The sequence below is a fragment of the Amblyraja radiata genome, chromosome 35, assembly GCF_010909765.2.
Source record: "Amblyraja radiata isolate CabotCenter1 chromosome 35, sAmbRad1.1.pri, whole genome shotgun sequence".
Classification (NCBI taxonomy): domain Eukaryota; kingdom Metazoa; phylum Chordata; class Chondrichthyes; order Rajiformes; family Rajidae; genus Amblyraja; species Amblyraja radiata.
Window position 1 is genome coordinate 11,377,047 of NC_045990.1, and position 141,967 is coordinate 11,519,013.

The 141,967-nt window shown below is 48.2% G+C and overlaps 4 protein-coding genes, 1 long non-coding RNA gene and 19 other non-coding genes across 25 annotated transcripts in view; 10 read left to right on the forward strand and 14 right to left on the reverse strand.

The window, feature by feature from the left end:
• The first annotated feature begins 10,307 nt into the window (after positions 1-10,307).
• On the forward strand, positions 10,308-10,389 carry trnas-gcu. Its single transcript has one exon. It is a non-coding gene; the product is annotated as a tRNA-Ser (tRNA).
• Positions 10,390-10,960: 571 nt separating this feature from the next.
• trnar-ccg lies at positions 10,961-11,051 on the reverse strand. The gene is given in 2 exon segments: positions 10,961-10,996; positions 11,015-11,051. It is a non-coding gene; the product is annotated as a tRNA-Arg (tRNA).
• A 3,182-nt stretch (positions 11,052-14,233) lies between these two features.
• Positions 14,234-14,347, forward strand: trnal-caa. The gene is made up of 2 exons: positions 14,234-14,271; positions 14,302-14,347. It is a non-coding gene; the product is annotated as a tRNA-Leu (tRNA).
• A 3,998-nt stretch (positions 14,348-18,345) lies between these two features.
• trnas-gcu lies at positions 18,346-18,427 on the reverse strand. Its single transcript has one exon. It is a non-coding gene; the product is annotated as a tRNA-Ser (tRNA).
• Positions 18,428-19,706: 1,279 nt separating this feature from the next.
• Positions 19,707-19,796, reverse strand: trnar-ccg. The gene is given in 2 exon segments: positions 19,707-19,742; positions 19,760-19,796. It is a non-coding gene; the product is annotated as a tRNA-Arg (tRNA).
• A 1,675-nt stretch (positions 19,797-21,471) lies between these two features.
• Positions 21,472-21,585, forward strand: trnal-caa. The gene is made up of 2 exons: positions 21,472-21,509; positions 21,540-21,585. It is a non-coding gene; the product is annotated as a tRNA-Leu (tRNA).
• Positions 21,586-22,712: 1,127 nt separating this feature from the next.
• trnar-ucg lies at positions 22,713-22,801 on the reverse strand. The gene is given in 2 exon segments: positions 22,713-22,748; positions 22,765-22,801. It is a non-coding gene; the product is annotated as a tRNA-Arg (tRNA).
• Positions 22,802-24,327: 1,526 nt separating this feature from the next.
• Positions 24,328-24,409, reverse strand: trnas-gcu. Its single transcript has one exon. It is a non-coding gene; the product is annotated as a tRNA-Ser (tRNA).
• A 1,907-nt stretch (positions 24,410-26,316) lies between these two features.
• Positions 26,317-26,389, reverse strand: trnav-cac. The gene has a single exon. It is a non-coding gene; the product is annotated as a tRNA-Val (tRNA).
• Positions 26,390-28,241: 1,852 nt separating this feature from the next.
• On the forward strand, positions 28,242-28,313 carry trnaw-cca. The gene has a single exon. It is a non-coding gene; the product is annotated as a tRNA-Trp (tRNA).
• Positions 28,314-29,985: 1,672 nt separating this feature from the next.
• On the reverse strand, positions 29,986-30,058 carry trnav-cac. Its single transcript has one exon. It is a non-coding gene; the product is annotated as a tRNA-Val (tRNA).
• Positions 30,059-31,792: 1,734 nt separating this feature from the next.
• On the reverse strand, positions 31,793-31,865 carry trnav-cac. The gene has a single exon. It is a non-coding gene; the product is annotated as a tRNA-Val (tRNA).
• A 3,120-nt stretch (positions 31,866-34,985) lies between these two features.
• On the reverse strand, positions 34,986-35,058 carry trnav-cac. Its single transcript has one exon. It is a non-coding gene; the product is annotated as a tRNA-Val (tRNA).
• A 2,376-nt stretch (positions 35,059-37,434) lies between these two features.
• trnav-cac lies at positions 37,435-37,507 on the reverse strand. Its single transcript has one exon. It is a non-coding gene; the product is annotated as a tRNA-Val (tRNA).
• Positions 37,508-38,809: 1,302 nt separating this feature from the next.
• Positions 38,810-38,881, forward strand: trnaw-cca. The gene has a single exon. It is a non-coding gene; the product is annotated as a tRNA-Trp (tRNA).
• A 1,184-nt stretch (positions 38,882-40,065) lies between these two features.
• Positions 40,066-42,637, reverse strand: LOC116991948 (tigger transposable element-derived protein 1-like). The gene is made up of 2 exons (XM_033050959.1): positions 42,597-42,637; positions 40,066-41,456 (listed from the first exon to the last, which is right to left on the reverse strand). The coding sequence occupies exon 2, from the start codon at positions 41,386-41,388 to the stop codon at positions 40,195-40,197; it is 1,194 nt and encodes a 397-aa protein (XP_032906850.1). The 5' UTR covers positions 41,389-41,456; positions 42,597-42,637; the 3' UTR covers positions 40,066-40,194.
• A 264-nt stretch (positions 42,638-42,901) lies between these two features.
• Positions 42,902-47,026, forward strand: LOC116991933 (tigger transposable element-derived protein 1-like). 2 transcript variants are annotated; one of them, XM_033050923.1, is made up of 2 exons: positions 42,902-42,966; positions 45,199-47,026. In XM_033050923.1, the coding sequence occupies exon 2, from the start codon at positions 45,200-45,202 to the stop codon at positions 46,883-46,885; it is 1,686 nt and encodes a 561-aa protein (XP_032906814.1). In that variant the 5' UTR covers positions 42,902-42,966; position 45,199; the 3' UTR covers positions 46,886-47,026. The 2 variants fall into 2 exon arrangements, with proteins under 2 accessions (XP_032906814.1, XP_032906812.1); XM_033050921.1 differs by having other exon boundaries at positions 42,902-42,962; positions 45,078-47,026.
• Positions 47,027-49,052: 2,026 nt separating this feature from the next.
• trnal-aag lies at positions 49,053-49,134 on the forward strand. Its single transcript has one exon. It is a non-coding gene; the product is annotated as a tRNA-Leu (tRNA).
• A 1,064-nt stretch (positions 49,135-50,198) lies between these two features.
• On the forward strand, positions 50,199-50,280 carry trnal-aag. Its single transcript has one exon. It is a non-coding gene; the product is annotated as a tRNA-Leu (tRNA).
• Positions 50,281-52,965: 2,685 nt separating this feature from the next.
• On the reverse strand, positions 52,966-53,037 carry trnaw-cca. Its single transcript has one exon. It is a non-coding gene; the product is annotated as a tRNA-Trp (tRNA).
• Positions 53,038-59,515: 6,478 nt separating this feature from the next.
• trnav-cac lies at positions 59,516-59,588 on the forward strand. The gene has a single exon. It is a non-coding gene; the product is annotated as a tRNA-Val (tRNA).
• Positions 59,589-60,273: 685 nt separating this feature from the next.
• On the reverse strand, positions 60,274-87,836 carry LOC116991866 (adhesion G protein-coupled receptor L3-like). The gene is made up of 14 exons (XM_033050841.1): positions 87,764-87,836; positions 86,006-86,202; positions 82,558-82,722; positions 79,374-79,503; positions 78,469-78,582; positions 77,162-77,343; positions 73,817-73,978; positions 70,923-71,123; positions 67,745-67,962; positions 67,107-67,173; positions 65,256-65,347; positions 63,620-63,788; positions 61,796-61,864; positions 60,274-60,402 (listed from the first exon to the last, which is right to left on the reverse strand). The coding sequence occupies exons 1-14, from the start codon at positions 87,834-87,836 to the stop codon at positions 60,337-60,339; spliced, it is 1,905 nt and encodes a 634-aa protein (XP_032906732.1). The 3' UTR covers positions 60,274-60,336.
• A 2,772-nt stretch (positions 87,837-90,608) lies between these two features.
• On the reverse strand, positions 90,609-104,748 carry LOC116991979. The gene is made up of 3 exons (XR_004416943.1): positions 104,617-104,748; positions 91,631-91,687; positions 90,609-90,644 (listed from the first exon to the last, which is right to left on the reverse strand). It is a non-coding gene; the product is annotated as an uncharacterized LOC116991979 (long non-coding RNA).
• A 3,880-nt stretch (positions 104,749-108,628) lies between these two features.
• LOC116991867 (adhesion G protein-coupled receptor E3-like) overlaps positions 108,629-141,967 on the forward strand; it is a 36,935-nt gene continuing 3,596 nt past the window's right edge. Inside the window, exons 1-17 of the mRNA XM_033050843.1 lie at positions 108,629-108,820; positions 112,332-112,503; positions 113,917-113,943; positions 115,004-115,030; positions 116,355-116,381; positions 117,695-117,721; positions 120,252-120,301; positions 122,106-122,219; positions 124,073-124,247; positions 125,155-125,274; positions 126,671-126,858; positions 127,617-127,784; positions 132,668-132,859; positions 133,305-133,525; positions 135,138-135,204; positions 136,953-137,044; positions 140,058-140,226. Coding sequence (XP_032906734.1) covers positions 108,629-108,820; positions 112,332-112,503; positions 113,917-113,943; positions 115,004-115,030; positions 116,355-116,381; positions 117,695-117,721; positions 120,252-120,301; positions 122,106-122,219; positions 124,073-124,247; positions 125,155-125,274; positions 126,671-126,858; positions 127,617-127,784; positions 132,668-132,859; positions 133,305-133,525; positions 135,138-135,204; positions 136,953-137,044; positions 140,058-140,226 — 2,028 coding nt within the window. The remainder of the gene's footprint in view (positions 108,821-112,331; positions 112,504-113,916; positions 113,944-115,003; positions 115,031-116,354; positions 116,382-117,694; positions 117,722-120,251; positions 120,302-122,105; positions 122,220-124,072; positions 124,248-125,154; positions 125,275-126,670; positions 126,859-127,616; positions 127,785-132,667; positions 132,860-133,304; positions 133,526-135,137; positions 135,205-136,952; positions 137,045-140,057; positions 140,227-141,967) is intronic.

The following is a 141,967-nucleotide window of genomic DNA, read 5'->3' on the forward strand; positions in this document are numbered from 1 at the left end:
AGAGAACCCGCCACCACCGAGGCAGACTCACAACTCTCTGTGAGGAAAAGTGTTTCCTCATCTCCGTTCTAAATGGCTTACTCCTTATTCTTCAGCCGTGGCCCCTTGGTTCTGGACTCCCCCAACATCGGGAACACGTATCCTGCCTCTAGCGTGTCCAAACTCTTAATAATCTTATATGTTTCAATAAGATTCCCTCTCATCCTTCTAAACTCCAGAGTATACAAGCCCAGCTGCTCCATTCTCTCAGCATATGACAGTCCCGCCATCCCGGGAATTAACCTTGTAAACCTACCTCCCTCAATAGCAAGAATGTCCTTCCTCAAATTAGGGGACCAAAACTGCACACAATACTCCAGGTGTGGTCTCACTAGGGCCCTGTGCAACTGCAGAAGGTCCTCTTTGCTCCTATACTCAACTCCTGTTGTTATGAAGGCCAACGTGCCATTCACTATCTTCACTGCCTGCTGTACCTGCATGCTTACTTTCATAGACTGATGTACAATGTCTTCTGTGCATCCTGAATATTTCCCAGTATCTCTTTGTGCTTGAGGGACATAATTCCGGACTTGACAGGGCGGGGCGCAACAGGGGCTCAATACCATTCATGAGACGTCCTGTTACCAGGGCTTGGAGGTCAAATCGGTGCAACATGAAGCAGTGTTCAGGACCAGCATCAGTACCTCGTACAGCATCACGTTCCAGGCGTATTTCAACCATGCAAGATAAGCGGAAATAGATCGGTAGCAACGGCTGGAGTGGTAAAGTGACATTGAATAGTGCGAATAATTTCAAAATTAAGAGTTTCTAATCACAAAAATCAGCGGAGAATTGGTCAGCGGCGTCTTGGGCAGCGGTATACAGTCTAACATGTTGCAATTTGCTGTGTCTTAATGGAAAATAAATCACAAGGACACTCAGATGGATACATCTCCAGATTTTGGCGGGATCTATTACAGTCGCCAAGGAGTGGAACTGGGATAATGGGCTGCACGTGTAGGCGCAGGGTGTAGAAGGACATCTTCAACGCGGGAGAACCGGCTTCGATGGTGACCTCGAGTGCTATCTGTGTGGCGGTTGCATCTTCTACCTGTGACCGCGTGGGGTTTCTCCGGGTGCTCCCATGTCCTGTCACATCACTGGGATTCGTGGGTTTACAGGTTAACTGGCATCAGAACATTATTCCTAATGTTTTGGGAGTGGATGAAAATGTGGGATAGCATCAACTAGTTTGAACTGGTGATCGATGGTCAGTGCGGACTCGATAGGCCGAATGGCTTGTTTCTATGCTGTAACCTTTTTTTAAATATCTGGGCTTGTGACAGATATCAATCCATCTTTATCAACGACTGATGAGTAAGGCAGTATATCTAGTTGTATCCCGTTATCCTGAACGGCTAGCATGCATAGCAAAAGGATTTGCGTATAGGAGCAGGGAGGTTCTACTGCAGTTGTACAGGGTCTTGGTGAGACCACACCTGGAGTATTGCGTACAGTTTTAGTCTCCAAATCCGAGGAAAGAAATTCTTGCCATAGAGGGAGTACAGAGAAGGTTCACCAGACTGATTCCTGGGATGTCAGGACTTTCATATAAAGAAAGGCTGGATAGACTCGGCTTGTACTCGCTAGAATTTAGAAGATTGAGGGGGGATCTTATAGAAACTTACAAAATTCTTAAGGGGTTGGACAGGCTGGATACCGGAAGATTGTTCCCGATGTTGGGGAAGTCCAGGACAAGGGGTCACAGTTTAAGGATAAAGGGGAAATCCTTTAGGACCGAGATGAGAAAAAAAAAATTCACACAGAGAGTGGTGAACCTCTGGAACACTCTGCCGCAGAAGGTAGTTGAGGCCAGTTCATTGGCTATATTTCAGAGGGAGTTAGATGTGGCCCTTGTAGCTAAAGGGATCAGGAGAGAAGGCAGGTACAGGATACTGAGTTGGATGATCAGCCATGATCATATTGAATGGCGGTGCAGGCTCGACGGGCCTAATGGCCTACTCCTGCACCTATTTTCTATGTTTCTATGATACACGCCAACGGATGCAATGTCAATGAAGGGATGTTGCTTATGGAATTTGGTAGGATAGTATTTATATTGTAAATGATTGGGATGTTTAGAAGGATGCAACGTGGTTTTCTATACAGGGACTAATGTCTCGGAATACTTGCTGGACTTTTTTTTTAAAGGTTGCCAGGAAAACTGCTTACCCTCGATGCAGCAGAAACAGGAACTAGAGGTGGGAGATCTGAGGCGAGAGGGTGAAATTGGAAGCATATTTGAGGCGTGCTAGAAAGAATGATTCTAAGGGGAATAAGAGGCGACCGTGGCTGACAAGGAAAGTCAAGGGCAGTACCAAATAAATTAAAAGATGTATAACACAGCAAAGACGAGTGGGAAGCCTGAGGATTGGGCAACTTCTAAAGAGCAACAGGGGATAACTAAAAAGGCAATATTGGGAGAAAAGATGAGGTACGAATGTACCAAGAATATAAAGGAGGATAGTAAAAGCTTATTTAGGCATGTGAAGAGGAAACATTTAGCTAAGACCAATGTTGGACCCTTGAAGACAGAAACAGGTGAATTTATTATGGGGAACAAGGAAATGGCAGACGAGTTGAACAGGTACTTTGGATCCGTCTTCACTAAGGAAGATACAAATAATCTTCCTGGTATACTAGTGACCAGAGGGCCTAGGGTGAAGGAGGAACTGAAGGAAATTCACATTAGGCAAGAAATGGTGTTGGGTAGACTATTGGGACTGAAGGCTGATGAATCCCCGGGGCCTGATGGTCTGCATCCCAGGGTACTTAAGGACGTGGCTCTAGAAATCGTGGACGCATTGGTGATCATTTTCCAATGTTCTTGTTTCAGAAGGAACTGCAGATGCTGGAAAATCGAAGGCACACAAAAATGCTGGAGAAACTCAGCGGGTGCAGCAGCATCTATGGAGCGAAGGAGATAAGCAACGTTTCGTGTGTGAAGAACGGTTTCGGCCCGAAACGTTGCATATTTCCTTCGCTCCATAGATGCTGCTGCACCCGCTGAGTTTCTCCAGCATTTTTGTGTATTTTCCAATGTTCTATAGATTCAGGGTCAGTTCCTGTGGATTGGAGGGTAGCTAATGTTAGCCCACTTTTTAAGAAAGGCGGGAGATAGAAAACAGGAAATTAAGGGGTTTTAAAGGTTGCCAGGAAAATTGCAGCAGAAACAGGAGCTGAAGGTGGTAGATCTGAGGCGAGAGGGTGAAATTGGAAGCATAATTGAGGGTGCGTTTTATCACATGCCTGCTTTGACTCTGTTTACTGAATCAGCGCAGTGTAGCAGGTGTGTTATCAACCAATCCTGTGGATGAATAATCTGACAGCAGCGTTAAAGATAACGGATTCTTTATGACAATGAGCAACTTGAGCGCCCTGGAGAGGAAAAGACTACAAAAAGTAGTAAACACTATCGCAGTCGCTGCCTCAAAAAGGCTGGCAGTATCATCAAGGACCCACACCATCCTGGCCACACACTCATCTCCCTGCTACCTTCAGGGAGCCTGAAGACTGTAACGACTAGGTCCAGGAATAGCTACTTCCCCACAGCCATCAGGCTATTAAACTAGGCTCGGACAAAACTCTGAACATTAATAGCCCATTAACTGTTATTTGCACTTTATCAGTTTATTTATTCATGTGTGTATATATTTATATCATGGTATATGGACACACTGATCTGTTTTGTAGTCAATGCCTACTATGTTCTGTTGTGCTGATGCAAAGCAAGAATTTCATTATCCTATCAGGGACACATGGCAATAAATGCTCTTGACTGTTGACTCTTGACATATTAGGCAGCACGAACTCAGGAATCCGGTTAGGGTGGGGGCATTGGAACAAGGCATTGATGCCGGCTGGCTGCAGCTGTGAGGTCTGTACATAAATATATCAGGCAGCTAAGATGTGAACAAGTATTGTAGTCTTTTTCTTTGAATGGATGTGCTCTCTCGATGTCATGTCTGTCTTAGTGGCACTCATATCACAGGTTTAGCCGATGGACACGGGAGAGTTGAGCACAGAACGCGACTCCCAGTCTTCTGAAGAAGGGTTTCGGCCCGAAACGTCGCCTATTTCATTCGCTCCATAGATGCTGCTGCACCCGCTGAGTTTCCCCAGCAATTTTGTGTACCTCCCAGTCATATACCTCGACTGCGCATGGATTATGCTCTGACACTTGTTCCCAATGCTTGCTTCTTTCCTGATAAACAACATCGAATAGGTTAATTCGAAAGAGCAGCAGTAAGAGGCGAAGCTGTGATAATGCATCTGTTATATTTCATACACACATTATAAGGGATATTTATTGATACACACTTTATATAAAAGGTGATTCGCAACATTTTTGATTGTCATCGCAAGTTCCGATTTCCTTAAAATCTTTGGGGCAACCATTCCAACATGCAGTAGTTATATGGATGGGAAAGGAATGGAGGGTTATGGTCTGAGCGCAGGTATATGGGACTAGGGGAGATTATGTGTTCGGCACGGACTAGAGGGGTCGAGATGGCCTGTTTCCGTGCTGTAATTGTTATATGGTTATATGGTTATATGCGCCTTTCGCCCGGTCGCACATAGCTGCAAGACACACAAAATAAAAGTTGAATAAACAGTGGGTCATTAATTTTATGTGCAGGTGCCGCGAGGAACTGAGGAAGCGTTGGGGAAAATGGTGTGTGCAATGCGGAGGACATGTTTACCGGTGACTCATAGCGTCTTCATCACCCTACTCCTTGCTCAAGATTCGAACCAAATGAATGCAAATTAGTAATAGTAAAATGGTTGCATTTCTTAAAGGTCCGAAGGAAAGGCAGCCTGCATTAGGCAATGTGATGTTGAAGATTGAAATATAGATATTAATAGGGAATGGACTAACTTAACCTAGACAGTTGTTTAAGAAGGAACTGCAGATGCTGGAAAAATCGAAGGGAGATAAAAATGCTGGAGAAATTCAGCGGGTGCGGCAGCATCTATGGAGCGAAGGAAAAGGTAACGTTTCGAGTCGAGACTGATGTGTGGCTCAGCACTTCAACCCCCCCTCCCATTCAGAATCCGACATTTCTGTCCTAGGCCTCCTCCATGTAAATTGGAGGAGCAGCACCTCATATTTCGCTTGGGTAATTTACACCCCAGCGGTATGAACGTTGACCTCCAATTTCAGGTAGTCCCTGCTTTCTCCCTCTTTCCCCAGCTCTCCCACAACCCACTGTCTTCACCTCTTCCTTTCTTCTTCCCGCCCCCCAACATCAGAAGAAGGGTCTCGACACGAAACCTTTTCCTTCGCACCGCAGATGCTGCCTCACCCGCTGAGTTTCTCCAGCATTTTTATCTAACCAAGAGAGAGGGTCGTTTGTAGATAACATGCCAAGTCAAACGGCCAATGCTTAGACATGGAACTGGATGAGGATCAAGCACTCAGACCTCATCCACCTCTACTGATATTTTAGATATCAACGGGAGAGCTCGTCTTCTGCACAGGGCCAAGGAAAGTTGCACATACCCAGCAGAATGTCAATGGATAGAGTGGAATGTGGCTTGATGTGGGATTCGACTTTTGTCAGACCACGAGAATGGCAGCCACAAAAATGAGGCAGTACACGGGATACTCATTGCGTGAAGCGATGGAAAATAACCTTTATTTTTCAGGTCAGAGCAGGTTAGAAAACATGTTTCAATTGATAGCGAGCTCTTAAAACCACGGTTGGATAGAATTAGGGCAATCTCGGCAAAGAAGGAACTATTTTAAGACAGTTCCAAGATCTTTAACTGGGATGATACATTATCTGCATTAAGAGAGCGGGAGGCACTCCTTTGATGATAATATAAAAAAATATTTTAAATAAATTATATAGACAATAGACTGTAGCAGGAGTAGGCCATTTGGCAGGAGTAGGCCGTTTGGCCCTTCGAACCAACACCGCCATTCAATGTGATCATGGCTGATCATCCCCAATCCCAGTACCCCGTTCCTGCCTTCTCCCCATATCCCCTGATTCCGCTATTTTTAAGAGCTCTATCTAGCTCTCTCTTGAAAGCATCCAGAGAACCTGCCTCCACCGCCCTCTGAGGCAGAGAATTCCACAGACTCGCCACTCTCTGTGAGAAAAAGTGTTTCCTCGTCTCCGTTCTAAATGGCTTACCCCTTATTCTTAAATAAGGCGCATGTTTAATATATTATTCTTATTTGGCCACCAGTTCTGTCCGTGACCTCCTACTATTGCTTTAGAGTGATCTCAATCCTTAAACATTCCTTACTGAACCAATTTTGCCCCCGTTTAAAAAACAAAAGTCTCAGAATCAGCGATTTATTCTAATTTATCATTGATCACTAGGACGGCAAGCCACAATTCGCGCCTGGTGGTATTTTGAGATTTAATCCTTGGTTCTGAGTGCTCAGTACAAACATATTATCCCAGCACCTGTCGGAAGCCAGGATTTATCTGTGCCTGTGTCTGATAATGTCCACCCTTATACCCCTGTCCCACTTCGGAAACCTGAACGGAAACCTCTGGAAACTTTGCGGCCCACCCAAGGTTTCCGTGCGGTTCCCGGAGGTTGCAGATGGTTGCCGGAGGTCGCAGGTAGTGGAAGCAGGTAGAGAGACTGACAAAAACCTCCGGGAACATCTTACTTACGTTTGCCAGTTGCTCCCGCGAACAGGTGAGCCAGCAGCAATATTGTAAAGGTAAAAAGAAGCGCGGTTCTCATCTTCGCTTCCTGGTTAGGATCAGATACTGCGAGGGAATCTTGTGCCTGAGCGTAGACTTTGCTCCATATATATTGTGAGGCGGGGGATGGTGTAATGATGGTTGATTTATTCCAGGAGGCGCCCGCCAGACTGACTATGCCTCATTGGCTCATGAACATCGAGCGGATGCCAGCATGGTTGACATGAACCGGTCCGTAATAAACAGAGATCATATATATAGCGGGGCTATATATAGAAACATAGAAATATAGAAAATAGGAGCAGGAGTAGGCCATTCGGCCTTCAATCCATACCCCCTGATCCCTTTAGCCACAAGGGCCACATCTAACTCCCTCTTAAATATAGCCAATGAACTGGCCTCAACTACCTTCTGTGGCAGAGAATTCCACAGATTCACCACTCTCTGCGTAAAAAATGGTTTTCTCATCTCGGTCCTAAAAGACTTCCCTCTGATCAAACTGTGACCCCTTGTTCTGGACTTCCTCAACATCGGGAATAATCTTCCTGCATCTAGCCTGTCCAACCCCTTAAGAATTTTGTAAGTTTCTATAAGATCTCCCCTCAATCTTCTAAATTCTAGCGAGTGCAAGCCAAGTCTATCCAGTCTTTCTTCATATGAAAGTCCTGCCATCCCAGGAATCAGTCTGGTGAACCTTCTCTGTACTCCCTCTATGGCAAGAATGCCTTTCCTCAGGTTAGGAGACCAAAACTGTACGCAATACTCCAGGCGTGGTCTCACCAAGACCCTGTACAACTGCAGTAGAACCTCCCTGCTCTTATACTCAAATCCTTTTGATATGAATGCTAACATACCATTCGCTTTCTTCACTGCCTGCTGCACCTGCATGCCTACTTTCAATGACTGGTGAACCATGACACCCAGGTCTCGTTGCATCTCCCCTTTTCATAATCGGCCACCATGGGATCTCTGTGTATTACTGACCGGTTCATGTCAGCGAGGTAAATCATGCTGGCATCCGCTATATATGGATAGGATCTTTGGTAATGAATAAGCGCGCTTGTACCCCATTCCAAGATTAGCCGGTCACACCGACGCCAGTCGCTGAAAGAGTCCACGTGTCAAACTCCCAGACAGAAACCCCTTGCCCAGGGCATTCATGTCAACGTGATTCTTGCAACGTGTCCAAGCCCAATGAATAAGATCTTCAACACGGATATGGGAACTATTATTATGCCCCTGTCCCACTTAGGAAACCTGAACGGAAACCTCTGGAGACTTTGCGCCCCACCCAAGGTTTCCGTGCGGTTCCCGGAGGTTGCAGGTGGTTGCCGGAGGTTGCAGGTAGTGGAAGCAGGTAGGGAGACTGACAAAAACCTCCGGGAACCGCACGGAAACCTTGGATGGGGCGCAAAGTCTCCAGAGGTTTCCGTTCAGGTTTCCTAAGTGGGACAGGGGATGAGTGTTGCAATTCATACCGCAGTCTATAACACCCAGATTACTTCCCGTTGCATCGTATTTACAAAAGACTTTGGTCCAAGGTGTGCATTCTTTACCTGTGCTTCTACTGCTTGTGTTTTTCGAACATTTGTTACCAAATATCAGTTGTATTGTCAGTGTGTTTCTAACAAAAGAACACACAGAAAGGGCCAGAGCGAGCACGGAAAGTGGCCGATTGGCTCACAATTTCCAAGGCCGCATTCACTTTCCATCTGCCGCGATCCCATTAGCCAGCACTTCCAGTGGTCGTCTCAAGTGTGGTGAGAATGCCTGCCTCCACCACCCCTCGGTCAATGCATTACAGTTATCAACCTTCCGCGCTCTCAAAACCATCCCCACGTTTATTTAAAGGTGGACAAAAATGCTGGAGGAACTCAGCGGGGGAGGCAGCATCTATGGAGCGAAGGAAATAGGCAACGTTTCGGGCCGAAACCCTTCTTCACAGCTGTCTTGTTGAATGCCTGCCAAAGTGATATGTTTTCCAACTTACCTGCGTTCCTGACTTTACCAATTCCTTCTTGGCCGCATGGCAATGAATAAAAATAAATACAGGCCCTCCTGGACCTGCTCGTGACTGACACAATCAGACGCCGGGGTAGACAATAGACAATAGGTGCAGGAGTAGGCCATTTGGCCCTTCGAGCCAGCACCGCCATTCAATGTGATCATGGCTGATCATCCCCAATCATGCTGGCATCCGCTATCTATAGATAGGATCTTTGGTAATGAATAAGCGCGCTTGTACCCCATTCCAAGATTAGCCGGTCACACCGACGCCATCCCCAATCAGTACCCCGTTCCTGCCTTCTCCCCATATCCCCTGACTCCGCTATTTTTAAGAGCCCTATCTAGCTCTCTCTTGAAAGCATCCAGATGACTGGCCTCCACCGCCCTCTGAGGCAGAGAATGCCACAGACTCACAACACTCTGTGTGAAAAGGTGTTTCCTCGTCTCCGTTCTAAATGGCTTACTCCTTATTCTGAAACTGTGGCCCCTGGTTCTGGACTTCCCCAACATCGGGAACATGTTTCATGCCTCAAAAAGGCTGGCAGCATCATCAATGACACGATCCTGGCCACACACTCATCTCCCCGCTACCTTCAGGTGAAAGGTACAGGAGCCTGAAGACTGCAACGTCCAGGTTCAGAAATAGCTGCTTCCCCACAGCCATCAGGCTATTAAACTCAACTGAAACAAATATCTGAACATTAATGGATTTGTGTACCTTTTATATAATGGTATATGGACACACTGATCTGTTCTGTATTCATGCCTACTATGTTCTGTTGTGCTGAAACAAAGCAAGAATTTCATTTCCTATCAGGGACACATGACAATAAACTTTCTTGAATCTTGAATCTTGCGCCACAGTGTGGTGTGCCTTTAGCGGGCTGCGGCTTAACCTCCGCTCAGCTTACAAAACCAGAGCCGCATATGTACAAGGTACACAAAATTGCTGGGGAAACTCAGCGGGTGCAGCAGCATCTATGGAGCGAAGGAAATAGGCGACGTTTCGGGCCGAAACCCTTCTTCAGCTATATAGCTTCAGCTTCAGCCGCATATGTACTCCTGGCCTGGGAGAGACTCGCTGTCCAATCTCACAATGGCGCTGAATGACTCCCCAATGGATAAATTGGAATGGTAGAGTAGATACGATCATGTGGTGGTCGAGGGCAGCACAGAAGGTTTAACGCGGTTGTGGGTGGATTACAGAAACTCAGTCTGCTGGAAGTGGAGTGTCTCTCTACCCAACTGCGGCCCAACTGCGCTCAGCTTCCAATATGGGACCATTATTTTCGGGCAGTAACGGCAGGGCAGCATCTTCCTGGGTTGGGCCAGGCCTAGCGACCGTTCTTCACTGTAGCATAAGTTTGAAATTAGAAATATCACCAAAACGTTCCCTCGAGGATGTTCTGAAAGCTCATGGGTGAGTTTTTGGCCCCAAGCCCATTTTCCAGTTGCCCTCATCTCCATTCACCCCCTCAACGACCAGAGGCGTTTCAAAGATTCACATCACCATAGCGACATAAGGCACGGAGACTGGCCATTCGGTCCAACTCATCCATGCAGATCATGTTACCTTAGACAGGTGGAACAGACGAGGTGGCCGAGTGGTTAAGGCGATGGACTGCTAATCCATTGTGCTCTGCACGCGTGGGTTCGAATCCCATCCTCGTCGAAAACCGGGTGTTGCAATGATTTTGGGCGGCGCAGCGGTAGTTACGGCCTTGGAAACCCGGAATCAACCGGTGCTGTCTGTGTGGAGTTTGCACGTTCTCCCTGTGTCCGGTGGCTCCGGTTTCCGCCACATTACAAAGACTTTTAGGTGGTGGTGGCTTCAGTAAAAAAATATAGACAGACAGACAGACAGACAGACAGGCAGGCAGGCAGACAGACAGACATGCAGCATCTGGATAGAGAGACTTTATTGCCACAGTAAGGTACACAAAAGAGTCGCCACAAAATGACAAAATACCCTTAAATATCGTTGGTCCCTTCTTCACCCCTCCTCACTCCCCACCCACAGGTCCCGCTTGTTCTCGGCGCCCTCCTCCCACGCCTTTGTTCTCGGCGCCCCCCCCCCCCTCCCCACCTGCTAGTGCGGTGTCGGTGGGCCGAAGGGCCTATTTCCATGCTGTATGGCTAAAGCCTATCTGAGCTAGTGCCAATTGCCTGCATTGTCCCTCCTCTTGTGCTTTCACTGTTCAAAACAATGTATATTGTACAACAAAAGACAGATGGATTGTAGCCGACCATGGCAGGACTCGAACCTGCAATCTTCTGATCATCCCAAGTATTACGTACCGGAATCAGACGCCTTCTCCATTAGGCCACACGGCCGATACATCCTTTGAATGAATAACCATTTATATCCAGTCTGAAGAAGGGTTTCGGCCCGAAACGTTACCTATTTCCTTCGCTCCATAGATGCTGCTGCACCCGCTGAGTTTCTCCAGCATTTTTGTGTACCTACCATTTATATCCAAAGATGGTCACAAAATGCTGGAGTAACTCAGTGGGTCAGGCAGCATCTCTGGAGGAAAGTGGATGTGTGATGCTTTGGGCCAGGGCCCTTCTTTAGACTGAAAGTAGAGTGTAGGGGAGTGGGTGAAGAGCTGGAGGTGAGAAAAGACCTGGACCAAGCAGGGCCAGCCACACGTGACCTCAGGCAGGGTGCTCGTTGGTGGGCCCAATGTTGGTCATAAGGTCATAAGTAATAGGAGCAGAATTCGGCCATTCGGCCCATCAGGTCTACTCTGCCATTCAATCATGGCTGATTTAACTCTCCCTCCTAATCCCATACTCCTGCCTTCTCCCCATAACCCCTGACAGCCGTGCTGGGTGGGGTTGGTTAGGGAAGGTGTGATGTCAAGGGGGATACAAGGTGGAGAACGGTGGAACTGATGAACACTTGCGCTTGGTCCGCCTTGGACTGCGCGATCTCCCGGTTGCTAGCCTTTTCAACTCGCCTTTCCATTCCCACACTGACCATTCTGGCCTGAGCCTCCTCCACTGCCAGAGTGAGGTCACACACAAACTGGAGCAACAGCACCTCATATTCCGCTTGGGTAGCTTACACCCCAGCGGTATGGATATTGAATTCTCTAACTATAAGTAACTTCTACTTACATTCACCCTCCCCATTCCCCCTTCCCCCACTATAGCCGTTTCACCAGTTCCACAGTTCTCCATATTATTTTCCTCGTTCATCTTACCACAAAAAAATCCAACTTGCGACGCCCTTTCCCCCTGGTTCCACGCTGTATCTCTAAACTAAACTAAACTAAACTAAACTAAACTAAACTAAACTAAACTAAACTAAACTAAACTAAACTAAACTATAAACTAAACTGAACTTAACTAAACTAAACTAAACTAAGCTAAACTTAACTATAAACTAAACTAAACTTAACTAAGCTAAACTAAACTAAACTAAACTTAACTAAACTAAACTGGACTAAACTAAAGAGCCAGATGAAGATGTGGGAATTTTAAACTGGGCGGGAAGATCAGTGAGATCTTGGATGATTCAACAGAAGAGCTGAAAGCGTACAAAGGTGATAAGGTAAGACTGACAGGCGAATCTGTGGAATTCATTGCCACGGGCGGCTGTGGAGATCAAGCCCATTGATAGCCGGCCTCCTGCGTTCACATTGACTCCCACCCCTCGCTGAGAATACTCCTGCAGCGGGGGGCTGCTCTGACCCGCTCTTTCACCCCACCGCCAGCAACGATGCCCGAATCAGTGGTGCGCTGCTGAGCAAGCTCGCTTGAAATTCGCTGCCCGACACGGGTGGTACTGAAGAAGGGGTTCGGCCCGAAACGTCGCCTATTTCCTTCACTCCATAGATCCCGCTGAGTTTCCCCAGCAATTTTGTGTACCTTCGATATTCCAGCATCTGCAGTTCCCTTTTGAACACGGGTGGTAATATGTTGACACCTTTCCCCAGCTGCTCCACCCTCCCGCAACCGCCGGCATCTCCTCCATTGAGCCTTTACCTATCTTCTCAATACCCAGTCGCACGGCAGTGTTCCATGTTAGACACAAAAAGCTGGAGTCACTCAACGGGACAGGCTGCATCTCTGGAGAGAAGCAATGGATGACGTTTCGGGTTGAGATCCTTCTTTAGACTGACCCAAAACGTCACCCATTCCTTCTCTGCAGAGATGCTGCCTGTCTCGCTGAGTTACTCCAGTATTTTGTGTCTATCTTCAGTTTGAACCAGCATCTACAATTCAGTGTTCCATGTTTCCAGTGGGGCGCGCAGGTTGGAGCTTCTCCAGGTATAAATATTGACTTTCCTCATTTCAAGTAACCGCTGTATTCCCTCTCACTCTCCATCCCTCCCCCACCCAAGTCCCACCAGCTTCTCGTTCTCCCCTAGCAAACAGCTAACAATGGCCCGTCTCCTTTATCATCGTTACATTTTTGCATATCTTTCATGCATGGTTCTACATCTCTCTACATCACCGTCTATATCTCGCGTTTCCCTTTCCCCCGAATATCAGTCTGAAGTAGGGTCTTGACCCGAAACGTCGCCCTTTCCTTCTCTCCAGAGATGCTGCCTGTCCCGCTGAGTTACTCCAGCATCGTGTGTCTATCTTGGGTGTAAAACATTATCTGCAGTTTATTCCAACACATGAATACTGGCGAAGGCGCGTAACACTCACTGATAAAAAGAGCACCTCATATTTTGCTTGGGTAGTTTACACCCCAGCGGTATGAACATTGACTTCTCCAATTTCAGGTAGTCCTTGCTTTCTCCCTCCTTCCCCTCACCTTCCCAGCTCTTCCTTTCTTCTCCCGCCCTCCCACCCCACGTCAGTCTGAAGAAGGGTCTCGACCCGAAACGTCACCTATTCCTTCGCTCCATAGACAATAGACAATTGGTGCAGGAGTAGGCCATTCGGCCCTTCGAGCCAGCACTGTCATTCAATGTGATCATGGCTGACCATCCCCAATCAGTACCCCGTTCCTGCCTTCTCCCCATATCCCCTGACCATTTTAAAGAGCCCTATCTAGCTCTCTCTTGAAAGCATCCAGAGAATCTGCCTCCACCGCCCTCTGAGGCAGAGAATTCCACAGACTCGCCACTCTCTGTGAGAAAAAGTGTTTCCTCGTCTCCGTTCTAAATGGCTTACTCCTTATTCTAAAACTGCCTCAGATGCTGAGTTTCTCCAGCTTTTTTTGCCTACCTTCGATTTTTCCAGCATCAGCAGTTCCTTCTTTAACAAAGGAACTATAGATGCTGGTTTGCCAAAAGAGGCACAAAGTGCTGGAGTAACTCAGCTGGTCAGGCAGCATCTCTGGAGAACATGGATAGGTGACTTTTTGAGTTGAGACCCTTCTTCAAACTCAGTCGCCAGAAACGTTACCTACCCATGTCCTCTCCAGAGATGCTGCGTGACCCGCTGAGTTACCCCAGCACTTTGTGTAAACCACCATCGACGTCTCATCGTGTGGACAACAATGAGGAATGTTGAGCTCTTTATTTCGGATGTAATGGCGTTTCTGTATGGATGTCAGGGTGGCCGAGGGGTCTAAGGCGCCAGACTCAAGGAGTCAATTCCTTCCGTTGGAACGCGGGTATTCTGGTCCTCAACTGAGGGCGTGGGTTCGAATCCCACTCCTGACATACACTTTTGAACGATTGTACTTGTAAACCTTTTCAAATCCACCCCCGGTCAACTAATTACGGCTGGTGGGACGAGAGTTGTTTAAATTGAGAAAAACAGAGGCACAAAGTTGTTTTGCCCTATGTCATAATGTCAGAAGTGACAGGAGTAGAATTAGGCCATTGGACCCATCAAGTCAAGATAAGTAATCATCTGATCTATCTCTCCCTCCCAACTCCATTCTCCTGCCTCCTGCCTCCTCTCACACCTGTACTCATCGTGATCGCATACAAAGTGCGCAATTACCAATACCCTCCGCGAACGGATGAGCTAGCAGCAATATTGAAAAGACAACCAGAAGGACGTTTCTCATCTTCGCTGCCCGTTCAGGATCAAATAATGCGAGGAGATCTTGTACCTGAGCGTAGACTTTGCGCTATTTATATTGCGAGGCTGTGCCTTGCGTTGGCGGGGATGGTGTAATGATGGTGCCAGTTGTGGTGGATTTGTTCCTGATTTGCGCCCGCCAGTCTGACTATTCCTCACCAGCACAGGAACACCGAGCAGACGTCAGCATGGTTTACCTAGCTGACATGAACTGGTCAGCAATAGATAGATATGTGCGCTTGGACCTCATTCCAAGATTAGCCCGTCACACCGTCGCCGGCCGCTGAAAGAGTCCACGTGTCAAACTCCCAGACAAGACTCCTTCCCCAGGGCATTCATGTCCACGTGATTCTTGCAACGTGTCCCAGTCCAATGAATCAGACCTTCAACATAAATACCAAAACTGTTCTTAATTCATAAAGCAGTATATAAAACAGAGCTGACATCCCATTGCATCATGTTTGCAAAGCACTTTGGTCTAAAGATGTACATTCTTTACCAGTGCTTCCCTGCTTGTGTCTTATAGACAATAGACAATAGACAACAGATGCAGGAGTATTTTTTAATCCCTTCATCTAAATCATGAATATATATTGTAAATATCTGCGGTCCCAGCACCTCCTATAATGTCTCACATAGGAGATTAGTGGGCCAAATTAGGGCATTGGGGGTTTTCAACATTTACACCAACGACCAACCCATCCTCATCCACCCAAGCACCCGGAGCTTCCTGTATGCTGATGACCTCAGTATCGCATCTCAGTGTCAGACATTCTCATAGACAGGGAGAGGGGGAAATTGTACAGATGTATAGTCAGGGACAGAGAGAGAGGGGGGAGATGGTCAGATATACTCAGAGACGGAGAGGGAAAAACAGAGAGGGGGGAGAGGTAGTCAGAGACAGGGAGAAGGGATCAGTCACAAATAGAATGGAAAGGAAAACGCATGCTGCGATGAGAGGGGGAGAGAGTGGGGAGAAGGAGAGAGGGATGGGGGAGAGACACAGACAGGGAGAATGGGGTGGGGAAACTGGGTCACACAAACGGACAGAGAACCAGAGGGAGATAGACAGGCAGAAGAGAAACAAACACATAGATGCAGAAACACAGAAGACAGTGTGGATGGAGAGAGAGAGAGGGGCGCGCACACACACACATAGAGACACACAGAGAGACACACACAGAGAGACACACAGAGACACACAGAGAGAGAGACACACACATAGACACATACTCACAGACACACACACACACACACACACACACACACACACACACACACACACACACACACACACACACACACACAGAGAGAGACACACACACACACACACAAATAGAGAGACACACACACACGCACACTGAAGTCCCTCACTGAAGACGGCCTTACCAACGACTGCGCCCGAAAACATTTACGGGCAAACCCAGCCAAAACACAAATTAGCGCCTTCCACCTCAAGAACCTGATGCGAACCTCAAATTAACTGTTCGCTGTATTGGGAAGAGTCTAGCCTACTCAGGCAAAAAAAACAAAAAACACATATACCTAGGAGTTACTCTGGACCGCACCCTAAGCTACATAGACCATGTTAGCAAGCCCGAAGCAAAGATAGGAGCCTGAAACAACATCCGGAGAAAGCTGGCCAACTCTAAATGGGGATCAGATCAGGGAACCATTCGGATATGCCAGCCGAATCTGGGGACGTTCTCCACACACCAAGACGTTGCATCTGGTGCTAAACGCAGCATGCAGAACCATCTCTGGTTGCCTCAAACCCACATGTCTTGTCGACCTGTACCTGCCGTGTGGTATTGCACCCCCTCCAATCAGAAGAGCAGTCTCCTCAAAAAGTGGAAGGCAGCAAGCAGGAGGATGACCCTCGTCACCCACTCTTCCAACACGTCCAGGCTCCAAAGAGGTGAAAATCCAGGAATAGGGTGATTTCACGAAAGGTCACTGGAGCGTAAATCCCCACTCACGTGACCGAAATTTTTAACTGGGGGACAAGCGTCACTTCCGGTACATGTTAGTGGATGGGAAAACACGCACTTTCACACCCGTTAAAAACATCGAAAACGGCCAGGTTTTGAGCTGCAATTTACGGAGCCAGTCGGGGTGACCGTGAGGAACAGCTACCTAAATTTACAGTCCCAAAAAAAGATAGAAACTAAGGTAAATACAAGAGCGAGCTGAAGGTGTAAAAAAAGGCGGAAGTGCTAGCGGACTTTTTTCTTGGAGATTTAAAGATCCAAAATATCGGGAATTATCGCGTTTGCTCGCTGCATTTCATCAAAAGTGGCATTATTGGCTTTGTTATCTTTATTCATTTGTTATATGAAAAGTATTAAAAGTTAAAAACCCGTCAGTAAAATTGCAAAATCGCCCATTGTTCTCGGGTGGGTTTTAACATGCAAAATGAAAACGCTTCTGAAGCTACATTTACCATTTAAATAATCGTAAACTATCAATGCGTTTTGAAATCAATTTTACTGAGATGCAAGTTTACGATTATTTAAATGGTAAATGGAGCTTCAGAAGCGTTTTCATTTTGCATGTTAAAACCCACCCGAGAACAATGGGCGATTTTGCAATTTTACTGACGGGTTTCTAACTTTTAATACTTTTCATATAACAAATGAATAAAGATAACAAATAGCTATATAGCTTCCTACATGCAGTCCAACCCCTGGATAATAACCCCAGCACCTGTTGGATAGGTGCTTTAAATCTTCGACCGCCGGCCTGCGGCCTACACCAACCTAAAGCCGCGGTCTTCTGTGGGGAAGAGCCGACTCTGGACTTACCTGGACTTTTACCTGTCTGCACATCTGGACGCCCGCAGCGGCGACTGCGGAGGGTTGAGGTCCCGACCACGGGGGAAAATGGCCAAATTTTGTGCCTTCCACCACAGTGATGAATGCTGTGGTGGATGTTTGTGTTAATTTTTTATTTGTGTATTGTGTGTTCTTTCTCATTGTACCGCTGCTGACAAATTCATTTCACTTGCACTTTATGTGCAATGTGACGAATAAAACCGTATTGTATTGTATTGTGTGACACACCTACAATCAAAACCCCACACACTGACACGATACCCCGAGGAGTCCCTTCCATTGGCAGCGAAAGAGCCAATCGCATGAGAACCGCATGAGAACAAGGGTCGGACGGTGCAAAGCCCTCATGCAGAAGTGGGGGTACAACAACCGAATGTGACTGCGGGAAGGCAAACCCATACTACTTACCTCCTCCCTCCTCCCAGAGCCCGCACACCAGTAGATCTCAAGGTCTTCCAAAAATGACGAAATCGCCCTCGACTCAATGTTCCTGTGTTTTTTGGTTATTTTCGTCTCATTCTCCCTTGTGAATAAATTAATCCTTCATTAACACCTCTAGTTTCATTCACCCCAAAATGATTTAATTCGCCCCACTCTTGGGTGAACCATTCACCAGTTTAAGTTCTCTAGAGACTTGTCGAAACGCGTCCAGCCTCAACCCGAAAAACGTCTCGCATTCCTTCTCCCCAGAGATCCTGCATTCCTTCTCCCCATCTCCATGGAAAATCTCGGAATTTTCATCGTGGAAACAGTCCCAAAATTCGTTAACAGCTTCGGCCTATGTGTGCAACAGGTGACGACGAGGATGGGATTCGAACCCACGCGTGCAGAGCACAACGGATTAGCAGTCCATCGCCTTAACCTGTCGGCCACCTCGTCTGTTGCCATACGTGAGTGAACAGCGAGCAACGGCAGGTCTGTTACCATCCTGAAAATGCCAATGTGATGATGGACTCTTAAATCCATCCAGTGACTTGGCCTCCACTGCCCTCTGTGGCAGGGAATTCCACAAGTTCACAACTCTGGGTGAAAATTTTTTTTCTCACCTCAGTCTTAAATGGCCTCCCCTTTATTCTAAGAGGAGGAGTTGAGATACATGCCGATGATTTCAGTGGGGAAGAGCAGGCAGAAACAACGGGTCTGCCGGGGCAGATGCATGCGTGGGAATCACTTCTAACAGATCAAAATCTGACTCCGGAGATTCTGCGGACAGGAATTTTGTTGGGGGCATCTTTCTTCAGTCATTAACCACAATGCTGTGCCTATTTCCTTCGCTCCATAGATGCTGCTGCACCCGCTGAGTTTCTCCATCATTTTTGTCTACCTCCAGAGATGCTGTCTAAACCGCTGAGTTACTCCGCTTTTTGCGTCTATATTCGGTTTAAATCAGCATCTGCAGTTCCGTCATACAAAATGTATTGTATTTGGGATGGTCATTTCCTTAATAAACAGGAATATGTCATAGACATAGATATAGAATGCCAAACAGCACAGAAACAGACGCTTGAGTCTAAGCAGCTTTGGTCCCCTAATTTGAGGAAGGACATTCTTGCTTTTGAGGGAGTGCAGCGTAGGTTTACAAGGTTAATTCCCGGGATGGCGGGACTGTCATATGCTGAGAGAATGGAGCGGCTGGGCTTGTATACTCTGTAGTTTAGAAGGATGAGAGGGTATCTTATAGAAACATATAAGATTGTTAAGGGTTTGGACACGCTAGAGGCAGGAAACATGTTCCCGATGTTGGGGGAGTCCAGAACCAGGGGCCACAGTTTAAGCATAAGGGGTAAGCCATTTAGAACGGAGACGAGGAAACACTTTTTCACACAGAGAGTTGTGAGTCTGTGGAATTCTCTGCCTCAGAGGGCGGTGGAGGCCGGTTCTCTAGATACCTTAAAGAGAGAGCTAGATAGGGCTCTTAAAGATAGCGGAGTCAGGGGATATGGGGAGAAGGCAGGGACGGGGATTGTGGATGATCAGCCATGATCACATTGAATGGTGGTGCTGGCTCGAAGGGCCTAATGGCCTATTCCTGCACCTATTGTCTAACTGGTCCACGCTGGCCAAGTACCCAACCGGTGCTGAATGACTGAATTGGGAAATGTCTGTCTGAGACTTTCTCTGTCCAAAACAAACAAAAGCAAATGCTGTGTATTGCAGCCGATCGTGGCAGGACTCGAACCTGCAGTCTTCTGATTCTCCCGACTTTCGCTACCGGAATCAGACGCCTTCTCCATTAGGCCACACGACCAATCTATCCATTGAAAGAACTCGTGTAGGAAGGAACTGCAGATGCTGGTTTAAACCGAAGATTGACACAAAGTGCTGGAGTAACGCAGCGAGCCAGGCAGCAACTCTGGAGAACATGGATAGGCGACGTTTCGGGTCGAGACCCTTCTTTAGATTTCACAAAAGCCAATTAACCTTCAAACCCCATGCGTTTGGGGGTGTGAGAGGAATCCAGAGCACCCGGAGAAAACCCACGCGGTCACAGGGAGAACGTACAAACTCCGTACAGACAGCACCCGTAGGCAGGATAGAACCCTGTCTTTGGCGCTTTTTCTCACAGAGAGTGGTGAGTCTGTGGAATTCTCTGCCTCAGTGGAGGCAGGTGATCTGGGTGCGTTCAAGAGAGAGCTAGATAGGGCTCTTAAAAATAGCGGAGTCAGGGGATATGGGGAGAAGGCAGGAACGGGGTACTGATTGAGGATGATCAGCCATGATCACATTGAATGGCGGTGCTGGCTCGAAGGGCCTAATGACCTACTCCTGCACCTATGTTTTATGGTCTATTGCCATTTGAAGTAGCATTTCAATCAATACTCCACTCCTCTCCGCTCCAAACTTTATTTTCATTAATATAGTGCACGGGCCAGGCTCCCAGACCGGCAGCCGCCGGCCTCCCGTGTTCGTTCACATTGACTCCCAACCCTCGCTGAGAATACTCCTGCAGCCGGCGCTGTTGTGATCCGTTCCTTCATCCCACCGCCAGCAACAACGTCGGATGCATAAAAACACAAGATACATGTCCGTCCCCTTTGACTAATGCAATTAGTCAATGCAATTATCAAGAAAGCTCATCAGCGCCTCTACTTCCTGAGAAGATTACGGAGAGTCGGTTTGTCAAGGAGGACTCTCGCTAACTTCTACAGGTGCACAGTAGAGAGCATGCTGACCGGTTGCATCGTGGCTTGGTTCGGCAACTTGAGCGCCCTGGAGAGGAAAAGGCTGCAAAAAGTAGTAAACACTGCCCAGTCCATCATCGGCTCTGACCTCCCTTCTATCGAGGGGATCTATCGCAGTCGCTGCCTCAAAAAGGCTGGCATCATCATCAAGGATCCACACCATCCTGGCCACACACTCATCTCCCTGCTACCTTCAGGTAGAAGGTACAGGAGCCTGAAGACTGCAACGACTAGGTTCAGGAATAGCTACTTCCCCACAGCCATCAGGCTATTAAACTTGGCTCGGAAAAAACTCTGATTATTAATAACCCATTATCTGTTATTTGCACTGCATCAGTTTATTTATTCATGTGTGTATTTACGTATATAAAGGTATATGGACACACTGATCTGTTTTGTAGTCAATGTCTACTATGTTCTGTGTGCTGAAGCAAAGCAAGAATTTCATTGTCCTATCAGGGACACATGGCAATAAACTCTCTTGGACTTGAACGTGTTCACACCTTACACTTCCTTATCTCTGTATATCCCTCTCCCCTGAATCAGTCTGAAGAAGGGGGTCGACCCGACATGTCACCCATTCCTATCCAGAGACGTTGGCTGCCTGTCCCGCTGAGTTACCCCAGCATTTTGTGTCTGTGTTCGATTTATTATGGGGACAGCAAAAGCAATGCTGGACAGCGAGCGGCCTCTACCCACAGATCTTTGCGTCTACCTATGTAAAGATGTTCCAGCAAGGCTGTCAGGGTGGCCGAGTGGTCTAAGGCGCCAGACTCAAGGAGTGAATTCCTTCCGTTAGAACGCGGGTATTCTGGTCCTCAACTGAGGGCGTGGGTTCGAATCCCACTCCTGACAATAGGTTTTAAAAAACTATAGGTTTTAAAAAACTATTAAAAAACTTGTTTTAAAAACGTGAATGTCTCAATTGATTGTTCAAAAGGGAACTGCAGATGCTGGAATATCGAAGGTACACAAAATTGCTGGGGAAACTCAGCGGGTGCAGCAGCATCTATGGAGCGAAGGAAATAGGCGACGTTTCGGGCCGAAACCCTTCTTCAGACGGGTTGAATTGAATTCTCAATTGAATTCGCTGACAGAACCAGACGGTTAGGGTTGATGAAAGCAGAGACAGAAAAAAATCACGGAGCTGCTGGAATTTTGAGCAAAAACACACAAAAACGCTGGATGGAGTATCTCAGCCGGTCAAGACCATTCTTCAAAAGGTCAAGAAATCAAGAGAATCACCGGTTTAAGAAGGAACTGCAGATGCTGGAAAATCGAAGGTAGACAAAAGTGCTGGAGAAACTCAGCGGGTGCAGCAGCATCTATGGAGCGAAGGAAATAGGCAAGGGTCCAGGCCCGAAATGTCGACCATTCCTTCTCTCCAGACACGCTGCCCGACCCGCCGAGTTACTCCAGCATTTATGCATATCTTCTGTTCTCGATTGCGTTGCAATGATCTGCAGATAGACAAAAGTGCTGGCGAAACTCAGCGGGTGCAGCAGCATCTATGGAGCGAAGGAAATAGGCAACGTTTCGTGCCGAAACGTTGCCTATTTCCTTCATTCCATAGATGCTGCTGCACCCGCTGAGTTTCTCCAGCACTTTTGTCTACCTGCGATTTTCCAGCATCTGCAGTTCCTTCTTAAACACAATGATCTGCAGATATTGGTTTAAACCAATGATAGACACAAAAAGCTGGAGTTGCTCAGCGGGTCAGGCAGCGTCTCTTGAGAAAAGGAGTAGGTAGCGTTTGGGGTCGAAACCCGTCTCTTTTTGTGTCTATCTTCTCGACTCAATTCCCTGATTATTGAAGGACCACATCTGTCTGTGTGCGACGCCACTTTTAGTGAATCTGTCCCCCGCTCCAGCGGGACAGGCACTACCTTTCGCTGCGAACCTTGTGCCCTGGTTTGACATTCCAAAATGTTACTTATTTGAAGTAAATCCCCGCAGAATGGAATGGATTCCGTTTGGCAAAACGACCGTGACAGGACTCGAACCTGCAATCTTCTGATACCATCGTATTAAACACCGAAGTCAGACGCCTTATCCATTAGGCCACACGGTCCCTTACGTTTGAAAGGAGATGGAGAGAGAATTGTGGAGAGAGAATTGTGGACCAAACGCAGACTGGGGGAACGTTTCGTGGAACACCTTCGCTCAGCCCGCGTGAACCAACCTGATCTCCCGGTTGTTGGACACTTTAATTCTCCTTCCCATTCCTACACAGACCTTTCAGTCCTCGGCCTCCTCTATTGTCAGAGTGAGGCTGAACGCAAATTTGAGGAACAGCATCTCATATTGCGCTTGGGCAGCTCACAGCCCAGTGGTATGAACATTGACATCTCTCACTTCAGGTAGCCCCGGCATTCCCTCTCGCTCTATCCCTCCCCACTCAAATCGCACTAGCTTCTCATTTTTACCCTACAAACAATTTACAATGGCCTGTTTCCTTAGTCCAGTGGTTCCCAACCTTTCTTAGCTCATGGCCCCCTTGGGCTCTTAAATTTTTCTGTGCCCCCCCCCCCCCCACCCCTGTCATTATTAGAGGAAAAAAGAGGCCCCCTTCATTGAACCTGTGGCCCCCTAAATCCCCAATTTTTTCTGTGGCCCCCTGAAATTTGCCACGGCCCCAGGTTGGGAATCACTGCTTTAGACAATAGAGAGATCTCCTGTGGTCATGAGAGGTCACCGGCGACATGTCGCCAGGGATCGCCTGTATGGTCGTGAGAGGTCGCCTATGGTCGTGAGAGGTCTCTTTGGAGTAACTGGAGTAACTCAGCGGGACAGGCAGCATGCCCGGAGAGAAGGAACGGGTGACGTTTCGGGTCGAGACCAGTCTGAAGAAGGGTTGTCACCTGACCCTCAGCTAACAATGAACCGGTCCACACTTCCTTGATGGGCTGCTTTGATCTGTCGTTTTCACACCTTATCCTTCCATATGTATAAACATCTTCTCCCCTGACTCTCAGTCTGAAGAAGGTTCTCGACCCGAAACATCACCCATTCCTTTTATCCAGAACTGCTGCCTGTCCCGCCGAGTTACCCCAGCATTCTGTGTCTATCTTCGGTGTAAACCAGCATCTGCAGTTCATTCCTGTACAATACATTTTCTAATTCCGCCTCCACTTGGAGTTAACCTCTTCAAATAGATTGAATTGAATTGAATTGAATTGAATTGAATTGAATTGAATACCTTTATTGTCATTCAGACCTTACGGTCTGAACGAAATTTCGTGCCTGCAGTCATACATACAATCATACAATAATAAACAACAATAAACACAAATTAACACCACCACAGTGTATCCTCCAAGCACCTCCTCACTGTGGTGGAGGCAAAAATCTTAGGGTTACTGTCTCTTCCCTCCTCTTCTCCCTCTGCGCTGAGGCGATTCCCCACAATAAAGAGGCGTAGGACGTAACCTTATTTTTATACCCATTCCATTCTCCCTGCAACATTTTCGTGAGAAAAAAAAACTCGTTATAAAATATAATCTTCGCGAAAGAAAAATCACAGCGGCATATGTTGGTGCCTCGGAGGTACTTAAGTAAAATCATTAACATCGCCCAATTATTCATTGTAGCAGGTGACGACGAGGATGGGATTCGAACCCACGCGTGCAGAGCACAATGGATTAGCAGTCCATCGCCTTAACCACTCGGCCACCTCGTCTGTTGCAGCACCTTGTAAATTCTTACAACTCGGAAATAATTTAGCATAATCTCATCATCTTTCCCACTGTCTCCCACGTGTTTATTTTCTCGTGTAGGAAGGAACTGCAGATGCCGGTTTAAACCGATGATAGACACAACATGCTGGAGTAACTCAGCGGGACAGGCAGCATCTCTGGAGAGAAGGAATGGGTGACGTTTCGGGTCGAGACCCTTCTTCAGACTGAATTTCTATATTCTATATTCTGCTCTCAGAAAAAAACGAAGGTTTTTTGGTCATTGTGATCAGAATCCCAATCCCAAAACTTACTGAACATTTCTGACTTCGAGTCAAGGAAACAGGCCCTTTGGCCCCACTCGTCTTCGCCGATCAAGATGCTCCTACACAAGTTGGCCCATATCCCTTTATACCTTCCACACACCACGTCCCTGTCCAAATGTCTTTTGAATGTTGTTATTGTATCTGCCCCGACTAATTCATTTGGAAGCTCGTTCCATATACACACCAACCTCTGAATGACAAAGTTGCCCTTCAGGCTCCTATTACAAAATTCCCATCTCATCATAAACCCATGTCCTCTGGTTCTTGATTCCCGGACCCTGGGAATAGGACAATGTATTCACCCTGTCGACTCATTTTAAGCGATTTAACATGTTGTATAATTATGTTCGACAAAATTGCTGGAGAAACTCAGCGGGTGCGGCAGACTGAAGAAGGGTTTCGGCCCGAAACGTTGCCTATTTCCTTCGATTCATAGATGCTGCTGCACCCGCTGAGTTTCTCCAGCAATTTTGTCTGCCTTCGATTCTCCAGCATCTGCAGTTCCTTCTTGAACTCGTATAAATATGGTCTAGGTTGTATAATATAATCATATGTTGTGGCTTAAATACTTTTCTGTTGTGCACTTGCTCATTGCAAATAATCAAATAAATCTCATCCACGACCTTTTTAATGTAGTTACCGAATCTCCACAGATGAATATGCCACTCCTTCATTCGCGGCTTATTTTGCTGAAGATAGACACAACATGCTGGGGTAACTCGGCGGGTCAGGCAGCATCTCTGGTGACATGGGATGGGTGACGTTTCGGGTCGGAACCCTTGTCTTGCTCATTCTGCTCTGAGAATCAGCCTAAAGAAATCTTCGATCCAGACCTGGTTCCCATTCCGCGTTGCAGCTAAGATGAACGCGGTGAGACCGTCGGTCTAAGAACTGTACCAGGCTATTTATATTGCCTCCTTCTGCCTTCAACTCAAGTGCATCCAGTTACAATTCTCGTTCTAAACATGGATATGCAGGGAATGTAGAGATATGCATCATGAGCAGACAGGTAGGAATTGGCCATTGTATAATGTTGGGCACAGACATTGTGGGCCGAAGGGTCTGTTCCTGTGCTCTATTGCCCAACAGTTACATTATAGAACTGAAGAAGGATCTCGACCCGAAATGTCACCCATTCCTTCTATTCCCGTCTCACCCACTGTTACTCCAGCATTGTGTGTCTTTCTTCAGTGTAATCCAACAACTGTAGATACTGTCAGGACCACCCTTCATCAGGTAAGGTCATAATGTCATAAGTGATTGGTGTAGAATTAGGCCATTCGGCCAATCAATCCTACTCCGCCATTCAATCATGGCTGATCTATCCCTCCTTACCACATTCTCCTGCCTTCTCACCATAAACTCTGACACCTGTACTAATTAAGCCCAAAGTACACTCAATTCACAAAATTTGCAAGTACATAACACATTTCATACATGTGTCACCATTCATAGCACATTTCATTTAATTTGTTCGAAATGTATTGCATATTTTTGCTGGAAAGTGTCTGGGTGGTAATCGCAGAGGTGCATATGAGCGGCAGAAGACGCCTTCATGTGCCGACCCAGAGCAGGAGCGAAAATTATGTTCCTGCCCAGGCTCGAACTGGGGACCTTTCGCGTGTGAGGCGAACGTGATAACCACTACACTACAGAAACCGCCACGAACATTCACAGGCATCACTTGCATATGGAAACTGGGGAAATGTTGCAGGAACCTCTGTAGGACGGTTGTAACTGCAGATGCTGGTTTACACCACAGATAGACATAAAAAAGCTGGTGTAACTCAGCGGGACACACAGCATCTATGGAGAGAAGGAATGGGTGACGTTTCGGATCGAGACCCTTCTTCAGGCTGTCAGTCGGGGGAAAGGGAGAGCAGAGATTCAGGCGGCATTTGAGGATGGAATGGAAGGTGACTTTTCTGGTCGGGTCTTTTCTTCAGATAATAGAAGAATATTTCCAGGACAATAGAAGGAGGAAGTACAGGAATGGTTGTGGTATTTGGAGTATTATGTTCACTTTGGTCACCCATCGAGAGACAGGATGTCCTTTAGCCGGAGAGGGTGCAAAGAAGATTTACCAAGACGTTGCCAGTACTCTGGGGCCTGGGCTCTCAATAGACAATAGACAATAGGTACAGGAGTAGGCCATTCGGCCCTTCGAGCTAGCACCGCCATTCATGGCAGATCATCCACAATCAGTACCCCGTTCCTGCCTTCTCCCCATATCCCCTGACTCCGCTATCTTTAAGAGCCCTATCTAACTCTCTCTTGAAAATATCCAGCGCCTCCTGAGGCAGAGAATTCCACAAACGCATAACTCTCTGTGAGAAAAAGTGTTTCATCGTCTCCGTTCTAAATGGCTTACTCCTTATTATTAAACTGTGGCCCCTAGTTCTGGACTCCCCCAACATCGGGAACACGTTTCCTGCCTCTAGCGTGTCGAAACCCTTAATAATCTTATATGTTTCAATAAGATACCCTCTCATCCTTCTAAACTACAGAGTGTACAAGCCCAGCCGCTCCTCTCAGCATATGTGAGTCCCGCCATCCCGGGAATTAACCTTGTAAAACCTACACTGCACTCCCTCAATAGCAAGAATGTCCTTCCTCAAATTAGGGGACCAAAACTGCACATAATACTCCAGGTGTGGTCTCACTAGGGCCCTATACAACTGCAGAAGGATCTCTTTACTCCTATACTCAACACCTCTTGTTATAAAGGCCAACATACCATTCGCTTTCTTCGCTGCCTGCTGTACCCGCATGCTTACTTTCATAGACTGATGAACAAGGACCCCCAGATCGCGTTGTACTTCCCCTTTTCCCAACTTGACGCCATTTAGATAGTAATCTGCGTCCTATTTTTGCTACCAAAGTGGATAACCTCACATGTATCCACATTGAACTGCATCTATCATGCATCTGCCCATTCTCGAGGGAGTCCATGATTTTATTCCTTGGAGGCAGGACGCCGTGGGTTGAAAATCAGGAGGGAATAGATATGGGGAATGTAGGGCAGGAAAATCAAACACCAGAGGACATGGGTTTAAGGTGAGAGGGGAAAGATTTAATAGGAAACTGAGGAGAAATCTTTTCACACAGAGGGTGGGTGTATGGAACAAGCTGCCAGAGGAGGTATTCAAAAGAGAACTGCAGATGCTGGAATATCGAAGGTACACAAAATTGCTGGGGAAACTCAGCGGGTGCAGCAGCATCTATGGAGCGAAGGAAATAGGCGACGTTTCGGGCCGAAACGTCGCCTATTTCCTTCGCTCCATAGATGCTGCTGCACCCGCTGAGTTTCCCCAGCAATTTTGTGTACCTGCCAGAGGAGGTAGTTGAGGCAAGCACGAGAACAACATTTAAAAGGAATTTACACAGGTACATGGTTAGGACAGGTTTAGAGGGATATGGGCCTTACGCGGGCAGGTGGGACCAGTGTAGCTGGGGCATGTTGGTCGGGGGAACATTTGTAGGGGCTTACTGTGATGTCCGTTCAGGTGTGGACCTCGTGGCGCAACGGTAGCGCGTCTGACTCCAGATCAGAAGGCTGCGTGTTCGAATCACGTCGAGGTCACAATGATTTTGTTCCATGCAAACAAAGAGAGTAAAGAGTTTGTCGTTCAGGGGTCTGACAGGGTTCTCCCTGGGACCGCGTGGGTGCCCTCCTGCTTCCTCCCTCTTCCCAAAGATGTGCAGGGTTGTAGGTTAATTGTAAAAGTAGTGTGGTTCCCAACACTTCACACCGAATGAGATCGGCTGGGGAAAGCTGGAAGAGTGGTGGGGCGGGACAAAGCCTGGTAATTGATGGATTTAAACCAAAGATAGACACAACAAGCTGGGTCCGACAACATCTCTGAAGAAGGGTCTCGACCAGAAACGGCAGCCATTCCTTCTGTCCAAAGATGCTGCCTGCCCCGCTGATGTACTCCAACTTTTTTTTGTAACAACTCCGGAGATGTCTGGACAAAAATCTCCAGATATTAGCAATGTTACAAAATTTTGAGATTTTAAAAATCAAGTCTGTAATTTATCCCATCAGATAAAGCATAAAAATAAGTTTAATTTGACACCTAATTCACTTTCATATCTCAAGTATTTAAAAAGTTATGGCAATTTTCATACTCGGAAATGAGCATCTTGTTCCCTATTGATTTTCTATGGACATAACAAAAAAGTTGTGATCGTGAACAGTCAAAAGCCCATAACTTTCTTAAAAATTAAGAGAACTGAATGAAATTTTCAGTTATCATAGATTGAAGCATTCTGAAACAAATATAAAATAATCTTACTTGGATGACCTGAAATTAAAGCATATAATTAGTTAGTTACCTAATTGTAGCTAATTTCAGACTTCAATTACTAGATCTAAACATCTATCCATTTCTTAATAAATTATTAACATTTTTAAATAGCCTAAATGTCCAAATAATATTCACAAATAATTCACAATAAAACATGATTTTTAAATCTCATTTACATTAATTTATAGACCAAATGGAAGGAATTTAGTGTTTAATTGCTGTAAATAAATGCCCATTTAAATCAGCTTTCTAGTGGGTCCCTGTGGAACGCGCTGGTTTAGAATGTTCACATTGCGGTAGATTTGTGCCCCAAATGCCCAGAAAAATACTGCGCGATATAATGGGCCCAAATTGAGCTACTCGCAATATTAAATTTTGTATAAAGGGATCTTTAGAAGCCCTTTTTAATGTAAAAATATACAACCTAACTTCTGCTATTTTGTTTATGAGACCCTGCGGTTGCTGGCCGTCGCGGGTTTAGAGATTGATTTTTAAACTACTATAACTATTATTCAAGGCCTTTAAACCTAATAATAGCCTTTGCGACGGGGTCTTCCAGCGATTTTTCGTTAATAATTAACTAGGCTGAACATTTTCGATTTGAACAGCCTAGAGAAAATCGCGTTTTAAACCCGCCCCCTCTAAACGGCGCCAAAATCGCGCACACCCGCAACGGCAGATTTTCAAAGACGCTTCAGGTAGGCTTTGCAACATACCTACAGATATGCTGCCGGATCCATTAAGTTTCTACAGCATTTGTGTCTATAATTGTGTTTCATGCCATGCCGGAAGACCTCTTCTTCGCACAGACGCAGGGAGTAAGTCTTTGTAAACAGCAAATATATTGCATATTTTTGCAGGAGATATCTGGACGGTTATTGCAGAAGTGCATATGAGTGGCCGGAGACACCTATAGCTATCAAAACAGAGCAAGAGCGAAAATTATGTTTCTGCCCAGGATCGAACTGGGGACCTTTCGCGTGTGAGGCGAACGTGATAACCACTACACTACAGAAACCGCCACGAACACTCACAGGCACAGGCCTCTGACACATGTACTAATTAAGAAGGATTTTTTCCTCCGAAGTATACCCAATTCGCTAAATGTGAAAGTACATAACGTGTGTCACCATTCATAGCACGTTTCATTTCATTTGCTCGGAATGATTATATTTTATCAACATGCCATCAACTTTTTTATTTCACCTAGATTCCACGATAGGTAAATGGGAGTGTGTTTGTGCAGGGCTCAACCCTGTACCCCAAGATCATGTGTGGGAAGGAACTGCAGGTGCGGGTTTACACGGAGGATAGACACAAAGTGCTGGAGTAACTCAGCGAGTCAGGCAGCATCTCTGGAGAGAAGGAATTGGGGACGTTTCGGATCGAGACTCAGTTTGAAGAAGGGTCTCGAAACGTCACCCATTCTTTCCCTCCAGAGATTCTGTTTGTTCCGCTGAATTACTCCAGTAGTTTGTGTCTAAGACAGAGTTTAACGTCTGAAAGGTAAAGAGGGAGTTATCGATAGAAATAGAAACATAGACATAGAAACATAGAAAATAGGTGCAGGAGTAGGCCATTCGACCCTTCGAGCCTGCACCGCCATTCGATGTACCTCAGTATCCCATCCCTGCCTTCTCTCCATACCCCCTGATCCCTTTAGCCACAAGGGCCACATCTAACTCCCTCTTAAATATAGCCAATTAACTGGCCTCAACTACCTTCTGTGGCAGAGAATTCCACAGATTCACCACTCTCTGTGTAAAAAATGATTTTCTCATCTCGGTCCTAAAAGACTTCCCTCTTATCCTTAAACTGTGACCCCTAGTTCTGGACTTCCCCAACACCGAGAACAATCTTCCTGCATCTAGCCTATCCAACCCCTTAAGAATTTTATAAGTTTCTATAAGATCCCCCCTCAATCTTCTAAATTCTAGCGTGTACAAGCCGAGTCTATCCAGTCTTTCTTCATATGAAAGTCCTGACATCCCAGGAATCAGTTTGGTGAACCTTCTCTGTACTCCCTCTATGGCAAGAATGTATTTCCTCAGATTAGGAGACCAAAACTGTACGTAATACTCCAGGTGTGGTCTCACCAAGACCCTGTACAACTGCAGTAGAACCTCCCTGCTCTTATACTCAAATCCTTTTTCTAAATTGATAACAACGTCTCCTTACAGTACTTAGAGAGTGGAAAACGGTGAGGAAGACAGATCGAGTATGAAGTGTGGATGAGTTGGAAGTAGTGGTTAGATCCACAGATAACATGATGAATACATGTAGGAAGAAAGTGCAAATGTTGGTTCACTCCGAAGATAGACACAACATGTTGTAACTCAGCGGGTCACGAAGCAGGCGAACACAAGGAATTGTAAATACTGGAATCTAGAGCAAAAAAACCCAACAAAGGAAGCATCTCTGGAGGTCGTGGATAGAGTCGGGACCCTTCTACAGACTGATTGTCGTCGGCTGGAGAAAGGTGGAAGAGAGGTGGGGGCGGGACAAAGCCGGGCAAGTAATTGGGTTTCGTGGGGGGGACGCGGTGTGGAAATAGTCCTGTCCTTCGTACCAAAGATCTTATAGCTTTGGTACAAGATCTTTGCTTCGTACAGCCATAGGAGGGAATAAGTCTTTGAAAACGGCAGGTGTTGCATCTATTGGCCGTGAGATGTTTGGGCGACTGTTGTAAAGGTGAATGTGAGCGGCCCGGGAAACGCATTCGGGTGACAAAGTGGAGCAAGAGCGAAAATAATGTTTCTGCCCAGGATCGAACTGGGGACCTTTCGCGTGTGAGGCGAACGTGATAACCACTACACTACAGAAACCACAACACACGGAGACACCAGTGGGTAAGTGCTGGAGTAACTCAGTGGGTCAGGCGGCATCTGTGGAGGGAATGGACAGACAACGCTTTGGGTAGGAACCCTTATTCAGAGAGGACGGAGGAAGCAATCACAGTTCCTGGATTCAGTCTGCCGGTTCGATCCTAACCCTGGGTGCTGTCTTTGTGGAGTTTGGACGTTCTCCCTGTTGACTGCTCTCTGTGAACTGCCCCTAGTATGTAGGGAGTGGATGAGAAAGTGGGATAACATAGAATTTGTTTGGACGTTTCGGCCCAACAAGTCTACTCCGCCATTCAATCATGTCTGATCTATCTCCCCCTCTTAACCCCATTCTCCTGCCTTCTCCCAGTAACCCCTGACAACCCAGTAACTAATCAAATTAATCCAGACGGCAATTGGTTTCAAATAGCAATCAGGCTGTTGAACAACTACTACCTCCAAATAAACTTGACGAACATAGACTTGGTGACAATGGTTTTGTCTTGTTTGGACTATTTTGTTTGTTTGTTTTTTAAAGTGGTATGCATTGTAATATATAAATATATACATTTAAAAATATATATCTATATATATATATATATATATATATATACACACACAATATATATATATATATATAATATTGTATATATACACACACACATATATATAATATATATTATACACATATTATTATATATTATTATATATATTATATGATATACATTTATATTATATATTACGTATATTATAAATTATTATATATAGTGTGTATGTGTGTGTGTGTGTGTATGTGTGTGTGTGCGTGTGTGAGCGTGTGTGTGTGTGTGTGTGTGTGTGTGTGTGTGTGTGTGTGAGTGTGTGTGTGTGTGTGTGTGTGTGTGTATAGATATATATTTATAAATGTATATATTTATATTATACACATGCATACCAATAAAAACAAACAAACGATAATAGTGCAAAAAGACAAAACCATTGTCCCCAAGTCTAAGGTACACAAAAATGCTGGAGAAACTCAGCGGGTGCAACAGCATCTATGGAGCGGAGGAAATGGGTGACGTTTCGGGCCGAAACCCTTCTTCAGACCCCAAGTCTATGTCGTTCAAGTTTATTTGGAGATTGTCGTGTTTAACAGCTGGATGGCTATTGAACCACGCACATTGAATACACATATATATAATAAACTTTATTTCGGACTCAAGGTCCAGACATTACATAAAAATTCATTGCATATAAAAACATTATAAAATACATATATAATCTTACACACAATATATATATTTGTATACACACACTGGGACATATGACAATAAAAGGCTGTTGATTCTTGTCTCTTGTTAATGTGAGCGAGCAGATTTAGGAATAAATAGTGGAAGAACTAAATCGATCGTGGTGGCATTTTATTTCCAAGTTCATTGGATCATTTGCCAAACCTAGTGAGAAACATTCCTTGCAAAATATGCTCCCGCCCCCCCAAAAGATAGATTTTCAGCGTGACAATGGGCAGGGATGGGGTTAGGAAATACTGAAGGCAAATGGTTACAGTTCACGAGGAGGATGGGTTTCAACCCTTTCGTTCGATGCATTCTATTGCCTTTACCCCTGGACCACCTTGTCTGTTCTCCGTTTATGACTATTATTTGAGAATTCTTATATTCTCTCCTATATCATACATGTTTATACTTGTGTTGCAAATTCTACTTCCACTTGGGTTTCTTGGTCATCGTTATTACAAGCCTCGATCGTTCCCGATCCCAACACTCTTTTCTGGCAACATAAAGTCACAGAATCCCTTCTTCACACCGAATGAGATCGGCTGAAGAAAGCTGGAAGAGTGGTGGGGCGAGACAAAGCCTGGCAATTGATGTATAGTTGTGGTTCATGTGTAGGGAGGATCAGCAGATCCCGATTTAAACCAAAGATAGACACAACAAGCTAAGTAACTCAGGGTACACAAAATTGCTGGGGAAACTCAGCGGGTGCAGCAGCATCTATGGAGCGAAGGAAATAGGCGACGTTTCGGGCCGAAACCCTTCTTCAGACTGATGGGGGGTGGGAGAAAGAAGGAAAAGGGGAGGAGGGGGTGGAGCCCGAGGGCGGGCGGATGGGAGGGTGGGAGGAGACAGCTAGAGGGTTAAGGAAGGGGAGGAGACAGCAGGGGCTAGCAAAATTGGGAGAATTCAATGTTAATGCCATAAGGACGCAAGGTCCCCAGACGGAATATGAGGTGCTGTTCCTCCAATTTCCGCTGTTGCTCACTCTGGCAATGGAGGAGACCCAGGACAGAGAGGTCGGATTGGGAATGGGAGGGGGAGTTGAAGTGCTGAGCCACCGGGAGTTCAGGTTTTTGCGGACTGAGCGGAGGTGTTCGGCGAAACGATCGCCCAACCTACGCTTGGTCTCGCCTGTAAATCAGCTGACATCTAGAGCAGCGGATGCAGTAGATGAGGTTGGAGGAGATACAGGTGAACCTTTGTCGCACCTGGAACGACTGCTTGGGTCCTTGAATGGAGTCGAGGGGGGAGGTGAAGGGACAGGTGTTGCATTTCTTGCGGTTGCAACGGAAAGTTCCCGGGGAGGGGGTGGTGCGGGGGGAAGGGAAGAATTGACGAGGGAGTTGCGGAGGGAGCGGTCTTTGCGGAAGGCAGACATGGGGGGAGATGGGAAGATGTGGCGAGTGGTGGGGTCACGTTGGAGGTGGCGGAAATGGCGGAGGATTGTGTGTTGTATTTGGCGGCTAGTGGGGTGAAAGGTGAGGACCAGAGGGACTCTGCCCTTGTTGCGTGTGCGGGGATGGGGAGAGAGAGCAGTGTTACGGGGTATGGATGAGACTCAGGGGTCAGGCAACATCTCTGGAGAAGAGTCTGAAGAAGGGTCTCAACCCGAAACGTCACCCATTCCTTCTGTCCAAAGATGCTACCAGTCTACTCCAACTTTTTTTGAGATCTCGGGACAAAAGTCTCCAGAGATGCTGCCGGACCCACTAAGTTCCTCCAGCAGGGAGTAGGTTTTTGAAAACAGTAAATGTATTGCTGGAAGATGTCTGGGCGGTTATTGTAGAGGTGCATATGTGGCCGAAGACGGCCTTCAGGTGCCAACCTAGAGCAAGAATGAAAATGATATTCCTGCCCAGGATCGAACTGGGGACCTTTCGCGTGTGAGGCGAACGTGATAACCACTACACTACAGAAACCGCCACGCACAAAGACACCAGTGTGTAAGTGTTCAAGTTCAAGTGAGTTCAAGTGCTTTGCTTCAGCATACAGAACATAGTAGGCATTTACTACAAAATAGACTAGTGTGTCCATATACCATAATATAAATATATACACACATGAATAAATAAACTGATAAAGTGCAAATAACAGGTAATGGGTTATTAATGTTCAGAGTTTTTTCCGAGTCAAGTTTAATAGCCTGATGGCTGTGGGGAAGTAGGTATTCCTGAACCTGGTCGTTGCAGTCTTCAGGCTCCTGTACCTTCTACCTGAAGGTAGCAGGGAGATGAGTGGGTGGCCAGGATGGTGTGGGTCTTTGATGATACTGACAGCCTTTTTGAGGCAGCGACTGCGATAAATCCCCTCGATGGAAGGAAGGTCAGAGCCGATGATGGACTGGGCAGTGTTTACTACTTTTTGCAGTCTTTTCCTCTCCAGGGCGCTCAAGTTGCTGAACCAAGCCATGATGCAACTGGTCAGCATGCTCTCTAGTGTGCACCTGTAGAAGTTAGAGATAGTCCTCCTTGACAAACCCACTCTCCGTAATCTTCTCAGGATGTAGAGGCGCTGATGAGCTTTCTTGATAATTGCATTAGTGTTCTCGGACCAGGAAAGATCTTCAGAGATGTGCACGCCCAGGAATTTGAAGCTCTTGACCCTTCCAACCGTTGATATAAACGGGGCTGGAAAAGTGCTGGAGTAACTCAGTAGGTCAGGCGGCAACTGTGGAGGGAATGGACAGACAACGCTTTGGGTAGGAACCCTTATTCAGAAAGGAAGGAGGAAGCAATCACAGTTCCAGGAATCAGTCTGCCGGTTCGATCCAAACCCTGGGTGCTGTCTTTGTGGAGTTTGGACGTTCTCCCCGTTGACTGCTCTCTGTGCATTGCCCCTAGTGTGTAGGGAGTGGATGGGAAAGTGGGATAACATAGAATTTGTTTGGACCTTTCGGCCCATCAAGTCTACGCCATTCAATCTTGTCTGATCCATCTCTCCCTCCAAACCCCATTCTCCAGCCTTCTCCCCGCAACCCCTGATACCCATACTAATGGAATTAATACAACGTTAATTGGTTCAATAGCCATCAGACTGTTAAACACCACAACCTCCAAATAAACTCTGAACTACATAGACGGGGGCAATGGCTTTGTCTTTTCGCATTATTATTGTTTGTTTGTTTGTTTTCATTGGTAAATGCATATATTTATATACACACACTGGGACATATGACAATGAAATACTGTTGATTCTGTTTGCTCTTGTTAATCGGAGCGAGCAAATTGGGGAATAAAGAGTAGAAAAACTAAATCGATCGTGGTGGCATTTTATTTCCAAATTTATTGGATTAATCCACAAACTTAGTGAGAAACGTTCCTTGCAAAATCGCCCCCCCCCCCCCCCCCCCCCCTCAAAATAAAAGAGAGAATTTCAGCGTGACAATGGGAACGGCTGGGGGTTGGGAAATACTGAAGTACTGAAGGAAGGACTTGAACTTTAGTTCGCCTTCCATCACAGTGAGGAATGTGTAGGAGTCACTGTGGTGGATGTTCATGTTGAAATGTGTTTTTGAGTGATCTGTTGGTGATCTGTTGCTTTTAATTGTATGACTGACATGGCCAGTGAAATTCCGCATATGTTGCAAATAATTCCGCATATGTTGGCGAATAAAGTGTGATTCTGATTCTGATTCTGAAATTGATTACACAAGGTGAATGGGTTTCAACCCCTATCGTTCGATACACAATGGATTAGCATCCCGTTGCCATTGCCGTCTGTTCTCCGTTTAGGACCATTATTTGTGAATTCTTATACTCTCTCCTATATCATACATGTTTATACCTGTGTTGCAAATTCTACTTCCACTTAGGTTTCTTGGTCATCGTTATTACAAGCCTCGATCGTTCCCGATCCCAAGTCTCTTTTCTGGCAACATAAAGTCACAGAATCCCTTCTTCACACCGAATGAGGTCGGCTGGGGAAAGCTGGAAGAGTGGTGGGGCGAGACACAGCCTGGCAATTGATGTATAGTTGTGGTTCATGTGTAGGGAGGAACAGCAGATCCTGATTTAAACCAAAGATAGACACAACAAGCTGAGTAACTCAGGGGGTCAGACAACATCTCTGAAGAAGAGTCTCGACCCGAAACGTCACCCATTCCTTCTGCCGAAAGATGCTACCAGTCTACTCCAACTTTTCTTGTAACATCTCTGGAGTCTCTGGACAAAAGTCTCCAGAGATGTTGCCGGAGCCTCCAGCATTAAACAGCAAATGTATTGCATATTTGCAATATATTGCAGAGGTGCATATGAGTGGCCGAATACGGCCTTCAGGTGCCAACCCAATGAAAATGATGTTCCTGCCCAGGGTCGAACTGGGGACCTTTCGCGTGTGAGGCGAACGTGATAACCGCTACACTACAGAAACTGTCACGAACACTCATAGTGCATCACTTGCACATGAAAGCCGGGGAAATGTTGGAGGAACATCTGTAGGAAGGTTGTAACTGTAGATGCTGGTTTACACCACAGATAGACATAAAAGTTGGTGTAACTCAGCGGGACACACAGCATCTATGAAGAGAAGGAATGGGTGACGTTTCACAGGGGCCGCGGAACGTTTTTGTAAGAGGGGGGCTGAGCGATCACTGCTCACCGGCCTCGGGGGTACCCGGTGAGGGAGCGGAGCGACTATTATTTTAGTTGTTGCTCGACCTCCAAAAACTGGAGGATAATACAACCCACCCCCAACTCAAAAAGTGGGGGGATGTATCTCTCTCTCTCCCTCCCTCCCTTGCTCCCGGGGCCGACTGACTCTGTCTCTCTCTCGGGACCCACGGGACCACCCTCCCTCCCTTCCGCTCGGCGGCTAATCACAGCACTCCGCTCTATGATCTTTGGTTTTACCGCACTCACTGTGCGCTTGTTCTGAGATTCTGGATGTCGGGGGTCCTCAGAAGAAGAGAGAAATGCGGCTGCGGGCCGGATCATTTCGGGTTATGAAGCATGTCTCGCCAAAAAAATTGGAGGGGCTGCAGCCCCGCCCCCCCCACCCCCCCACCCCCCCCCAGCACCCCCCAGCGTCCCCGGTTCCGCGGCCCATGTTTCAGGTCGAGACCCTTCTTCAGGCCGAGAGCCAGGGAGACCAGAGATATCCTAGTGAGTCAGGCGGCATTTGAGGAGGGAATGGACAGGTGACTTTTCTGTTCGGGATTCTTCTTCAGACAAACATTACCAGGGCAATGGGAGGAGGAAATAGTGGAAAGGTTGTGGGAAATGTTTGGAGTATTATGTTCACTTTTGGCCACCCTTCGAGAGAAATTATGTTCTTTAGCTGGAAGGGGTTAGGGTTAGGGTTTACCAAGACGTTGCCAGCACTCTACGGCCTGGGGTCTCTGGGGAGTCTATGACTTTATTACTTGGAGCGCGGAGGGGGGGGGGGGGGGGGGGGGGGGGTGGATATGGAGAATGTAGGGCAGGAAAATGAAACACCCGATGACATGGGTTTAAGGTGAGAGGGGAAAGATTTAATAGGATACCGAGGGGAAAACCTTTCACACAGAGGGTTGTGCGCGTATGGAACAACATTTAAAAGGAACGTAGACAGGTACATGGATAGGGCAGGTTTAGATGGATATGGGCCAAACGCGGACAGGTGGGACTAGTATAGATGGGGCATGTTGGTCGGGCGGCATTTGTAGGGCCTTACTGTGATGTCCGTTCAGGTGTGGATCTCGTGGCGCAACGGTAGCGCGTCTGACTCCAGATCAGAAGGCTGCGTGTTCGAATCACGTCGAGGTCACAATGATTTAATGCATTTTGTTATCAAGAGAGTGTCTTATTGTCATATGTCCCAGATAGAACAATGGAATTCTTACTTGCATTATCAGCGGCGAGACCATTCAGGGCACTGGGTTCCACACTGAGTTGCACGTTCTCCCAGTGACCACGTTGGTTCCCTCCGGGTGCTCCAGTTTCTTCCCTCATCCCAAAGACGTGCAGGTTTGTAGGTTAAATGGCCCGCTCTAAATTGCCACTAGCGTGTATGGAGTGGATGAGGACAAGATGATAACGCAGAACTAGTGTTTAAGAAAGAACTGCAGATGCTGGAAAAATCGAAGGTAGACAAAAGGTAGACGAAGGGACCAACTAGTGTGATCAGGCAGCATGTCTGGAGATAGGGAATAGGTGAGACGCCACCCATCCATGTTCTCCACAGATGCTGCCTGACCCGCTGAGTTACTCCAGCACTTCGCGTCTATCTTCCGTGTAAACCAGTATCTGCAGTTCCTTCCTACACATGAGAATCAGTGTGAAGGGGTGATCGGGTGTTTGAAGTATTGTTCACCTGTCCCACTTGCGCGTCATTTACGCGACATCATTTACGCGTCACGGCGCACGTGACACACGCATGGCGTGCATTACCCGCGCATGGCGCGTGGTGAGGCATGGTGTCGTAGGCAGTGGCGCGCGGTCGCGCGCGGCGCCCCAGGATTTGGGGATTCACAAAATCTTCGCGCGCCCTACTATTGTGTTCATCTCTGGTCCGATCCTTTTTGGATGGAAGTCCGCAATCTTCAGAAGACCAGATCCCAGACAGTCAAGTCTAGCAACACAGATTAGAGTCATAGAGTGATACAGCGTGGAAACAGGCCCTTCGGCCCAACTGACCCATGCTGACCATCATGCCCCATGTACACCAGTCCCACCTGCCTTCGTTTGGCCCGTATCCCTCTAAACCTGTCGTATCCTGGTACCAGTCTAAATGTTTTCTATAATGCTGTGAAAGTACCTGCCTCAACTACCTCCTCTGGCAGCTCATTCCATACATGAACCACCCCGGGACCCTTCTTCAGACCCGAAACGCCCCTGCTCTGTGGAATGTGTGTGTTTTGAGAGACCGTGGTAATAAGTTACTGAACTTTATGCAAAACCTCGGTACATGTGATAATATAGACCCTGAAGGGGACAAAAAACCTCGAGAGATACGCTTCCAAAGGTGTATTAAATATAGGAAAGATACTTTAATGCTACTCACAACCAATAATAGTACACACAAAACTAGAGGGGTATTAGTCGGAGTGTGTGTGATGGGGCGGTGGTGGTGGGGTTAGGTTACACAGAGGGAGTGGGGGGCTCTGTTTTGCAGATGAGAACAGCCCGGAGAGTTGTTTGTTGCTGCCGGCGTATCTTCTCCTTGTACAAGTTCTTGTAGCAGCTGACGGCGTCCTGCAGTAAGCGGCCGACCTTCAGGCTGCGCTCCCGGTTCGGGTCGTTGACGCTGAGGATGTCCACCACCTGGTCGATGTAGGTCAAGGCGTCGGACAGGTGGTCGGTGGTGAGCTGAAGTGGGGCGGGCGGCGAGTCTGTGTCGTCCACCGCTTCCGAGGCTCGCTCTTGCTCCAGCCACACGAGGTCTTCATCGGACAGGTCCTCCTGGTTTGAGTCCAACAGCTGGATCACATCGCCCTCCACCACGCTGTGAAAGCCGGCCTCGTTGGCCAGCGCCACAATATCCCTGGTGATCTTCTCCACCGTCTCCGCTGGCGGCAGGCTCGTGTTGTTCGTACAACCCGGCCAGACGTGTTTCCAAGCGCCGTTCATTGTGGACGCTTCCACCTCGACCCACGCCTCAGCTATGTTGTCCATCGCACTCATGATGTTAAACTTGTCCAAAAGCTCCCGCACGGTTGGTTTACTTTCCCCATCAGTCGCACACACCAACTGCTGGAGAGTCCTCCTTAAGTAATAGCGCTTGAAGTTGGCAATCACACCCTGCTCCATGGGTTGGTACAAGGCGGCCGTCTCCTTGGGCAGGTACTCAACTCTCACCGTGCTGGAGAGGTCGTTCAGGTTGAGTGGGCGGCTGGGCCCGTTCATTAGAATGAGCAAAGCCTTGTTGGGGATGTTGCGCTGGGCACAGTACCTCTCCACCGCCGGGCAGAAGTGGTTAATGAACCAGTCGTGGAAGATGGACATTGTCATCCACGCTTTGCGGTTGGAGCGCCAGATCACAGGGAGGCTGGGCTTGGCGTAGCCACTGAGAGCTCTGGGACTCTCACACCCGTACACCAACACGGGCTTCAACTTGAAATCCCCCGCGGCGTTGCCTCCCATCAGTAGCGTCAACCGGTCTTTGGAAGCATTCAAGCTCCCTGCAGTCTTCTCACCTTGTGAAATAAAGGTCCTATCGGGCAGGCGTTTCCAATACAGACTTGTTTCCTCCACATTAAACACCTGTCCTGGCAGATATCCTCCATCATCGATGATCTTTTTCAATACTATGGGATAATTCCTCGCGGATCCCATATCAGCTTAAAATAAGGCAGCGTCGCCACTCACTCTTACGCACAGGGAGGGGTTATTTAGACGAGGAGCTAGAACGGGAGACAACAAAAGCATGGTCAGGTCATAGACATAGAGCACAGAAACAGGCCCTTCGGCCCAACTCGTCCATACTGACCAAACTGCCCCATCACAATAGTCCCAGTTACCCACGTTTGGCTCATATCCTTCTACACCTTTCCTATCCATTTAGTAGACCTGAACTGAGACAGCATGACAGAGATGGCCTGTTTTTGTGCTGTCTACGTTCTTGAGGATGGTATACACCGGGCATAAGCATAAACGGTTCCAGGCAGAGGCAGGGACATGAGGCACGAGCAAGATGCAGAGACACTGAGGCAGCAAAGCAGAGAAACCAAGGAGAGAATAAATGCACAGGTGATGGAACCCTCAAGGCTTCAGTTTCTTTGTGGTGTTAATATTGCCAATGAATTGTCGTGGACCGACCACATTGATGTGACAGCCAATATGGCACATCAACGTCTCCACCTGAGGAGTTTGAGGATATTTGGCATGTGTCCAGCCACTGTTACAAACTTCTTCAGATACAGGGGACATTTAGAGAGGCTGGGGCACTCACAGACAGAGGTAGGAGGGGTCACTCGGTCACAAGGAAGCACAGAGACAAAAGGAGGGGGCAGGCAGGGAAGGGGGGAGCACTGAGACGGGCAAGGGGTGGGGGCACATACACTGGGTTGGTGGGCACAGATACAGGGGGCACTCAGAGACTGGGAGCACAGAGACAAGAGGCAGGGGCACAGAGACAGATACAGGAGGAACACACACCACACACACACACACACACACACACACACACACACAAGCGAGTGTTGTTGACACACACACAGTCAGGCAGACTCACATTCAGAGGCCGGATACACAGTGAGAGAGATGAATGCTTCCGGGCGGTGTAGGGGCTGAATTGCAGACTGGACGACAGCAAGGAAATACATTGAAGATAATGCCACTGAAACAAAGCGGATTCACGTCTCTGAAATCAACCAGCCCCGGGGTGAGGGAGTGAGGGAGAGAGGCCGGGGCCGGGACGGTGGAGACTGGGGCAGCCTTACACACACACACATACACAAGCCCACACAGACAGACAGACAGACAGGGGTTAGACGCGGGCGGGCCGAGCGGCCGCTCCCGCACAGCCCCGCACCGACACTCACCCACTGCTCCTGGGACCCTGCGCGCTCCCGCCGCCGCGTGTTCGCGCCCCCCGCTCTGCTCACTGGGAAATGTAGTCCATGGGGACGCGCATACAGTAAGTACTGTGGTGGAATAAACTGCAGATGCTGGTTTACACCGAAGATAGACACAAAATGCTGGAGTAACTCAGCGGGACAGGCAGCATCTGTGGAGAGAAGGAATGGGTGACGTTTCGGGTCGAGACCCTTCTCTGGCCTTGTCTGTGCTAACCACCTGTTTGGGAACTACATTTCCCTGAATGCATCGCAAGTCAGTGAGTACACAGGAACTGCGAGCGGGCAGGCTGCAGATCACGAGTAGAGGCGATTTACCTCTGCTGACTGTTGGTGAGTGGTGTTGCCTCTCTGTCTGTGTGTGTGTAGCCAGCGCTCCCGGCCTGTGCCGGAGCCACTGCCCGTGCTTGGCGGTGTGTGAGCCGGCTGCTGTATGCGTTTGTGGCCCTCTGTGTGTGTGTGTGTGACTGAGAGCCGCTCTTTGTCCCAGTCACATGGCCTCGCACACTGGGAGTCCCTGCCTCTGTCTCTCTGTCTCTGGCTGAGAAATGTCCCAATTACTGAATGCCCAAACTCTGCCTCTCCCTCTCTCCCCCTCTCTCCCTCCCTCTCCTCCCTCTCTCTCCTCTCCTCCCTCTCTCTCCCTCTCCCTCTCTCTCCCCCTCCCTCTCTCGATACCGACCTCGTTGCAACCTGATGATAATATGTGCACGCAATCTTCAACGCTTGCTGCCCTTAATGCAACGCAGTCACAGTCTCTTGACCGTCCGGAAGGACTATTGTCTCGCTGTGTTTCCGGCCTCTGCCCTCAGTGTGTGAAACGTCGCCTATCCATGTTCTCCAGAGATGCTGCCTGACCCACCGATTTACTCCAGCGCTCCGTGTCCGTCTGAAGAAGGGTCTCAACCCGAAACGTCACCTGTTCCTTTTGTCCTCAGATGTTGCCTAACCTCCTTACTCCAGCTGTTAGTGTCTGTCTACGGTTTAAACCAGCATCTGCAGTTCCTTGTTACTGCATTCCGAGTGTGTGTGTGTGTGTGTGTGCGTGTGTGTGTGTGTGTGTGCGTGTGCGTGTGTGTGTGCGCGTGTGTGTGTGTGTGCGTGCGTGTGCGCGTGTGCGTGCGTGTGAGTGTGTGTGTGTGTGTGTGCGTGTGCGTGTGCGTGTGTGTGTGTGTGTGTGTGTGTGTGTGTGTGTGTGTGTGTGTGTGTGTGTGTGCGTGTGTGTGTGTGTGTGTGTGTGTGTGTTTACCCCTCTCTGTATAAGGCCATGACACCTGAGCAGAATCGCGAACTGTCATATGTTGAGAGAATGGAGCGGCTGGGCTTGTACACTCTGTAGTTTAGAAGGATGAGAGGGAATCTCATTGAAACATATAAGATTGTTAAGGTTTGGACACGCTGGAGGCAGGAAACATGTTCCCGATGTTGGGGGAGTCCAGAACCAGGGGCCACAGTTTAAGAATAAGGGGTAAGCTTTTTAGAACGGAGACGAGGAAACACTTTTTCTCACAGAGAGTGGTGAGTCTGTGGAATTCTCTGCCTCAGAGGGCGGTGGAGGCCGGTTCTCTGGATACTTTCAAGAGAGAGCGAGATAGGGCTCTTAAGGATAGCGGAGTCAGGGGATATGGGGAGAAGGCAGGAACGGGGTACTGATTGGGGATGATCAGTCATGATCACATTGAATGGCGGTGCTGGCTCGAAAGGCCGAATGGCCTACTCCTGCACCTAATCTCTGTCTGCATGTGATCCATTCCCTGCATATCCTTGTGCCTATCTCAAAGGCTCTTAAAGGCCAACATCTCCCCTGCTTCCACTACCACTGGAAGTATGTTCCACAACCTATCACTTTCTGTGTAAAAATAACTTTCCCCACACATCTCCTTTAAACTTTTGGATACAAGGAACTGCAGATGCTGGTTTACAAAAAAAGACACAAAGTGCTGGAGTAAAAACGCAGAAACATAGCAAATAGGTGCAGGAGGAGGCCATTCGGCCCTTCGAGCCAGCACCGCCATTCATTGTGATCATGGCTGATCGTCCCCTATCAATAACCCGTGCCTGCCTTCTCCCCGTATCCCTTGACTCCACTAGCCCCTAGAGCTCTATCTAACTCTCTCTTAAGTCCATCCAGTGATTTGGCCTCACTGACCACGTTCCCTTTACACCAGCAGAACAAAAAGGGAGTAAATCTCACTGAGTAAATACATCTGCAACAAAACACGAGGGCTGTCGGTAGATAGCCTGTGGTCTCTCATCACGGTGTAGCGGCACGGTGGCGCAGCGGTAGAGTTGCTGCCTCTCACAGTGTTTACAGACCCGGGTTCAATCCTGATCACGGGTTAAATTTTGTTTTAACTAATATCTTCTGATCCAGGCGTATCAATACAGTTCGGGAAGCTGATATTTGTCTTTATAAATCACTGGAAATGTTGTCCTTTCCCCCCCCAGGAATCCAACTGGCCCAGTATGGTGGTTTTGTTTGACTTCATATAGCACGGGCAGGTTGAGATTGCTTCCTCTACCTTGCAGAGTGTTACTGGAGTCGCCCGTCCATCTTATTGACCGTCAGAATGTCGAAACGAAGGCCAGTGGGCCTCAGAGGCAAGCCTAAACGACCCCGGAAAGGGATTTCCCTGGACGTGAAGCTGGATATCTTACGAAGGTTCGACGCCGGAGAGAAACTGAGTGCCATCGCTAGAACCTTGGTGCTGGCTAAATCCACGGTGGGAACAATACGGGACAGCAGGGACAAGATCAAGGCGATCGCCAAAGTTGCCGCGCCAGTGAGCGCTCGAACCCTGTTCCTTCGCCGCAGCGAGGTGATGCTCAGCATGGAACGGCTGCTGAGCCTGTGGATCGAGGACCAGGCTGAACGCAAGGTGCCTTTAAGTTCCATGGTCATCCAAGCCAAGGCCAAGAGGCTGTACAACAACTTAGTGAAGGAAAAGGACAGCGGTGCCCGAGTAAAACCATTCCTGGCAAGTAAAAGTTGGTTCGACAGGTTTTGCAAGCGATTTAATCTACACAATATTAAAGTCAGTGGTAACCTTGTTGGTACAGACTTTGGAGCTGTGAGGAATTCACCCAGTGTCTTGAAGAAGGTGATTGATGAAGATGGGTATCTGCCAGGACAGGTGTTTAATGTGGAGGAAACAAGTCTTTATTGGAAACGCCTGCCCGACAGGACCTTTATTTCACAAGATGAGAAGACTGCAGGGAGCTTGAATGCTTCCAAAGACCGGCTGACGCTACTGATGGGAGGCAACGCCGCGGGGGATTTCAAGTTGAAGCCCGTGTTGGTGTACGGGTGTGAGAGTCCCAGAGCTCTCAGTGGCTACGCCAAGCCCAGCCTCCCTGTGATCTGGCGCTCCAACCGCAAAGCGTGGATGACAATGTCCATCTTCCACGACTGGTTCATTAACCACTTCTGCCCGGCGGTGGAGAGGTACTGTGCCCAGCGCAACATCCCCAACAAGGCTTTGCTCATTCTAAAGAACGGGCCCAGCCGCCCACTCAACCTGAACGACCTCTCCAGCACGGTGAGAGTTGAGTACCTGCCCAAGGAGACGGCCGCCCTGTACCAACCCATGGAGCAGGGTGTGATTGCCAACTTCAAGCGCTATTACTTAAGGAGGACTCTCCAGCAATTGGTGTGTGCGACTGATGGGGAAAGTAAACCAACCGTGCGGGAGCTTTTGGACAAGTTTAACATCATGAGTGCGATGGACAACATAGCCGAGGCGTGGGGCGAGATGGAAGCGTCCACAATGAACGGCGCTTGGAAACACGTCTGGCCGGGTTGTACGAACAACACGAGCCTGCCGCCAGCGGAGACGGTGGAGAAGATCACCAGGGATATTGTTGCGCTGGCCAACGAGGCCGGCTTTCACAACGTGGTGGAGGGCGATGTGATCCAGCTGTTGGACTCACACCAGGAGGACCTGTCCGATGAAGACCTCGTGTGGCTGGAGCAAGAGCGAGCCTCGGAAGCGGTGGACGACACAGACTCGCCGCCCGCCCCACTTCAGCTCACCACCGACCACCTGTCCGACGCCTTGACCTACATCGACCAGGTGGTGGACATCCTCAGCGTCAACGACCCGAACCGGGAGCGCAGCCTGAAGGTCGGCCGCTTACTGCAGGACGCCGTCAGCTGCTACAAGGACTTGTACAAGGAGAAAATACGCCGGCAGCAACAAATAACTCTCGATACTTTGCTGGTCTGCAAAACAGAGCCTCCCTCTCCCCCCGTGTGACTATAGTCCACTCCTGCCCCATCACAACAACCACACTGCACACTGCTCCACTCACCACTGTATGTTTGTGTGTACCAATTATGAATACTATTAATATTACCAACTAATAACATTATTAAACTATTACGTATATTTAATATATGTCTCCATTTATTCGTATTGAATTGAATTCAGTTGGATTCAATTCAATTAAATGTATTTCATTTCAATTCAAATCAGTTCATATTTCTATCTAGTTCAGACTGACAACCAGTTGAATGGATAAAGTGGGAGACAGGAATGGAGTTTGAATCTGAGGTCTCACATCCAAGTAAACACACATTGTGCATTCTCCATAATAAAAAAGGAACTGCAGAAGTTGGCTTATACCAATGATAGACATAAAATGCTGGAGTAACTCAGTGGATCGGGTGACATCGCTGGAGAACATGGATAGGTGACGTTTTGGGTCGGGATCCTTCAGATTTTTTTGGGTCAGGATCCTACTTGAGTCTGAAGAAGGTCTTGACCCGCAACGTCACCTATCTATTTTCTCCAGAGATGCTGCCTGACACGCTGAGTTACTCCAGCTTTTTGTAGATAGACAAAAGTGCTGGAGAAACTGAGCGGGTGAGGCAGCATCTATGGAGCGAAGAAAATAGGCAACGTTTCGGGCCGAAACCCAGGTTTTTGTATCTATTTTTCTGTCTTTTCTTTCACCCCAATGTAATGGTGAAGTGGGGACCCACTTGAGGTGCGAGCCCTTCCTTTGATCCCAAAAGATGAGTATTAAAGATGTGGGGGAGGCTTACGGTCAAACGCATGAAGTATAACTTGCCATGACTGGGATTTGAACTGGAGTAGCTGTGGTCACAAGGCGGATGACTGACTGCTGTTCGATCACAGCCACACACTCCAGCTGTGAGCGCTCTGCACTGATACTGATATGACTGATGCTCCATTGAGCAATATTGGCTTAGAGTCATAGTCATAGAGTGATGCAGCGTGGATACAGGCCCTTCGGCCCAACTTGCCCACACTGGCCAACATGACCCATTTACACTAGTCCCACCTGCCCGCGTTTGGTCCATAATCCTACAAACCTGTCCTATACCTGCACCTGTCTAACTGTTTCTTAAATGTTGGGATAGTCCCAGCCTCAACTACCTCCTCCGGCAGCGTGTTCCATACACCCACCACCACTGTGTGAAAAGGTTATCCCTCAGGTTCTATTAAATATTTTCCCCTTCACCTTAAACCTACACCACCAGTGGCGCCAGAAATGGCTTCCTTGGCAACAGTCTGTCTGTCCCTTCCTTAACTTTCTTTAGTATGTGTTAAATGTATGTTTGTATTGTTTTTTAGCTTGTTTTATGTGGGGGGTGGAGAGGGGGGGTTGGGGAAGTTTCTTTTGATCACTTACCTCGACGGAGTTGCGATTTTTTCCCGTATCGTATCTTCGTCCACACTGCGGCCTAACATCGAGGAGCTGGAGGATTCTGCTGGGGACTGACTTTGGGAGCTCCAAGCCGTAGGAGCTTCGACCGCGCCGACGCGGGAACTTCGATCGCCCCGATGAATGGTTCGACTGCCCTGGGGCAGAAGATTAGACTTTATTGCCTTCCATCACAGTGGGGAATGTGGGGAATCCGCTGTGGTGGATGTTTATGTTAACTTATATGTAGTTGTGTGTCTTGTTGCTTTTTTTTCGTATGGCTGTATGGTAATTTACATATCACTGTACCTTAATTGGTGCACGTGACAATAAAAACAATTTTAAACCTTTGAAACCCATGTCCTCTGGTCCTCGATTCCCCTACTATGGGCAAGAGACTCTGAGCGTATACCCGATCTATTCCTCTCATAATTTTTATCCAACTCAATAAGATCACCCCTCATCCTCCTGCGCTCCAAGGAATAGAGACCCAGCCTGCTCAACCTCTCCCTATAGCTCCGACCCTCTAGATTTGGTTTAGAGGCACAGCATGGAAATAGGCCCTTTGGCCGCACCGACCCTCGATCACCAATTCACTCCAGTTCTGTTATCCCACTTTCTCATTCAATCCCGACACACTAAGGGGGCACTTTTTAAGGGTCCAATTAATTAACCAACAAACCAGGAACAGTTTGAGGATGTGGGAAGAAAATAAAGTACCCGGAGGAAACCCACGGTGTCACAGGCAGAGTGGGTAGCGTGGCCGAGCGGTCTAAGGCGCTGGATTAAGGCTCCAGTCTCTTCGGGGGCGTGGGTTCGAATCCCACCGTTGCCATCACTGTTTTAAAGTGAGATGAAAGATAAGGAATATGCGGGGTGGGGGACCACGTTTTCACACAGAGCGTCGAGTGTTTTGATGCCACACGTAGCGGAAACGGAGCGATTCTTTTTTCTTGTAGCAGCACAACAGATAACAGTAAACATATATTTGTGTGTGTGTGTGTGTGTGTGTGTGTGTGTGTGTGTGTGTGTGTGTGTGTGTGTGAGAGTGAGTGTGTGTGTGAGTGAGTGTGTATGTGTGTGAGTGTGTATGTGTGTGTGTGTGTGTGTGTGTGTGTGTGTGTGTGTATGTGTGTGTGTGTGTGTGTGTGTGTGTATGTGTGTGTGTGTGTGTGTGCCAGTGTGTATGTGTGTGTGTGTGTGTGTGTGTGTGTGTGTATGTGTGTGTGTGTGTGTGTGTGTGTGTGTGTGTGTGTGTGTGTGTGTGTGTGTGTGTGTGTGTGTGTGTGTGTGTGTGTGTCTGTGTCTGTGTGTGTGTGTGTGTGTGTGTGTGTGTCTGTGTCTGTGTGTGTGTGTGTGTGTGTGTGTGTGTGTGTGTGTCTGTGTCTGTGTGTGTGTGTGTGTGTGTGTGTGTGTGTGTGTGTGTGTGTGTGTCTGTGTCTGTGTGTGTGTGTGTGTGTGTGTGTGTGTGTGTGTGTGTGTGTGTGTGTGTGTGTGTGTGTGTGTGTGTGTGTCTGTGTGTGTGTGTGTGTGTGTGTGTGTGTGTGTGAGTGTGTGTGTGCAAGAATGTATATATTTAAAAAAAATATATAATATACATTTTGGGATATATAATATATATATATATATACAATATACATTTTGGGATATATATATACATGTATATTATATATACATATAAAATATACATTTTGGGCTATATATATATATATCCTAAATATATATGTATACCTATATATATTTTTAGGGGTTCAACAAACCCGAACATTTTGAGGATGTAGGAGGAAAATAAAGTTATATATATATATATCACACTATACAACTTTATATGTATATATATATTACACTATTGCAACTTTATATATATATGTCGTAACGTATTACACTAGCATATAAGTGGGTAGCGTGGCCGAGCGGTCTAAGGCGCTGGATTAAGGCTCCAGTCTCTTCGGAGTCGTGGGTTCGAATCCCACCGCTGCCATCACTATTTTAACGTGGGAGGAAAAATAAGGAATATGTGGGGCGGGTGAATATGTGTGAGTGTGTTCAACATCCCAAAATGTTACCCATTCCTTTCTCCACAGTTACTCGAGGCTAGCACTTTGTATATATAAATATTGCAGAAAAACAACAAACGAGGTGAAACGAGCTGCCAAGGGAGGTACACAAAATTGCTGGGGAAACTCAGCGGGTGCAGCAGCAAGGGAGGTAGTTGAGGCAGGGGCTGTAACAGTATTCAAAATACGTAGATCGGATTTTATTTTACCGGGATACGGACCAAAAGTGTAGATGGGGCATCATGGCCGGCATGGGCAAGTTGGGCCGAAGGGCATGTTTCTGTGCTGTATTAGTTTAGATTAGTTTAGAGATACAGCGCGAAAATGGGCCATTCGGCCCACCGAGTCCGCACCAACCGGCGATCCCCGCACATTCACACTATCCTACACACACTAGGGACAATTTACAATTATACCAAGCCAATGAACCTACAAATCTGCACGTCTTTTGTGTGTGGGAGGAAACGGGAGCACTCGGAGAACCCCCACGCGGTCACGGGGAGAACGTACAAACTCCGAACAGACAGCTCCCGTAGTCAGGGTTGAACCCGGGTCTCTGGTGCTGTGAGGCAGCAACTCCACCAAAGGAAGGGGTGGTAGGTGCTTTCTTATTTACTTTCAACGTATTTCCTCACAGTTTCTTCGTGAAGACAGCACAAGCCCATGGGTTAGTGAAGAGGAACAATCCGAATCACTGAAGATTGACCCAAAATGCTGGAGTAACTCAGCGGGACAGGCAGCATCTCTGGAGAGAGGAATGGGTGACGTTTCGCAGAGTCTCGACCCGAAACGCCCCCCCATTCCTTCTCCCCAGAGATGCTGCTTGTCCCGCTGAGTTACTCCAGCATTTTGTGTCTATCTTCAGTATAAACCAGCATCTGCAGTTCCTTGCTACACATTTCCATTTCCACATCCACTGCCTCCGTTCTCTTGGCTGGAATCCTTTCCTTTGTCTCTTTAACGGCACTGTCGTTAAGGGGGGAACGTGAAGTTTGGAGATTGCAGATTGAAGATTGAAATGCTAGCGTTCAGTGGGTCAGGCAACGGCGTTCATCACAGTTGTCACTGAATTATGCTGGAATATTTACCTCACGTCTCAAGAGATTTAGTTTAGAGATACAGCATGGAAACAGGCCCTTCGGCCCACCGAGTCCACGCCGACCATCCATCACCCGTTCATATTAGTTCTATATGTAGAAGGTTCACCAGACTGATTCCTGGGGTGTCAGGACTTTCATATGAAGAAAGACTGGATAGACTCGGCTTGCACTCGCTAGAATTTAGAAGATTGAGGGGGGATCTTATAGAAACTTACAAATTTCTTAAGGGGTTGAACAGGCTAGATGCAGGAAGATTGTTCCCGATGTTGGGGAAGTCCAGGACAAGGGGTCACAGTTTAAGGATATGGGGGAAATCCTTTAGGACCGAGATGAGAAAAACATTTTTCACACAGAGAGTGGTGAATCTGTGGAATTCTCTGCCACAGAAGGTAGTTGAGGCCAGTTCATTGGCTATATTTAAGAGGGAGTTAGATGTGGCCCTTGTGGCTAAAGGGATCAGGGGGTATGGAGAGAAGGCAGGTGCAGGATACTGAGTTGGATGATCAGCCATGATCATATTGAATGGCGATGCAGGCTCGAAGGGCCGAATGGCCTACTCCTGCACATATTTTCTATGTCTTTGTTTCTATGTAGAAAGGAACTGCAGATGCTGGCTTATACCGCAGATAGATACAAAGTGTTGGAGTAACTTAGCGGGTCAGGCAGCATCTCTGGCGAAAAAGGATGGGTGACATTTCGGGTCGGGACCCTTCTTCAGACCCCGATCCTTTTTCTCCACAGATGCTGGCTGACATGCTGAGTTACTCCAGCGCTTTGTGTCTATCTTCCACATTAGTTCCATGTTATCCCACTTTCCCACCCACTCGCTGCACTATGGGGCAATTCGCACAGGGATGTGGGAGGAAACCGGGGCACCCGGAGGAAACCCACGCAGTCGCAGGAGGAACGGGGAAACTCCACACAAGCAGCACCAGAGGTCAGGATCGAACCCTTGGTCTCTGGCGCTGGGACCTGAGTTTGCTGCGACCTGAGTTTGCAAAATATCCAGGTTTTATATCAGATTTTACGCTTGTTTCTCTGCGGGTATTTCAATAATAGTGGAGGAACTGCAGGTGCTGGTTTACACCGAAGCTAGAAACAAAATGCTGGAGTAACTCAGCAGGACGGGCAGCATCTCCGGAGAAAAAAGATGGGTGATATTGCGGGTCCCGAAATGTCACCAGAGATATTGCCTTTCCCGCTGAAATAATTCCAGAATTGTGTGTCCTTCTTTCAATACTGGTCGGACATTTCCACACCAGGAAACAATTGCAAGTTTTCAGTCGGCAAAGGTGATCAAAATCGTCGTATCTTAAAGAAGTGTTTCGGGTCCGAAACGTTGCCTATTTCCTTCGCTCCGTAGATGTTGCCTCACCAGTTTCTCGAGCATTTTTGTTTACTGTCGTATCTTATTGTTGTTTATTTAATGAAGTTGCACGTGTCTTCCACGTGAAGAACTGAGTTGACTCGCCAATAACACTCGATAACAAAATCCATCATTAGCGTTTGTGACCCCGACGTGATTCGAACACGCAACCTTCTGATCTGGAGTCAGACGCGCTACCGTTGCGCCACGAAGTCCGCTGGTTACACCTTCCTCACAGAAGACGTGTAGACATTGGAGTGGGAAAGATGCCAGCAGCCAAACAGCGCTGATCATGTGGACACAAGGAACTCTTATTTCATTAAAACAAAAGTGCTGGAGTCTCAGCAGGCCAGGCAGCATCTCTGGAGAACACGGAGAGGTGACCTTACAGGCAGGTGGGACTAGTGTAGATGGGTCATCTTGGTCGGTGTGGGCAAGTTGGGCCGAAGGGCCTGTTTCCACGCATTAGGTCACAAGGTCATAAGGAATAGGAGTAGAATTAGGCCATTCGGCCTTTCAAGTCTACTTCCGCCATTCAATCATGGCTGATCTATCTCTCCCTCCTAACCACATCCTCCTGCCTTCTCCCCATAACCTCTGACACCTGTACTAATCAAGAATCTATCTATATCTGACATATATATCCACTGACTTGGCCTCTACAGCCCACTGTGGCAAAGAACTATAACTCCATGGCTATGCTTCAGACTGATTGAGGTGGCGGGAGGAGGTTGGGGGGGGGGGGGGGGGGGGGGTGTTAATGGGAACCTAAGGGGCAATGTTTTTGCACAAAGAATGGTGGGTATATGGAACAAACTGATGGAGGAGGTAGCAGACTTTACACAACCTTTCCTATCCCTGTAACTGTCCAAGTATATTTTAAATATTGTTAAGCCGCCAGCCTCAACTACCTCCTCTGGCAGCTCGTTCCTTATATCCCCCCCCACCTCCTCCCGCCACCTCAATCAGTCTGAAGCATAGCCATGGAGTTATAGTTCTTTGCCACAGTGGGCTGTAGAGGCCAAGTCAGTAGATATATATGTCAGATATAGATAGATTCTTGATTAGTACAGGTGTCAGAGGTTATGGGGAGAAGGCAGGAGGATGTGGTTAGGAGGGAGAGATAGATCAGCCATGATTGAATGGCGGAGTAGACTTGAAAGGCCGAATGGCCTAATTCTACTCCTATTCCTTATGACCTTGTGACCTAATGCGTGGAAACAGGCCCTTCGGCCCAACTTGCCCACACCGACCAAGATGACCCATCTACACTAGTCCCACCTGCCTGTAAGGTCACCTCTCCGTGTTCTCCAGAGATGCTGCCTGGCCTGCTGAGACTCCAGCACTTTTGTTTTAATGAAATAAGAGTTCCTTGTGTCCACATGATCAGCGCTGTTTGGCTGCTGGCATCTTTCCCACTCCAATGTCTACACGTCTTCTGTGAGGAAGGTGGGGGGGGGGGGGGGGGTGGGGGGGGGTGCTGGGAGAGTGATAAGGGCTGGACATAGTTTGGCAAGTCTTCAAGAGGAAACTGCAGATGCTGGAAAATCGAAGGTAGACAAAAATGCTGGAGAAACTCAGCGGATGAGGTGACGTTTCGTGTCGAGACCCTTCTTCAGACATTTATAAGGATGTCGACAGGACTCAAAGGACAGATGTATCAGGAGATGTTGGGCAGGATTAGGACTTTATTCCTCGGAGCGCTGAGAGGCGATCTTCTCGAGGTGTATAAAACCACGAGGGGAATAGATAGGGTGAATGCAGAGTGTTTTTAACCAGTGTGGGACTATCAAGAACCAGAGCACAGAGGTTTAGGGTGATAGGAGATAGATTTAATATGAACCCGAGGGGCATTTTTTCACAGAAGTTGGAGGATATAAGGAACGAGCTGCCAGAGGAGGTAGTTCAGGCAGGCGGCTTAACAATATTTAAAATATACTTGGACAGTTACAGGGATAGGAAAGGTTGCGTAAAGTCTGCTACCTCCTCCATCAGTTTGTTCCATATACCCACCATTCTTTGTGCAAAAACATTGCCCCTTAGGTTCCCATTAACACCCCCCCCCCTCCCCCTCACCTTAAACCTATGTCCCCTGGGTAAATGGTGCTTCAACCCTATCCCCTTCATTATCTTATGCACCTCTATAAGATCACTCTTCGTCCTCTTGCGCTTGAAGGAATAAATTCCTAGCCTGCCTAACCTCTCCCTCTAGCTCAGGCCATCAAGTCCTGGCAACATCCTCGTAAATCTTCTCCGCACCTTTCTTTCCACCTTCCCGTAGCAGGAGAACCAAAACTGAACTGCAGTAAAGCAGAACAGCTGGAAAAAACCTCAGCAAGACAGGGCACATCTGGGGGTGAGTCAACAAAGTCACAGTATTTGTCTCTCCACAGTCATTGCCTGCTGAGTGGGCCAATGTTGGTCTTTACAGCATCAACAGGTAGCTTCTGCTTCTGAGTCACTGTTGTTTCTGCTTCTGAGTCACTGCTAAATCTCCTGGTTATAAGGTGCACTGGACCGTGTTGTGTGTCAGGCTAACACCTTGTGGAACTATAGAGTCATAGAGTGATACAGTGTGGAAACAGGCCCTTCGGCCCAACTCGCCCACACCGGCCAACAATGTCCCATCTACACTAGTCCCACTTGCCTGCGCTTGGTCCATATCCCTCCAACTCTGTCCTATCCATGTACCTGTTCAACTGTTTCTTAAATGATGGGATAGTCCCAGCCTCTACTACCTCCTCTGGCAGCTTGTTCCATACACCCACCACCCTCTGTGTGAAAAACGTGGACAGCCCTTTGGGTTGTGTGTTAGACACGCAATCCTTAGTAAATTATTTGCTGTGGTTCATGATGGTAGATCTGCCATTACACACACACACATGGAGCCACAACTGCAAGAGACGGCCTACACAAGTAACATGGCTACAACTGGCAGGGAATAAGGCTACTGGGAGCAAGGTCATAAGTGGTAGGAGCAGAATTAGGCCATTCGGCCCGTCAAGTCTCCTCCACCATTCAATCATGGCTGATCTATCTCTCCCTCATAACCCCATTCTCCTGCCTTCTCCCCATAACCCCTGACACCCGTACTAATCAAGAATCTATCTGTCTCTGCATTAACAATATACATCGGCTTTCGCCTCCACAGCCGTCTGTGGCAATGAATTCCACAGATTCACCACCCTCTGACGAAATAAATTCCTCCTCATCTCCTTCCTAAAGGAATGTCCTTTAATTCTGTGGCTGTGGCCTCTGGTTCTAGACTCTCTCACTGAGTCTACGGAGAGAGCTAGAGTGTATCGGGGTAAGAGCGGGCAATCAGAGAACGCAGTGGCAAACGGTGCCTGGAGTCAGAGGATGCAGGGGAGTTCTTTACATGAACATCTCCCATCTGTATTCACAACGGGGAAGGGTTTGTCATTCGAGAGATCAGGGAGAAGAAACATAGAAACATAGAAAATAGGTGCAGGATTAGGCCATTCGGCCCTTCGAGCCTGCACCGCCATTCGATATGATCATGGCTGATCATCCAACTCAGTATCCCATCCCTGCCTTCTCTCCATACCCCCTGATCCCTTTAGCCACAAGGGCCACATCTAACTCCCTCTTAAATATAGCCAATGAACTGGCCTCAACTACCTTCTGTGGCAGAGAATTCCACAGATTCACCACTCTCTGTGTAAAAAATGATTTCCTCATCTCGGTCCTAAAAGTCTTCCCTCTTATCCTTAAACTGTGACCCCTAGTTCTGGACTTCCCCAACATCGGGAATAATCTTCCTGCATCTAGCCTGTCTAACCCCTTAAGAATTTTGTAAGTTTCTATAAGATCCCCCCTCAGTCTTCTAAATTCCAACGTGTACAAGCCGAGTCTATCCAGTCTTTCCTCATATGAAAGTCCTGCCATCCCAGGAATCAGTCTGGTGAACCTTCTCTGTATTCCCTCTATGGCAAGAATGTCTTTCCTCAGATTAGGAGACCAAAACTGTACGCAATACTCCAGGTGTGATCTCACCAAGACCCTGTACAACTGCAGTAGAACCTCTCTGCTCTTATACTCAAATCCTTTTGCTATGAATGCTAACATACCATTTGCTTTCTTCACTGCCTGCTGCACCTGCATTCCTACTTTCAATGACTGGTGTACCATGACACCCAGGTCTCTTTGCATCTCCCCTTTTCCTAATCGGCCACCATTCAGACAATAGTCTACTTTCCTGTTTTTGCCACCAAAGTGGATAACCTCACATTTATCCACATTATACTGCATCTGCCATGCCTTTGCCCACTCACCCAACCTATCCAAGTCACCTTGCAGCCTCCTAGCATCCTCCTCACAGCTAACACTGCCCCCCAGCTTCGTGTCATCCGCAAACTTGGAGATGTTGCATTCAATTCCCTCATCCAGATCATTAATATATATTGTAAATAGCTGGAGTCCCAGCACTGAGCCTTGCGGTACCCCACTAGTCACTGCCTGCCTTTGTGAAAAGGACCCGTTTACTCCTACTCTTTGCTTCCTGTCTGCCAGCCAGTTCTCTATCCACATCAATACTGAACCCCCAATACCATGTGCTTTAAGTTTGTATGCTAATCTCTTATGTGGGACCTTGTCGAAAGCCTTCTGAAACTCCAGATATAACACATCCACTGGTTCTCCCCTATCCACTCTACTAGTTACATCCTCGAAAAATTCTATAAGATTCGTCAGACATGATTTACCTTTCATAAATCCACGCTGACTTTGTCCAATGAACTCACCACTTTCCAAATGTGCTGCTATCCCATCTTTAATAACTGACTCCAGAATTTTCCCCACCACCGACGTTAGACTAACTGGTCTGTAATTCCCCGTTTTCTCTCTCCCTCCCTTTTTAAAAAGTGGGGTTACAAGATGGTCAGGTAATATGACGGCATTTAAGAACATACATGTGGTTAGGGATGGTTTAGAACAGTGATTCCCAACCTGGGGCCATATTCCCAACTCCAAAGGAGCCATATTCCATGGCAAATTTCAGGGGGGCCACAGACATTTTTTGGGATTTAAGAGGCCACAGGTTCAATGAAGGGGGCCACAGAGCTACCTGTGTTGCCTCCTAAATTTCAGTTCTAATAAATTTAAATCTATGTAGTTGAAATATTTTTGATGTTTGTGGAATAGAGAATATATGTGCAATTAATAGACACTGATGTTTTTTATGGAAGGTATTATAATATTGAAGTACTTTTTTCCCGCTAATAATGTCGGGGGGGGGGGGGGGGGGGGGGGGGCGGTGGACTCAGAAAAATAAAAAATCCCAAGGGGGCCATGAGCTAAAAAAAGGTTGGGAACCACTGGTTTAGAGGGATATGGTCTGAATGTGGGCACATTGATCTAGCTTGAATGCGGCATCTTGGTCACCCTGGACAAGTTGGGCCGAAGGGCCTCTTGCCATGCCTCATGACTATATGACAACGAGACTTAATGAATATCAACAGAATCTCCTTTTTATTTTGAAATCTACTCAATTACAATGTTAGTCAGGCACAATACTTACAAGGCACACATGGTATGTATATATATATATATGAAACACAAAGTTATAACTGTGAATTGGCACAATAGATGTCCCACAGAGTACATATTAATAATAATACACTATAATATTATATTTAAAAAAATGAAAAATAACTGATTAAAATATTAATATTCAAATTACTATATTTCATATCATTAAATCTTTAAGTTAAATTGTTAACTATCGAAATCAAAAACTCTAATGTGATTACATTAATGAAGTCTACATCCTTATACCAATAACTATCATGCATTTTCTGTCCAGAAGCATTGCCTTACAATATGGCAACTTGGGCCATGCTGCACAGTTACAAATTGCTGGGTCAAATGATTAAGACACATCTGTTTTTGAGGTGTAACGATCTGTTCCGGCTCGCCATACGTTCTGAGCAGAAACAGGGTGAACAGAATCCCGATGGCAGCATCTATGGAGCGAAGGAATGGGCGACGTTTCGGGTCGAGACCCTTCTTCAGACTGATGTGGGGGTGGGGTGGAAGAAGAAAGGAAGAGGTGGAGACAGTGGGCTGTGGGAGAGCTGGGAAGGGGAGGGGAAAGAAGGGGAAAACAGGGACTACCTGAAATTGGAGAAGTCAATGTTCATACCGCTGGGGTGTAAACTGCCCAAGCGAAATATGAGATGTTGCTCCTCCAATTCACGGTGGGCCTCATTCTGCCCGTGGAGAAGGCCCGGGACAGAATGGCCGGATTCGGAATGGGAGGGGGAGTTGAAGTGCTGAGTCACCGGGAGATCAGGTTGGTTATTGCGGACTGAGCGGAGGTGTTGGGCGAAGTAGCGTGTTTTGTAGTGAGCTAAAATATAACGGTCTTGTTTCTGTCGATGCAAATGACAGCATGGACAAGAGGGCTCGAATGGACTCAAGTTCAAAAGTTCACAAGTTATAGGAGTAGAATTAGGCCATTCGGCCCATCGAGTCCGCATTGAATGGTGGCGCTGGCTCGAAGGGCCGAATGGCCTACTCCTGCACCTATTGTCTATTGTAATGATGGTTCTGTGTTCAGCATTGAAGAGTTGGGTTTAGGTAACTAATGGTTGCACCTCCACAGGGGAGGTTAAGATTGGGAGAGGGAATGTTTAGGGGGGGTAGGAATGTTTATCTGAGGTGAGTGTGTTGGTTTCTGTAGTGTAGCGGTTATCACGCTCGCCTCACACGCGAAAGGTCCCCAGTTCGATCCTGGGCAGGAACATCATTTTGAGAGTTCGACGATATTGGGCCTGTACTCGCTGGAGTTTAGAAGGATGAGGGGAGACCTCATTCAAAGGTACCGAATAATGAAAGCCCTGGATAGAGTTGATGTGGAGAGGATGTTTCAATGTGTGGGAGAGTTAGGACCAGAGGGCACAGCAACAGATAAAAAAGGACATGAAAGATTGGATCGACTGGCCTTATATTCATTGGAATTTCGAAGGATGAGAGGGTATCTTATAGAAACATATAAAATTCTTAAGGAATTGGATAGTCTAGATGCAGGAAAAATGTTCCCCTTGTTGGGGGAGTCCAGGACCAGGGGTCACACAATTTAAGAATAAGGGGTCGGCCATTTAGGACTGAGATGAGGAAAAACGTTTTCACCCAGAGAGTTGTGAATCTGTGGAATTCTCTGCCACAGAAGGCAGTGGAGGCCAATTCACTGGGTGTTTTCAAGAGAGAGTTAGATTCAGCTCTTAGGGCTAACGGGGGTCAAGGAATATGGGAAGAAAGCAGGAACGGGGTACTGATTTTGGATGGTCAGCCATGATCATATTGAATGGCGGTGCTGGCTCGAAGAGCCAAATGGCCTACTCCTGCACCTATTTTCTGTGTTTATGTCAGGCCAGCCAAAGTTAAACGGAAACAGCTCGAAATATAGGAATTAAAATACATGGGGGTTGGGGAGATGGAGAGAGAGAGCGTGGTGGTCGCATCGAACTACAAGCCAAAGGTAGCCGTGGATTTCAGCTGTAAACATTGGTGGCCGAGGTCGATTTGAAATTGTCGGTTACCTGGGAAGTATGTTGGGTCTGAAATGAAATCAACAGGAATATTGATCAGTTACTCCATCGGAAGCGGCACGGTGGCGCAGCGGTAGAATTGCTGCCTCACAGCGCCAGAGACCTGGGTTCGATCCCGACTACGGGTGCTATCTGTACGGAGTTTGCACGTTCTCCCCGTGACCTGCGTGGGTATCCTCCGGGTGCACCGGTTTCCTCCCACACTCCAAAGACCTACAGGTTTGTAGGTTAATTGGCTTGGCAGAATTGTAAATACTCCGTAGTGTGTGTAGGATAGTGTTAGTGTGCTGGGATCGCTGGTCAGCGCGGACTCGGTGGGTTGAAGGACGTGTCTCTAAACTAAACTAAACTCTTGAGACGTTGCTTGGCTCCCAGTCTCCCTGTTCACCCTGACGCTTGGTGCTAACGGTTATAGTGAACAGTTGCCTGGCAGCTGAGACACCTCGGTGTAGAAGCACAGTGGGGACTTTGTCTCTCGAGACAAAGACACTGTAGGGAATTAGTCTTTTGCAGAATGTGACATTATATAAATTACCGTAACTTATTAGATGGAATTACCAACCATTTTTTGGTATCTTAGAGAGAGACTCTGAGACACAGAAGCAAATATCAAACTGTGTAGGATGGAACTGCAGGTGCTGGTTTAAGAAGGGTCTGAAGAAGGGTCTCGACCTGAAACGTCACCCATTCCTTCTCTCCCGTGATCAGCCATGATCACAATGAATGGTGGTACTGGCTCAAAGGGCCGAATGGCCTCCTCCTGCACCTATTTTCTATGTTTCTATTTATGTTTCTATGCTGCTGTTGATATCACCCACTATGATATGAACAGCAGAGTTACGCCAGCATCTTGAGCAAATATCAAGATCTAGGTTTGGTTAACTAGAGGAATGGTGAGAATCATTGCTCAAGTGATGACCATTTTCCATCTGTGAGTCACATTGGGAGATACAGCACTGCAACAGGCCCTTCGGCCCTCCGAGTCCATGCTGACCTTCAACCACCCCTTTACACCAACCTTATACCAATCTAATACAACGTTATTGTCTGCATATTGTCATCAATTCCCCCTCGGGTCTACCACTCCCGACACACCAGGGGCAATTTACAGAGGGCCAATTAACCTACAAACCCGCACGTCTTTGAGACGTGGGAGGAAACCCACGCGGTCATGGGGAGAAAGTGCAAACTCCGTACAGACAGCACCCGTAGTCTGGATTGAATTGACAACTCTACCGCTGCGCCAATGTGCCACCGCTCTGAGCGGTATCTCTCACTTAAAACAAAGGCACTCAGACGCACCTTCCCCCCAAACCTCCCCTTCTTCCCAGCCACTATCTGGCCTTCTCTCCCTCCCTCCACTGCCTCAATAGGTGTCTCTGGTAACATCGGCTAGACTCACCTGTTTGACGACGGCGCTGGTGGAGGAGGCGGTGCTATTGCAAAGTCGTTTACGTAACTCGGTGCGAATCTGTTGGGTGGAGAAAGGACAGTGAACAGGCGGAGTGATCTCACGGCAGGCAGCTATCTTCTCTCCTACACACTAGGTTCATGTTGAGATACCCACCCCCCCTACTGGTTCCGTTTTTAGTTTAGTTCAGAGATCCATCGCGGAAACAGGCCCTTCGGCCCACTGAGTCCATGCCGACCAGCGATCATCCCGTACACTAGCACTATCCTACACACACTGGGGACAATTTACAATCCTTGTGTTTAAGAAGGAACTGCAGATGCTGGAAAATCGAAGATACACAGAAATGCTGGAGAAACTCAGCGGGTGCAGCAGCATCTATGGAGCGAAGGAAATAGGAACGTTTTTCGGGCCGAAACCCTTCCTTACCGAGCCAATTAATCTAAAAGCTTGTACTGTACATCTTTGGAGTGTGGGAGGAAACTGGAGAAAATGCTCGCGGTCACGGGGAGAACACATACAGTCAGCACCCGAGGTCAGGATTGAACCCAGATCTCTGGCGCTGTGAGGCAGCAACTTAACCGCTGTGCCACCGTGCCGCCTTATGCCCCTGTCCCACTTAGAAAACCTGAACGGAAACCTCTGGAGACTTTGCGCCCCACCCAAAGTTTCCGTGCGGTTCCCGGAGGTTTTTGTCAGTCTCCCTACCTGCTTCCACTACCTGCAACCTCCGGCAACCACCTGCAACCTCCGGGAACCGCACGGAAACCTTGGGTGGGGCGCAAAGTCTCCAGAGGATTCCGTTCAGGTTTCCTAAGTGGGACTGGGGCATTAATGCGTTCCCACCAGCAAAAATGACTGATGAAGGCCCAAGTTCCAAAAGCCTCCATGACGACCCTATCAACCTGTGACGCCACTTTTAAAGAGCTGTGTACCTGCACTCTTAGACCCCTCTTCTCTACCACATTCTCCAGAGCCCCGACATTCACTGTGCCCCGTGAAGATCATGCCCTGCTTTGACTTCCGAAAATGCAACACCTCATATTTATCTGTATTGACCGTTAACCATTCCTCCCGCAACTGATCGAAATCCCGCTGCAATTTCTTATGACCATCTTCGTTATCCACGATGCCGCCAACTTCAGTGTCATCTGCAAACTTGATATTTAAGAAAGAACTGCAGATGCTGGAGAAATCGAAGGTAGTTGAGGCCAGTTCATTGGCTATGTTTAAGAGGGAGTTAGATGTGGCCCTTGTGGCTAAAGGGATCAGGTGGTATGGAGAGAAGGCAGGTACAGGATACTGAGTTGGATGATCAGCCATGATCATATTGAATGGCGGTGCAGGCTCGAAGGGCACCTATTTTCTATGTTTCTAGACAAAAGTGCTGGAGAAACTCAGCGGGTGAGGCAGCATCTATGGAGCGAAGGAAATAGGTGATGTTTCAGTCTGAGGAAGGGTCTCGACCCGAAACGTCACCTATTCCTTCGCACCATAGATGCTGCCTGACCCGCTGAGTTAATCCAGCATTTTTGTCTATCTGCAAACTTGATAATCATGCCTTGTACATTCTCATCCAAATCGTTGCTATACAGCGCTATGAACAGCAATGGGCCCAGCACCCATCCCCGAGTCTAAGGCCTCCAGTCTGTAAAATATCCTTCCACCATCTCCCTCTGCCTCATTTCATGAAGCCAATTCTCTAGTCTAGCCCATCGGGCCTTCTCTCCCAGCATCCCACCATTAGGGGGCGACACATGGCAGCATCCGCACAGGTTGACTTCAGTATCTGGGATTATTGACAATGGAGCGAACCTGTTTGTTGGCCAGGCAGTGGAGGACAAAGATGAAAAGGCCTTGGAAACTGTTGATCGCGGTGAAGATGTAGGCCATGGCGATGGTATTGTTGTTGAAATGAAAGATGCCAAAGATCCAGGTGCCACCCAAGAGCACGAGCTGGCCCACTGCAGTATACGTGAATGATCTGCAATGAGGAAGGAACATCAGCAAGGTGTCTCTGATAGTCATCGAGACCTTCTTTCCTCTATAGTTACAGCAGAGATTTAATTTAGTTTAGAGATGGAACGAGGAAACAGGCCCTTCGGCCCACTGAGTCCGCGTCAAGATGGCATATGCTATGTTTGTCGTCATTGGTCACGCATTGAGCACAAGTGTTAGGACGTCAGCTTTATAGGACATTGGCTTACTTTAACAAAGATAGATACAAAATACTGGAGTTATGCCCCTGTCCCACTTAGGAAACCTGAACGGAAATCTCTGGAGACTTTGCGCCCCACCCAAGGTTTCCGTGCGGTTCCCGGAGGTTTTTGTCAGTCTCCCTACCTGCTTCCACTACCTGCAACCTCCGGCAACCACCTGCAACCTACGGGAACCGCACGGAAACCTTGGGTGGGGTGCAAAGTCTCCAGAGGTTTCCGTTCAGGTTTCCTAAGTGGGACAGGGGCATAACTCAGCAGATCAGGCAGCATCTCTGGAGAGAAGGAACAGTCTGATGAAGAGTCTCGACCAGAAACATCACCTACTTCTTTTCTCCAGAGTTGACGATGACTCTACGACATTTGGGTGTGTATCTGGATAGTTTAGTTTAGTTTAGAGATACAACGCGAAAACCATTCGGCCCACAGAGACTGTGCCGACCAGCGATCCCCGCACACTAGCACTATCCTACACACACTAGGGACAATTTACATTTACACCAAGCCAATTAACCTACAAACCTGTACGTCTTTGGAGTGTGGGAGGAAACCAAAGATCTCGGAGAAAACCCAAGCAGGTCACGGGGAGAACGGACAAACTCCATATAGACAGCACCCTTAGTCGGGATGGAACCCGGGTCTCTGGCTCTGTAAGGGCTGTAGGAAGGCAACTCTAACGCTGCGCCACCGTGCCACCCTTCCCTATCCTCTATGACATGGAGAAGTGTTCCATCTTAGAGGTTTTCCCATTCCTGATTCAGTGTGTGGACTCGATGTTCAAAGAAACGAGGGATCGCAGTCTGCTGATGTTTAGGTTAGAGATACAGCATGGAAACAGGCCCTTCAGCCCACTGTGTCCGTGCCGACCAGTGATCACCCATTCACACCAGTTCTCTGCTCCCCCACTTTCTCATCCGCTCCCTACACACAAGGGGCAACTTACAGAAGGCTGATTAGCCGACAAACATGCACGTCTTTGGGAACTGGGAGGAAACCGGAGCAGCCGAGATTTCCCGGTCACAGGGAGAACGTGCAAACTCCACACACACAGACAGCACCCAAGTTCAGGGTCGAACTTGGGACTCTGGTGCCGTGAGGCAGCAGCTCTACCCGCTGCGCCACTGTTGTAGCTGCTTTCCCATTCATTCAGTGATATTTGCTCTGAGGATGAAATCCATTTCATTCAGTGAAGAGGAAACGGCTTGTGAACAACAGTCGATAAAGTGTATAGTTACCTGACTTTCTTGTAGTGCGGCACATCAGTGCTGAGCAAGGAGAATTTATCAGCCAGTTTCCAGATGGTAATGATGAAGAAAATGATATTCAACTATAAATACAAACACCAAGAATTAGTTTTCAACATTGGACAATGTAGAAAGGAACTGCAGATGCTGCTTTACACCAAAGTGCTGGAGTAACTCAGCGGGCCAGGCAGCATCTCTGGAGAGAAGGAACAGGCGACGTTTCGGGTCGAGACCCTTCTTCAGACTGACTGTGTGAAGTTCCTTGAGGTACAGAAGGAAGCGAAACAGTCTATATTTTATTTATTTATTCATGTGTGCATATATTTATATTATAGTAGGTACACACAATTGCTGGGGAAACTCAGCGGGTGCAGCAGCATCTATGGAGCGAAGGAAATAGGCGACGTTTCGGGCCGAAACCCTTCTTCAGACTGATGGGGGGTGGGGAAAGAAAGAAGGAAAAGGGGAGGAGGAGGAGGAGCCCGAGGGCGGGCGGATGGGAGGGTGGGAGGAGACAGCTCGAGGGTTAAGGAAGGGGAGGAGACAGCACGGGCTAGCCAAATTGGGAGAATTCAATGTTAATGCCATAAGGACGCAAGGACCCCAGACGGAATATGAGGTGCTGTTCCTCCAATTTCCGCTGTTGCTCACTCTGGCAATGGAGGAGACCCAGGACAGAGAGGTCGGATTGGGAATGGGAGGGGGAGTTGAAGTGCTGAGCCACCGGGAGGTCAGGTAGGTTATTGAGGACTGAGGGGAGGTGTTCGGCGAAACGATCGCCCAACCTACGCTTGGTCTCATATTATAGTATATGGACACACTGATCTGTTTTGTAGTAAATGCCTACTATGTTCTGTTGTGCTGAAGCAAAGCAAGAATTTCATTGTCCTATCAGGGACACATGACAATAAACTCACTTGAACTTGAACTATTACTCTTTCATTCTATTTGGGGTGGCACAGTGGCTCAGTAGTAGAGTTGCTGCTTCACAGCGCCAGAGACCCGGGTTCGATCCCGACTATGGGTGCTGTCGGCAAGGAGTTTGTACGTTTTCCACGTGACCAAGTGGGCTTTCTCCAAGATCTTTGGTTTCCTCCCACACTCCAAAGGCTTGTAGGTTAATTGGCTTGGGATTAATGTAAATTGTCCCATAGTGTGTGTAGGGTATTGTTAGTGTAGAAGGTACAGGAGCCTGAAATCTGCAACATCTAGGTTCAGGAATAGCTGCCCCATCAGACTATTAAACACAACTTCAAACAAACTCTGAACTATAACAGCCTATTGCACTTTATCAGTTTATTGATGTGTGTATATATATATATTCTATGGTATATGGACACACTGAACTGTTCTGTATTTATGCCTACAATGTTCTGTTGTGCTGCAACAAGCAAGACCTATCTGGGACACATAACAATACACTCTCTCTTGACTCTCTCTTGACTCTTGTGTGCGGGGATCGCTGGTCGGCGCGGGCTTGGTGGCGGGCTGAATGGCCTGTTTCCACGTTGTATCTCTAAACTAAACTAAATGTTGACTCTGAAGAAGGGTTTCGGCCCGAAACGTCGCCTATTTCCTTCGCTCCATAGATGCTGCTGCACCCGCTGAGTTTCTCCAGCAATTTTGTGTACCTTAAATGTTGACTATTGTTTTAACGTATATTTATCCATGGTTTTGTTGTGTCAATCTGCTCGTAAAATCTGCAACAAGTCAAAGTGTCATTGTTTCGTTCATGGCAGTGTAACACTCTGGAGTCATGACTTAAACAGACTTAATTACGAGCTGTCAACTCTGTCACTGTGGCTGCAAAGAATGTCACAGTGTCAGTGGCGTTGAACTTACCCCAATAATGGCACAGATTGGCCCGATAAAAGCCCACACGTATCCAGATGTGATGTTCAACCAGCATCTTGAAAAGGAGAGAATGAGTTTAAATAATTTCAGCATTGACATTGCTTGAAGTATTCAGTTGCACGTAAAACTCCTGGTCGATCCATGCTAGATAACAGCACGGGGAGACTGAGGTGGATAAGATCATGAGGGGTGTAGACAATAGCAATGGGCAAAACAGCACACCAACACCTCCACCTCCTTAGAAAGACTAGGAAGTTCAGCATTCCCCAACAACCCTCACCAAAAAATGTCCCTAGTGTGTGTGTGTAGGGTAGTGTTAATATGCGGGGATCGCTGGTCAGCGCAGACCCAGTGGGCCGAAGGTCCTGTTTCCGTGCTGGATTTCGGAACTAAACTCCAAAGACGCACAGGTTTGTCGCCAAATTGACTTGGTATAAATGTAAAATTGTCTCTAGTGGGTGTAGGATAGTGTTAGTGTGCGGGGATCGCTGGTCGGCGCGGAACCGGTGGGCAGTAGGTCCTGTTTCCACCTTGTATCTCTAAACTAAAACTAAGCCTTAGCAGTAAGACTGTCCCAGCTAGGCGCACCATCAAATAACGGATGAGGATTTGAACTCCACACTTACATTTTTCTGTCGTAGGCATCCATGCTGATGCTCGCCACGGGGATAACGATGATGAGAGGCGCACCATAGCCGACCAGGAAGAGGTAGGTTTTGCGAAGACTCCGTGAGTGGAAGACCTTCACCACCATGAGGTAAAGCTGCACCCCCTCCAGCAGCATCCAAGCAAAGCACGCCAGGAACAGGTAATGGAGCAAAATGGCCACAATCATGCATAGCATCTGGAACAAACGGATAGTCAGTACGCTCACGCCTGCCTGATCTCTCCCGCTTGAATTCCCCCGACCATTCCCACACCGACCTTTCTGTCCAGGGCCTCCTCCACTCTCAGAGTGAGGCCAAACGCTAATCGGAGCAACAGCACCTCATTCCCGCTTGTGCAGCTCATATCCCAGGGGTAGGCATGTTGATATCTCTAACTTCAAGCAGCCCCTGCACCACCTCTCTCTCCAACTCTCCAAGATAAGAATGATCCCAGGAATTAGTAGGTTAGCCTATGGTGAGCTTTTGAGGGCACTGGGCCTGTACTCGCTGGAGTTTAGAAGTATGAGGGGGGACCTCATTGAAACGTACAGAATAGTGAAAGGCTTTGATAGAGTGGATGTGGAGAAGATATTTCCACTATTGGAACAGTCTAGGACTAGAGGCCATCACCTCAGAATTAAAGGACATTATTTTATGGAGATGAGGAGAAATGTCTTTAGTCAGAGGGTGGTGAATCTGTGGAATTCTTTGCCACAGATGGCTGTGGAGGCCAAGTCAGTGGATAGCTTTAAGGCAGAGATTGATAGATTCTTGATTAGTGCAGGTATCAGGGGTTATGGGGGGAAGGCAGGGGAATGGGGTTAGGAGGGAGAGATAGATCAGCCATGATTGAATGGCAGTGCAGACATGATGGGCCGAATGGCCTAATTCTGCTCCTACACCTTGTGAACTAGCTCTCAGTAGCCATATTCCCAGCCAGCTGTAGTAGTACTGCTTGTGTTGTGTGTGTTGTACAGGCCGTCTCTTGCAGTTGTGGCTCTGTGTGTGTGTGTGTGCGTGTGTGATGGCAGATCTACCAACATGAAGCACAGCAAAGGATTTGCATGTGTACTGGTGCATAACACACGTTGTGCCAGGCAACCTGACACCATTATTTACTGAGGATGACGTGTCTAACACACAACCCACGACAGGCAAAGTGTGTGGGAAGGAACTGCAGATTCCCAGGTTCAAACCGAAGATAGACACAAAGTGCTGGAGTAACTCAGCGGGACAGGCAGCAGCTCTGGAGAGAAGGAATGGGCGACGTTTCGGGTCGAGACCCTTCTTCAGACTGAAAGTCAGGGGAAAAGGAAACAAGAGATGTAGACGATGATGTAGAGAGAGATATAGAACAATGAATGAAAGATATGCAAAAACGTAATGATGATAAAGGCTATTGTTAGCTGTTTGTTTGGTGTGAACGAGAAGCTGGTGCGACTTGGGTGGGGGAGGGATGGAGGGAGAGGGAATGCAGGGGTTATTTAGTTAGATAAATCAATATTCATATCACTGCCTTCCAGGGATGGCGGGACTGTCATATAATGAAAGAATGGAGCGGCTGGGCTTGTATTCACTGGAGTTTAGAAGGATGAGAGGATATGGTAGAGAAACATATAAAATTATTAAGGGATTGGACACGCAAGATGTAGGAAACATGTTCCCGATGTTGGGGGAGTCCAGAACCAGGGGTCACAGTTTAAGAATAAGGGTGTAGGACATTTAGAACAGAGATGAGGAAAACCTTTTTCATCCAGAGAGTTGTGAATTTGTGGAATTCTCTGCCACAGAAGGCAGTGGAGGCCAATTCGTTGGATGCATTCAAAAGAGAGTTGGATAGAGCTCTTAGGGCTAGCGGAATCAAGGGATATGGGGAGAAGGCAGGAACGGGGTACTGATAGTGGATGATCACATTGAATGGCGGTGCTGGCTCAAAGGGCCGAATGGCCTATTCCTGCACCTATTTAGTTCTATGTAAGCTGCCCAAGTGGAATATGAGGTGCTTGCGATGCTTGGCGTTTAGCCTCACTCTGACAATGGAGGAGGCCTTGGACAGAAAGGTCAGTGTGGAAATGGGAAGGAGAATTAAAGTGTCCAGCAACAAAGGGCATAGTTCCACACAGTGTTAGCAGAACACACAAAACTGTCCAGTGCACCTTACAACCAGGAGAGGGAGCTCCTGAGCCACAACCGTGACTCCGAAGCAGAAGCTACCTGTGTAGGAAGGAACTGCAGATGCTGGTTTACACCGAAGATAGACACAAAATGCTGGAGTAACTCAGCTGGTTCAGGCAGCATCTCTGGAGAGAAGGATTTTGTGCAGTACTCTATTCTACATTTTCCTTGATCTCTATCTCTTTTGATGTATCGTTTTTCCACCTTACCCTTCCTTATCTCTGTGCCTCCCGCTCCCCTGACTCAGTCTGAAGAAGGGTCTGGACCCTGAAATGTCACCCATTCCTTCTCTCCAGAGATGCTGCCTGCCCCGCTGAGTTACTCCAGCATTTTGTGTATCTTCAGCAGAATTGACTTGTTGAGCCACGAGTGGCCCTAAAATGGCCCCCAAACACTCAGCAGGTCAGGCAACGATTGTGGAGAGGGAAACACCGTTGATTTTGTGGGGTTTTTCCAGCATGTTCTGTTTTACACCACTTCAGTGTTGGTCATCTTTGTGAAGGAAAGATGTTGTAAAGCTGGAATGGGTGCGGAGAAGGTTGACGAGGTTATGAGGTATTGAGCTGTAGAGAGAGATAGGGCAGGCTAGGACTTTATACCATGGATGCATGGTTTTACAGAGGTGTATAAGATCTATAAGATGTAGGAGTGGGTGGCACGGTGGCGCAGCGGTAGAGTTGCTGCCTCACAGCACCAGAGTCCCAGGTTCCATCCTGACTACGGGTGCTGTCTGTACGGAGTTTGTATGTTTTCCCCATGACCTGCGTGGGTTTTCTCCGGGTGCTCCAGTTTCCTCCCACACTCCAAAGACGTACAGGTTTGCAGGTTTATGGGCTTGGTATAAATGTAAACGATCCCTAGTGTGTGTAGGATAGTGTTAGTGTGCGGGGATCACAGATTTGATGGGCCGAATGGCCTGTTTCCGAAAATGTATCTCGAAAAAAAAAAAAAAAAATTGTATCTGCCATTCTTGCGAACATACCTCATTGGTAACTTTGATAGAATTGATGAGAAAGAGGAGTTCTGCCAGGAACATCGTCAGGCAGAGTTGTTTGTGGATTGTGATCCGAACACTGCTGATCGAACGGCAGTAGGTGAAAATAACCATCGACATAAACAGGCAGATCAGTGACAGAGTTATTCCAACATAGGTGATAATTTCCAGATTCCTCTCATGGACAGCCTTAGAAAGGAAGCAGAAAGAATTGTCCATTGAAATATATTATAATCCAAATTAACTCCTATCACTTTGTTTAGTTTAGTTTAATAATAATAATAATGGATGGGATTTATATAGCGCCTTTCTAATACTCAAGGCGCTTTACATCGCATTATTCATTCACTCCTCAGTCACACTCGGTGGTGGTAAGCTACATCTGTAGCCACAGCTGCCCTGGGGCAGACTGACGGAAGCGTGGCTGCCAATCTGCGCCTACGGCCCCTCCGACCACCACCAATCACTCACACACATTCACACACACGCAAAGGTGGGTTAAGTGTCTTGCCCAAGGACACAACGACAGTATGCACTCCAAGCGGGATAGAGATACAAGTTTAGAGATACAGCGCGGAAACAGGCCCTTCGGCCCGCCGAATCTGTGCCGACCAGTGATCCCCGCACACTAACATTGTCCGACACAAAGTTTACAATTTTTACTGAAGCCAATTAACCGGCAAAGCTTTACGTCTTTGGAGCGTGGGAGGAAAACTTGGAGTGTGTACCCGGAGAAAAGCCACATAGGTCAAGTGCAAACGTTTTTTTATTTTATTGTCCTGTAGAGTGTAAAGTTTGTGGTGGGTTTTTGACTGTGTATGTGTGGGGGGGGGCGGGGGAGTGGGTGGGGGAAACTTTTAAATCTCTTCCCTGTACGGGGACCCGTCCTTTTCCCTGTCGGGTCTCCGTTGACGTTGGGGCCTAGCATCGTGGAGCGGCCTCCAACCGGAACGACCTGGGGGCTCAAGTCACGGAGCCTGCGGAGCTGCGGACCTACCATCGTGGAGCTGGCCGGCTTCGGAGTCTGGAGAGTTCGGAGCGTGGAGAGCTGCGGTGGCGCGCGGCTGCGACCCGACTCCGGTGGATGGTGACACCGGGAGCTCGCGGGTCCCCGGTGGGAGACCGCTTTACGGAGCACCAGCAGCGGCGACTTCTCCCGCCTGAATTGCGGGGTTGAGAGTGACCTGGAGCGGGGCCTTACATCGCCCGGCGCGGCTTTAAATGGCCGCGGACTTGCTAGCGCCCGCCGGGGGCTTTGACTTTGACTTCGGGAGAGGAATGGAGAGCAGGGGAGAGACATGACTTTGCCTTCCATCACAGTGAGGAGGAGATTCACTGTGATGGATGTTTGTGTAAATTGTGTTGGTGTGTGTCTTGGTTCTTTTCCTGTATGGCTGCAGAAACCAAATTTCGTTTGAACTTCATGTGAGGTTCAAATGACAAATAAACGGTATTGTATTGTATTGTATTGTATAACTATATACAGACAGCACTCGTGGTCAGGATCGAACCCGGGTCTCTGGCGCTGTAAGGCAGCATCTCTCCGCTCCGACACCGTGCCAACCAACCACAGCTCAACAAGTGACGCCCAGGAGTCACAGAGCACAGAAACAGGCCCTTCAGCCCAACTTGTCCATGCAGACCCGCATGCCCCACCCACATTTGTCCCATATCACTCTAAACCTTTCCTATCCATGTATTTGTCCAACTGCTTTTTAAATGCTTTTTTCGATTGAGACACTTATTTGGCCTCTGCAAATTGCCTCTGGTTTATAGGGAGTGGGAAAGTGGGATAACATAGATCATTGTGCAGGCTATCGATGATCGAAGTGGACTCGGTGGGCTGAAGTACCTGTTTCCATGCTGTATCTCGCAACTAAACTTCCTATATTCCCTTTAAATACATGGGGCGGCACAGTGGCACAGCGGTAGAGTTGCTGCCTTACAAAGCCAGAGACCTGGGTTCGATTCTGACCACTGTGGGATGCTGTGGGGAAGATTGGACGTTCTCCTCGCGACCTGCGTGGGTTTTCTCCGGGCGATTCAGTTTCCTCCCACACTCCAAAGACGTACAGGTTTGTAGGTTAATTGGCTTCGGTAAAATTGTAAATTGTCCCTAGAGTGTGTTGGATAGTGTTAGTGTGCGGGGATCGCTGGTCTGCGCGGGCCCGTTGGGCCAAAGGGCCCTTTTCCGCGCTGTATCTCTAAACTAAACTAAACAACAGGCCCCACTTCCTGTAAACACACCAACCCCCCACTTCCTGTGCTCTCCAAAAACACCAGGGCCCACTTCCTGTGCTCTCCAAAAACACCAGGGCCCACTTCCTGTGCTCTCCAAAAACGCCAGGGCCCACTTCCTGTGCTCTCCAAAAACACCAGGGTCCACTTCCTGTGCTCTCCAAAAACACCAGGGCCCACTTCCTGTGCTCTCCAAAAACACCTGGGCCCACTTACTGTTCTCCCCAAAAACGCCAGGGCCCACTTCCTGTGCTCTCCAAAAACACCAGGGCCCACTTCCTGTGCTCTCCAAAAACACCAGGGCCCACTTCCTGTGCTCTCCAAAAATGCCAGGGCCCACTTACTGTGCTCTCCAAAAACACCAGGGTCCACTTCCTGTGAACTCCAAAAACACCAGGGCCCACTTCCTGTTCTTTTTTAACACAGCAGGGCCCACTTCTTGCGCTCTCTAAACACAGCAGGGCCCACTTCCTGTGCTCTCCAAAAACACCAGGGCCCACTTCCTGCGCTCTCTAAACACAGCGGGGCCCATTTCCTGTGCACTCTAAGGCGGCTTAATCACTCAATGGACCCCTCGTGATTTGAACCTGGGTTGTATCGACCCCACCTCTTCCCTTGTGATGCTCAAACAGTACAGGCCTTACCGGGATTGGAGTCCGTGAAAGCAGCACAGAGAAGCTGGTCAGATGCATACACTCGCAGGTTGTGGAATTCTGGTCTGATTTAACCAAACTGCACCCATAAGTTGCCCAGCTAGACTTCGTCTTGTTCCAGAAAACACACGAATCCGTCATCCCTGTTTTATTCTGCAGAAAAAAGAGAGAGGAAAGATGATTAAATAATTTGTTCAATTAATTGCTAACTAATTAAACTTGACAGTTTCCAATGGTAAACAATGCAGTTTGCAGAACACTTCACTGTGTTCAGTGTTTTAATCCTCCTTGATGCCATTCACATTGAGCAATGTTCTTCCGTAAAAGACGTGTCTTATTGAAGCCTTAATCTTCTTCCCCCCCTCCCCCCCAACTCATCTCCCTATTAACAAAAAAATAAACTTTGGAGCACCATTTTGGACAGCCCAGTGGCAGGTTCGATCCCGACTACGGGTGCTGTCTGTACGGAGTTTGTACGTTCTCCCTGTGACTGTGTGGGTTTACTCCAAAATCTTCAGTTCCCTCCCACTCTCCAAAGACGTACAGGTATGTAGGTTAATTGGCTTGGTATAACACTAAACGTAAAAGACTATCCTACACACACTGGGGATAAGTGGGGATTGCTGGTCAGTGTGGACTCGGTGGGCTGAAGGGCATTTTTCCGTGCTGTATCTCGAAACTAAACTGAACTAAATTCTTAACTATCTGCACATTGGAAGCTGTCAGAGGAGGTTGTATACGTTAGTTCAGTCTAGAGATTCAGTGCGGAAACAGGCCCTTCGGCCCACTGTGTCCGTGCCAACCAGCCATCCCCGCATACTAACACTATTCTACACACACTAGACAATAGACAATAGACAATAGGTGCAGGAGTAGGCCATTCGGCCCTTTTGAGCCAGCACTGCCATTCAATGTGATCATGGCTGATCATCCATAACCAGTACCCCGTTCCTGCCTTCTCCCCATATCCCCTGACTTAAAGATAGCGATCTTTAAGAGCCCAATCTAACTCTCTCTTGAAAGTATCCAGAGAACCGGCCTCCACTGCCCTCAGCGGCAGAGAATTCCACAGACTCACATCTCTCTGTGAGAAAAAGTGTTTCCTCGTCTCAGTTCTAAATGGCTTACCCCTTATTCTTAAACTGTGGCCCCCTGGTTCTGGACTCCCCCAACATCGGGAACATGTTTCCTGCCTCTAGCGTGTCTAAACCCTTAATGATCTTATATGGGACAATTTACAATTATACCAAGCCAATTAACCAACAAACCCGCACATTTGTGGAAGGAAAGGGAGTGTGGAAGGAAACCGGAGATCCCAGAGAAAACCCACGCAGGTCATGAGAAGAAAGTACAAACTCCGCACAGACAGCACCCATAGTCAGTATGGAACCCGGGTCTCTGGCGCTGTGAGGCAGCAACTCTACCGCTGCGCCACCCCTGTTAAAGGACATGGTTGAGGTGGTACTATGAAAGCTTTTAACAGATAACTGGACAGGGATAGAAAGGGTTTAGAAGGATATGGGTTAAATGTGGGAATGTGGGACTAGCTTGGACAGGATATCTTGGTCAGCATGGCTGAATTGGGCCGAAGAACCTGTGTCCGTACAGCATTATTCTCTATGAATCTAATAGGACTGGACATTCAGCACCTTAGCACAGTGGCAGAATTGGCAGACCTACAGCACCAGAGACCCAGGTTTGATCCTGACCTCGGGGCGCTGTCTGTGTGGAGTTTGCACCTTCTCCCTGTGATCTACGTGGGTTTTCTCCGGGTGCTCCGGTTTCCTCCCGCACTCCAAAAACGTGTGAGTTTGGTTAATTGACTTTTAAATTGCCCCCAATGTGTAGGACGTGGCTGCAAAAGTGGGGTAATTGTGTTTAGGAGGCTTTTAGATAGGAAGTGCAGGGAATGAATGGATATGGTTCATATACAGTCAAGTCAAGTCAAGTTTATTCGTCACATACACATACGAGATGTGCAGTGAAATGAAAAGTGGCAATGCTCGCGGACTTTGTGCAAAAAGACAAACAAACAAACAACCAAAGAAACTACAAACAGAATGGAACAGAATCACATATTCTTTTCCATATTAAATATTGTGGGCGGAAGGAAAAAGGGAAAAAAACAGCAATTAAAAAAAAAGCAGTAGAGTGGTTCAGTAAAGTTAGTCCCTGGTGAGATAGGAGTTTACAGTCCCAATGGCCTCTGGGAAGAAACTCCTTCTCAACCTCTCCGTTTTCACAGCATGGCAACGGAGGCGTTTGCCTGGCCGTAGCAGCTGGAACAGTCCGTTGCAGGGGTGGAAGGGGTCTCCCATGATTTTATTGGCTCTGGAGTTGCACCTCCTGATGTATAGTTCCTGCAGGGGAGCAAGTGAAGTTCCCATAGTGCATTCGGCCGAACGTACTACTCTCTGCAGAGCCTACTTGTCCTGGGCAGAGCAATTCCCAAACCAGATTGTAATATTTCCGGACAAAATGCTTTCCACAGCTGCTGACTATAAGTGGATTACAGGTGGATTAGATTATTTTAACTAGGCCTCATGTTTGCACAAACATTGTGGGCCGAAGGGCCTGTTGCTTCGCTGTACTGTTCCACGTTCTACGTTCCAAGTAACATGGATAGGTGACGTTTTGGGTTGGGACCCTTCTTCAGACTGATTGCAAGGTTGTGTGGTGGTGGGGGGGGGGGGGGGGGGGGGGGGGGGGGAGGCGGGGGGCGATAGCTAGCAGAGTGGAAGGGCAGGACAGAGCATGGCAGATCATAGGTGAACACAGCTGAGGGGGATGGTTGGACAAAGACCAGAGATGAACACATACAAAATATGTGTGACAAAAGGATTCAGTTTGTGAGACAAGGTAGTGCAGCAGTAGAGCTGCTGCCTCAGACACCCGGGTTTGATCCCGACCACGGGTGCTGTCTGTAGGTGGTTAGTACGTTGTCCCCGGGACCGCGTGGGTTTTCTCCGGATGCTCTGGTTTCCTCCCACGCTCCAAAGACGTGCAGGTTTGTAGCTTAATTGGCATGTAAAAAATTGTAAATTGTCCCTAATATGTAGGATATAGTGCGGGGGATATAGTGCGGAGGGGAGATTGCTGGTCGGCACAGGATTCCTTCTCTCCATAGATGCTGCCTGTCCCGCTGAGTTACTCCAGCTTTTTGTATCTATCTTTGGTTTAAACCAGCATCTGCAGTTCCCTCCTACACAAGCAAGAATGGGGTACTGATTTTGGATGATCAGCCATGATCATATGAACGGCGGCGCTGGTCTGAAGGGCCGAATGGCCTACTCCTGCATCTATTTTTCTATGTTTCTTTCTATGTTTCTAACCAACCTGGTTGAGCTTCATACGCAAGGTGATGGGAGAAGATAGTTGCACTGACTCCGATTTGCCGATGCTAATTTCCACCACATCCGATCCCACCATTGACTTGTCTTCAGACGTGTCGGTAGTGAGGGCATGACCTTTTGTGAACGTCGAGGCACTGACGGCGATGATGAAAATATAGACAAGATCTGTACAACGGGCAAAAATGAGATGGAGAGCACTAGGAAACATTAAGGGCGTCACAGTGGCGCAGCGGGTAGAGCTGCTGCCTCACAATGTCAGAGACAAGGGGTTCAATCCTGACTACGGGTGCTGTCTGTACGGAGTTTGCACATTCTCTCTGTGACCGCGTGGGTTTACTCCGGGCGCTCCGGTTTCCTCCCACACTCCCAGAGACGTGCGGGTTTGTAGGTTAATTGGCCCTCTGTAAATTGCCCCCTAGTGTGTAGGGAGTGGATGAGAAAATGGGATAACATACTTCAATATACACATAAATAAGTGTGTATAATTTGAGTATAGGAGCAGGGAGGTTCTACTGCAGTTGTACTGGGTCTTGGTGAGACCACACCTGGAGTATTGCGTACAGTTTTGGTCTCCTAATCTGAGGAAAGGCATTCTTGCCATAGAGGGAGTACAGAGAAGATTCACCAGACTGATTCCTGGGATGGCAGGACTTTCATATGAAGAAAGACTGGATAGACTCGGCTTGTACTCGCTAGAATTTAGAAGATTTCGGGGGGATCTTATACAAACTTACAAAATTCTTAAGGGGTTGGACAGGCTAGATGCAGGACGATTATTCCCGATGTTGGGGAAGTCCAGAACAAGGGTTCACAGTTTAAGGATAAGGGGGAAATCCTTTAGGACCGAGATGAGAAAATCATTTTTTACACAGAGAGTGGTGAATCTGTGTAATTCTCTGCCACAGAAGGTAGATGAGGCCACAGTTCATTGGCTTTATTTAAGAGGGAGTTAGATGTGGCCCTTGTGGCTGAAGGGATCAGGGGATATGGAGAGAAGGCAGGTATGGGAAACTGAGTTGGAAGATCAGCCATGATCATATTGAATCTCGCTCATTGGATCAAATATTGCTAATTTTCAGAATAGGTCATCTATGACTAAACAGAAATTAACAATTGAATATAAAGCACATTCAGGCTCGAAGGGCCGAATGGTCTACTCCTAAACCTATTTTCTATGTTTCTATGTTTCTATAACATAGAACTAGTGTGAACGGGTGATCGATGGTCGGTGTGGTCTCGATGGGCCGAAGAAGACTGCTGTATCGTTCAATCAATCAACAAATACATTACCAGGATGTGGTCCTTTAAACGCATCCCATTTCATTTCAATGGCTGCATTTTCTGTTGATAATTTTGCTGGTTCACTGGGTAAATTTTTTCTATTTGCTGCTTGTAGAACAACTTCTAAAATAAAACATAATTCGTTAGTGGATTTTTGCCCTAAAACCCAGGAGCATGGCTGTTCCTACTAAACATCAGTTCGAGTGTGAAGAAGGGTCTCGACCCAAAACGTCACCCATTCCTTTTCTCCAGAGATGCTGCCTGTCCCGCTGAGTTACTCCAGCATTTTGTGTTTGTCTTCAGTTCCCCTTGCTCAGACTGGACCCACACCATCACTATTTTGAATGTTTAGTTTAGTTTAGTTTAGTTTAGTTTAGAAATACAGCACGGAAACAGCCCTCAGAGTCTGCACTGACTAGTGATCCCCGCACACTTACACTATCCTACACACACTAGGGACAATTTACATTTATACCTAGCCAATTAACCTACAAACCAACTAACTCACGTGCTGAGTTACTCCAGCATTTTGTATCTACCTTCGATTTAAACCAGCATCTGCAGTTCTTTCTTACACATTTAATCTACAAACCTGTTCAGTTCAGTTTAGTTTATTGTCACGTGTACTGAGGTACAGTGAAAAGCTTTGGTTGTGTGCTATCTAGTCAGCAGAAATACAATACATGATTACAGTTGAGTGTATAGATTCATCAAACCCGGGTCTCTGGCGCTGTGAGGCAGCAGCTCTACCCGCTGCACCACCCTGCCGACCGCATATCCTCGCGGGTAATAGGTGAACACTGGCGACAGGAGGGGGGCGGCAGGGCGGGTCGATTGGCGAAGGGGTGGAAAAAGGCGCGATATTTCTTCCTGACTCACCTGAGGACTGAGAAATAACAATTTGTCACATTTACCTATTGTGTCGTGCTTGAATCTTAATTCTCCAAAGGTGGCAGCATCGGATGCTGCCCCCATCAACGTGGTTTGCAATTCTTCCTGTGTTGTATTGTCTGCATCAATTTTCTTTATGATTTCAGTAATTTTCTGTGGAGGGAAGAGAGTTTTCTCAGTGAATTTTGACGGTGTATCTTTGCTTCATGCGTTGGCTTTGCCAGGCACAACCCATCGAGCTCAGCTCACAGCGCTCAGCGTCCACTCTCACACGTGTGGGAAAGAACTGCAGATGCTGGTTTACACTGGAGATAGACACAAAATACTGGAGTAACAGCGGGACAGGCAGCATCTCTGGAGAGAAAGAATGGGTGACATTTCAGGTTGAGACCCTTCATCATCAATGTTTCAGTTTAGTTTATTGTCACGTGTATCAGTCAACAATAGACAACAGGTGCAGGAGTAGGCCATTCGGCCCTTCGAGCCAGCACCACCATTCAATGTGATCATGGCTGATCATCCCCAATCAGTACCCGTTCCTGCCTTCTCCCCATATTCCCTGACTCCGCTATCTTTAAGAGCCCTATTTAGCTCTCTCTTGAAGGAATCCAGAGAACTGGCCTCCACCGCCCTCTGAGGCAGTGAATTCCACAGACTCACAACTCTCTGTGTGAAAAAATGTTTCCTCATCTCCGTTCTAAATGGCTTACCCTTTATTCTTAAACTGTGGCCCCTGGTTCTGGACTACCCCAACATCGGGAACATGTTTCCTGCCTCTAGCGTGTCCAAACCGTTAATAATCTTATGTGTTTCAATAAGATCCCCTCTTATCCTTCTAAATTCCAGAGTATACAAGCCCAGCTGCTCCATTCTATCAGCATATGACAGTCCCACCATCCCGGGAATTAACCTTTGGAACCTACGCTGCACTCCCTCAATAGCAATAATATCCTTCCTCAAATTTGGAGACCAAAACTGCACACAATACTCCAGGTGTGGTCTCACTAGGACACTGTACAACTGCAGAAGGACCTCTTTGTTCCTATACTCAACTCCTCTTGTTATAAAGGCCAACATGCCATTCGCTTTCTTCACTGCCGGCTGTACCTGCATGTTTAATTTCATTGACTGATGAACAAGGACCCCCAGATCCCATTGTACTTCCCTTTTCCCAACTTGAAGCCATTTAGATAATAATCTGCCTTCCTGTTTTTCTACCAAAGAGGATAACCTCACATTTATCCACATTTAACTTCATTTGCCATGCATCTACCCACTCCCCCAACCTGTCCAAGTCACCCTGCATTGTCATAGCATCCTCCTCACAGTTCACACTGCCACCCGGCTTTGTGTCATCTGCAAATTTGCGAATATTACTTGTAATCCCTTCATCTAAATCATTAATATATATTGTAAATAGCTGCAGTCCCAGCCCCGAGCCTTGCGGTACCCCACTAGTCACTGCCTGCCATTCTGAAAGGGACCTGTTAATCCCTATTCATTGTTTCCTGTCTGCCAAACAATTTTCTATCCATATCAGCACTCTACCCCCAATACCATGTGCTCTAATTTTGCCCACTAATCTCCTATGTGGGACCTTATCAAATGCTTTCCGAAAGTCCAGGTACACTACATCCACTGGCTCTCCCTTGTCCATTTCCCTAGAAACATAGAAAATAGGTGCAGGAGTAGGCCATTCGTTCAAGAGACTTTTGGATTGGCACAGGGATATGCAGGGAATGGAGGAGGGATATGAATCACGTGCAGGTAGATCAGAGTTGATTTTGATATCATGGACACTATATATCTGGGGCAGTCTTAAGGGCCTGTCCCACTTTCACAACCTAATTCACAACCTAATTTGAAAACGAAAGAAAACATTGCAGAAAAAGAAGATTTGAGTGTGGCTAACAATATAATGTCATAAGGTGATTAGTGATAGGAGCAGAATTAGGCAATTCAGCCCATCAAGTCTACTCCGCCATTCAATCATGGCTGATCTATCTCTCCCTACTAACCCCATTCTCCTGCCTTCTCCCCATAACCCCTGACACCCGTACTAATCAAAAATCCATCTATCTCAGCCTTAAAAATATCCACTGACATGGCCTCCACAGCCTTCTGTGGCAAAGAATTCCACAGATTCACCACCCTCTGACTAAAGACATTTCTTCTCATCTCCTTCCTAAAAGACCGTCCTTTAATCCTGAGGCTGTGACCTCTAATCCTAGAGGCTCCCACTAATCCCTTTCTCCAAGGCTTAGATGGAACCATATGACTTTAGAAATGCAGCACTGAAACGGGCCCTTCGGCCCATCGAGTTCGCGCCAAACAGCGCCACTAGCACCATCCTACACACAATTTTACCAAAGCCAATTAATTTACAAAGACTATGTCTTTGGAGTGTGGGCAGAGAAAACCCACGCGGTCACGGGGAGAACGTACAGACAGCAGCAGTGGTCAGGATCGAACCCGGGTCTCTGGTGCTGTATAGCAACAATTCTACCACTGTGCCGCCTTTAAAGGCTTCATCATAACCAATTTACCATGTACCAATTGAAAGTAATAAGTATCAATGCCAAAACCCGGGATTGAACCAGGGACCTTTAGATCTTCAGTCTTAAACCCCTGTCCCACGGTACGAGTTCATTCCAAGAGCTCTCCCGAGTTTGCCCTGAATCGGAGATTTACGGTAATGGCCGCTCGTCGGTACTCGGGGCTTTCGTGGACATTTGTCAACATGTTGTAAAATCTTCACGAGTCTTCCCGTGCTTACCTGCCATTAGCGAGTCTTCCCGAGTACCTGCCGTTAGCGTTACGAGCCGCTAAGAGACGTCCCCGAGCTCCGACGTACCCGCTACGTTCATTCTCCGTGCTTACCACGAGCTTGATTTTTTTTTAACTCAGGAGAGCTCTTGGAATGAATTCGTACTGTGGGACAGGGCTTTAACGCTCTCCCAAGTGAGGTATTTTGGCTGATTTACAAAGAAAACAATTTAAATTCTAGTGTGTAGGAAGGAACTGCAGATGCTGGTGTAAACCGACGATAGAGACAAAACACTGGAGTAACTCAGCGGGTCAGGCAGCATCTCTGGAGAGAAGGAGTAGGTGACGTTTTGGGTCAAGACCCTGTCTTTAGACTTCTTTAGACATATATTATACTGAACACAATTTCTTGCACTTAAGCATGAGTGAAACTGACAGTACCAGAATGGATTGAATTTTCTGCAACACAATGATTGTGGAGAATTTGCTGCAGTTGCAGTTGATGGAAGTCTCATTGACAGTCTCGACACATCCAACTGATGACCATGTAGCCGTACAATTTTTAATGACCAAGTAGGCACAGATAACATCTTCTTTCTTCAAACCCTGTTCAAAAAAGAATCAATTGCAAATTAAGAAAGTACTTCTGCATAACGTGATTAATTTTGATGTGAGAATTGCAGGCAAAGGCACTGATCTCAAACAAGTCAGTGGCGCAGCGGTAGAGTTGCTGCCTCACAGCGAGAGAGACCCGGGTTCGATCCTGACCATGGGTGTCGTCTGTACGGGGTTTGTACATTCTCCCTGTGACCTGTGAGGGTTTTCTCCGGGAACTCCGGTTTCCCCCCACACTCCAAGGACGTACAGGTTTGTAGTTGAATTGGCTTTGTGTGATTGTAAATTGCCTCTAGTGTGGGTAGGATAGTAACAATGTGCGGGGATCGCTGGCCGGTGTGAACAGCATTTAAGAAACATTTGGAAATGTACATGGATAGGAAAGGGATAGAGGGTTATGGGCCAAATGCCGGTCAATGGGGCAAGCTTAGATGCAGCATGGACAGGTTGGTTCGGCAACATGAGCGCCCTGGAGAGGAAGAGACTACAAAAAGTAGTAAACACTGCCCAGTCCATCATCGGCTCTGACCTTCCTTACATCGAGGGGATTTATCGAAGTCGCTGCCTCAAAAAGGCTGGCAGTATCATCAAAGACCCACACCATCCTGGCCACACATTCATCTCCCTCCTACCTTCAGGTAGAAGGTACAGGAGCCTGAAGACTGCAACAACCAGGTTCAGGAATAGCTACTTCCCCACAGCCATCAGGCTATTAAACCTGAATATTAATAACCCATTATCTGTTATTTGCACTTTATCAGTTTATTTATTCATGTGTTTTGTAGTCAATGCCTACTGTGTTCTGTGTGCTGAAGCAAAGCAAGAATGTCATTGTCCTATCAGGGACACATGACAATAAACTCACTTGAACTTGAATTTGGGTTGAAGGGCCTATTCCCATCAATGATGCCCATGTGATTTTGTCATTTTGGGCAGGAAAAAAGTGACCTAATAGGTGAAAGATGCAGAGCCCTGAGGTACAGATGGATCTGGTGTAGAATCAACAACATGTTAGCATGCAAGATAGTAGATAAGGAAGAAAAGCAACAGAATGCCAACATTTATTGCCAAGGGAATTGAAGAGATAATTCGGGAGCGTTGTACTTCAGTCAAAGCTGTGATACAATGTGAGGATTTGTTTCAAAGCAAAAGGATTTGAGTATAGGAGCAGGGAGGTTCTACTGCAGTTGTACAGGGTCTTGGTGAGACCACACCTGGAGTATTGCGTACAGTTTTGGTCTCCAAATCTGAGGAAAGACATTCTTGCCATAGAGGGAGTACAGAGAAGGTTCACCAGACTGATTCCTGGGATGGCAGGACATTCATATGAAGAAAGGCTGGATCGACTCGGCTTGTACTCGCTAGAATTTAGAAGATTGAGGGGGGATTTTATAGAAACTTACAAAATTCTTAAGGGGTTGGACAGGCTAGATGCAGGAAGATTGTTCCCGATGTTGGGGAAGTCCAGGACAAGGGGTCACAGTTTAAGGATAAAGGGGGAAGACTTTAGGAACGAGATGAGAAAAACATTTTTCACACAGAGAGTGGTGAATCTCTGGAACTCCCTGCCACAGAAGGTAGTTGAGGCTAGTTCATTGGCTATATTTAAGAGTTAGATGTGGCCCTTGTGGCTAAAGGGATCAGGGGGTATGGAGAGAGGGCAGGTACAGGATACTGAGTTGGATGATCATCCATGATCATATTGAATGGCGGTGCAGGCTCGAAGGGCCGAATGGCCTACTGCACCTATTTTCTATGTTTCTATGTTCTCTATGCTGCATCTGTAGAGGTTTGAGGGAGTCATTGGAGAAATATGTGTACCAAGGGCATCTGTGGTATGGGCAGAGTCATGGAGTTAGGTCAGCGGTCAACCATGTTTAGGCTAGATGTCCCAACCATTCATTGAGACGTATCATACCCACGTACTGAAAAAACCTGTGGCCTCTCGTGATCCAGTAACGTTTGCCATCATTGAGTCATAGGGACATACAGCGTGGAGTCAGGCCCCTCAGCCCAACCTGCTCACGCCGACCAACATGTCCCATCCACACTAGTCCCACCTGCCTGCGTTTCGGCCCAGATCCCTCTAAACTTGAAGATAGACATAAAATGCTGGAGTAACTCAGCGGGACAGGCAGTATCTCTGGACAGTGGGAATGGGTGATGTTTCCGGTCAAGACCCTTCTCCCGACCCTTCGAGAACCTTCGTTCTCCCTCTAAACCTGTCCGATCCATGTACCTGCCCAAGTGTTTCGTAAACGTTGTGAATGTACCTGCCTCAACTACCTCCTCTGGCAGCTTGTTCCATACACCCACTACCCTTTAAGTGAAAAAGTTGCCCCTCAGGTTCCTATTGAATCTTCCCCCCCTATCCCACTCCTACCGCATCTCATCTTAAACCTATGTCCCCCGGTTCTCGATTCCCCCTACTCTGGGTAAAAGACTACATTTGCTCTATCTATTCCTCCCATAATCTCGGAGGGGTAAATAGACAATAGACAATAGACAATAGACAATAGGTGCAGAGGAGGCCATTTGGCCCTTCGAGCCAGCACCACCATTCAATGTGATCATGGCTGATCATCCCTAATCAGTACCCCGTTCCTGCCTTCTCCCCATATCCCCTGACTCCGCCATTTTTAAGAGCCCTATCTAGCTCTCTCTTGAAAGCATCCAGAGAACCGGCATCCACCGCCCTCTGAAGCAGAGAATTCCACAGACTCACCACTCTCTGTGAGAAAAAGTGTTTCCTCGTCTCCGTTCTAAATGGCTTACTCCTTATTCTTAAACTGTGGCCCCTGGTTCTGGACTCCCCCAACATCGGGAACATGTTTCCCGCCTCTAGTGTGTCCATGCCCTTAACAATCTTATATGTTTCAATGAGATCCCCCTTATCCTTCTAAACTCCAGTGTAAAAGCCCAGCCGCTCCATTCTCTCAGCATATGACAGTCCCGCCATCCCGGGAATTAACCTTGTGAACCTACGCTGCACTCCCTCAATAGCAAGAATGTCCTTCCTCAAATTAGGGGACCAAAACTGCACACAATACTCCAGGTGTGGTCTCACTAGGGTCAAGGAAAGAGCGTTCACTTTGCGACTGTATCCACCAAACTTTCCACTACCACGCACAAGCACAAGAAGCGACAAGACAGACACCATTGCATGCAGATGCCGAGAAGTGTATTCAGCTCCTGCTGAACAACTTTCAATCTTGTGTGTGTGGACTCGACATGAAGATGAAGAATCTTGTACATGTACCAGGCACAGAAATACCTTTGTGTTGTTGAAGGTTAGGCTGAATGAATTTTCTTCCACGAATTGCGAAATGTTAGGTGATGTTGTGTTGCTTATCACTAACACCAAGTCAGTGTTGATTGGCAAGGTAATCAGTATACCTCCATTATCGTACAGTATTTGAGGTGCTTTTGCCGATCCAGCCAATTCCAAAAAGATAAAACTAGCATTATTTCCTGTAACAGAAAGGGTTTGAGAATATAATTAATAGGCACCTGTTCTTCCATTGCACTTTAGTGGAGAGACACAAAATGCTGCAGCAACTCAGCGGGGCAGGCAGCATCTCTGGAGAGAAGGAATAGGTGATGTTTCAGGTCGTGACCCTTCTTCGGACTGAGAGTCAAGGGTGAGGGAAAACGAGGGATATGGAAGGGTGAGGTGTGAAAACGAGAGATCAAAGGGGGACGGAGATTAAGAAACATGTAGAATAGATCGTTGTTAGCTGGAGACACTGACAACGAGGCCAAAGTAAGATTTAATCAGGAGGACAGTCAGACTGGGTCGGAGAACTGTCCCGCTGAGTTACTCCAGCATTTTCTGTCTATCTTCGGTGTAAAGGGCTTGGACACGCTTGTTAAGGGCTTGGACACGCTAAAGGCAGGAAACATGTTCCCGATGTTGGGGGAGTCCAGAACCAGGGCCCACAGTTTAAGAGTAAGGAGTAAGCCATTTAGAACGGAGACGAGGAAACACTTTTTCTCACAGAGAGTGGTGAGTGTGGAATTCTCTGCCTCAGAGGGCGGTGGAGGCAGGTTCTCTGGATGGTTTCAAGAGAGAGCTAGATAGGGCTCGTGAAGATAGTGGAGTCAGGGGATATGGGGAGAAGGCAGCAACAGGGTACTGATTGGGGATGATCAGCCATGATCACATCGAAGGGCCAAATGGCCCACTCCTACACCTATTGTCTATTGTCTAAACCAGCATCCGCAGTTCCTTCCTGCACTTTTCGTAGATAAATAAGTTGCCTTAAACTATGGGGAGATCGTGCAAACTCCATACAGGCAGCATCCGTAGTCAGGATTGAACCCGGGTCCCGAGCGCTGCAAGCACTGTAAGGCAGCAACTCTACCGCTGCGCCACCGTGCCGCCTTTGTTGGGACCCTTCTTCAGATTGAACCTATCCATGTTCTCCAGAGATGCCCCCTGACCCGTTAAGTTACTTCAGCACTGTACCATTTTTTTCCGTAAACCAGCATCTGCAGTTCCTTCTGTTGTGCAATGAACCAGATTTGATGAGTGAGCTTAAGGTGAAGGAATCCCCAGGAGGCAGTGATTATAATATAATGGAATTCAATCTGCATTTTGAGAAGCTGAAATTGGATGTCGGTATTCCTGCTGGGTATAGGTGACTATAGAGGCATGAGTAAGAAGCTGGCTGAGGTTGGTTGGAATGGGACCATTATGGGAATGGGAATCGGAACGACAGGACAGTCGGTGGAACAGCACTCAAGTACCTGTCTAACTGTTTCTTAAACGTTGGGATAGCCCCAGCCTCAACTACCTCCTCTGGCAGCTTGTTCCATACACCCACCACACTGTGTGAAAAAGTTACCCCTCAGATTCCTATCTTTTTCCCTTACCCTTAAAATCTTTTCCCCTGCACATTAAATATCTCTTAAATGCTATGATAGTATCTGCATTCTTCCTCTCCGCCAGTCTGTTGCGAGAATACCAAGGGATAGCGGTACAAAAATGTAACTGAATCAGTTCAGTGCGTTGGGTATAAAGCGCTCTCACCTTTAAACATAGTCCTTGGCTGCAGCTTCATTTCCCACCTGCTGCTGCTGTTGCTCAGTGCGATCGTCACCATCCTGTTTTGTGCTCTAATGTTTTTAACTTCTGAAACGTAATTGCCACAATATGATCATTGCTTGCGCCTGTTAGTAAATACAAATTCACACACACACACACACCGCTGTTACCCTGCCGTTACACATCCCACACTGGCGGCACAGTGCCGCAGCAGTGGAGTTGCTGCCTCACCGCGCCATAGGCCCGGGCTCGATCCCGACTTTGTTCCGCTGTCTGTACGAAGTTTGTACATTCTCCGCGTGACTGTGGGTTTCCTCTGGGTGCTCCGGTTTCCTCCCACACTCCAAAGACGTACGGGTTTGTAGGTATATTGGCCCAAGTGTGTAGGATGGTGCTAGTGTACGGGGTGATCGCTGGTCAGCGGACTCAGTGGGCCGAAGGGCCTCGTTTCTGAGCTGTATCTCTAAAGCCAAAAGACAGTCCCGTCCCTGCATGGAACATTGAACGGCTGCAGGAGGCAGAGTGGGTCGGGCGGGCGAGGAGAGGGACGTGGGTCGGAGGGCTGGGCCGGTCGAGGGTGACGGAGGAGGCCCTACAGCAGCCTGGTGCTCGCCTGGATCAGGAGCCTCTCCAGTACATCACGCACGTGGACCGGAGTTTGGACTCCTCGTATTCTTTTGTAAATGGGCCCCAAAATATGATGGCAGGTGCTAGAATTCCACTGTGCAGTGCATACATGACAAGAAAGAACCATTGAACAGTACAGCACAAAAACAGGCCCTTCTGCCCACAATGTCCGTGCCGAACATGATACTATCACCATGATACAATCCCGTGTAACATTCAACCCACTGAATCCAAGGAATGAAGTGTTCTGTCAGTGGCCACTGAGCAGGGAGGGTGATTTCTGTACATTAAATATCATTAGATCACCATTGATAAAACATTTCATGCAGTTTTACCTGAAAGATTTGAGAAAGGTCTTTGAAGCTCCCAAAGTTTAACATCAACCTTTTAAAACAAAAGAGCTTCAATTAAAGTTCAGTCATTCTAGATTTGAAAGCAATCTGTAGATTTATTTAATAGGGCGGCACGGTGGCGCAGCGGTAGAGCTGCTGTCTTACAGTGAAAGAGATCCGGGTTCGATCCTGACTACGGGTGCTGTCTATGTGGAGTTTTACGTTCTCCCTGTGACTGCTTGGGTTTTCTACCATTAAAAAAATACCAGGGCAGGTAACCGATACCTTTATTGTGCAGAGTTTTAATGAGGGCTTTAAAAAGGCAGGGGTCTAGGGTGAGAGAATGGAAATAGAAACCATATCATTTTGTCATCAAAATCCTACAATTTTAACATTTTTTTCTTTGAACCAATGCAGGACAATGAGTGAGGAGAGGGTATCATGAGATGGGTATTTGTTAGGCGGAGATTGACAGACTCTTGATTAGTGCGGGTGTCAGGGGTTATGGGGAGAAGGCAGGAGGATAGGGTTAGGAGGGAGAGATAAATCAGCCATGATTGAATGGCCGAGAAGACTTGATGGGCCAGATGGCCTAATTCTGCTCCTACACCTTATGAACATGAACTTATCGATGGTTGGCACGCGGTGGGCTAAAGGGCCAACTAACGTACAAACCTTTGGAGTGTGGGAGGAAACCGAAGATCACGGAGAAAACCCTCGCAGGTCACGGGGAGAACGTACAAACTCTCTACAGACAGCACCCGTGGTCAGGATTGAACCCGGGTCTCTAACGCTGTAAGGCAGCAACTCTACCGCTGTGCCACCATATCTCTGAACTAAACAAAACTAAAAGTGTTGTACTGTGGGCGGCACGGTGGCGCAGCGGGTAGAGTTGCTGCCTCACAGCGCCAGAGACCAGGGTTCCATCCTGACAACGGGTGCTGCCTGCACGGAGTTTGTACATTCTCCGCGTGACCTGCGTGGGTTTTCTCCGGGTGCTCCGGTTTCTTCCCACACTCCAAAGACGTACAGGTTTGTCGGTTAATTGGTTTTGTATAAGTGTAAGTTGTCTTGAGTGTGTGTCGTATTAATGTGTGGGGATCGCTGGTCGGCGCGGACTCGGTGGGCCGAAGGGCCTGTTTCAGCGCTGCATAACTAAACTAAAGTAAATTAATCCTTGCTGCCAAGCCAGGCGTCTCCTAGATGCACGATTCCCATGTGTAGCCTCTTGGGACAGCTCCTGCAACAATGTCCCAGATCTCTGCAAGCAGGGAGAGGGACAAAAGCTGGCTGGCTCGAAAATGGAGCTACAAGGAGATAGATAAACCTAACTGGAAGTGTCAGGGATAGAGGAACAGGAAGGGAACTGACACAAACTTGTTGGGGGACTTAACTACAATAAGCCTGATCTAGACACAATAAATTCTCGGCCACAGAAGGCAGCAGACCAATTCACTTGATGCATTCAAGAGAGAGTTAGATTTAGCTCTTAGGGCTAACATAATCAAGGGATATGGGGAGAAAGCAGGAACGGAGTACTGATTTTGAATGTTCAGCCATGATCATATTGAATGGCGGTGCTGGCTCGAGGGGCCGAGTGGCCTACTCCTGCACCTATTTTCTATGTTGCTATGTTTCTATGAAAGTGCAGGTGCTGAAATCTTGTGTAGAACCCAAAGTGCTGGAGTAACTCAGCAGTCAGGCAGCATCTCTGGAGGACATGGATAGGCATTAGGTCAAGTTGGGATTCTTCAGTTTGAAGAAGGGGCCTGACCAGAAATGTTACCTATCCACATCCTCCAGAGAGTTACTCCAGCACTTTGTATTCTAAGTGGGATGGAAACTCTATTCAGGCCAACTGCTCAGACTTACAGTTTCTCGGCGATTTCTTGCGTGTGGTTCCACACCTGGAAGAGAAATCAAATCAGTTTAGATCATCATAGAAACATAGAAAAACATAGAAAAATAGGTGCAGGAGTAGGTCAGCATCGAGCCAGCACCGCCATTCAATATGATCATGGCTGATTATCCAAAATCAGTACCCCATTCCTGTTTTTTCCTCATATCCATTGATTCCTTTAGCCCTAAGAGCTAAATCTAACTCTTTCTTGAAAACATCCAGTGAATTGGCCTCCACTGCCTTCTGTGGCAGACAATTCCACAGATTCACAACTCTCTCTGTGAAAAAGTTTTTCCTCATCTCAATCCTAAATGGCCTACCCCTTATTCTAAAACTGTGGTTCTGGACTCCCTCAACATCGGGAACATGTTTCCTGCATCTACCCTGTCCATCCTTTAAGAATTGTATATGTTTCTATAAGATGCCCTCTCATCCTACTAAATTCTAGTGAATACGTTCAGTCAACCCATTCTTTCATCATATGTCAGTCCCGCCATCCCAGGAATTAACCTGGTGAACCTATGCTGTACTCCCTCCATAGTAATAATGTCCTTCTTCAAATTAGGAGTCCAAAACTGCACACAATTCTCTGTTTCCCCTTGACATAACATGTCTTGTTTTGGTCACTTCAATCAAATCTCAGCCTTTGAGATCAGTCACTGAAAGTAAGCATGCAGGTACAACAGGCAGTGGAGAAACCTAATGGCATGTTGGCTTTAATTGCGAGATGATTTGAGTTTAGGAGCAAGGGGGTCCTGCTGCAGGTGTGCAGAGCTCTGGTGAGTTGTATAGGGCTCTTAGGACTAAATGAGTCAAGGACTCTGGGGATAAAGCAGGAACGGGGTACAGGTTTTAGATGATCAGCCACGATCATATTGGCGGTGCTGGCTCGAAGGGCCGAATGGCCTACTCCTGCACCTATTTTTCTATGTTCTATATTTTCTACAATGCGTAGGCGAATAAATCGAACTGTCTACACAAAGTCTGACTCACCCGTGGTGGTTGGATAATTGTTCCCGAGAGAACTGCCGATGGTGAAACAGAGTAGACCTGGAACAAAAAGCAACACAGAGTCAAATAACAAACCAGGACTGTGCAATACGTCTGCAGTTTGACAATAGAGTTGATTAAATGATGAGAAAATGTTATTTATATTTATATTTAGCTTAGAGATTCAGAATGGAAACAGACCCTTCGGCCCATCGAGTTCACACCGACCTTCGATCACCCCTTCACACAAGTTCAAGAGTCAAGGTGGAAATGTCAAAGACTGGGGGGGGGGCACAGCTTTAAGGTGAGAGGGGCAAAGATTTAAAGGAGATGTGTGGGGCAAGTTATTTTACATGGAGGGGGCTGGGTGCCTGGAACTCGCTGCCGGGGATGGTGGTGGAAGCAGATACCACAGTGGCATTGAAGAGACTTTTAGATGGGGCGTAGATATGCAGGGAATTGAGGAACATGGATTATGTGCAGGCAGATGAGATTTGTTTATCTCTGCATCATGTTCTATGGTTCTTTTATTGTCACATGTACAAAGGAGTAGTGAAATAAATGTTTTTGCATATAGAGATTATTGTCATACGTAAAGATCTTCCCCGATTAAGTGCCCCGTGCAGAGAAACATCCCACTGAGTCCATATGCAATAGTCACCATGTTTTCACAAGTTCAGTTCACAAGTTGTAGGAGTAGAATGAGTCCATTCGGCCCATCGAGTCCATTCCGCCATTCAATTATGGCTGAACTCCGCCTCCTAATCCCATTGTTCCTACCTTCTCCCCACAACCCATGACCCCTGTTCTTTTTTTTTTTTTTTTGAATAATATTTTTATTAGAATATATCATAATCCAAATCAATGCAGACTTTGTTTAACGGTTACATATTATTAGTGTCTAGTATCTCGGGGTCCCAGCCTGTTCTAATTAAGAATTTGTCTATCTCTGCCTTAAAAATATCCACTAACTTGGCCTCCACAGCCCTCTGTGGCAATGAGTTCCACAGATTAACTGTCCTCTGACTAAAGAGGTTTCTCCTCACCTCCTTTCTAAAAGAGCGCTCTTTAATTCTAAAAGCCTTGTCCCACGGTACGAGTTCATTCCAAGAGCTCTCCCGAGTTTGCCCTGATTCGAACTCGGAGATTTACGGTAATGGCCACTCGTCGGTACTCGGGGCTCTCGTGGACATTTTTCAACATGTTGAAAAATCTTCACGGGTCTTCCCGTGCTTACCTGCCGTTAGCGAGTCTTCCCGAGTACCTGCCGTTAGCGCTAAGAGACGTCCCTGAGCTCCGACGTACCCGCTACGTTCATTCTCCGTGCTTACCACGAGTTTGATTTTTTTTAAACTCGGGAGAGCTCTTGGAATGAACTCGTACCGTGGGACAGGGCTTTAAGGCTGTGACCACTGGTCCTAGACTCTCCCACCAGTGGAAACATCCTCTCCACATCCACTCTGTCTATGCCTTTCATTATTCTGTAGGGGGCGCTGCTCTGGCAGCAGCCATGTCATGCAGCTCGTCAGTTTTTCAACCTTTTTTTATTTTTTTAGTATGTTTTAAAGTCTGTATTTAATGTTTCTTCGTGTGTTTTATGTGGGGGGTGGTGTGGGGGGGTGAGGGGGAAACCGCTTCGGTCGCCTCCTCCACGGAGAGGCGAGTTTTTCCAGGTCGCCTCCCTAACATCAAGGATCGACGCGGCCTTTCCCGGAGACGCGCCCGGGGCTTCAGCGGCGGGCGCAGCGTGGACTCTCGGCGTGGAGCGGGTGAGCCCTCGCTGGGGCTCGCTGGAGGGGAACGCTCCGTTTCGCTGGCCCGGGGCAGCCGGCAGCCTGAAGTCGCAGCCTGAAGCCGCGGTCTGCAGAGCTCCAGCTAGTGCGGCCTCTGCAGCCTCGTGGGGGACCCGGGGGAAGAAGAAGCCATCACTGCCGGCCCGCGGCCGACTTCTACCGCGGGTCCGGCATGGACTTACCATCACCCCTGGAGGGGAGCTTCGACTGCCGGCCCTGCAGTCTACGGTGCTTCTGGCTGCGGCGGGGACTTTAAATCTTGACCGCCGGCCTGCGGCCTACAACAACTTAAAGCCGCGGTCTCCGGTGAGGAAGAGCCGATCCTGGACTGACTCTGGACTCTGGTCCTGACCACGGGGGGGAAATGGAGGAGGACTGGCCACATTTTGTGCCTTCCACCACAGTGATGAATGCTGTGGTGGATGTTTGTGTTACAGTTTTATTGTGGTTGTGTGTTCTTTATTATTGTATCGCTGCAGACAACCCAAATTTCCACCAGCCTGGCTGTGTGGCAATAAATTATATCTAATCTAATCTAATTCTGTAAGTTTCAATGAGGTCCCCCCTCAACCTTCTAAACTCCAGCGAGTACAGGCCCAGTGCTCATCATATGTTAACCCACTCATTCCTGGAGTCATTCTTATAAACCTCCTCTGGACCCTCTCCAGGGCCAGCACATCCTTCCTCAGATATCTTGGCACCATGTCACACTTAACCGCACACTCCTTGCACACAGTAGGTTAATTTAAAGAGGCAGACCTGCACGCCTTTGGGATGTGGAAGGAAACCAGTTTCTAGTAGTGGGAGAGTCTAGGACCAGAGAGCACAACCACAGAATAAAAGGGGTGGTATATGCATTTTCATCAATAACAAATGGTGTACAAACGCCGAAACTGTGTCAAGCCACTGTTCTGAGGATATAGAATTTCTGACAATTAAATGCCGACCATTCTACATGCCAAGGGAATTCACAGCCATCAACATCACAGCTGTGTACATTCCACCCAGTGCGAACACAAAGGACGCACTGTCTACATTGTATCAGTCTATCAGCTCAATGCAGAACTCTAACCCGGACTCTGGCGATTTCAATCAGGCCAAACTGAAGACAGTATTACCCTGTACCACATTATTACAAACATGTGAACTTTGCAACCAGGGGAAATAACATACTCGACCAAGTCTACACCAACATCAGACAGGCATTCAGAGCTGCTCCCCATCCCCACCTGGGGAACTCAGACCACCTCTCTGTTATGCTAATTCCAGCTTACAGACCTCTATTGACCAGGAACAAGCCGTCTGTGAAGCAGATCAGAGCATGGCCAGAGGGAGCCACCTCAGCTCTCAAAGACTGTTTCGACTGCACAGATTGGACCGTTTTTAGGGAGGCTGCCACTACCAACCATCATGTCAACTTGACGGAATACACTGAATCTGTGACTGGATATATATTCAAATGCATGGAAGATGTGACCGTCATCAAAAACTTCACCACGAGGGCCAACAACAAACCCTGGTTCACGTGAGCCCCTGAGAGCACGGAATGCTGCCTTCAAGTCCGGGGACAAAGACGCCCTTAGTACTGCTAGGGCCAACTTGAACCGGGGCGTGAGAACAGCCAAGCGTGTCTATGGACAGAAAATTCAAGCACACTTCACAGACACTAAGGACCCCAAGCGCCTGTGGCAAGGCATCCAGTCTGTCACCGGCTACAGGCCAACACCCCCATCGTGCGAGGACAACACAGACTTCCTCAACACACTTAACACCTTCTTCAACCGGTTCCTCCGCACATCAGCTGGGTCCAGGTGAAGTGTTTCATGGTCTGGGCAGGGAAGGGCTTCCACCACACCAACAAAAGCCCTTCCCTGCCCAGACCATGAAACACTTCACCTGGACCCAGCTGATGTGCGGAGGACCCTACTCAAGGTGAACCCCAGAAAAGCTGCAGGTCCTGACAACATACCGGGGCGTGTGCTCAGAGACTGTGCTGACCAACTCACAGATGTTCTCACTGACATCTACAACACCTCTCTGAGCCAAGCCATCATACCAGCATGCTTCAAAGCCACCACCATCATACCGCTACCCAAGAAATCCCCAGCCTCAACACTGAACGACTACCGGCCCATAGCACTCACGTCCATCATGATGAAGTGCTTTGAAAGGTTGGTCCAGGCCCACATAACATCCAGTCTCCCCTCTACACTTGACCCATTACAGTTTGCATTCCGTCCCAACCGTTCCACTGATGATGCCATAGCAACAGCACTCCACCTAAGCCTGGCTCATCTGGAAAACAATAACAGTTACGTGCGCATGCTGTTCATCGACTTCAGCTCCGCCTTCAACACAGTCATCCCCCAACACCTGGTGAATAAACTCGGCGAAATAGGCATCAGCACCCCACTATGCAACTGGTTACTGGACTTCCTCACCGACAGACCACAGACAGTAAGAGTTGGCAAAAACTCATCAGAGACCACCATCATGAACACCGGGGTCCTACAGGGATGTGTGCTGAGCCCTCTGTTGTTCACGCTGATGACACATGACTGTTGTGCCAAACGCAATTCGAACCACATCATCAAGTTCGCAGATGACACAACAGTGGTGGGTCTCATCAGCCACGATGATGACTCAGCCTACAGAGAGGAGGTACAACAACTCATCAACTGGTGTGACATCAATAACCTTCAACTCAATGTCAATAAAACAAAAGAAATAACTGGACTTCAGGAAGAAACAGACAGCACACACCCCACTCACCATCAATGGCAGTGCAGTGGAGTCTGTGAAAAGCACCAAGTTCCTGGGAGTGCACATCACAGATGATCAGACATGGTCCACCAACACCATCTCCCTAGTCAAGAAAGCACAGCAACGCCTCCACTTCCTTCGACGGATGAGGAGAGCCGACCTCCCCCCTTCTGCCCTCACCACTTTTTACAGGGGTGCCATTGAGAGCATTCTCACCAGCAGTCTCTCAGTCTGGTATGGCAGTTGCTCTGCTGCTGACCAGAAGGCCCTACAGAGAGTGGGTGAGGACAGCGGAGAAGATCACCAGATCACCCCAACCAGCAATCCAGGACTTATACCCATCTCGCTGCTGCAAGAGAGCAACCAATATCATCAAAGACACCACCCACCCAGCACACAAACTGTTCACCCTCCTACCATCCGGCAAGTGCCACCGCAGCATGCGGAGCAAAACCACCAGATTCAAAAACAGCTTTTTCCCTCAGGCCATCAGGCTACTCAACACACTCAAGAAAATTCCATGAACATTACACAAACAAAGACCAACTGACTGTCAAAATAATTTTAACTCAATGTCTGCAGTATGCTATTTGCACTTTTCTATATTGCACCTTTTATTATTGCACCTTAATAACATACCTCAAAATGTTACTACACTCTGGCACACTGTGAATATTATATAATGTATATGTCCATTGTCTATCTTTATTGGTGTATTGTCTGTCTGTGTTATAAATATTACTTGCACATTTGGAGTATGGGGAAACGCAATTTCAATCCTCTGTGTAACTACTTGTTGCATTATTTGAATTGACAATAAAGTTTACTTTGACTTTGACTTTGACTTTAAAATGGAGATGAGGAGGAATTTCTTTATAATAACATAATAATAACTTTATTTATAAAGCACTTTAAACAACTACAGTTGCCACAAAGTGCTGTACATGAGAAATCATGAACAAAAAGCTATTACAAACAATTAAAAACCATTAAAAACCGTAAAACGAAGGACTATAAAAAACACACTAAAAATTAAAAGACATTAAAAGCACTAAAAACAGGAGCAATGCCTCAGCCAGTGTCGAAAGCCAAAGAATAAAAATATGTTTTTAGGGAGGATTTGAAGATGGACAGTGAGGGGGCCTGTCTGATGTGCAACGGCAAGGTGTTCCAGAGTGCCGGAGCAGCAACAGAAAAGGCTCTATCCCCTCTGAGCTTCCGCTTAGACCTTGGTACCTCAAGGAGCAGCTGATCAGCTGATTTAGCCAGAACGTGGTGAATCAATGGAATTCAATGTCAGAAGGCGGTGGAGGCCAAGTCATTGAGTAGATATAACGTGGAGATTGATGGGTTATTAATTAGTAAGTGACAAAGATTAAGGGGAGAAGGCAGGAGAATGGGGTTGAGAGGGAAAAATGGATCAGCCGCGATCGAGTGGCGGAGCTGATTTGATGGGCCGAATGGCCTAATTCTGCTCCTATGTTTTCTTCAGACTGAAGCAGGGTCTCGATCCGAAACGTCGCCCATTCCTTCCCCCCAGAGATGCTGCCTCACCCGCTGAGTTACTCTAGCATTTTGTGTCTACCTTCGATTTAAACCAGCATCTGCAGTCCTTCCTGACACTGTTTTACATGGATGTGTTAAGGGGTGACTGTGCCGAGCTAAATTAAAGTTAAATGGATCAAGAGGTGAGGGGAAGAGGTGGAAAGACAGTCAGAGACAAATTTAGTCGGAGGGTGGTGAATCTGTGGAATTCTTTGCTGCAGAAGGTTGTGGTGACGGAGTGAATATACTTAAGGCAGAGTTAAGGGCCTGTCCCACGAGCATGCGACTGCATGCGGCAAGCGCGACTTAAGTGGTCGCTTGAAGCATACGGCCTCGCGGGGCCGGTCCCACTTCGATTGTCGGAACTGTATGGAGTTGTGCGGAGCTGGTCCCGACATCGCGCGGGGCTCCGAAAAACTGATCGTGTTCAAAAATTCCGCGCGGCAACGGCCTGCTGGCCCGCAGCCGCCTCGACGCCGTACACACCACCTCGACGGGTGTGCGCAGCGTCTTGATGCCGTACGTCACGCGCGAACTTCCCGCGGACTTCGCTCGAACTTCACATCACTCGCTCGACCTCCGCGCGGCCCCCGCTTCCGGTTTGGTCGCGCTTGCAGCATACAGGTCGCATGCTCGTGGGACAGGCCCTATAGACTCTTGATTAGTACGGGTGTCAGAGGTTATGGGGAGAAGGCACAGGAGAGTGGGGTTCGGAGGGAGAGACAGATCAGCCATAATTGAATGGCGGAGTGCACTTGATGGGCCGAATGGCCTAATTCTGCTGCTACAACTTATGATTTGCAGCAATTCAGAGATAGAAACCACGGGAAGGCAAAACGCTCTTGTTAAATCCAACATTGGGGGGAACTGTGTGAACGAAAGCTTTTCACTGTGCCTCTATACGCGTGAGAATAAACTAAACTGGACTGTGGGCATATCTCTGCCGTACACGGACCTTCAGACAGTGCAGCCACCGCCAACTCATATAAGGAACTAATTCATTACCTGGATGTAAAACAGTTGCTATCAGTCAGGCGATCATGAACCTCTGAATGGAAATGCAAAGAGGTTGGATGTGGACAAACTCACCATTGTATGATAAGCAAATCTCTGGCCTGCATCAGGCCACGATTCCTGCCCACCTTCATTTGCCTGTGCTCTTCACTCTAATTGTGATTGTTTAGATTGGAGTTGCAGCATGGAAATTTGCCCTTCGGCCCGCCGAGTCCGTGCTATCCACCTGTTCACGCCAGTTCTGCAGTATCACACCTACTCCTCGCACACAGTCAGGCCGTTTTGCAGAATTTACGCTATCAACCTGCAAACCTGCATGTCTTTGGCATGTGGGACGAGACCGACCGGAGGGTGTTTCCAGTCGTGGGAGATTCTAAGACCAGAGGGCACAGCCTCAGAATAAAAGGACGTACCTTTAAAATGGAAATGAGGAGGAATTTATTTAGCAAGACAATGGTGAATGATTTCTGGAAGGTTCCACTTATGAGTCATAGAGTGATACAGTGTGGAAACAGGCCCTTCGGACCAACGCCCACACCGGCCAACATGTCCCATCTACACTAGTCCCACCTGCCTGTGTTTGGTCCATATCCCTCTAAACCTGTCCTATCCAAATATTTATGAAACTTTGCGATAGTCCCAGCCTCAACTACCTCCTCTGGCAGCTTGTTCCATACACCCACCATCCTTTGTGTGAAAAAGTTCCCCGTCAGATTCCTATTAAATCTTTTCCCCTTCACCTTAAACCTATGACTGGTCCTCGATTCACCTACCCTGGGCAAGAGACTCTGTGCGTCTACCCGATCTAGTCCTCTCATGATTTTATACACCTCTAAATGATCACCCCTCATTCTCCTGCGCTCCAAGGAATAGAGACCCAGCCTGCTCAACCTCTCTCTACGGCTCAGGCCCTCGATTCCTGGCCTGCTCAACCTCTCTCTACAGCTCAGGCCCTCGAGTCCTGGCAACATCCTTGTACATCTTCTCTGCATCCTTTCCAACTTGACAACATCTTTCTTATAACATGGTGCCTAGAACTGGACACAATAATGTCCTCACCAACGTCCTATATAACTGCAACATTACCTCCCGACTTCTATACAATACTCTGGCTGGTGAAGGCCAATGTGCGAAAAACCTTTTTAACCACCCTAAATGCCTGTGATGGAATTCAATGCCACATGGAACAGTGGAGGCCAGGTAATTGGATATATATAAAGTGAAGATTGAAAGATTATTAATTAGTAAATGCGTCAAAGGTCAAGGGGAGAAGGCAGGAGAATGGGAGGGAAAATAGGTTACCCATGATCGAGTGGCGGAGCAGACTTGATGGGCCGAATGGCCGAATACTGCTCCTATGACTTAGGGAAACCCGCACGTTCTCAAGGGGAACGTGCAAACTCGACACAGACAGCACCCGAGGTCAGGTTTGAACCCAGGTCCCTGCTGCTGAGAGGCAGCAGCACTACCTGCTGCGCCACTGTGCCGCCATGCCACACAGCATGTGATGACGTCCCACACAACATTCTCCTACATCAGAAGAATCTGAGAAGCACCCAGTCACCTCTCCACTGTCCGGTTACTAATTTCCACGCAAATCTTGGTTATATTTGGAACAATCTTCTCAAATGTGAAAACAGAATGGGCTCTGTCATCTGGGCAGGGAATAGAGAGTGATCTTGTGATTCAGTTTAGTTTTATAGATACAGCATGAAAACAGGCCCTTCAGCCCATCGCCAATGCTGACCATCAATCTCCCATTCACATAGTTCGAACCTACACATCAGGGGCAATTTACAGAAGCCAATTAACCTACAAATCTGAGCGTCTTTGGAGTGTGGGAGGAAACCGGAGCACCCGGAGAAAACCCGCGCGGTCACGGGGAGAACGTACAGACAGCGCCCGTGGTCAGGATTGAACCTGGGTCTCTGGCGCTGTGAGGCAGCAACTCTACTGCTGAGCCACCGTGCCCCCTAGAACATTGCCCAGAGAGGTTGCAGATCCCGGAGTGGAGGGCAAAAGCAGGGATGGGGGCAGATGGCGTTGCCATGGTTTTCCGGTGAGTGGGCAGGGACAAGAGCTGGGTGAGGCTTGCTATCGTTTTTCCCATCGTTAATGTTGCTCAGGTTGGTCATAAAGTCATAGAATCTGGAAACAAGCCCCTCAGCCCAACCTGCCCCAGCCGACCAAGATGCCTCATCTGTGCAAGTCCCACCTGTCCACTTTGCTCCATATCCTTTCAAACCTTTCCTATCCATGTACCCAACAAGTCCTGCTGGAGAACCTGCATCAAGTACCTCCTCTGGCAGCTCAATCCGTTCACCCTCCAGTCTCTGTGTGAAAAAGTTGCCCCTCAGCTTCCTATTAAATCTTTCCCCCTCACCTTAAACCTATGTCATCTGGTTCCTGATGCCCCTACCATGGGTAAAAGACTGTGTGCATTCACCCTATCTATTACCCTCGGATGAGAAGAGCTCACCTCCCCCATCCCATCCTCACCACTTTCTGCAGGGGCACCATAGAGAGCATTTTGACCAGCTGCATCTCTGTCTGGTTTGGGGATTGCAAAGCCTCCGACTGGAAGTCCGTGCAGAGAGTGGTGAGGACGGCTGAAAAAACCCATCGGGACTTCTCTTCCTTCAAACCGGGACATTGCGTGCAAACGTTGCTTGTCCAAGGCCAACAGCATTTTAAAAGACCCCACACATCTCCATCATGGACTGTTCACTCTGCTGCCCTCGGGCAAAAGGTATCGCAGTATAAGGAGCAGAACGGCCAGGTTTTGCAACAGCTTCTTCCCCAGAGCCATTAGACTCTTGAATTCCATATAATGTACTGCCACTATTATCTATTTTATCTTTTTATCTATTTTAATCCTTCTGTTATTTTATGTTGCACGGTGAGCCAGATGCAACAAAATTTTGTTCAGACTTGCATTTGTTGGTGTATTTTTGAATGACAATAAATTATTTGATTGATTGATTTGATTGATTGCTTGCTCAGACAGGCTGCCAAGAGGCAAGAGCCAAGGGCAGTGGAAGGGAATGCAAGGCACACAAAGTACTGGAGTAACTCAATGGGTCAGGCAGCATCTCTGGACGACATGGATAGGTGGTGTTTTGGGTCTGGACCCTTCTTCAGACTGATTGTAGGGAGGGGGAGGGGGAGGGGGTGAGAGAAAGCTAGAAGAGACGAGAGACAGGACAGAGAAAGGCATGAGAAGCTTTGTGTCGGAGAAACAACTTGCTCAGTGTTTCACTGAGCACTGACCATGAAATGCCTTTGAAGTCCAGCTGCCATTATAATATAACAAGCGGTAGAGTTGCTGCCTCACAGCGCCAGAGACCCGGGTTCAATCCCAACTACGGGTGCTGTCTGTACAGAATTTGTACATTCTCCCCGTGACCTGCGTGGGTTTTCTCCGAGATCTTCGCTTTCCTCCCCCACTCCAGAGAACCTGCCTCCACCGCCCTCTGAGGCAGAGAATTCCATAGACTCACCACTCTCTGTGTGAAAAAGTGTTTCCTCGTCTCTGTTCTAAATGGCTTACTCCTTAGTCTTAAACTGTGTGGCCCCTGGTTCTGGACTCCCCCAACATCGGGAACATGTTTCCTGCCTCTAGCGTGTCCAAATAGGACCCATAGACAGGATTGAACCTGGGTCTCAGGCGCTGTTAGGCAGCAACTCTACCGCTGCACCACCCTGTGCTTAGAAGCCTACAAGCTCCTGAATAGAAAGTGATTTGTCTCCAATTTGGGCTAAGGCGCTGTGAGAGACCACATCTGAGAAATGCAGGACAAATAGACAAGGAATCTGCAGATACTCCTAGTCTGGAAATATTTCTGGATATAACAAAATTCATATTGGAATGAATATACTGAGATACATTGAAAATCTTTTGTTTGCTTGTTATCTGATTAAATCAGATAATACTATACGTGGATACAATCCAGTCATACACTAGTACAGGTGTGGGGAACCTGCATGCAGCCTTCTAGGCTATTAAGTGCGGCCTTTTGAATGAATCCAAATTTTGTAGAACAAATCCTTTTGTTTTAATTTAAGAAGGAACTGCAGATGCTGGAAAATTGAAGGTAGACAAAAATGCTGGAGAAACTCAGCGGGTGAGGCAGCATCTATGGAGCGAAGGAAATAGGCAACGTTACGGGTCGAGACCCTTCTTCAGGTCTGAAGAAGGGTCTCGGCCTGAGACGTCGCATATTTCCTTCGCTCCATAGATGCTGCCTCACCCGCTGAGTTTCTCCAGCATTTTTGTCTACCTTCAATTTTTATTAATATGTTTTTGTTCGTCTTTTATTATTTTTATTTTAATCTTAAAATGAACGTATTTAAAATACCAAAGAGTAAAAGAAGATTCAATGAAATAATCCTCCCCGACTGACGGCCACAATTAAAACATTAGTAAGTCATGAGGGCTATTTTAACAAAATAATGTACATTTTGAAGTATATCTAATTGAAGTTTCTTGGATGTGGCCTTATTAGATTACAGCTAACTTAATGCGGCATTCCAACATGAAATGGTTCCCCACCCCTGCACTAGTACATCGGGTGCAGCAGACAGACTAATACCACAGTGCAGAATATAGTTCTTCAGCATTGAAGCATTACAGATTCAGAAATAAAGTCCAATGTCCTCAAGGAGGTCGATTGGAAATTTGGGACCCCACCTTAGTTAATGGAGGACAGTGACAGACTTCTAGATACAGTGTTGTGAACGTCTACAGTAGAAAGCATATTGACTAGTTGCATCACAGCCTGGTTCAGCAGCTTGAATGCCCACGAACCATGAAGGTTGCAAAAAGTGGTGAACACTGCCCAGTCCATGACGGGTACTAACAATCCCTGGGATGGCGGGACTGTCATATGAGGAAAGATTGAAAAGACTAGGCTTGTATTCACTGGAGTTTAGAAGGATGAGGGGGAGATCTTATAGAAACATATAAAATTATAAAAGGACTGGTCAAGCTAGATGCAGGAAAAATGTTCCCAATGTTGGGTGAGTCCAGAACCAGGGGGCCACAGTCTAAGAATAAAGGGGAGGCCATTTAAGACGAGGCGAGAAAAAACGTTTTCACCCAGAGGGTTGTGATTTTGTGGAATTCCCTGCCACAGAGGCCAAATCACTGGATGGATTTAAGAGAGAGTTAGATAGAGGGGCTAGTGGAATTAAGGAATATGGGGAGAAGGCAGGCACGGGTTATTGATTGGGGACGATCAGCCATGATCACAATGAATGGCGGTGCTGGCTCGAAGTGTCGAATGGCCTCCTCCTGTACTTGTTTTCTATGTCTATGCCTATGACTATGACCTCCCCACCATCGAAGGGATCTACAGGAGTCGCTGCCTCAAAAAGGCAGCCAGCATCATCAGGTAACCGCAACACCCTGGCCACGCTCGCATTTCACCCCTGCCATCGGGAAGAAGATACAGGAGCCGGAAAACTGTAACTGTACCGTTCAGGAACAGCTTATTCATTAATTAAGAAGTGATTAACATCTAACCACATCGAGGCATCCCGACAAGACATGTCACCTGTCCATTTTCTCCAGAGATGCTGCCTGAGTTACTCCAGCACTGTGTCTCTTTGTTTCTTTCTGTGTGGTTTTAGCAATTATTTTGTCGGTTCACCCAAATAACCACAGTACACGGCAGGGGCTGGCACGGTGGCGCAGCGGTTGAGATGCTGCCTCACAGCGCCAGAGTCCGAAGGGCCCCTGTTTCCGTGCTGTATCTCTAAACTAAACACCGAAGATAGACTTGAAAATGCTGGGAGTAACTCAGCAGGACAGGCAGCATCTCGGGAGGGAAGGAATGGGTGATGTTTCGGGTTGAGACCCCTCCTCAGACTTACCCAGAATGAAGCAAACAGGGTCCATGGTGTCAGCAATCATCTCCGTGTTAACACTGAAGCTCGACACTTCAAACACTGACTAACTTCCTCAATCCATTCACCTTTACCATTCCCCGCAGCATCGGAACGAGGTGAAATACAAATGTGTGGGTTTGAGATGTGTCACTGATTGCGATTATCATCTAGGGAGGATCAGTTTATGTTTGTCGTTTTTAGTTACAGCACGATTCAGTATGAAAACAGATCCACCGGCCACTGGGCCAACACTGACCATCGATCACCCGCTTACATTGGTTCTGTTCTGTTCTCCCCACCTTGTCACATACTGGGGGGGTTTAAGGTGGGGGGAGGGGGAATTTAAGCTGAGCGGGGAACGATTTAAGGGCCTGTCCCACAAAGGGTAGTGGGTGTATGGGACGAGCTGCCAGAGGAGGTAGTTGAGGCATGACTTTGGGATGTGGGAGGAAACCGGAGCACAAATGGCCACGTGAATGTGCAAACTCCATGTGGACAGCACCCGAGATTAGGATCGAACCGGGGGCTCTCTGGCGCAGTGAGAAGGCAACTCTTCCAGCTGCGCCACCGTGCTGCCCTGCGATCAAAGTTTGGCAAACTTGGCATAGTTATAAAACAAGGGAAAAGAAAACAGGAGAAAACTTCTCATTTGGGAAGCTTCGACATCTTCGACATCAATGTGAACTACAGAAGTGGACTGGGAGTTGGTATTTGAGGCTAAAACAGTGTGAGGGCAACAGAAGTCTTCAGAAGAAACTCGTGGGATTCAATCATAGAGTCATGGAGTCATACAGCATGGAAACAGGCCCTTTGGCCCAACATCCCCATGCTGTCCCAGTTGCCCCAACAACACTAGTCGCACCGGATTTGATCTTTACATCCTGATCTACTATCTACCTCATTGGGCTATCTTTACTCGGACTTTATCTTGCACTCAACATTTTCCCCTCTATCATGTATCCTTACACTGTGGACGGCTCGATTGTAATCATGTATAGTCTTTCTGCTGACTGGTTAGCACGCAACAAAAGCTTTTCACTGTACCTTGGTATGTGACGATAAACTGAAGTAAACTAACCTGAACTAAACCAAAATAAACAAGCGTGTAAAATATCCATCTTCTAGATGCGCTGGGACGCATCCTCAGTGATGTGACCTGGGGTCATCGGGAGTTCAGGGTCTCACAACATCAGACCACCTCGCCCAGGCGACCCAGCCGGGGTTGATCAGGCCCCGACTTGTGTCCCAGCAGCAACCGCCCACTGGTCAGCCATCTTAGTAACCACTCTGCAGGAGGTTGGGAGACTCTAGTGCGTGGAGGGACTGGGCTCTGTGGGGTGAGTCCTGGCCGGGCGCCTCCTGCGCCTCACCAGGTTCAAGACCTCTTTCTCCTTCTCCGAGCATTTCATTCTCGCCTGATGGATGTTTAGGCCGAGGTGGTTCATTAGGCCTTTCCGTAGCTTTATTGGGTGACTTTCTCACGAAAGACACAGACTGGGGTGTTAACCCATCTTGCCCCGGGTGCCGACTTTCCGTGCCGTCAACTGTCTCTCCAGTAGTAAACTAACTCAACAAATGCAAAGAGATGAATTTTAACTTAGTTTATTATTGTCACTTGTACCAAGGTACAATGATTTTTTTTTAGTGCTATCCAGTCAAACATAGATTATACATGAATACTGTATTTCACACCTTTCCCTTCCATATCTCTTTGTCTACCCCTCCCCCGACTCTCAGTCCGAAGAAGGGTCTTGACACTAAACGTCACCCATTCCTTCTCTCCAGAGATGCTGCGTGTTCTACTGAGTCACTCCAGCATTTTGTGTCTTCTTTTCACACATGAATATGAACAATCCACCAACAGTGCACGTGTATCCAACTCTCTCTTGATGTATTCGAGAGAGAGTAAGATTTAGCTCATAGGGCTAACGGAATCAAGGGATATGGGGAGAAGGCAGGAATGAGTTACTGATTTTGGATGATCAGCCATTTTGGCGACCTCCCCGTGGTGAGTCCTGTCGACTGACTTCATCAGGCGAACAACAACAAACAAAGATAGCAGCAGAAAAACAATGAACAAAAAACAGCTTGCAGCCCTAATTCAACCTCAGTCGTCGCAGCTTACAGCCCTAATGCAACCTCAGTCGTCGCAGCTTACAGCCCTAATGCAACCTCAGTCCTTGCAGCTTGCAGCCCTAATGCAACCTCAGTCGTTGCAGCTTGCAGTCCTAATGCAACCTCAGTCGTTGCAGCTTGCAGCCCTAATGCAACCTCAGTCGTTGCAGCTTGCAGCCCTAAAGCAATCTCAGTCGTCGCAGCTTGCAGCCCTAATGCAACCTCAGTTGCCGCAGCTTGGCGCCAACCTGGAGCAGGCGGTCTTTATCGGGCGGGCACCTACGGATGGCGAACCGCATGGCATCACCCTGCTGCAGCTGAATGCAGAAGGCCTAACTGGCTATAGCACCTGGAGGGCGTTTCATAACTTCTGCTGCCTCAAACGCAAGAAGAAGAAGCCATGATCATATTGAATGGGCGTTCTGGCTTGAAGGGCCGAATGGCCTACTCCTGCACCTATTTTCTGTTTTTATGTTTCTATATTTGGGAATTGAAACCACGGTGGGACATCTCAGTTCTCAGGGACTTCGAGACCTAGGAAATTCTGGAAAAGAGAGCGATCCAGGGCCACAGTATATATTATTCCGTGAACGTGGTCCCCAAGATGGCGGCCGAGCCAGGCGACTCTCTGCGCGCTGGTCCCTGAAGTGGATCTGCAATCACGCATTACAGCCGCTCCACTCTTTTAAACCTCGACTGCACACTGTTAGTGATAATTTACTGAACTGTATGCAAAAAAAAGATAGTCCAATGAGGTAGATAGTAGGTCAGGGTGTAAAAAAAAGCTATACACTGTGGACGGCTCGATTGTAATCACGTATTGTCTTTCCGCCTACTGGATAGCACGCAACAAAAACTTTCCACTGTACATGTGGCAATAAACAAAACTGCAAACAAGTAAACAGGGTGGTGCAGGCATGTTTGCTGGTGGAGGGAATTTGAGTGCTTGAACCGCACCCTAAATCATAGGGTCCTATGAGTAGAATTGGATTATTCGGCCCATCGAGTCTACTCCGCCATTCAATCATGGTTGATGAATCTTTCCCTCTTAATCCCATTCTCGCATTCTCCTGACATCCGTACTAATCAATAATCTGGCCATCAGGTGGGGCCCAGGTATCCTCTTAATGTTGGCTCAGCACTCAAAGAAAATCTTATTTAGCGGTATGAACATTGACGTCCAATTTCAGGTAGTCCTTGCTTTCTCCTTCCTTCCCCTCCCCTTCCCAGCTCTCAACTATCCTTGATCGGACTTTGCTGGCTTTACCTTGCACTAAACGTTATTCCCTTATCATGTATCCCACAGCCCACTGTCTCCGCCTCTTCCTTTCTTCTTCCTGCCCCCCCCCCCCCCTGCGGTGTCGGAAAGGCCACTTCCCCATTTACTATGTGAAGGGGTGTCATAGCCAGATTCCTCTTATCATACAATTAATCAATCCCCTTGCATTGTGTTTACAGACACCCTACAGTTTCTTCCCAGCTGTTACCAGGCAACTGAACCATCCTACCACAAGCAGAGAGCAGTGCTGAACTACTATCAACCTCATTGGTGACCCTCGGGCTATCCTTGATCGGACTTTGCTGGCTTTACCTTGCACTAAACGTTATTCCCTTATCATGTATCTGTACACTGTAAATGGCTCAATTGTAATCATGTATTGTCTTTCCGCTGACTGGATAGCATGCAACAATTGCTTTTCACTGCAACTCGGTACATGTGACAATAAACTAAACTGAACTGAGACTGAACTGAGAATATCTGGAAATTATAAGAAAATTAAACTAAACTGAGAACTGAGAAACTGGGAACTTTATCCTTGCTCCAGCTTGCAATCTAAACTTCTCTAATCTTTTCTAACATCATCTTTACATTGCCGTAGCTATGTTGGCCTCATTTCTCATTCGCTGGTCAACGGAAACCGCGTTCATCGGCCCCTGGGTGTGCAGAGCCCGCGGCTGGGGCCCGGGTCGGCACCACAGAAGCATCCTGAGCGGTCCCAGTGGTGATAGTGGGGAGGTCGGCGCGGCGGTCGATGATGGCGCCGACCGGCAGACGAGGGTGGACCACGTGGAAGTGAGGATGGTGCTGCTGCCGGGGGGGAAGGAACAAAGGAGGTCCCGGAGTGGGGGGGGGGGGGGACCACCATGAGGGAAGGGAGTGAACAAAGGGGGACCTGGCACGGGGGTACGTTGTCACTGTAAGCACCCTTTACATGGCCACTATTTGCATACTTCACTGTGACTTGTCATATGGGAGAATAAAGTATTCAGTCATTCATTATCCCCCAGCCTAGTTCTCCGACTATTTTCACTGTGCTCATGACTGCACGCCTCGTTGTCACCTTCCCCTCAGCTAACAATGTACCATTCTACATTTCCCTGGATCACCATCCCCTTTGATCTGTGTTTTCACACCTTACCCTTCCATATCTTCAGTCTCCCTCTCCCCTGACTCTCAGTCCGAAGAAGGGTCTCGACCCGAGATGTCACCTATTCCTTCTCTCCGGCGATGCTGCCTGTCCTGCTGAGTTGCTCCAGCACTTTGTTTCTGTATTCGGTGTAAACCAGCATCTGCAGTTCCTTCCTGAACCCCTGCCCTTACAACAACTGGGACTTGAAGATGGCACAAACTGGAGTACTGCTGTACACTTGTACTGTACCTGCGATTCATGTGCTGAACTGTACACAAAAATGAATTACACTGTACCTCGGTACATAGAAACATAGAAAATAGGTGCAGGAGTAGGCCATTCGGCCCTTCGAGCCTGCACTGCCATTCGATATGATCATGGCTGATCATCCAACTCAGTATCCCATCCCTGCCTTCTCTCCATACCCCCTGATCCCTTTAGCCACAAGGGCCACATCTAACTCCCTCTTAAATATAGCCAATGAACTGGCCTCAACTACCTTCTGTGGCAGAGAATTCCACAGATTCACCACTCTCTGTGTGAAAAATGATTTTCTCATCTCGGTCCTAAAAGACTTCCCTCTTATCCTTAAACTGTGACCCCTAGTTCTGGACTTCCCCAACATCGGGAACAATCTTCCTGCATCTAGCCTGTCCAACCCCTTAAGAATTTTGTAAGTGTGACAAATAGGTGGCACGGTGGCGCAGAGCCAGAGACCTGGTTCGATCCTGACTATGGGTGCTGTCTGTACAGAGTTTGCACGTTCTCCCCGTGACCTGTGTGGCTTTTCTCTGAGATCTTCGGTGTCCTCCCACACTCCAAAGACGTGCAGGTTTGTAGGTTAATTGGCTTCGGTAAAAATTGTAAATTGTCCCTAGTGTGCGTATGTGCAGGGATCGCTGGTCGGCGCAGACTGGGTGGGCCGAAGGGCCTGTTCCCATGCTGTATCTCTAAACTAAACTAAATAAAGAACCATACACGTAAAATAAAGTGCAGTGTAGTCACAAAACCATGGGTTGGGCAGTATTTTCATTACTGACGTTCCTGTTCTCACGTCGTGGTGAGAAGGGGTAGGAAATACAAGTCAGCTTGCCTTGGTGCTGCAATGGTCATACAGAGGAAGTTTCTCCACTCTGCTCGAATCTTTCACCATGGTGTGTGCAGGAGGGCTGATTCAGGAAGAAGTCCTGTTACCCCATCAGTGAGGTGCTTGGAACCTGCACACTCATCTCTCCGCTGCCATCATGTAGAAGGTACAGGAGCCTGGAATCTGCAACATCCAGATTCAGGAACAGCTACTTCCCCACAGCCATCAGGGTCTTGGTGAGACCGCACCTGGAGTATTGCGTACAGTTTTGGTCTCCTAATCTGAGGAAAGACATTCTTGCCATAGAGGGAGTACAGAGAAGGTTCACCAGACTGATTCCTGGGATGGCAGGACTTTCATATGAAGAAAGACTGGATAGACTCGGCTTGTACACGCTAGAATTTAGAAGATTGAGGGGGGATCTTATAGAAACTTACAAAATTCTCAAGGGGTTGGACAGGCTAGATGCAGGAAGATTATTCCCGATGTTGGGGAAGTCCAGAACTAGGGGTCACAGTTTAAGGATAAGAGGGAAGTCTTTTAGGACCGAGATGAGAAATCATTTTTTACAGGGAGTGGTGAATCTGTGGAATTCTCTGCCACAGAAGGTAGTTGAGGCCAGTTAATTGGCTATATTTAAGAGGTAGTTAGATGTGGCCCTTGTGGCTAAAGGGATCAGGCGGTATGGAGAGAAGGCAGGGATGGGATACTGAGTTGCATCCAGCCATGATCATATTGAATGGCGGTGCAGGCTCGAAGGGCCGAATGGCCTACTCATGCACCTATTTTCTATGTTTCTATCAGACTATTAAACACAACTTCAAACAAACTATGAACTATAACAACCTATTGCACTTTATCAGTTTATTTATGTGTGTATATATATATTCTATGGTATATGGACACACTGATCTGACCTGTATTTATGTCTACAATATTCTGTTGTACTGCAGCAAGCAAGAATTTCATTGTCCTATCTGGGACACATGACAATACACTCTCTTGATTTGACCCTTGCCTCCCTATCCCATGCTCTGAAACCTCTCACACCTCCCTAGTCGAAACATAGAAACATAGTAAAAATAGGTGCAGGAGTAGGCCATTCGGCCCTTCGTGTCAGCACCGCCATTCTATATAATCATCCCAAATCAGTACCCCGTTCCTGCATTTTCCCCATAATCCCTTGCGTGAAGGATAGTGTTAGTGTGCGGGGATCGCTGGTCGGTGCGGACTCTGTGGGCCGAATGGCCTGTTTCTGCGCTGTATCTCTAAAAACCTCCAATTCTTTAGTTCAGTTTAGTTTAGTGATACAGCGTGAAAACAGGCCCCTCGACCCACCGAGTCCGCGCCGACTAGCGATTCCCGCACACTTGACACTATCCTGCACGCATTAGGGACAATTTACAATTGTACCAAGCCAATTAACCTACAAATCCGTACGTCTTTGGAGTGTGGGAGAAAACCGGAGATCCTGGAGAAAACCCACGCAGGTCACGGGGAGATCGTGCAAACTCTGTACAGCCAGCACCCGTGGTCAGGAATGAACCCGGGTCTCCTGAGCTGTGAGGCAGCAACTCTACCGCTGCACCGCCCTTGTCCATAGACAACAGTTCCAGAGACAGAGTCCAGTGTCCGAAATGGGTTAGAGGTGAATCGGACAGTGGTGGGGTTCAGGCACAGTCAACTCGGAAAGTTTGGAGTGCAGTAGCTCTGGCACAATGGTGTTGAATGCAGAGCTAAAATCAACAAACAGGATCCTCGCATAGGTCCCCTGCCGGTCTAGGTGCTGTGTCTAGGATGAAGTGCAGGCCCAGGCTGACTGCATCATCCACAGATCTATTGGCTCGATATGCAAACTGCAGAGGGTCCAGCAGGGAGTTTGTGATATTTTTCAGCTTGGTCAGCACAAGCCTTTCGAGTGTCCTCATGACTACAGAGGTCAGTGCGACAGGCCTGTAGTCATTAAGACAAGTAACCCTTGCCTTTTTGGGTACAGGGACAATAGTGGAGACTTTGATGCAGGCAGGGACAGTACATGTTTGCAGGGACTGGTTAAAAATGTCTGTATAAATTGTTGTTTGGCACAGGGCTTGAGAGTAGAGGGGGAAACGTTGTCAGGTCCTGGAGGTTTCCGGTGTGTTCGAGAAAATGTGTTCGAGAAAATGATACATCTTCAGTGTCAGACTCAAAGCCTCTTGCTTCACACCATCGGCCTTTCTTATCGTCATTGCCGCATGAGAATCATCTTCCGTTGTGATGGTGAAACATCCACACCTCAGGTTCCTTCCTGTTTTGCAGTAACTACACTCAGATGCTGAAGGGTCCGTGGAGTGATGAGATCTGGATTGCCGCTGAGCTGGTATGAAGAGAATTCTGCTGATAGCGCTGTTGAGTAAGTCTCGCTTACTTACGCCGTTCGATCCCCTCTTATTTGTGGGCAACTGATGGACGGGAGGGTTGCAGGGGAGGGAGGGAATGAGACGACGACTGCACTGTGAACTGAAAACATGCTGTACGTATAATTTGTAACAAGCTGGATAGACTGGCTTGGGAGGGGCACCTTGTCTCTGGGTTGAAAGATGTTGAAGTTTCGTTTAAGGTCAGACACAAAACGCTGGAGTAACTCACTGTTGATGTCTTGTTTTCACACCTTACCCTTCCTTATCTCTGACTCTGTCCGAAGACGGGTCTCGACCCAAAATGTCACCCATTCCTTCCCTCCAGAGAAATTGAACCGGGTCTCTGGCGCTGTGAGGCAGCAACTCTACCGCTGGGCCACCGTGCTGCCTAGTAAGGAATAAGTAACCATAAGTACTGTTTGTGTCAAATGAGCAATTTTCTCTTTCTTTCCTCACTCTCTCTAGTTTTATACATTGTTTTTGTTTGGAGCAAACCTAAAGATAAGGAACATGGTTCCGATAGGGGTAAGTAATGGGAATAACTAGAATGTTTCAAAATTTCATACCAAAATAATATTTCTATTTTACATAATATACCAAAATGATTACTTTTCAATAGATGCTGTTGAGTTCTAATTACAAGATATTCAACTTGTTATATAAAAATATACAAAGTGCTGGAGTAACTCAGCGGGTCAGGCAGCATCTCTGGAGAAACGGAATAGGTGACGTTTCAGGTCGAGATCCTTCTTCAGACCTATGACTATCTTCAGTCTGAAGAAAGTCCTGACCCGAAACATCACCTATTCTGTTTTCTCCAGAGATGCTGCCTGACCTGCTGAGTTACTCCAGCTACTTGTGTCTATGTTCAGTTTTAACCAGCATCTGCAGTTCCTTCCTATGGAGGGAAATGAGATGATGTTTCTGGTCGGGATCCTTCTTTAGACTGATGTTGTGGGGGGAGAAAGAGGGAAAGGTGAAGTGGATGCGGGACAGAGCCTGGGGAGTGATAGGTGGATACAGGTGGGGTCGACTGGCAGATGGGTGGAAATAGTGACAAAGGCCAGAGGTGAAGAGGAGACAAGAGGGGGAGGGAGGAGGAGGCGTGAAGGGGGAGGGGGAGGGCAATGAGGAGGGGGAGGGAGAGGGGGGTGATGTGGAAGTGGAGGGGGATGGGGAGGGGGTGGGGAGGGAGAAGGGGTGGGAGGGAGGGAGGAGGGGGGGCAGGAGGGATGTTGTAGGTTTAAAGCTCAACATCATTCTTGTGTTACAGGAAACGGTGGAACGAAGGGCAAACCAGGTAATGTGAGGGGGGAGGATCAAGGGGGGGCTGAGGGTGGGAGAGGGAAGTGAGGCATTGGAGGGGGTGTTGTACGACGGGGGTGGTTGAGGGAGGGGGCTGCGTGAGAGAAAGGAGGTTTTGGAGGGAGAGGGAAGGGAACGAGGGGGCAGGGAGAGGACAGAGGGAGAGGGAGAGGGGGTCGTGGAGGGGACGGGAGACCAGGTAATGTGGGGGGTGGGGTGTCAAGTGTGTCGGGGGGGGGGTGTCAGGGTGGGAGTGGGAAGTGGGGAGATGGGGGGAGGGAGGGAAGTTGTGGGTTTAAAGCTCAACGTCATTCTTGATAAACATGGTAATGTGGGGGAGGGGGGTCATGAGGGGGGTCATGAGGGGGGGTCATGAGGGGGGTTCATGAGGGGGGTCATGAGGGGGGTCATGAGGGGGGGTCATGAAGGGGTTCATGAGGGGGGTCATGAGGGGCGTCATGAGGGGGGGTCATGATGGGGGTCATGATGGGGGTCATGAGAGGGGTCATGAGGGGGGTCATGAGGGGCATCATGAGGGTGGGCCATGGGGGGGTCATGAGGGGGGTCATGAGGGGGGTCATGGGGGGTCATGAGGGGGGTCATGAGGGGGGGTCAGCTGAGGGTGGCTCTAAAAAACCCTGCAAAGGTAACAAACTGGATGCAAATGCTCATTCCGTATCAGCCCTGCAGTTATCAGATCTCTGGTGCTAAACGGCAACACCGAAGCAGATTAAGATACAAACCTGTACACCTTTGGAGTGTGGGAGGAATCCGGAGCATCCGGAGAAAACCCACGCAGGTCACGGGGAGAACGGACATCACCCGCAGTCAGGATCGAACCTGGGTCTCTGGCGCTGTGTTATGCCCCTGTCCCACTTAGGAAACCTGAACGCGGCGCAAAGTCTCCAGAGGTTTCCATTCAGGTTTCCTAAGTGGGGGGTGATGAGGGAGGGGGATAGGGAGGGGGTGGTGGAGGGAGAAGGGGTGGGAGGGAGGGAGGGAGGGGAAGGAGGGATGTTGTAGGTTTAAAGCTCAACATCATTCTTGTGTTACAGGAAACGGTGGAACGAAGGGCAAACCAGGTAATGTGAGGGGGGAGGATCAAGGGGGGGGCTGAGGGTGGGAGAGGGAAGTGAGGCATTGGAGGGGGTGTTGTACGACGGGGGTGGTTGAGGGAGGGGGCTGCGTGAGAGAGAGGAGGTTTTGGAGGGAGAGGGAAGGGAACGAGGGGGCAGGGAGAGGACAGAGGGAGAGGGAGAGGGGGTCGTGGAGGGGACGGGAGACCAGGTAATGTGGGGGGTGGGGTGTCAAGTGTGTCGGGGGTGGGGGAGGGGGGGGGTGTCAGGGTGGGAGTGGGAAGTGGGGAGAGGGGGGGAGGGAGGGAAGTTGTGGGTTTAAAGCTCAACGTCATTCTTGATAAACATGGTAATGTGGGGGAGGGGGGTCATGAGGGGGTCATGAGGGGGGGTCATGAGGGGGGGTCATGAGGGGGGTCATGAGGGGGGTCATGACGAGGTTCATGAGGGGGGTCATGAGGGGGTCATGAGGGGGGTCATGATGGGGGTCATGATGGGGGTCATGAAGGGGTCATGAGGGGGGTCATGAGGGGTGTCATGAGGGTGGGCCATGGGGGGTCATGAGGGGGGTCTTGAGGGGGGGTCATGAGGGGGGTCATGAGGGGGGTCATGGGGGGTCACGAGGGGGGATCAGCTGAGGGTGGCTCTAAAAAACCCTGCAAAAGTAACAAACTGGATGCAAATGCTCATTCCGTATCAGCCCTGCAGTTATCAGATCTCTGGTGCTAAACGGCAACACCGAAGCAGATTAAGATACAAACCTGTACACCTTTGGAGTGTGGGAGGAATCCGGAGCATCCGGAGAAAACCCACGCAGGTCACGGGGAGAACGGACATCACCCGCAGTCAGGATCGAACCTGGGTCTCTGGCGCTGTTATGCCCCTGTCCCACTTAGGAAACCTGAACGGAAACCTCTGGAGACTTTGCGCCCCACCCAAGGTTTCCGTGCGGTTCCCGGAGGTTTTTGTCAGTCTCCCTACCTACTTCCACTACCTGCAACCTCCGGCAACCACCTGCAACCGCACGGAAACCGCACGGAAACCTTGGGCGGGGCGCAAAGTCTCCAGAGGTTTCCGTTCAGGTTTCCTAAGTGGGACAGGGGCATAAGGCAGATGGGTGGAAATAGTGACAAAGGCCAGAGGTGAAGAGGAGACAAGAGGAGGAGGAGTGAAGGGGGAGGGGGAGGGCAATGAGGAGGGGGAGGGAGAGGGGGGTGATGAGGGAGGGGGATAGGGAGGGGATGGTGGATGGAGAAGGGGTGGGAGGGAGGGAGGGAGGGGAAGGAGGGATGTTGTAGGTTTAAAGCTCAACATCATTCTTGTGTTACAGGAAACGGTGGAACGAAGGGCAAATCAGGTAATGTGAGGGGGGAGGATCAAGGGGGGGCTGAGGGTGGGAGAGGGAAGTGAGGCCTTGGAGCGGGTGTTGTACGAGGGGGGTGGTTGAGGGAGGGGGCTGCGTGAGAGAAAGGAGGTTTTGGAGGGAGAGGGAAGGGAACGAGGGGGCAGGGAGAGGACAGAGGGAGAGGGAGAGGGGGTCGTGGAGGGGACGGGAGACCAGGTAATGTGGGGGGTGGGGTGTCAAGTGTGTCTGGGGTGGGGGAGGGGGGGGGGTGTCAGGGTGGGAGGGGGAAGTGGGGAGGGGGGGGGAGGGAGGGAAGTTGTGGGTTTAAAGCTCAACGTCATTCTTGATAAACATGGTAATGTGGGGGAGGGGGGTCATGAGGGGGGTCATGAGGGGGGGTCATGAGGGGGGTCATGAAGAGGTTCATGAGGGGGGTCATGAGGGGGTCATGAGGGGGGTCATGATGGGGGTCATGATGGGGGTCATGAGAGGGGTCATGAGGGGGGTCATGAGGGGTGTCATGAGGGTGGGCCATGGGGGGTCATGAGGGGGGTCATGAGGGGGGTCTTGAGGGGGGGTCATGAGGGGGGTCATGAGGGGGGTCATGGGGGGTCACGAGGGGGGGTCAGCTGAGGGTGGCTCTAAAAAACCCTGCAAAAGTAACAAACTGGATGCAAATGCTCATTCCGTATCAGCCCTGCAGTTATCAGATCTCTGGTGCTAAACGGCAACACCGAAGCAGATTAAGATACAAACCTGTACACCTTTGGAGTGTGGGAGGAATCCGGAGCATCCGGAGAAAACCCAAGCAGGTCACGGGGAGAACGGACATCACCCGCAGTCAGGATCGAACCTGGGTCTCTGGCGCTGTTATGCCCCTGTCCCACTTAGGAAACCTGAACGGAAACCTCTGGAGACTTTGCGCCCCACCCAAGGTTTCCGTGCGGTTCCCAAAGGTTTTTGTCAGTCTCCCTACCTGCTTCCACTACCTGCAACCTCCGGCAACCACCTGCAACCGCACGGAAACCGCACGGAAACCTTGGGCGGGGCGCAAAGTCTCCAGAGGTTTCCGTTCAGGTTTCCTAAGTGGGACAGGGGCATAAGGCAGATGGGTGGAAATAGTGACAAAGGCCAGAGGTGAAGAGAAGACAAGAGGAGGAGGAGTGAAGGGGGAGGGGGAGGGCAATGAGGAGGGGGAGGGAGAGGGGGGTGATGAGGGAGGGGGATAGGGAGGGGATGGTGGATGGAGAAGGGGTGGGAGGGAGGGAGGGAGGGGAAGGAGGGATGTTGTAGGTTTAAAGCTCAACATAATTCTTGTGTTACAGGAAAGGGTGGAACGAAGGTCAAACCAGGTAATGTGAGGGGGGAGGATCAAGAGGGGGCTGAGGGTGGGAGAGGGAAGTGAGGCGTTGGAGGGGGTGTTGTACGAGGGGGTGGTTGAGGGAGGGGGCTGCGTGAGAGAAAGGAGGTTTTGGAGGGAGAGGGAAGGGAACGAGGGGGCAGGGAGAGGACAGAGGGAGAGGGAGAGGGGGTCGTGGAGGGGACGGGAGACCAGGTAATGTGGGGGGTGGGGTGTCAAGTGTGTCTGGGGTGGGGGGGGGGGTTGTCAGGGTGGGAGTGGGAAGTGGGGAGATGGGGGGAGGGAGGGAAGTTGTGGGTTTAAAGCTCAACGTCATTCTTGATAAACATGGTAATGTGGGGGAGGGGGATCATGAGGGGGGTCATGAGGGGGGTCATGAGGGGGGTCATGAGGGGGTCATGAGGGGGGGTCACGAGGGGGGGTCAGCTGAGGGTGGCTCTAAAAAACCCTGCAAAGGTAACAAACTGGATGCAAATGCTCATTCCGTATCAGCCCTGCAGTTATCAGATCTCTGGTGCTAAACGGCTACACCGAAGCAGATTAAGATACAAACCTGTACACCTTTGGAGTGTGGGAGGAATCCGGAGCATCCGGAGAAAACCCACGCAGGTCACGGGGAGAACGGACATCACCCGCAGTCAGGATCGAACCTGGGTGTCTGGCGCTGTGTTATGCCCCTGTCCCACTTAGGAAACCTGAACGGAAACCTCTGGTGACTTTGCGCCCCACCCAAGGTTTCCGTGCGGTTCCCGGAGGTTTTTGTCAGTCTCCCTACCTGCTTCCACTACCTGCAACCTCCGGCAACCACCTGCAACCTCCGGGAACCGCACGGAAACTTTGGGTGGGGCGCAAAGTCTCCAGAGGTTTCCATTCAGGTTTCCTAAGTGGGACAGGGGCATAATAGGCAGCAACTCTTTTAATCTCTTTCACTCAGAGGGTGGTGGATAAATGGAAGGAGCTGCCAGAGGAGATAGCTGAGTCAGATACTTATCTGCTCTAAACTCCATTAACCATTCCTCAGTCCACTTGCCCAACTGATCAAGATCCCCGCTGTAATTTTGGATAACCATCTTCGCTGTGTACAATACCACCCACTTTAGTTTCATCCACAAACGTACTAATCACCGAACCGCAGATGCTGCTTTAAAAAGACACAAACAGCTGGAGTAACTCAGCGGGTCAGGCAGCATCACTGGAGTAAAGGATTGGGTGACGTTTCGGGTCGAGACCCTTCTTCAGACAGCAGTCCTCAGAAGGGTCTCGACCCGAAACGTCGCCCATTCCTTCCCTCCAGTGATGATGACTGTTGAGACCCTTCTTCAAACTGAGAGTCAGGGGAAAGGGAAACGTACTTGGTCGTGATTTGTACATTCTCATCTTCTCTCTTTTATACAGGTAAACATTTATGTGACGTAGAACACGGAATGTGTAGTCCAAATGGCAGCTGTCGTCGTAGGGGCGAAGGTTACATCTGCATCTGTAACTCAAAGAATTCAGAAAAGGGTGGTTCTGAAAGACCCTGCATAGGTAACAAACTGGATCAAAATGTTCATTCCGTATCAGACCTGCCGTTATCAGATCTCTGGTGTGGGGGGGCAAACGACATTCGCTGGCCTATTTTCCCCCTCGAAATTATTTATTTTAGTTTTTTTTAGTTCAGAGATACAGCGCGGAAACCGGCCCTTCAGCCGACCGAGTCCGCACCGGTCAGTGATCCCTGCACATTAACACTATCCTACACACACCAGGGACAATTTACAACATTACTGATGCCAATTAACCTACAAAACCTACATTGATACCAAGCCAATTAACCTGTAATCCTGTACGTCTTTGGAGTGTGGGGGGGACCGGGGATCTGGGAGAAAACCCACGCGGTTCACGGGGAGAACGTGCAAACTCCGTACAGACAGCGCCCGTAGTCGGGATCGAACCCGTGTCTCTGGCGCTGTGAGGCAGCAACTCTACCGCTGCGCCACTGGGTTTGGACCTGAAGTGTCCTCTCCAAGGTGTTTGTTTTGCACAGAGAGTGGCGGGTGTATGTAAATGCTGCCGGGGGTGGTGGTGGAGGCGGCTACAATGCTGGAGTAACTCAGCGTGTCAGGCAACATCTCTGGAAAGAAGGAATGGGCGATGTTTCGGGTCGAGATCCTCCTTCTTAGCGCCAGAGGCCCGGGTTCGATCCTGACCTCGGGTGCTGCCTGTGTGGAGTCTGCGCATACTCCTTGTGACCGCGTGGCTTTCCTCCGGGTGCTCCGGTTTCCTCCCACATCCCAAAGACCAGCAGGTTTGCAGGAACAACATTCTTTGTTTTGTATACAATAAACAAGGTATGCAAAGGGTGGCCATTCAAAGGTCGCAGACGTGTTCGATGCAGTCCCCAATGATCCGTCTTTGTTCTCTGTGTATCCCCGTCCCATCTCCGGCACCCACTACTCACCAGCCGTCGGGTTGCACTTGGCTCGGCAGCGCTTCGGTAACAGTCGCGGGTGACTTATTGTTGAATTCTCTTTACTTTGCAGATATAAAATGCCCTTCGGACATGGACGACGCGAAATGTTCAAAAACCCCGGTACGTGAGCACGGCTTCTCTGATCAGTTCAGCCTATTTTGTGCGGAGATGTCAAATCCACGGCAGAGCTGGCCTCTCAGCTCCTCAATAAATACAAGGCTGATTTGTTCAGTAACCCCAAACTCCACATTCCTTCACTGCCCTTCCCTTACACCGCCCTCCCCCCTCCTTCCCCTGTTGTTTTCCACACCTATATCCCCCCCATTCCCACCCACCTCCGATTCCCCCATCTTTCACTTTTCACCAACCCCCCTCCCCATAATTTCCCACCTGTATTACCTATATCAATACCAATTAAATATATTAGTGCCTAGACCTAAACACTTCCGTAAATGTGGAGAGGTCACGGGCAGAAAGTGCAAACTCCACACAGACAGCACCCGCAGTCAGGATCAAACCCAGGTCTCTGGCACGGCAAGCGACCCCCGCACACTAACACTATCCCACACACACCAGGGACAATTTACAATTTTACCAAAGCCAATTAGCCTACAAACCTTTGTACGCCTTTGGAGTGTGGGAGGAAACCGGAGCACCCGGAGAAAACCCACGCAGGTCACAGGGAGAGCGTACAAACTAAATACATGCAGTCAGGATTAAACCCGGGTCTCTGGTGCTGTAAGACAGCAACTCTACCGCTGCGCCACTGTGCTGCCCCAAATATGTAAACAGATAACAAGCCACTCATCTTCCTTACAATTTTAAATATTTCCGACATCAGGATCTAACCTGCCTGTGTAGCAGGAACGGCAGATGCTGGTTTAAACGGGAGATAGACACAAAAAGCTGGAGTAATCCAGCGGGACAGGCAGCATCTCTGGAGAGAAAGAATGGTGACGTTTCGGGTCAAGACCCTTCCTCAGGCTTGTCAGGGAAAAGGGAATCTAGAGAGATACACAGTGCTGTAGAGATATGGAACAAATGAATGAAAGATATGCAAAAATGTAACGATGATGAAGGGAACAGGCCATTGCCAGCTGTTTGTGAGGTGAGAACGAGAAGCTGATGCGATGGGTGGGGGAGGGATGGAAAGAAAGGGAATGCAGGTTTTAAAAATATATATTTTTATTAGATGCAAACATATTATGGTAAAATATAATTACATATTATAGTAAAAACTTTTCATGTATATCAATCATACATTATTAAAATTTTCAATTGTGGATTGATTCTGCTTCTAGTTTATTTTTATATAGATAGTAAATAAGAGAGAAAGAGAGAGAAAAAAAAGAGAATTACAAATGTCAAAAAAGAAAAAAGAGTGGAATGAATTACTAATAATACGTCATTGGAGATAGGTTCGTAAATTATAAAGTATAACTTTTCATCTAATTGCAGGTTTTACAAGATTCTTGATTAATAATAATAATAATAAATTTTATTTATGGGCGCCTTTCAAGAGTCTCAAGGACACCTTACAAAAATTTAGCAGGTAGAGGAAAAGATTAGTACGGGTGTCTGGGGTTATGTGGAGAAGGCAGGAGAGTGGGGTTAGGAGGGAGAGATAGATCAGCCATGATTGAATGGCGGAGTAGACTTGATGGGCCGAATAGCCTAATTCTGCTCCTATCACTTATGACCTGATGAACCCACAGTGACTCCTGGAAGGGGCTTGGGCCACGATCAGGAATGAATAAGTTTATTGGCCAAGTATTCACATACAAGGAATTTGCCTTGGTGCTCCGCCCACAAGTGACAACATGACATACAGTGACAGTTTGGAAAGACACACCAAACATTAAACAATAATAATAAATGCAGACTTGCTAATTCTCCGTTTAATCTCTTTTCCCGTTTCATTCAGCAGGAGATGAAAAAAGACGAGAAGCTCTACTGCTTTATCAGTGAGTTTGCGTCTGACGTCAATAATGATTGTCGACAATATAAGCTGAATGATTCCAATGACCAGCTGTTGTTGGTGAGTGAGGTGAAGGTTTCTCCCATGTCTCGTTGGTCTCAAGCTAAACAACCCTTTGCTCAATCTGAAGATAGACACAAAATGCTGGAGTAACTCAGCGGGACAGGCAGCAACTCTGGAGAGAAGGAATGGGCAACGTTTCGCGTTGAGACCCTGCAAGAGTCTCGACCCGAAACATCGCCCATTCCTTCTCTCCAGAGATGCTGCCTCACATGCTAAGTTCTTATGCCCCTGTCCCACTTAGGAAACCTGAACGGAAACCTCTGGAGACTTTGCGCCCCACCCAAGGTTTCCGTGCGGTTCCCGGAGGTTGCAGGTGGTTGCCGGAGGTTGCAGGTAGTGGAAGCAGGTAGGGAGACTGACAAAAACTCCCGGGAACCGCACGGAAACCTTGGGTGGGGCGCAAAGTCTCCAGAGGTTTCTGTTCAGGTTTTCTAAGTGGGACAGGGGCATAACTCCAGCATTTTGTGTCTACAAGTCTACAAGGGATATGGGGAGAAGGCAGGCATGGGTTATTGATTGGGGACGATCAGCCATGATCACAATGAATGGCGGTGTGGGCCCGAAGGCCTGAATGGCCTCCTCCTGTTTCTATGAAATATGAGATGCTGTTCCTCCAATTTGCGTTCAGCCTCACTCTGACAGTGGAGGAGACCTAGGACAGAAAGGTCTGTGTAGGAATGGGAAGGAGAATTAAAGTGTCCAGCAACCGGGAGATTAGGTAGGTTCAGGCGAGCTGAGCGAAGGTGTTCCGTGAAACAATTGCCCAGTCTGCGTTTGGTTTCACATCTATAGTAGAGACTCTGTGCATCTACCTGATCTATTCCTCTCATGATTTTATACACCTCTATAATGGGACGACAGATGGCACAATGGGCTAAGTGTTCGGCTGGCAACCGGAAGGTAGCCGGTTCGAATCCCGCTTGGAGTGCATACTGTCGTTGTGTCCTTGGGCAAGACGCTTCACCCACCTTTGCCTGTGTGTGAATGTGTGTGAGTGATTGGTGGTGGTCGGAGGGGCCATAGGCGCAGAATGGCGGCCACGCTTCCGTCAGTCTGCCCCAGGGCAGCTGTGGCTACAGAAGTAGCTTACCACCACCGAGTGTGACTGAGGAGTGAATGAATAATGCGATGTAAAGCGCCTTGAGTATTAGAAAGGCGCTATATAAATCCCATCCATTATTATTATTATTATTATTATAAGATCACCCCTCATCCTCCTGTGTTCCAAGGAATAGAGTCCCAGTCTGCTCAACCACTCCCTATAGCTCACACCCTCTAGTCCTGGCAACATCCTTGTAAATCACCTCTGTTGTACCCTTTCCAGCTTGATAACATCTTGCCTATAACATGGTGCCCAAAACCGAACACCATACTCTAAATGACGCCTCACCAACGTCGTATACAACTGCTACATATCATGACTCAATAGTTTAGTTTGGAGATATGGCGCAGAAACGGGCGCTTCGACCCACCGAGTCTGCACCGACCAGCGATCCCCGCACACTAACACTATCCTACACACACTAGGAACAATTTACAATCTTTGTCGAAGCCAATAAACCTACAAAACTGCGGTGCGTGCAGGAGGAAGCCAGAGCACCCGGAGAAAACCCACGCAGTCACAAGGGGAACGTACAAACTCCGTGCAGACAGCATCCGTAATCCGTAGTCAGGATGGAACCCGGGTCTCTGGCACTGTGAGGCAGCAACTCTACCGCTCCAACAACTTACGGACCAGTACAACACAGAGGGAGGGTCAGTCAGCATCTCTGGAGAACATGGAGAGGTGACGTTTTGAATCGGGGCTCTTCTTCAGTTTGAACGCATCCATCACCTTTTTTTCTTCACAGAATATGTCGGGGGAAATCGACCAGATCATGGGGGACATGGGAATGTGGGAGAACATGGAGAAGGATCTGCGCAGGAATTCCAGCTACCTTCTGATGGGTGCTCTGGAGAATGCCATGTATATGACTGCTGTGAATCTGGACAAGGAACGATATAACTTAACCATGGAAAACTTTGGTAAGGCCGCACCAACCTGTAACCCATTGATCCACCATTCGGCCCATCAAGTCTACTCCGCCATTCAATCATGGCTGATCTATTCCTAACCCCATTCTCCTGCCTTAGTTCTCCCCATAACCCTTGACACCCGCACTAATCAGGAATCTGTTAGTTTAGTTTATTGTCACGTATACCGAAGTACAGTGATAATATATTCTTGTTTGTTGCGTGTTATCCAGTCAGCGGAGAGATTATACATAGTGTCATGCAGCATTGAAACGGACCCATCGGCCCAACTTGCCCACACCGACCAACATGTCCCATCTGTGTTTTGGCCCATATCTTCCAAACCTGTCCGATCCATGTACCTCCGTATAGACAGCACCCGTAGTAATGCCCCTGTCCCACTTAGGAAACCTCTGGAGACTTTGCGCCCCACCTAAGGTTTCCGTGCGGTTCCCGGAGGTTGCAGGTGGTTGCCGGAGGTTGCAGGTAGTGGAAGCAGGTAGGGAGACTGACAAAAACCTCCAGGACCCGCACGGAAACCTTGGGTGGGGCACAAAGTCTCCAGAGGTTTCCGTTCAGGTTTCCTAAGTGGGACAGGGGCATAAGGATCAAACTTGGGTCTCTGGCGATGAAAGGCAGGGACTCTACCACTGCGCCACCGTGCTGACCTTAAAAGGGGCAACATTTAACACAGATATATGGACATTCTTTTTACACAGAGGTGCCTGGAACCCGCTGCCAGGGGAGGTAGGGGGGAGGCAGATACGATCGTGGCGTTTAAGAGGTGGGGAATGGAGGGATGAGGATCATGTGCGGGCAGATAAGAGTTGGTCTTGGCATCAGATTCAGCACAGACGTTGTAGGCCGAAGGGCCTGTTCTAGTTGGATACTGTTCCATCTTCTACGTACTGTGTTTCAGAAATTGAAATGCAAGTTCTCAAGGACAAGGAAATTAATGTCAATGGAACGGTGACACTGTTGGCCAATGAGAATCAGATGGAATTCCACTGGGAAACACAGAAGTCGGAAGACCCCTCTGGTAAGATCCTCCCTCAGTGAGAAGATACTGTAAAGATGCAATCCTTGCATATCCTGTGTAACCCCTATGGACAGACCCAATAGTTTAGTTTAGTTTAGGGATACAGTGAAGAAACAGGCCCTTTGGCCCACTGTGCCGACCAGTGATCCCCCCACACTAATACTATCCCACACACATTAGGGACAATTTATAATTTTAACAAAGCCAATTAACCTGCCAACCTAAGATAGACACCAAAAGCTGGAGTAACTCAACTGGACAGGCAGCATCTCTGGGGAGAAGGAATGGGTGACGTTTCGTGGCAAGACCATTCTTCAGACTGGTTAAGGATAAGAGAAACGAGAGATATAAACGATGAGGTAGAGAGATAAAGAACAATGAATGAAAGATACTAAGTTACAGAGATAGGTTGAATAAGTTAGGTCTTTATTCTCTGGAGCGCAGAACGTTAAGGGGGGACTTGATAGAGGTCTTTAAAATGATGAGAGGGATAGACAGAGTTGATGTGATCAAGCTTTTCCCTTTGAGAATAGGGAAGCTTCAAACAAGAGGACATTACTTCAGAATTAAGGGACAGAAGTTTAGGGGTAACATGAGAGGGAACTTCTTTACTCAGAGAGTGGTAGCGGTGTGGAATGAGCTTCCAGTGGAAGTGGTAGCGGCAGGTTCGTTGGTATCATTTAAAAATAAATTGGATAGGCATATGGATGAGAAGGGAATGGAGGGTTATGGTATGAGTGCAGGCAGGTGGGACTAAGGGAAAAAAGTTGTTCGGCACGGACTTGTAGGGCCGAGATGGCCTGTTTCCGTGCTGTAATTGTTATATGGTTATATGGTTATATGGTTATATGCAAAAAGTAATTATACCAAAGGACACAGGCCATTGTTAGATGTATGTTGGGTGAAAACGAGAAGCTGGTGCGACTTGGGTGGGGAGAGGGATAGAGAGAGAGGGAATGCCGGGGCTACTTGAAGTGGGAGAAATTAATTTTCATACCACTGGTCATTCAACCTACAAACCTGTATGTCTTTGGAGTTTAGAGATACAGCGCGGAAACAGGCCCTTCGGCCCACCGAGTCCGCGCCGACCAGTGATTCCCGCACACAAACACTATCCTACACACACTAGGGACAATTTACAATTTTACCAAAGCCAATTAACCTACAAATCTTTGGACTGTGGGAGGAAACTGAAACTCCCGGAGAAAACCCACGCAGGTCACGGGGAGAACGTACAAACTCCGTACAGACAGCACCCATTGTCAGGATCGAACCCGGGTCTCTGGTGCTGTGAGGCAGCAACTCTACCGCTGCTCCACTGTGCTGCCCCTCGATCAGATATGACGCGCTGAGGGACTTCTACAAAGGTAACGTTTCTGGTCTTGCCCCCAAACAGAGTTTGCGGCAATCTCCTTCCTCGCTTGCAAGACGCTGGGCTCGCTCCTGGAGGTGAACGAGCTGGAGATGGCGAACAAGAAGTTCGGGAAGGAGTCCTTGCAGATGAATTCCAACTTGTTGATGGCCGTCATGACCACCACCAGCCAGGAGCTTCAGAACATCACCTTCACCATCAAAAACAATGAGGTGCTGACAGCGATTATTGGGGACTCACACACAGGGCAATGTGCAATGGATGTTACAGTGAGGGCTGTATCAGTGTTACAGTGTGGGGTGTATCAGTGAGGGGGGTATCAGTGTTGGTTAGGCCTGTGTGTTTGGGTGTGTGGCACTGCAGTAAGATATGGAAGGTTTATCGGTGCTGGTGAAGGAGGGGGTGATTAGATTTTGAGATCGTTAGATCATAAGCAATAGGAGCAGAATTAGGCCATTCAGCCCATCAAGTCTAATCTGCCATTTAATCATGCCTGATCTATCTCTCCCTCCCAACCCCATTCTCCTGCCTTCTCCCCGTAACCCCTAACACCCATTACTGAAGAAGGGTCTCGACCCAAAACGTCACCCATTCCTTCTCTCCAGAGATGCTGCCTGTCCCGCCCGCTGAGTTACTCCAGCTTGACATCATTTTTACCATGTGATGATTTTTCCACACATCGGCAGTCGTTGTTGGCTCAAGAGTAACTCGGGAGAGGAACTTGGTACATAGCAGAAATGAGAAGTAAACGGCAAACTTAGACATACACGTGGGAACTCGTTTAAACTCGTGAACATAAACTTGGAATCTCGTAGACAACCACGAGATTGATTTTTTCTTTCACTGGTGGGTGGACCCGCACCGTGAGACAGGGCCATTACTCCAGCTTTTTATGTTTGTCACCTGTACTGACCGATGTTGCTGTTGTTTGAGCCTCTGTGTTTGCGCGGCTGCCTTTGCCCGGCTGCAGGAGGATGCGGACGACTACACCGTGTGCGTTTACCTGCGCGAGGCTGACGACAGGATATTCTGGTCGACCCAGGGCTGCAGCAAGTTGCAGTCTACTCGCTCCCACACCACCTGCCGCTGCAGCCACCTCAGCAAGTTTGCCGTGCTGGTCGCCCTGTACAAGGTGGAGGTGAGAACCCGCGCCAAGGGACCTGGGGTGGGGGGAGGAGGGGAGAGGGTGGACATGGGCTGGGGACCCGCACAAGCTGCGTCAAGCTGCACACCAGCAGCCCTGCTGGTAAACGATGCAGCCCAGCTGGGAACTGCAGGCCCATGAGGTACAGACCAGTATCCCTGCTGGTAAGCGTAGCAGCCCCGCTGGGAGCCGCAGCCCCATGAGGTACAGACCAGCAGTCCTGCTGGTAAACGTCGCAGCCCTGCTGGGAACTGCAGGCCTGCTGGGAACAGCAACTCTACTGGTAAACATATGAAACCAGCTGGGAACAGAAGCCCATGAGCTGCACACAGGCAACCCTGCTGGTAAACATGGCAGCCCAGTTGGGAACGGCAGCTCTATGAGATGCACATTAGCAGCCCTACTGGTAAACGTGTAGAACCAGTTGGGAACCCTGACCACGGGTCCTGTCTGTACGGAATTTGTACGTTCTCTCCATGACATGTGTGGGCTTTCTCCAGGTGCTCCTCCCACACACTCCAAAGACGTACAGGTTTGTAGGCTAATCGGCTTGGTGTGAATGTAAATTGTCCCTAGTGTGTGTGGGATAGTGTTAGTGCGCGGGGATCGCTGGCTGGCGTGGACTCAGTGGGCCGAAGGGCCTGTTTCCGCGCTGTATCTCTAAAGTAAACCTGGGCTTGCTGGGGGCTCCTCAGAGTGGGATTTGTTGCCTGATCCCCTCAAAGCCTAACTCCAACACTGTTCCCTCCTGCCCCAGCTCAACTCTGCCCCCAGCTGGCCCCGTGAGAAGCCTACATTGCTGTTCTATGTACACAAAATTGCTGGGGAAACTCAGCGGGTGCAGCAGCATCTATGGAGCGAAGGAAATAGGCGACGTTTCGGGCCGAAACCCTTCGTTCTTTGTCAATATAGAGCAGCCACCCCCCATTTAAATACCACTCAAGTTCAAGTGAGTTTATTGTCATGTGTCCCTGTATAGGACAATGAAATTCTTGCTTTGCTTAAGCACACAGAAAATAGGCATTTACTACAAAACAGATAAATGTGTCCATATACCATGATATAAATATATACACACATGAATAAATAAACTGATGAAGTGCAAATAGCAGAAAGTGGTTATTAATAATCAGAGTTTTGTCCGAGCCAGGTTTAATAGCCTGATGGCTGTGGGGAAGTAGCTATTCCTGAACCTGGTTGTTGCAGTCTTCAGGCTCCTGTACCTTCTACCTGAAGGTAGCAGGGAGATGAGTGTGTGGCCAGGATGGTGTGGGTCTTATGATGATACTGCCAGCCTTTTTGAGGCAGCAACTGCGATAAATCCCCTCGATGGAAGGAAGGTCAGAGCCGATGATGGACTGGGCAGTGTTTACTTTTTGTAGTCTTTTCCTCTCCAGGGCGCTCAAATTGCCGAACCAAGCCACGATGCAACCGGTCAGTATGCTCTTGACTGTGCACCTGTAGAAGTAGAGAGAGTCTTCCTTGACAAACCGACTCTCCGTAATCTTCTCAGGAAGTAGAGGCGCTGATGAGCTTTTTTGATAATTGCGTTAGTGTTCTCGGACCAGGAAAGATCTTTAGAGATGTGCACGCCCAGGAATTTGAAGTTCTTGACCCTTTCAACAATCGACCCATTGATATAAATGGGGCTGTGGGTCCCCCTCCTACTCATTCCAAAGTCCACAATCAGTTCCTTGGTTTTGTTGGTGTTGAGCGCCAGGTTATTGCGCTGGCACCATATGGACAGTTGCTCGATCTCTCTTCTGTATTCCGATCAGTGATACGCCCCACAATAGTGGTGTCATCAGCGAACTTGATGATGGAGTTCGCACTGTGGTTGGCTACGCAGTCATGGGTATAGAGTGAGTACAGCAGGGGGCTGAGCACGCAGCCTTGAGGTGCTCCCGTGCTGATTGTTATTGAGGCTATTTTATTTTAGTTTAGAGATACAGCGTGGAAACCGGTCCCATGGCCCACTAAGTCCGCGCACATGAACACTATCCCACACACACTAGGGACAATTTACAGGTAGACAAAAGTGCTGGAGAAACTCAGCGGGTGCAGCAGCATCTATGGAGCGAAGGAAATAGGCGACGTTTCGGGCCGAAACCCTTCTTCACACCCGAAACGTTGCCTATTTCCTTCGCTCCATAGATGCTGCTGCACCCGCTGAGTTTCTCCAGCACTTTTGTCTACCTTCGATTTTCCAGCATCTGCAGTTCCTTCTTAAACACAGGGACAATTTACACATACACCAAGCCAATTAACCTACAAACCTGTATGTCTTTGGTCACGGGGAGAACGTACAAACTCCGTACAGACAGCACCCGTGGTCGGGATGGAACCTGGGTCTCTGGCGCTGTGAGGCAGCAACTCTACCGCTGCGCCACTGTGCCATCCTCTCTCAGGCAAATCGACCTCCCTTCCATCGACTCCATCTACACTGCATGCGGCCTCTGAGGTTCTTGGGTTCTGCTTTCTATTGCATTGCTTAGTTTAGTTTACTTTAGAGAGACAGCATGGACAGGAAGGCTCTGCAGAGGGTAGTGAGGGGAGCGGAGAGGATCATTGGCATCTCCCTACCCTCGGTACAAGAACTGTTCCAGAGTCGCGGTCTGAAAAAAGCTCTGAGAATAGCTAAGGACAAACTGCACCCCCTCCACATACACCTGGATCTCCTGCCATCAGGCAAGAGATACCGTAGCATCAAAGCCCGGACTACCAGACTGCTAAACAGCTTCCTGCCACAGGCTGTGAGGCTGCTAAACAGTCACTCTGTACTCACAGTCACCTGATTCTGCGGCTTTGCACTGACATTTTAATAACTCTGGCACTGGCTACTCAAATCAGCTGCCCTGGACATTTTAATGATTGGTTTTACTGTATTTTAATGTTGCTGTTTTACCTGCTTTTAACTATTTATACTGTTTCATCAGGGACTGGATTGTTTTTACTGTTATTATGTGTGAAATGTTTAAGTTTTATGTGCGATGCTCCGGTATTCCCTGGGAAACGTCTTCTCATTTTGCACTGTACAACTGTTGCTTTGCAAGATGACAATAAAGGTTGATTGATTGATTGATTGAAACAGGCCCTTCGGCCCACCGAGTCCGCGCTGACCAGCGTTCACCCATTCACACACGAGTTCTACGTTATCCCACTTTCTCATCCACTCCCTACACACTGTGGGCAATTTACAGAGGGCCTTTAATCCTGTTACTTTTATTTTTGTTTGTTTTGTTTCTGATTAAAAATATTTGTATATAGACCAAAAGAAAATGGAGGTGGAAGGTGCTGCCCTCTGCTGGAGTGTTGGGGTTCTGCCTGCTGGACTTCATCAGTCTGAAGAAGGGTCTCGACCCGAAACGTCACCCATTCCTTCTCATCATAGATGCTGCCTCACCGCTGAGTTACTCCAGCATTTTGTGTCTACCTTCATTCTGTTCCCGCCTGGGTTTACCAAGAAATACTTCATCTATCTGATCCACAGCAGTCAGTCCCTCTGTTCCCCCCCATCCCCTGTCTCTCCTCTCCTACTGCTCGCTAACTTGCCTTCTCTCTGTTGACGAGTCCCAGAAACATAGAACATAGAATTCAGAAAGTTCCTGCTCTGGATCAGGCCCTTGGGGCCACAATGTTTGTGCCAGACATGATTTTAAATTAAAACTCATCAGGAGTTTCTCCGGGTGCTCTAGTTCCCTCCGCACTCCAATAACGTGAAGGTTTGTAGGTTAATTGGCTTTTGTAAATTGTCCCTAATGTGTGGGATAGCGTGCGGGAGGAACCTGAAGATTCCGGAGAAAACCCACGCGGTCACGGGGAGAACATGCCAACTCCACACAGACAGCACCCGTGGTCGGGATCGAACCCGGGTCTCTGGCGCTGTGAGGTAGCAACTCTACCGCTGCTCCACCGTGCCACCCTAGTGTTTAGTTTCATTATTGTCACGTGTACCGAGGTAGGGTGAAATGCTTTGTTTTGCATGCCATCCAACTAGATGAGATGATACTATACATAAACGTAAGCAAGTCAAACTCAAGTACATTAGAACTAGAGTGAATACAATACAATACAATACGGTTTTATTCGTCACATTGCACATAAAGTGCAAGTGAAATTAATTTGCCAGCCGCGGTACAATGAGAAAGAACACACAATACACAATAAAAATAACAGTTTCGAGTTTCCTTCTGAACATTCTTTAAATCTTCATCTGCATTTTTTTTTTTTTTTTTTTTAAATTTTGGATAGCCACGACTGATCCATATGTTTCCTTCTGTTGGTTTGTCACCTGGCAGGCTGCAAAAACATGATCTTCAACACAGATTTAACACAAACATCCACAAACGAAGCACAAAAATTGTCCAGTCCTCCTCCATTTCCCCCCATGGTCGGGACCTCATCCCCTCCGCAGTCGCCGCTGCGGGCGTCCAGATGAATGAAAGTCAAGGTAAGTCATGAATCGGTGCCTCCCCCACGGGTGATCGATGGTCAGCATGGTCTCAGTGGGCTGAAGGGCCTGTGTCCATGTTGTATATTTTAACCAAAGAATCAATCAATGAATGAATGAATGAATCAATCAATCAATCAATCAATCAACCAACCATTCGATCGATCGATCAATAAATCAATCAATCGATCAATCAAATGATCAATCAATCGATTAATCGATCAATCGCTCGCTCCATCAATCGACACATCCATTGGTCAATCAATCGATTAATCAATCGCCTAATCAATCGATCGATAAATCAACACATTGATCAATCGATCTAATAACAAATGAATCAATCAAAGCCCATCAGTGGAGCAATGGGCCCCATCACCGTTTCTCCTCCACCTTGTTGCCGTGTATTGATCCTCCTCTCTCTCCACAGGGTCCTGCTCTCTCCGTCATCACCTATGTGGGGGTGATCATCTCGCTGGTTGCGCTGCTGGCCGCCATCATTACCTTCACCGCGTGCCGCTCCATCCACAGTGCCCGCACCAGGATCCACACCCACCTCTGCCTCTGCCTCTTCCTGGCCCAGCTGCTCTTCCTCGTCGGCATCTCCCGGACGGAAAACAAGGTACCGATCGGCACCGACCTCGGGCACCGCGCACTTTGCCTGCTCCATATCCTCCTACAAGGGCTCCCGGCATGTGGTGGCCAACATTCCCACTGGCTCAGTGTTACATAGAAACATACATGCCGGAGTAGGTCATTCGGCCCATCGAGACAGCACCACCCCACCACAACCCATCCTTCCACCATCCCATCCACTCCACTACTATCCACCCCACTCCCCCACACTCCCCTTCACTCCACATCACTCTGTACACTCTACTGCACACCCCACTCCCCTCCACTCTACTCTATACTCCACTCTACACTACACTCCGGTCCGCTGCATTAAAGCAGCCTCATTCTCTCTCTCTCTCTCTCTCTCTCACACTCTCACACTCTCTCTCTCTCACACTCTCACACTCTCTCTCTCACACTCTCACACTCTCACTCTCCCACTCTCTCTGCAGGCAGTGTGCGGAACCATTGCTGGGATCCTCCATTACCTGTTCCTGGCGTGCTTCATGTGGATGCTGCTGGAAGGTGTCCAGCTCTACCTGATGGTGGTGAAGGTCTTCCACGCCCAGAGTCTCCGGGGGAAGATCACCTTCCCCGTTGCCTACGGCATCCCGGCCCTGCTCGTCGTGGTGTCGGCGGCTTCCTATCCCCAGGGTTACGGCACCAGAGAATAGTAAGTGAACCCGCCCGCACCTACCCCTCCGACTAGACTGACCTTGAGAGAGGTGAAGACGGCACAATGATATAAAAACAAGACACAATGTGATGGAGTAGAAACATAGACAATAGGTGCCGGAGTAGGCCATTCGGCCCTTCGAGTCAGCACCGCCATTCCGGGGGCGCTGTTCTGGCAGCAGCCATGTCAGCAGTGCGTCAGTTTTTTCAACTTTTTTTTATTTTTTAGTATGTTTTAAAGTGTGTATTTAATGTTTCTTCGTGTGTTTTATGTGGGGGGTGGTGTGGGGGGGGTAAGGGGGAAACCGCTTCGGTCGCCTCCTCCATGGAGAGGCGACTTTTTCCAGGTCGCCTCCCCCGTGGCCTAACATCAAGGATCGGCGCGGCCTTTCCCGGAGACGCGCCCGGGGCTTCAGCGGCGGGCGCAGCGTGGACTCTCGGCGTGGAGCGGGTGAGCCCTCGCTGGGGCTCGCTGGAGGGGAGCGCTCCGTTTCGCTGGCCCGGGGCGGCCGGCAGCCTGAAGTCGCAGCCTGAAGCCGCGGTCTGCAGAGCTCCAGCTGGTGCGGCGTCTACAGCCCGGCATCCCTCGTGGGGGACCCGGGGGAAGAAGAAGCCATCACTGCTGGCCCGCGGCCAACTTCTACCGCGGGGCCGGCATGGACTTACCATCACCCCTGGAGGGGAGCTTCGACCGCCGGCCCTGCAGTCTACGGTGCTTCTGGCTGCGGCGGGGACTTTAAACCTTGACCGCCGGCCTGCGGCCTACAACAATCTAAAGCCGCGGTCTCCGGTGAGGAAGAGCCGATCCTGGACTGACTCTGGACTCTGGTCCTGTCCACGGGGGGGGGAAATGGAGGAGGACTGGCCAAATTTTTGTGCCTTCCACCACAGTGATGAATGCTGTGGTGGATGTTTGTGTTGCATTTTGTGTGTTCTTTATTATTGTATCGCTGCTGACAACCCAATCCTTGCCGGGTCACTGCTCGTGCGGTCGACCGGTCGGTGCAGAGAGTAGCTTTGAATGTTTGTCTCTTTGTTACGTTGTTTGTGTCCCTTTCTTTTTTTTAAAAAGCTACTGTGATGCGCCCTTTTAAATTGCCCCTTGGGGATGAATAAAGTGCTTGAATTGAATAGAATAGAATTGAATTGAATTGAATTGAATGTGCTCATGGCTGATCATCCAAAATCAGTACCCCATTCCGGCTTTTTCCCCATATCCCTTGGATCCGTTAGCCTTAAGAGCTCACTCACTCACCCACACACACTCACCCACTCACCCACACACACTCACCCACTCACACACTCACACCCACTCACTTACTCACACTCACTCACTTACTCAATCACTCACAGTCACTCACACTCACACCCTCCCTCCCTCACACCCTCCCTCCCTCAGCCTCAGAAGGGCCTGTTTGGGTGGTAATGAAGGCAAGCGGCTGGTCATTTATTGCTCATATTCTATGTCGCTCTTCTAGGGAGATGCTAACTGCATTTCCTTGTCTCTGTACTGTACACTGCACACTGACAATAAAGTTTGAATCTGAATCTAAATCTGTCTGTTTTTCTTCCAGTCGGTACAAACTGACGGTGTTTGCTTCCCCCCCCAGCTGCTGGCTAACATTGGATAAGGGGTTCCGCTGGAGTTTCGTGGGTCCAATGTGCGTCATCTGTGTGGTGAGTGTCATTAAACCACCTGTAATGTGGAGGACATGGGACACAGGGCAGATGTTGGATATATAACATAGAACATTGGACATAGATGTAGCACGTTGAGCTCGGGACATGGAACATGTAACATTGGACATTGTACATTGGACATAGTGTGGCGCCATCTTGTGGCCGAGCCACTTTGGTCTCGAACCTTCGTTTGTCCAGCTCGAGATCTCGCGTGTTCATATGACCGTTTCAATAGCATGTATAGACTTGGACACAGGACATAGGATGTGGGACAAAAAATATAGATCATGGCATAGAACAATATAGCACAGGAACAGGCCATTCTGCCCACAATGTCTGTGCCAAACATGATGCCAAGACCTTCTCTTACCTGCCTGCACACGATCTACCTGCATATCCATGTACCTATCTAAAAGCCTCTTAAATGCCACTATTGTATGTAAAGACTCGACTCTGTCGAGACAACAACTTGCATATCAATCACACACACATGAACCATCATGAACCACCTCAGGAGATGTCACGCACAAAGCAAGATAGACACAAAGTGCTGGAGTGACTCAGTGGGTCAAGCTGCATCCCAAAGACAAATTTGGGCCCCATATCTGAGGAAGGATGTTCTGGCTCTGGAGAGGGTCCAGAAGAGGTTTACATTAATGATCCCAGGAATGAGTGAGTGAACCTTTGACGGCACTGGGCGCTGGAGATTAGGGGAAAGTTGAGGGGGGACCTCATTGAAATTACTGAATAATGAAAGGCCTGGATAGAGTGGATGTGGAGAGGATGTTTCCACTGATGGGAGAGTCCAGGACCAGAGGTCACAGCTTCAGAATTAAAAGGCGCTCTTTTAGAAAGGAGGTGAGGAGGAACTTGTTTAGTCAGAGGGTAGTTAATCTGTGGAACTCATTGCCATAGGGGTCTGTGGAGGCCAAGAGTTGATATTTTTAAGGCAGAGAGAAACAAATTTTTGATTAGTACGGGTGTCAAGGGTTATGGGGAGAAGGCTGGAGAATGGGGTTAGGAGGGAGAGATAGATCAGCCATGATTGAATGGCGGAGTAGACTCGATGGGCCGAATGGCCTAATTCTACGCCGATAATGTGTGAACTTGTGAAGACGTTCGGGTTTGTAAGTTAATTGTCCCTAGAGTGTAGGGAGTGGATGAGAATGTGGGATGACATGGGACTAGTGTGAACGGGTGATCGATGGTAGGCGTGGATCCGGTGGGCTGAAGGGGCTGTTTTTGTGCCCGATATTTAAACTGAACGTACTTGAGTACTAAACGTACTTCTCCGTGGATTGGGGAGGAGAAGCTTGTGTGGTCCTGAGATCCTGAGAGCGATGCCGTCTGGAGCTATGCTCCTGGTAGGGCCACCCATGGCGGTAAGATCTCTGACAAAGAGCCAATCCAACCAAGACCTCAACGGTGGAACAGGCGGAGGACGATGGCTGACCTTAGTGGAGCGTCACAACGGCTGGGAAGGCGGATGAAGGCTGCAGCAGAAAAGGGTCTCCGGTCGTCTGGGACTCCATGCCACTGGATCCTGACCCAGATCTGTCAAGGACCGTGGGGTGGCTGTCTGTGCACCAGTCTCCCCACGTTAAACAAAGTCACGCACAGGCGTCCTCCAACTCTGGAGACACCCATGGTTGGCCATGACCGAAGGGGGCCTAAGACTTGAGTACCCAGTCACGGCTGTAAACACAAGTAACTCATCGCAGTTCGTTATCCTTTATGCACCACAGGCAAACCTTGTCTTCCTCACCGTGACGATATGGAAACTGATTGAGAAATTCAAATCCATCAGCCCCGATTTACCCTACTTAGAGAAAATCAGGTAATGACTTCAATGTGTGTTGTTTCTGTAACTCTGTGTAAAGGTTCAAAAGTAAGCCAAAGCATTCCTGCTACACGCTGCCCTGCACAGAACACTGCCAGACCATAGAAACATAGAAAATAGATGCAGGATTAGGCCATTCGGCCCTTCGAGCCAGCACTGCCATGCCATTCAATATGATCATGGCTGATCATCCAAAATCAGTAGGTAGACAAAAATGCTGGAGAAACTCAGCGGGTGAGGCAGCATCTATGGAGCGAAGGAATAGGTGACGCTTCGGATTGAGACCCTTCTTCAGAATCATAGAAACATGGAAACATAGAAAATAGGTGCAGGAGTAGGCCATTCGGCCCTTCGAGCCTGCACCGCCATTCAATATGATCATGGCTGATCATCCAACTCAGTATCCTGTACCTTGAGAATTAGTTTCCCCTTTCCTGCCTTCTCCCCATAATCCCTTGATTCCTTTAGCCCTAAGAGCTATATCTAACTTTCTCTTGAAAACATCCAGTGAATTGGCCTCCACCGCTTTCTGTGGCAGAGAATTCCACAGATCCACGACTCTCTGGGTGAAAAAGTTTTTCCTCATCTCAGTCCAAAATGGCTGACCCCTTATTCTTAAACTGTGACCCCTGGTTCTGGACACACACCTGGACAATACACAAGGGCCCACAATGCCAACATTACAATACTTTACCAGTTCCTTGCTGCTTAGTTTAGTTTCCAGATACAGCGTGGACACAGGCCCTTCGGCCCACCGAGTCCACCCTGTACCAGAGGCAGGAACCCGAACCGAAACGTCACCCTTCCCTTCTCTCCAGAGATGCTGCCTGACCTGTTGTGTTACTCCAGCACTTTGTGTCTATCACCATACACCAGCTCTATCCAACAAACTAGGGGCAATTTACAGAGGCCAAGTTTAGTTAAGTTTACAGATACAGCATGGAAAGAGGCCCTTCGGCCCTACGAGTCCGCACTGACCAGCGATCCTTTGTACACCCGGTTACACCCAGTCCCCACCGGATCGGACTTTACCTTGCACTAAACATTATTCCCTTATCATGTATATGTACACTCGATTGTAATCATGTATAATCTTTCCGCTGACTGATTAGCACGCAACAAAAGCTTTTCACTGTACCTCGGTACACATGACAATAAACTAAACTGACTAACTAACTTCCTCATGCAGACCAACATGTCCCATCTACACTAGTCTCACCTGCCTGTGTTTGGCCCATATATCCCTCTAAACCTATCCATGTATAACTGTCTAAATGTCTCTCAAACATTTGATAGGACCTGCCTCAACTACCTCCTCTGGCAGCGCGTTCCACATATCCACTACCCTTTGTGTGAAATAAAGGTACTCCACAGGTTCATATTCAATTTTCCCCCTTCACCTTAAACCTATGTCCTCTGGTTTTCGATTCCCCTACTCCGGGCAAGGGACAGTGCGTTTTCTCTTCCTCTCATGATTTTGTACATGTTCTAGGAGTAGAATTAGGCCATTCAGCCCATTAAGTTTACTCCACCACATTCATGGCTGATCTATCTCTCCCTCTCAATCCTTCTCCTGCTTTCTCCCCATAGCCCCTGACACCAGTACTAATCTATCTATGCCTTAAAAATATCTGTTGACTTGGCCTCCACAGCTGGCTGTGGCAATGAATTCCACAGATTCATCACCCTCTGACTAACAAAATTCCTCCTCATCTCCTTTCTAAATAGAAAATAGACACTAGACAATAGGTGCAGGAGTAGGCATTTGGCCCTTCGAGCCAGCACTGCCATTCAATGTGATCATGGCTGATCATCGCCATTCAGTAGCCCGTTCCTGCCTTCTCCCCATATCCCCTGTCTCCGCTGTTTTTAAGAGCCCTATCTAGCTCTCTCTTGAAAATATCCAGATAACTGGCCTACACACCCTCTGAGGCAGAGAATTCCACAGACTCACAACTCTCTGTGTGAAAAGGTGTTTCCTCATCTTCGTTTTAAATGGCTTACCCCTTATTCTTAAATTAGGTCTGGATTCCCCCAACATCGGGAACATGTTTCCTGCCTCTAGCGTGTCCAAACCCTTAATAATCGTATACGTTTCAATAAGATCCTTCTAAATTCCAGAGTAAACAAGCCCAGCTGCTCCATTCTCTCAGCATATGACAGTCCCACCATCCCGGGAATTAACCTTGTAAACCTACGCAGCACTCCCTCAATAACAAGAATGTCCTTCCTCAAATTAGGGGACCAAATCTGCACACAATACTCCAGGTGTGGTCTCACTAGGGCCCTGTACAACTGCAGAAGGACCTCTTTGCTCCTATATTCGATTCCTCTTGTTATAAAGGCCAACATGCCATTCGCTTTCTTCACTGCCTGCTGTACCTGCATGCTTACTTTCATAGACTGATGAACAAGGACCCCAGACCCTGTTGTACTTCCCCTTTACCCAACTTGACGCCATTTAGATAGCAACCATGCAATACTCCAGGTGTGGTCTCACTAGGGCCCCATACAATTGCAGAAGGACCGCTTTGCTCCTTTACTCAACTCCTCTTGTAATGAAGGCCAACATGCCATTCGCTTTCTTAACTGCCTGCTGGTAGGTCCTTTTATTCTGAGGCTGTGACCTCTGGTCCTATACTCTCCCACTAGTGGAAACATCCTCTCCACATCCAATCTATCCAGGCCTTTCACTATTCGGTTGGTTTCAATGAGGTCCTTCCTCTTCCTTCTAAACCCCAGCGAGTCGAGAGGTCCAGTGTCTTCGAATGAATGAATGAATGAATGAAAGAATGAATACTTTATTGTCACATGACAAGTCACAGTGATATTCTCTGTTTTACATACGGAAGGTATGCCAATAGTCGCCACCTAAAGGGCGCCGACTCAAACAGGCACTAGTGGAAACATCACCCCCTCATCCTCCTAAGCTCCAAGGAATAATGTGCGAGCCCGCTCAACCTCTCCTCTTGTTGCTGTACTTGGGACTAATTTGTCTTTCCCTGTGCAGAGTGTTCATTGTAACCGCGATCGCTCAGCTGGCGATACTGGGCTGTGCCTGGATTATCGGGGTGTTCCACTTTAACCGCAGGACCATTGCGCTGGCCTACATATTCACCGTCCTCAACAGCTTCCAGGGAACCTTCATCTTCATCCTGCACTGCGTCAACAACAAGCAGGTGAGGGTCATGGCCGCGCGAGACATCTCCCTCGATGGTGCAGGGTGTGGGAGCAAGGTGGGAACATCGACAGCACAATGATGGCCCCTAGTTCCTGCTCCTCCCTCTTTTGGTGGTCCTGACTCCGACTCTGTGTGTGATAGGGCATTCTGAATGCCCTAGATGGCATGCGCTGGCGACGCTTTTCCACCAGGGGCGCTGTCTCCAGGAGGGCACACGGCCCCCGGTTGCGGGCATCAGTCAACGCGCTGGGCGGGAGTTGCCTTGCTTTTGCCGTGATTTACTTAAAGCTAGGAACCTGGTCACCTTCAGCCAGGGGGCTGCTCCTCAGGGGGAGGGGGGGGGTGTTGTGGCCGTTCCTCACAGTGTGTGTGTAACTGTGTATGTGTGTGTGTAACTGTGTATGTGTGTGTGTAACTGTGTATGTGTGTGTGTGTAACAGTGTGTGTGTATGTGTGTAACTGTGTATGTGTGTATGTGTGTGTAACTGTATGTGTGTGTGTGTATGTGTGTGTGTAACTGTGTATGTGTGTGTGTGTAACAGTGTGTGTGTAACTGTGTATGTGTGTGTGTAACTGTGTATGTGTGTGTGTAACTGTGTATGTGTGTGTAACTGTATGTGTGTGTGTGTGTGTAACTGTGTATGTGTGTGTGTAACTGTGTGTGTGTGTAACTGTGTATGTGTGTGTGTAACTGTATGTGTAACTGTGTATGTGTGTGTGTAACTGTGTGTGTGTGTAACTGTGTATGTGTGTGTGTAACTGTGTATGTGTATGTGTGTGTGTGTAACTGTGTATGTGTGTGTGTGTGCAACTGTATGTGTATGTGTGTAACTGTGTATGTGTGTGTGTAACTGTGTATGTGTGTGTGTGTGTAACTGTGTATGTGCGTGTGTGTGTGTAACTGTGTATGTGTGTGTAACAGTGTATGTGACAGTGAGTAATAGTGTATGTGTGTGTAACAGTGTGTGTGTGTGTGTGTGTAACTGTGTATGTGTGTGTGTGTGTGTAACTGTGTATGTGTGTGTGTGTGTGTAACTGTGTATGTGCGTGTGTGTGTGTGCAACTGTGTATGTGTGTGTAACTGTGTATGTGTAACAGTGTATGTGTGTGTGTGTACAGGGCCGGCCTTAGGGGGTGCGGGGCCCAATTGGGAACAATTTTGGTGGGCCCCAGGTTCCCAGCCAAGGTGTGTCAGCCCAGTTATTTAGTATATATTATGAAATTGTACACTAGGTGCTATGGAATATACACTGTGTGAATCTCTCCTGCTCCCTCCCGTTTGCCTGTCAGTAGCTCCGCTGGCTTCCAATCTTTACCGTAGCTGCTAATTATGTGATTGGACACAATGCCCTTGGAGACAGCGGCTGATTGGACGGGAGGAGATCTATTTGTTGATTGGACGGGAATTTTAAAGCAAGCTGGTTGGTGATTGGATGCAATCCCCTTAGAGACAGCGTTTGATTGGCCGCCAAATAAAATTGTCAAATCTGTAACAAAAATCGCTGGTCGGTGCGAACTCAGTGGATCTGTTTGTATCTCCAAACTAATCTGGTTGTATCAACCAGACTATCTGGTTGTATCTCCAAACTAAACAGTATAACATGCAGGTACATTCATTTAAAATTAAATTCAGTGATTATTTCACATGATTTCTCACTGTGTAAAGCTCAATATCTGACCAATTTCTGTTTAACACGTTTGGTCTGCCGTGAGCATTTTTCTCTCCCAAAACAGTTCAT

Coding starts and splice junctions, on each gene's coding strand:
- LOC116991948 (XM_033050959.1), bottom strand. CDS start 41,388: ATGGGATCCGCGAGGAATTATCCCATAGTATTGAAAAAGATCATCGAT.
- LOC116991933 (XM_033050923.1), top strand. CDS start 45,200: ATGTCGAAACGAAGGCCAGTGGGCCTCAGAGGCAAGCCTAAACGACCC.
- LOC116991866 (XM_033050841.1), bottom strand. CDS start 87,836: ATGGTGACGATCGCACTGAGCAACAGCAGCAGCAGGTGGGAAATGAAG. Junction 78,583..79,373: donor ATTCAAGCACGACACAATAG/GTAAATGTGACA, acceptor GTTTTATTTTAG/AAGTTGTTCTACAAGCAGCA. Junction 73,979..77,161: donor TGCGTATGAAGCTCAACCAG/GTTGGTTAGAAA, acceptor TTTTTTCTGCAG/AATAAAACAGGGATGACGGA.